The sequence below is a fragment of the Dryobates pubescens genome, chromosome 5, assembly GCF_014839835.1.
Source record: "Dryobates pubescens isolate bDryPub1 chromosome 5, bDryPub1.pri, whole genome shotgun sequence".
In the NCBI taxonomy this organism is placed as follows: domain Eukaryota; kingdom Metazoa; phylum Chordata; class Aves; order Piciformes; family Picidae; genus Dryobates; species Dryobates pubescens.
The window spans coordinates 36,834,277-36,975,115 of record NC_071616.1 but is presented as its reverse complement, the minus strand read 5'-3'; the positions used below and the strand labels follow the sequence as shown (position 1 = coordinate 36,975,115).

Genomic DNA, 140,839 nt, shown 5'->3' with positions numbered 1-140,839 from the left:
ACGGGCTTTATCCTGATTTACTGCACCCCCTGATGACTTTGTGAGAGCAGTAAACACCCAGCTGGCCATTTGGTTCAATTATTGTAATTGCCTCTCCACAGGCCTTCTCCATTGTGCCTTGCAGGTTGTTCTGGAAGCGGCAGCATGCTGGCTTGCTGGCTGGAGTTGCATTGATCGTGTCATCTTCATTTCTGCTGCCTTAAAACCACTCAATTCACTGACTTGGCCTCCCCAGTCCTTAAAGCCTTCTCCAATGGTTATTGTGAACGTCCTAAAGTCCTGTCACAGGATCACAGGATGTTAGGGGTTGGAAGGGACCTTGGAAGATAATCAAGTCCAACCTCCTGCCAGAGCAGGACCATAGAATCCAGTACAGGTCGCACAGGAACACATCCAGATGGGTCTTGAAAGTCTCCACAGAAGGAGACTCCACAACCTCTCTGGGCAGCCTGGTCCAGTGTTCTGTGATGCTCACAGTGAAGAAGTTCATCCTCATGTTGGGGTGGAACCTCCTGTGCTGTAGGTTATACCCATTACCCCTTCTCCCATCATAGGGTGCAACTGAGCAGAGCCTGTCCCCTCCCTCTTGACACTCAGCCCTCAGATATTTGTCAGCATTTATTAAATCCCCTCTCAGTCTTCTCTTCTCCAGACTAAAAAGCCCCAGGGCTCTCAGCCTCTCCTCACAGGGCACAAGTTCCAGTCCCTCAATCATCCTGGTAGCTCTAAGCTGGATGCTCTTGACTAGATCCCTATCCCTTTTGACCTTGGAAGTCCAAAACTGGGTGCAATATTCCAGGAATGGTCTCACCAGAGCAGAGTAGAGGGGAAAAGAACCTCCCTAGATCTGGTGGACAAGCTCCTCTCTAAATGCACCCCAGGATACCATTGGCCCTCTTGGCCACAAGGGCACACTGCAGACCCATGGATACTGTTGTCCTTGATCTGCACAGGAACTGCCAGCCAAATCTTCTTGTCACACCTCTGTCCTCACCCTAGCCTACTCTGTTCCTTCAGCAGTGCTACTATGGAGCAAGAAGGTCTGGGTCTGGAAGATGCTGCACCACTGGTATGATTCTTGTGGCCTGGCTGCTACAAGGACTTAGCAAATGCCATTTTCTGTTATGTGGAAATGCCAGTGAGAGGCAATATGCTGGCAGCAGGTACTGCATTGACACAAAAGAGGGAACCTGTGCCTTCAGGAGACCTTGAAGCTAAAGCAGTCAAGAGATCAGGAGGGGCAAATCAGAAGCTAAACAGGCAAAAAGAGAGATGAAGGATAAAGTGAGGGAGGTGGCAAGAAGCCAACAGTGAGCAAGCCATTGATGCCACACCATGGAGACAGAAGCAGGTGCTACTGGGCATGGGCTGACAGAGTCAGAGATACAGCAGAGTGGTTAGGGGCTGCAAAGCAGGGGCTGTCAAGATATGACTTTGACTAGTACCCGGGTTAGAGCTAGGGCTCTCCATAGAGTGGAGCAAGCCAGACCCCAGAGAAGCCAGACACAACATATTGGTAAGTGTTGGATGTGGACTCGGTGTGCAGGGCAAGGGATGGAGGCTGGATGATGGTGCCCACACTGGCTTAAAACTTGGGTTGCAGGGAGAACATCACAGGAAGAATGTCAACCTGCTAGTAGGTTTGTAGCACCATCCTCACCATCCCATTCTTCCCTCCTGCTCTGCACCAGCTTCCTCTAATTTGCTCATTAAAGGGAGCTGGGTTTTTACAACAAATGGTGGCATTTTCTCTTTAAACCTGTGAAAAAGCCAGTCCTGAAATTGCCCTGAATGCTAATGGGTACAATCCTGGCTCAAGCAAGTTGCTGGCAAGCTTCTCACTGACTCCTGTGGAGCCAAGATTTTACCTCAGATGGAGTCTATCTTTCAATTAAAGGTATTACTCTTAATAGTCATTAAAATTCTGTTTAATCCAGGCTCTACAAGAAGCAAATCCTGAAATTCATTAAGAGTTGTATAAAAAAGCCAGCACGAAGAACCACTGTTAGGAAAAGTGCCTCATTGCACAGGCTGAGGAATGCCAACAATTTAAGGTCAAGTCCAAGGACTAGGACAACCTGCTGCTGCATTCCAGTGGGAACACGAGTCTCTAGGCTGTGAGGGGCTGTGGAGCTGGTGAGGCCTCCTCCTGCTCCCTGTGGTTTCACTCCCATAGCTCTTTGCCTTTTCCTAGGGTCCTAGTGCTGGTGCAGAGGAGGGCAGGTGAAGAAGGCAGCTCAAGATAACATCCTTGTGTGACCCTCTTTTCTTCCTCTAGCTTCCTTCAGGTATCCTCCCAAGTACAGGCTCACTCCTGTCTCTAGATGCTTCCCTTGCCAGCTCAGCTCAGCCCAGCCCACAGCCATGCTGTGGTCAATCTGATCCCCATGACTCTGCAAGGCTTATCCTTCCCATCCCAGCCTGTTAGGTGCTTGTCTGCCATCCCCAGAAAAGCCTTGGAAGAGTGCAGCCATTAGTGGGGAGCAGCTGCTGCCTGTCCTGCACAAGGAGAGAAGCCAAGAGCTCTGCTCTGCCAGGGGTCTGGTGGTGATCATCCACCCTTCTTTTGGCAGCTGGAGGTGCAAAGCAGAAAACACTGTGCATATGAGAGAGCTAGCCCCTGCTCCTTATCAGCTGTGGAGGCTGTCACAGTTGTCCCTCTCAAGGACCCCAGCTGCACCCCTGAAGCTGGGATACCACAGCATCTGCATGGGGAGCTGGTAATTGGCTTCCAATGACCCTTGCTGGATGGAAGCACCCCAGAGACTGGATGCAGCTTGCAGGCTGATGGTGGACCTCACTGTTTGTGTGAAAGGAGGATGAGGGCAATAGGCAAACATGGGAACCATCCTGGATTGCAGCATCTTCCACCCTCTTCCAACACACTGCCTGGCCTTGGACAACATGCCAAGCAAACACAAGCCACTCCTTCCCTTTGCAGAACTTTGGCCTCTGCTTGTGTGACAAGAAGGGACTCAGGATATTCCAAGATGCTCACTCAGAGGCCATCATATACCTGAAGAAAACTAGCCCCAGTTCTGCACCTCAGCCAGGGAGCTCCTCCATCCCTGCCAGTCTGCACTTCACTGCTCACCTGTGCAAAGCCTCCTGGGCTCTTTGTGACTTACCACTGGCATCTGGTGGTGCTTTGGGCTTCAAAACCGGCACTCACTGAGCCATTGAGAGAACACACTGAGAAGGTGCCCAAAGGGTTTGCAGTTACCTGCCTGGAGACTCAGCCTTTCTGGCTGCAAGCAGGCAGCTGGCAGGGAGAGCCAGTGCTTGTAGACCTGGTGTTAGCAGCTGGGATAAAAAAAAGCCTGTGAGCTGAGAAAAGGAGAAAATGGCTCAGAGGATGGAAGAAAGAAATTAAATGGAGGAAGCTGGCCAGGTGAACTCTGTGAGAATCTCACCATTGCCACAGCAGGTGAGCTGGGTGCTTGTGTAAGCCAAGAGCTGGGATCAAGTCATGGGATTAGAGACACTTGGCTAGAAAGCTAATGAATTGTCTCAGTTGTGGAGCTGAACTGCAGAGACCACAGTATGTTCTGACCCTCAGTGTCAACCAGAGTGCCTTGGGTCTGCCCTTCAGGTCCCTTCAGTTTCAGTGCAGGCACCTTAGATTCTCTGCCTGTGCTTGTGGGTGATGTTGGGTTTGTATGCATTTTCAAGAGGCTTCTATAAATGAAAAGTATTTCTCCATCTGATAAGTATCAGTGCATTTTTCACAGGCTGCAGCTTTAGGTGGTTGTTCAACCCCTCTGAGAAGCCCTGCTCTGCCACATGTTAGACAAACAAATTTTCTCTGTCCCTTGTGTTTCTGTGCATCTGTTAATTCCTTTATTTTTCTGTGTAGAAGCTGTCCCACCAGGCTGTATGACTCCTAAATCCCTGCGCTCTCTCTGCATTCTGCAACGCAGGTTTAACTCTATGAGCACACTGCTGTCTGAAACCAGAAGGTAAGCTGCCAGCAGCCTCTGCTCCCTCTTCTCCCAAACATCAGCTGCCTTTCCAGCTGTGAAATGTTGCTGGATGAAATATGTTAGGTTCTCTCAATCAATAATCCATCAGTACACCAGGGAAGCAGCCAGCTTCCACTTCTTCCAGCTATTTCCTAGAGAACCATTCCCCTGTCTTCCCTGCTGCCCTGCCAGATCCTGTTTCTCTCCATCCCTTCACCTCCCTCTGCTGTTTCCCAAGTCTGGTACTGGGCTTCCTCCTGCTTGTTCTTTTATTTCTCTAGACTGTGCTCACATTTCTCTTCCTTTTTGCCCTCTACCTCTTCTCACTTTCTTCTTCCAGCCTCTCACCTCTGCTTCCTCCTTACTTCCATCTCTCAGTAAATTGCATACTGTCATTTACAACCATAATGATGATGAAAGACCCAAGATGTGGAAATAGCAGGCGCTGGTTGCCTCTCTGCCCCTTCTCTCCTCCTCTCACACCCCAGGCATATTTCATTTTTCCAGCTCCCCTGCAGCCAGAGCAGTGGAGCTCCAACCTGCCTGGGGAGCATCTGTGTGATGCCAGCAGATGCAAAAGTGATGAAGGATGGCAGAAAGGGCCAGCTCCCAGGGCTAAACTCCATCAGGGAGCCGTGATGTTGCAGCTGGTGTAAGGTGAGGGCTGGCTCTCGGCATGCTTCCCTCTCAGCCATCACCAAGTGCTCTGCAGTGATAGGCAAATCACTTTATCTCTGTGACACAGATGGAGAAGCTGAAACAAATCACTGTGCTCTGGAAGGAGTGAGAGGGACACAAGCTGAGTGCCCTCCCTTTAAGCTTTGGAGTAAACTATCACCGAGGGGACCTGTCCCCCAAGGACCAACCATAGATGAGCTTGACTGCTGGTGGGAGCAGTTACAAAACGTTTTCATTGCAGATCTGTAGTCTGCACTGTAAACTTTAGCCCAAACTTTGACATTCCTCTGCACCCAGCCAGCCTGCTGTCAAGATGTCAGGGGACTGACTTGCAGGGAGCACAGAGGGAGAGGCTGGATCTTGGCTGCAGCATAGCAAAGGATCACAGGATCACAGTATGTTAGGAGTTGGAAGGGACCTCAAGAGATCATCAGGTCCAACCCCCCTGCAGAGCAGGACCATAGAATCTAGCTCAGGTCACACAGGAACACATCCAGATGGGTCTTGAAAGTCTCCAGAGAAGGAGACTCCACAACCTCTCTGGGCAGCCTGGTCCAGTGCTCTGTGAGCCTCACAGTGAAGAAGTTCCTCCTCATGTTGAGGTGGAATCTCCTGTGCTGTAGTTTATATCCATTACCCCTTCTCCTATCCCAGGGTGCAAGTGAGCAGAGCCTGTCCCCTCCCTCTTGACCCCCAGCCCTCAGATAATTATAAACATTTATTGAATCTCCTCTCAATCCTCTCTTCTGCAGACTAAAAAGCCCTAGGGCTCTCAGCCTCTCCTCACAGGGCAGTGCTCCAGTCCCTTCATCATCCACATACATGCCAGGAAGGCTGAGGTGAGCAGCCCTTCAGCAGGGAAGCTGACAGAGCCGATGAACATGGTGATGGATGTGACCACAACATGCCAAAGGCCATGAGAGACAGACAAAGCCCACAGAGCCCCATGCAGAAACTCTCACCTTCACCATACCCAGACCCCAGGGAGTTAGGCACATTTACTGCAAGGTGATCCAAGCAGCCCCTGAACAAATCCAGCCCAGCGTCTCACCCTGACCATGGCTGCAAGTCAGGCCCTACAGGGCAAGCAGCCGTGCTCCTGCTCACTCTGCTTTTAAGGAGCGGTTTTCACCTGTCTCTCCTCTTGCAGTACCTGTGTTTGTCCCTACATTGCATGTGTCATTCTTGATGATGTCAGTAAATCAAAGCAGGTAGGTGACTGCTGGCTGAACATTAGCTGTGCTGGAGATGCTTTTCCAGCGGTTTAAGCTGTTTCAATAAGATAATGAGAAATTAGTCAAGCGTTCACGAACAGATGCTCTTCCTTCTGAAAAACACAGGGCACACTTCATTGTTTGAGCAAATCTTTCTGCTAAGCCACTGCTAGCTGCTAAGGTGCTGATTTGATGTGACATCTACCATTCGTCTTCGTAACAGCCTCCAAGTTGAGCGCTACAGCGGTCTGCTGTCACCCCTGGGCTGGTTTGGCTGAGTCAGATGCACCTCCCAGCAAGGGCCTTTGGTGGTTGGGAAGGAAACTTCTGGGGGGAGCTGGCTCAGGGGCCCACCACACACTCCTCATTGCAATGTCTCCCTGTGCCTCCTTCTGCACAGAATCACAGAAATATTCAGGTTGGAAAAGACCCTCAGGATCACCAAGTCCAACGGATAACCCTACTCTACAAAGTTCAGCCCCTAAAACGCCGTTGGGCATCCAGCCACCACCTGTGAGACCCACAAATGGCCACTGTCACGTTGGCTACAGAGGCCAGTCCTCTGTCTTCTTTCCTCTCTGGAAACCATGTGCAGCTCCCTGCAAAGATGCAGTGTGACACATGGACGTCTTCATGGCAGTGGCCCAAGGGTGTTGAGACTGGAGCACTGCCCTGTGAGGAGAGGCTGAGAGCCCTGGGGCTTTTTAGTCTGGAGAAGACTGAGAGGGGATTTAATAGATGTCTATAAATATCTGAGGGCTGGGTGTCAAGAGGGAGGGGACAGGCTCTGCTCACTTGCACCCTGGGATAGGGCAAGGGGTAAAGGATATAACCTACAGCACAGGAGGTTCCACCTCAACATGAGGAGGAACTTCTTCACTGTGAGCATCACAGAGCACTGGAACAGGCTGCCCAGAGAGGTTGTGGAGTCTCCTTCTCTGGAGCCTTTCAAGACCCATCTGATTGGATGTGTCCCTGTGCTACCTGTGCTAGATTCTATGGTCCTGCTCTGGCAGGGGGTTGGACACAACGATCTCTTGAGGTCCCTTCCAACTCCTAACATCCTGTGATCCTATCAAGGGTGGACACATGGAACCAATATCCAGCCATCTCCACTAATTTAGTGAGAAATTCAGTGTCTTAGGAGGACCAGCTCAAAAAAGGCAGGTCAGTGTTGGCTGCACCAACAGTGCAGTATAGTTTTGGTCAGCCTTTTCCTGATCTTCATCAGGAGGAGTGAAATAGTGGAAAGCTTCCAATAATTTTGTTTGCTTCTTTGTTATTTCAGAATCCCTGTGAGAAAAAGACTGTGCTCAAAAATGACTTGCATTTCTGGAATGAGAGCAAAAAAAAATGGACTTGAGAGGCTCAGTGGCCTCATTCATATGGATCAAGTTCTCTGTTAAAGGTTGATAAACTGTTGCTTGTCTTTGTGAGTCTGAAAGCTACAGCTCTTCACATGGCATCTGAGAAGATTCCATGTGAAGCACCCAGGCTCTCAGTATTCTTATATCTAGAGGATTATTAACACATTTGCTCTTGTCCAGCCTCTTGTTCAGCCTCACTTCTCCTCCTGGGATTCTGTATTTATTCCTGGTTATCTCCTGAGCATCAAACCAGATTTGGATGTGAACTCAGTGATGGACATCATGGGGCACAGGAAAGAGTTGTAAGGAGCAGAAATATCCGACATACACAGCAGGAAGAGCTCTCTGATTCAGAGCCCTGATTATAGATCAGAGCTCATAAGATTCAAAGCCTGTATAGACCATCAGAGACTCCGTGGGCTCTGGATTTCTTCTGAAACATGCCTTGACAAGTAGAAAAAGACACGTTTGACATATAAAACCATTTATTTAGCCTTTGCCAGTCTGGGATGGATCAGTATGGTGGAAAGAAGGGTGTCTGGAGCTGGGTTAAAGTGCAGCACACTACCCCAGAGATTTTCACATCTGGATTCTGCAGTGGCAATGGGTGACCTGATTAGGACTAGTGGTGGTGGAGCTCCAGGGCTGGTTGAACCGATTTTCTCTCAGCCCAGAAAATGCACCCCAGCCATTTTCAGAAAATTAACTTCAGCCTCCATGGGAATCCTCTCCCTCCCTTGGACACTGGTGAAACAGCCTCAGCAGGCAAAGGGGTTCACCAGGGAGGCCACAGCAAATTCTGAAAGCTGTTTGTGACCAAAGCTATTCCCCTCCCCAGATCAGAAGGACCCTGAATCCTCGGGAAGCCCCCAGTGCTGTCACAATGTGTCTGACCAGGTTGCTCTTTACTGCACTGATTCCCTGCTAGCTCTGCAGTGCAGGAGCCAGGGGGATGCATTTGTTACCTACTTTACTGATTCTGCCTCCACCCCCACTGCAGGAGCCGGCCTCTCCTGTGACCACTTCCCTGGGACATGCAGAATCATTACTCAAGCCTGCTTTCCAGCACATGCTTTGCAACAAACCCAGTGCCTCTTGACCAGCAGAATAGTCAAGACCAATAACTGAAGAAGGAGTCCCCCCTCTGTGCAAATGCTGCTGTTTGTTGTTTCCTCTGCTTTGAGCATACATCGCTGCCATGCCCAGCAACTCATCACTACCACCATAAGTTTGTGAAGCCCATCAAAGCTGTGGGATTAGGGCTGTCACAAGCCACCAGCTTCCTGCTGCATGCTCCCCCAACTTCAGTGACAAATCTGCAGCAGCAACGACCCAATTTCGTCTCTCTCCAGCACTCAACCTGAGACAAGAGCGTGGGATTTATTATGCTGGGACTTGTGCTCCTAAGCATGAGGATGTTGCTGTTATCAGCAGTTGACAGGCCATCAACAAAACACTGCTGTCAAAGTGACGAGCTGCTGGTTTAGCATCTCCCCAAACCCCTGTTTGTTTGTTTGTAAGCAGCAGGAAGAGTGCAGATCCTGCTCATGAGAACATAAGCACTCTGGGGCCTCGGGGGAGGAATCATCCCCACACCCCCTGCCTGAGACAGGATGAGGATCCCAACCCTGCAACATGACTGCTGCAGGATGAGCAGCTTCTGAGATATCAGCTCTGTGCTGCTGCAGGTGGGAGGAAGCCCTGGCTCCCTCACTGAAGGCTGCTTTAGTTGGTGAGGGGTGAGACACTGGTTGGCCATCCACCTCATCTGCACTGTTGTGGTGGTTTCAGGCTGTGCCTAGGAAACTGTTCCAGAGATCCTGAACACAAAGTGATAGAATGTAAAGAAATTGCCATTGGATGTAAAAAGGGAAATAATGGTAAGGTCTAAATAATCCCATTGGCCTGGTAGCTAGCATAAAGCTAGGTGCTTCCTTTGCTCTGACAGATACTAGCTGCTGCTTCTGCTAGCTTGGCTGTGTTCTTTCTTGTGGTTAAGTACTAACAAGCTCTCCTCTTGTCCTGTGTACAGGGGGAAAGGGGGGGTAAGAGGAGGAAGGTGTTGGTAACCTCCTGGTTTTGTCCAGGGGGGGTCTTGTGCTGTTTATAAAGGGTAAATATATGCAAATATTGTATATTTTTGTACATATTCATTGCATTCCAGATTTCTAGATGGCAGTTGTGCTTGTAAATACAGCTTCATGTGCCTCCAAATGAGCTGGTCTGGCAATTTTATGGTGGGGGGAAATTTCAACCCACCACAACTGTATATTTCTGAAGAACATGCATGAAGCTTGAATAATCACCAAGAACTATGGGAGAGGACTCAGCATGGAGCATCAGGCCTGTGAGCTCCCTAATCTGGGCATTACCTGGGAGTGGCTACTAGCCAGAGGTCATAGAGCTGGCTTGGTTTGGGTTTTTTTTGTTGGTTGGTTGGTTTTTCCCCCAAAATTCATGACCAGAACCCTCAGCAGGGACATTTTCCCCAGCAATATGGTCAGTTTTACTTTGTGGCCTCAATTCCTTCAGCTGAGGCTGCCCCTTGCCAGCAGCAGCTGAAGGGCTGTCAAACATGCAGCGTCTCCAGGCTGACAAACAGGAGGTCACCTGAAGTTATTCCACAAAACAACCCACATGCATGATTTAGAGTGAGGCCCAGAGAGATGTCTCCCTTGTGTGTTCTCAAGACAGGCTGGTCTAAAATGCAATTGTTTGAAATGTCACATCAGGCAGACCTTTCCCAGCAAGTGCTGTGTGTGAAAAAGAGGTGTTTTGGAAGCGTGCACGTGTGTGACGGGTTGAAATTACCACCACACACACACACATAAAATTGCCAGACCAGCTCATTTGGAAAGCAAATGAAGCTGTGTTTCCAAGCATAACTGTAATGTAAAATAGGAAATGCAATGAATATGTACAAAACAGACAATATTTGCATGTATTTACAACTTATCAACAGCATCCCCCATGGACAAGACCAGGGGGCTACCAACAGCTTCCCCCTCCCTGCTCTCTTCCCTCCCGCTGTACATAGGACAAGAGAAGAAAGGAGAAAAGCAGAGAGAGGGTTTGTTAGTACTTACAGAACACAGAATTAACCAGGTTGGAAATGACCTTTGAGATCATCAAGTCCCACCTATCACCATCTAACCAACTAAACCATGGCACTAAGTGCCTCATACACAGCAAAGCAAAGCTGCCAGGGTCAGCAAGCCAGCAGAAAGCCAGAAGCTGGTATCTGCTAGAGCAAAGAAGCCAAAAAGAGAGAAACTAAGTTAGATCTAACTTCATGGTGGTTATCTGTCCAGTGGGGTTATTTAGACCTCTTTTTTACATCCAATGGTAATTTATTTACATTCTATCACTTTCTGTTCAATCTGTGGAAAATTTTCCAAGGCACAGCCCAAAACCACCACAAAGGGGCTGGTGTCTCAGGCAAGTGGGCTGGCTCTGTAATTTTGTGTCTGTTTTCCACAGGCCAAGCCAGTTCACAGACACACACACACACACACACACACATAATGTACACAGAGAATGTCAGGAGTTGGAAGGGACCTCCAGAAAATCATAGAATCACAGAATTGATAGGGTTGGAAGGGACCTCAAGGATCATCCAGTTCCAACCCCTCTGCCATGGGCATGGACACCTCACACTTGATCAGGTTGCTCACAGCCACATCCAGCCTGGCCTTAAAAACCTCCAGGGATGAGGCTTCTACCACCTCCCTGGGCAACCTGTCCCAGTGTCTCACCACCTTCATGGGGAAGAGCTTCTTCCTAACATCCAATCTGAATCTACCCATTTCTAGTTTTGTTCTATCCTCCCTACTCCTATCATTAGCTGACACCCTAAAAAGTCCCTCTCCAGCTTTCTTGTAGGCCCCCTGGAAGGTCACAAGAAGGTCTCCTGGGAGCCTTCTCTTCTCCAGACTGTACAGCCCCAACTCCCTCAGTCTGTCTTCACAGGAGAGGTGCTCCAGCCCTCTGATCACCCTCATGGTCCTTCTCTGGACATGCTCCAGCACGTCCAGATCCTTCCTGTAACAGGGGCTCCAGAACTGAACACAGTACTCCAGGTGAGGTCCCACCAGAGCGGAGTAGAGGGGGAGAATCACCTCCCTCGACCTGCTGGCAGTGCTTCTCTTGATGCAGCCCAGGATGTGATTGGCTTTCTGGGCTGCAAGCGCACACTGATCATCAAGTCCAGCATCCCTGCCAAAGCAGGATCACCTAGGGCAGGCTGCGAAGGAACACATCCAGGTGGGCTTTGAGAGTCTCCAGAGGAGACTCAGCAGCCTGTTCCAGTGCTCCATCACCCTCACAATAAAGAAGTGTCCCCTTGTGTTGGGGTGGAACCTCCTGTGCTTGAGCTTGCACCCATGGTTCTTTGTCCTATCACTGAGCACAACTGAAAAGAGCCTGGCACCTTCATCTTGACACCCACCCCCTCAGGTATTTATAGACACTGATCAGATGTCCTCTCAGCCTTCTCATCTCAAGACTAAACAGCCCTATTTCTCTCAGCCTTTCTTCATAGGAGAGATATTCATAGCAGTTTGGCTACTTTTGATAATGTAGATGGGGTTTCTGCCTGAAATAAAGCCACTACACAGGATATTTCCTTTAGCACTTACAGTGCACTTCCACCAGAGGAACTGGCCGAAGGTTTCGAGGCATTGAATCTCTCCCTTTCATTCATGGCTGGTTTTGCCCTAATAATGCATCAAAAAGTAACAAAAGAAAAAAGAGAGGGGGAAAAAAATTGCTGAATTCCATCTCATAGCTTAGATATCCATGGCCAGATATTAAAAGGCAGGTTTTAACACCTCCTTCCTTCATCCCAGAAAAATCCTTCATCACCGTGAGATGCTTTTGTGAAGTGCTCAGAGGTATTAAAGGACAAGGGATGACACATGACCCTGGATGCAAATAGGCACCCCAGGCTGAAATTTCATCAGGAGCCACCTATTCCCCCACATCAGCTTTTCTATGGCCCATTGTTTCCATCCAGGCAGTGCCAGCAGCTTTAGGCAGGACACAGCAAAAAACTCAGCTCTGCCATAGACAAGCAGGGGGTGAGCAGGAGCCTGCCTCTTTAATGGGGAAGGAAACCAAATTAATCCTGTTCAGACTCAAAGCCTACCATCAGAGGAAGGTTGAGAGGTCAGCAGAGAACTGCTCTACATAGCTACATTTTTATTCTGTTAATTTCCTCACTGCTCAGTCAGAGGATTCAAAAGCAAATCCACTTTGCAGCTAATATTTAAATAGAGAATATCCTTGAGAAAATGGTGTGAACTAGTGTCACTGTGCAGAAGGCCTGCATCACCCAGCCTTGCTTTTCCCAGGAACAAGGATGCCTTACCAAGGTGGCCTGATGGTGCTTGCTCTCCTGGTTCCTGAGTATGATAGGTGTCAAACTGAGCTTTCCCACTTAGGGCTGGCTCAAGGTCACTGCCAAGCATCCTGCTGGAGCCGCTGCTGTGGAGCTGAATTATCACAGAAAGAATCACAGAATCAACCAGTGTGGAAGAGACCTCCAAGATCATCAAGTCCAACTGATCACCTGACTCTATCTAATCAACTAGACCAAAGCACTAAGTGCTTCATCCAGTCTTTTCTTAAACACCTCCAGGAATATCAACCCCACCACCTCCCTTGGCAGCCCATTCCAATGGGCAATCTCTCTTTCTGTGAAGAACTTCTTCCTAACCTAAACCTCCCCTGGCACAGCTTGAGACTGCATCCTCTTGTTCTGTTGCTGGATGCCTAGGAGAAGAGACCAGCCCCCACCAGGCTACAACCTCCCTTCAGGTAGTTGTAGACAGCAATAAGGTCTCCCCCGAGCCTCCTCTTCTCCAGGCTAAACAACCCCAGCTCCCTCAGCTGCTCCTCCTTGTGCTCCAGACCCCTCCTGCCTTATGTCAGAGAGCAAAACCTTTCATGAAAGCTCAGCTGGAAAGGGAAGACTCCATGCCTCACTCCAAATCAGGAATTCAGAAATTAGAGAAAAACAACACCCCAGTCAATCACTCTTTCTATCAATTAGATAGAGATCAACTTTTCTGCCCTAACTGAGCAGGCTTCAGTTTCCTTCCTCTGCTAATGCAGAAGCCTGCAAATTCCTGCCAGAAAAGAGCTTCCTAATTAACTGCTGACTGTATGCATGTTAACTGCTGCAATGCATTCAGTTATGTCACACTTCTTGTTGTCATTATTAAAAGGCTGGGGAAAAATTTATCTGTCATCTCCTGAAGCTGAGGCCCCCATCCCCTCATGGAGCTTCCCCACACTAATTCTGTCTGTGAGCAGGCCAGCTTTTCTGATCCTCCCTCACACTTAAACCACACCATTTCTGACCTGCAAGGGATAAGGAAGGGGAAAATTGGATGGTTGCCTTGCTGGGAATGGAGAAATGCTGGAGCTGGGTGATCCAGCTATCAGAGGCTGTTGGATGGGGCTCAGTTCTGACCCAGGATGAGAAAGTCTTCATTGCCATGGTCTTCTGCTATCTCTGTTGGGTTGGCTCCCATGATCTTGGCTCAGTGCTCACTAGAGGTGGTCCCCAGACTGTAGGGCTGAGCACAGGCCATTGCACTGGAAGTGGATGGGTCTCCTCTGGACAGGTCTTCAAGGACAGCTCTGCTAGCTGACCAGCATTTACAGAATACAGAATATAGAATTAACCAGGTTGGAAAAGACCTTCGAGGTCACCAAGTCCAACCTACCACCCAGCACCATCTAATCAACTAAACCATGGCACCAAGTGCCTCATCCAGTCTTTTTAAACACTTCCAGTGATGGTGACTCCACCACCTCCCTGGGCAGCCCATTCCAATGGCCAATCACTCTTTCTGTGAAGAACTTCTTCCTAACATCCAGCCTCAACCTCCCCTGGTGCAGCTTGAGACTGTGTCCTCTTGTTCTGGTGCCGGTTGCCTGGGAGAAGAGACCAACCCCCACCTGGCTACAACCTCCCTTCAGACAGTTGTAGCTGGAAATAAGGTCTCCCCTGAGTTTTCTCTTCTCCAGGCTAAACAACACTAGCTCCCTCAGCTGGATGGAGAACTTGTTATGTCCACTTTGTGAGTGCAGAGCACCCACAGCCTGCTGTGCCCCAGCTCTGGGTCAAAGGGAGAGGACCACTATGCAAGCATGGTGGAGATTCCTGGACATGACCTTGGTGAGCAGCAAACTGCAGAGGTCCTGCACCTAGTCCCAGGTCTCTTTCTGGGCTATGTAGGCAGTGAGAACACGTGCTTTGGCACGGTTTTGTCTGGTTCTGTGCAAGATGCTGGGCTGAGGTGCCTGCCAGGGCAGGGGTCCCCCCTACTACCAGCCCCCTGCTGACTGTAGAATTCCTGCAGCTGGCCCCACCAGCTCCCTCCCTTACACTTACTGGGGGAAAAATTGTATGGGTTGAAGTGCAGCACCCTTTTACTTAACAGATAAGAAATTTCATATCTGCCCTGATTTCAGGGCCAAGAGATATGAGCTCGCTCCAGAGCCAGCAGTGGAGGCAATTTCATTTCACTTCTGCTGACAGGGGAAGAAGTTTGAGGGGCTGAGCACTGCTGCAATTCGCTTCATTAATGTCACAGCAGCAGGAACCTGCCTGCTCCAGCAGGCACAAGGATTCTCTCAGGGAGGCTCACCCAGGGAGGCATCATGCCCCAGAGAGCCTTATGCAGTGCACAAGCACAGCTGGCTGGCATCTGGCACAGTATGGGGGCTCAGGGTAGCGTGAGTTCATCCTCCCACTCAGCGCCTGGAGGGCAAGGCCACCCTGAGCCCTCACTGCCTGTGCTGGTGCTACCTGGCACCTCATCACCTCTGTTCCTTCATCACAAGTACAAATAACCCAGACTGGTAAAGAAAATCAGTCCAGTTGAAGTCATCATGGCACTGCTTGTCTGTCACTCTGTGTTGGGTGTTGTGCTGCTGTGATATCCCAGTGTGACAAAAGGTTGTCACAGAGGTATTGCCTAAGTCCTTCAGGACCAATATCCCCACTGGTCCTCCTGCTTTCTGTCTGTCTTGCTGCCACAGGGCCATGCAAAAGGGGCTGTGTCACAGCACAGCCAGCTCTTGCAGCTGGTGTGGGACACAAACCCATGTTTACAGCAGGGACATGTGTTCATGAGCATCTCTGTCCTCAGCAGTGGTGGGAGGTACCCAGCAAGTCCAGGTACTCACCAAGGCAGGCTGATGTTCCTCATCTGCCAAAGAGGCTGGCTGGGGAAGAAGGAAGAGGTACCCAGAAGCTGCTCAAACAGGCAAAATGTGGGCAGATCTCTGACTCAGCAACCAAAGCTGGAGCAGGTGAGCATGCAGGTATGAAGAGGAGGCATGGAAAGGAGGACCCTTGGCTGTGCTTCAGTTGAAATCCGTGAAGTTATTAATTGCCAGCAGCATAATGAGCCAGAGCAGGATGCTACGCTGTGCTGAGGAATATGGCAGCTGAGGTTGAGGCAGAAAAGTCAGGAGCAGATAAAAATGACAACAGGCATCAAGTTGCTCCTTGAACACAAGGTCCTCAGGGTGCAACAAGCCAGGAGGCAGGGGAGGAAGAGACCTATGGGGCACTGAGGACTGGGCCACTGGCTTCCTGATGTCACAGACACTTGGCATACAGACAGTGCTGTCAGCACTCACAAATTCATTCCTAAGCTTACAGCATTTGACAGCCCTCCTTGGGGTACAGCATCCTCAGGTGTGTTTCCTCTGAGCTGCACATAAAAATGTTTTCCATGTATCTTCATCTTCATCTTTTCCAAGTAAGAAGAATTTCCAGCCTCTCGAAGCGTAAGCTGGGACTGTGCCATTAGGGGACACTGGCAGTGCTGCCAGAGTGGTCAATCCTCATGAAGGGAAGGGCAGCAGTTTGGCTCAAGTGGCAACAGTCTGGGGATCCAGGAGCACCTGCAATGTGGCCAGCAACAGGCAGCAAAGAGCAGCTTGTTGACATGGTGCTGTTTCCAGCACGTGAAATGGCTAAAAATGTCACCAGTCCCCAATGGATCCACAAAATGGAAGAGGCTGAGCATCCTCTGCACACTTAGTGGCTTCTGGGGAGTTGCATGTCCCCTCACACAACTCTGTGCAAGGCATAGAGCAGAGATGAACAGAGGGCAATGTAGTGACAAATGTCCTCCTGCCACCAGGCAGGACCAGGTGCCAGTATTCAAGGCAGGAAGCTGGGGAGATTTCACCTCTCTTACAAAACTGATGTTGAGTTTTAAAATCAATAGCTTCACCTTCTAAAACGTTCCAGAAGAGCCTGTAACGATTTTTAATCTATCCTAAATGTCAGAACAAACAGCATTTTCTTCTGAAAGGCTTTGCAAGGCAGCAGCAGCAGCATTCGGAGCCAGGCGGCCAGTGAGTGCAGCTGCTCTGCCTCTCCACCCCTCTGCTCCGGCTTACACAGCTGCACCTCATACCCATCCATAGTCCTTGGCTGCTGCAAGAAGCCTTAGTCCAAGCTGCAGGCAGAAGCCAACTTTATTTCTTGGGCTATTTTCCATTAAAGCAGGAGTAACTGCAGAGAGAAGACCTCTGTGCCCCAGGGTGAAGCTTTATCGCTATCTCTTGCTGCTACGTGTGGCTTAGGTTGGAGCAGCCAGGCCCTGCAGAATGTCTTGGCCCCCCAGAAGGGAAGGAAGTTAACCCTGAAGTCTGCTTTGACTTAAGAAAAACATCCCTAGCAGCTGTCAGGGCTGAGAGTTCCTCAAGGTGCACATCATGCTCCCACTGCCTTCCCACAGCCACTGGATTGGGAGCGCCGGTGTCAAGCCTGTTGCAGTGAGCTGAGGCATTCCCTGGAGCAAGCTGCTTCAGAGGAGATGTTTTCAGCAGTCCTCCATTCCCTCTGGGGATTTGCAGACAGCTTGAGCCACATCTGCTGCTTGCATTTTTCTCTCTTACCTTTGCAGATGCATTTTCCTCACACTTCCTCCACCAAGCTCCTCCTTCCCTCCTCCAGGCTGCAGGAGCAGAAGTGGTGAAAATGTTGAATTCATGGAAATAGGTCAGAGGCTGTTAGGTCTCCCAGTGTGCCAGAACAGGTTGTTGGGATGGGCAAATGTTAAGCTAGTTCAGCCATGAAATGACACAAAGGGTCCTGACCAGCACTGCCTTTGGTCACCCTCTGCCCTCCAGGACACACCCTGTAAGGGTCTGCTTTGTTAAACACAAACCAAGCCCAGCACTGCCTGGCATGGGCAATTGTGACATCTGCCCCCCCCAGCACGTGCCATTAGCCTCTCTAAACTGCCAGGGGCTTGGGGTGGGAATCTGGGAGAGAGCTGTAGGCAGACAAAGCCACACCGCAGCTGGTGCCCAGCACAGAGGTGCTGCATGAGACCAGAGGCTGCGCTGTAAGTGCCAATTTCCTCTTGCCATCTAATCTCCAAATTAGAGATGAAAAGCATGTATGCTTCTCAGCAGGCCAGGCTGGGATACAGCATCCTGTGACTGTGCCTGCTCCTCTCTCTGATCAGCAAATCATGCATTCAGGCTCTCCAAGAATCCCCTTTCAGGAACATGATTATGCTGGCAGCCTCCATGTTTCTCTTCCCTGCGCTGCACAAGCCATTGAAGGATGACTCTGCCTTATTTATAGTTCCTTCCCTCACCATCATGAGATAGAAAAGTTCAGGGCCCCAGTTTTCATCCCTGCAGCAGCTCTTGCAGCTTGAGTCCAAGGCAGGAGCAGGAGCACCCATCCCATGGGTTGGTGCTACCCTTCCCACCTGCAGCAGTTTGAGGCTATGCCTTTAAATTTCTTCACAGGTCTTGAACAGAAAAGTAGCAAAATGTAAATAAATCACTACTGGGTGTCAAAAGAAAAAGAATGATAATTCCAAACTGTCCCATTGGAAGAGATAAGGGACTAAAACTAGTGGTACCAAAACAAATCCTCTCTTGCTTCTTCGCTCTGGGAGAGATACTAACTCGCTTCTGCTTGACCTTGGCTGCATTGCTTTGCTTAAGTCTAACATCTCTCTGCTCCTTTCTCTTGTCCCTTTTGTGCAGGGGGGAGGAGGAAGAAGCTAGTAGCATCCCTGGTCCTTGGTCAGGGGGGTTCTTGTGCTGTTTGCTAACTGCTAATACCTGTAAATATTGGAAATGCTGTGTGGTTTGGAAATATTCATAGCATTCCTTTGTAGACTGTAGTTTTGCCTGTAAATACAGCTTTCATTTGCTTCCAACTGAGCTGGGCTGGCAAAGTTAATGTTGGGGGGGGGAATCATAGAAACAATAAGGCTGGAAAAGACCTCAAAGATCATCAAGTCCAACCTGTCACCCAAGACCTCATGCCTGCTAGACCATGGCACCAAGTGCCATGTCCAATCCCCTCTTGAACACCTCCAGGGATGGTGACTCCACCACCTCCCTGGGCAGCCCATTCCAATGGCTAACAACTCTCTCTGTGAAGAACTTTCTCCTTACCTCGAGACTAAACTTCCTCTGGTGCATCTTGAGACTGCGTCCCCTAGTGCTGGTTGCCTGGGAGAAGAGACCAACCCCCTCCTGGCTACAACCTCCCTTCAGGTAGCTGTAGACAGCAATAAGGTCTCCCAATTTTCAACCCACCACACCACCGCGTACAGAGAGCTGCCGGTAGGAGCCCGGTCAGGGTGAAATCCTAAAGCAGTCTTGCGGAGCTGCCCTTACACCTGGCTGTGGCCAGGACCTTCCCAGCCTGCACAGAACACCCCTGGGCAGCTTCACTCCCCAGGCAGCTCTCTGGGCTCTGCCCAGCGCTGCCAGGCTTCAAACACCTGGGTTGTGCCCAGGAGCATACGAAACACGTTTGGCACGTGCCAGGCTTGCCTCAAAAACGCAGCGCTCAGGATGCCAAATTTTTTTTGTCAGGCACATTTGTTAGCAAGTTTTGTCTGAAAATGTAGGGGGTAATTTTTTCCTGAAAGTGTCAAAACATTTTGTTTAGTCATTTTCTAAATGAAGTAGCTGGGCTTGCTTTCAGTGTGGCAGCTCCATCTCGAAGCTACACTGAACTTTTGAAAGGGTTTTCTGGTTTGTTTGTTTGTTTGAACTAAATCAAGGTGAAGTAAAATTTGGCATCTTTTTTTTTTCTGCAAGTGACCTTCCTCTCCCCACCTTTCCCCCCCCCCCCCCCCCCCCCAAGTTTTCCATTTGTTTAGAATGGAGCAGGTCTCCTCCTCCTTCCTCCTGTCTGTGTGGGGAGGGATGGGGATGGTTAGAAGATGATGAAGCTCACTCTCTCCATGATACTGAGGGTACAGGGAGCATTCCTTCTCTTCTTGTTGGGGCAGGTGCCTTGGATACCTGTACTGCACCATCTGAGCCCTCTCTTCCTCCCTGGGGTTTTACTCCAGGGCCCCATTCGTTGAGGTGGGTTGGATTGGTCGAGGGGTTGCATGCGATGATCTTGAAGGTCTCTTCCAACCTGGTTTATTATTATTATTATCTCTGGAGGTCCCTTCCAACCTCCAACATTCTGTGATTCTGTGATTCTTCTGTCATGCCATGTGGGCTCAGCCCACCTCAGAGCAATAGGCCGTGGAAATGGATGCTGGGCTGGGGATGGCTGCAGTAGTAAGTCATCTGCTTGGAGAATCAGGAGGCAGGGAAACAAAACAAAGAAGTAAGTGAGAGAGGCTGAGGGAGCTGGGGTTGTTTAGCCTGGAGAAGAGGAGGCTCAGAGGAGACCTTCTTGCTGTCTACAGCTGCCTGAAGGGAGGTTGTAGCCAGGTAGGGGTTGGTCTCCTCCCAGGCAACCGGCACCAGAACAAGAGGACACAGTCTCAAACTGTGCCAGGGGAGGTTTAGGATGGATGTTAGGAAGAAGCTCTTCACAAAAGGAGTGATTGGCCATTGGAATGGGCTGTCCAAGAAGGTGGTGGAGTCACCATCACTGGAGATGTTTAAGAGGAGACTGGATGAGACACTTGGTGCCATGGTTTAGTTGGTAAGATGGTGTTGGGTGACAGGTTGGACTTGATGATCTCAAAGGTCTTTTCCAACCTGGTTAATTCTATTCTATTCTATTCTATTCTATTCTATTCTATTCTATTCTATTCTATTCTATTCTATTCTATCCTGGGAATAAAAATGCTGCTTTCAAGGCTGCCTGTGCCTCTCCAGCCTCTCCAACATGTTTTCCATGAAAGCCAGAGATTAATTTCTGACTTAATTGACTGACAATGTGCCAAGAGGGAAAATGGAGCAGGCTGTGTGAGAAAGATGAAGTCTGCAGGAAGAGAAGACACAGAACCAGAGTAGCAACGAGTCAGTATTGGCAGCCTCCCACACAGGGCAGGGTGTGTGTGAGGCTGGCTCTGGGGTGCACACAGTTCCCAAAACCTGCCCTGCAGAGGCCCTGGGAGATACACTTTCCCATCACCTGCTCATGCCTGGGGGTAAACTGGGTCAGCCTGAGTGCTGCTACCTTCCTGAGGAGCATAAGAAGCAGCAGGATGCTCCTCTTCTCTTCCCACTCCACCACTGGCCCAGGATGGGCAGAAACCTTAGTTTTCCTCTATTGTCTTCCCATGCAGCTGACACCACTTATTGCTATGGAAACCTGGGATGTGGAACAGGGGGATGCTGCCTGGTCAGGAGGCATCCACAGATGGAAGGGGTCCTGCAGGAGGAGGTGTGATATGACAAGGCTGGGCACCTCTGCCTGGGTAAGCCTGGGGCTAAGCCCCTGCATGGAGGCTGAGGATGAGTGCTGGCTTTCCCTCCCCACCTCACTGACACTCCAGGGTGTCAGGGTTTGAGGTGATAGTTATTGCCTAGAGAGGATCCTGTGCTTTCTCACTCTCTCTCTCTCTCTCTCTGCATCATTCGTGACAGGAGCCTGCAACAGCAAAGCACCTCCCTTGCCAGCTGGGGACTGTTGCCAGGTCTCAGCTCTGTCAGACTTTCTTCCCCCAGCAATGTACAGAGGTTTTTCTTATATGTGCAGCTCAAAGGCTCTTCTGTTTCACTTTCTTCTGAGGACTGTCAAAGTGCTTGCAGACTCACTTTTTCTTGCCTTCCTTCTTTCTTTCTTTCTTTTTCTTTCCTTCCTTCTTTCTTTCTTTCTCTTTCTTTCTTTCTCTCTTTCTTTCTTTCTTTCTTTCTTTCTTTCTTTCTTTCTTTCTTTCTTTCTTTCTTTCTTTCTTTCTTTCTCTCTTTCTTTCTTTCTCTTTCTTTCTTTCTCTTTCTTTCTTTCTCTCTTTCTTTCTCTTTCTTTCTTTCTTTCTTTCTCTCTTTCTTTCTCTCTTTCTTTCTTTCTCTTTCTTTCTTTCTCTTTCTTTCTTTCTCTCTTTCTTTCTTTCTCTCTTTCTTTCTTTCTTTCTTTCTTTCTCTCTTTCTTTCTTTCTCTCTTTCTTTCTCTTTCTTTCTTTCTCTTTCTTTCTTTCTCTCTTTCTTTCTTTCTCTTTCTTTCTTTCTCTTTCTTTCTTTCTTTCTCTCTTTCTTTCTTTCTCTCTTTCTTTCTCTTTCTCTTTCTTTCTCTTTCTCTCTTTCTTTTTTTTCAATATTTAGCAGCCTTTAAGAAGGGTCCCAGCACAAACCAGAGGCTTTCATCAGGTGTGAGCTCTGTCTCCATCTGTAAGCTGCAAAAAGGCAGCAGAGAAAGTCTCTCAATTAGTGAGCTGGTGCACCCCTCCCTTTCTCTCCTTGCCCAAGCCCCAGCAAAAAGCCATGAACATCCACCTGGGATAGCAAAATGAGCTTCTCATGGCAGTACCTCCTTTGGCTAGGCACACTCATCTCCTGGCAGCCCCATGAAACTCTGAGGAAATGTAACATCTTTATTCTGCAAAGAGACCAAACCAGCTTTATCTACCCCAGGTATATTTGCAGCCCTCTTTCCACTACCTCTTAGTTGTTAATGCAGACAGACTCCTGCTGCTGATAATGCTCTTATCTTGATAGTACAGATCATGAGCTGACATGAGCAAAGGTTGTGAAGCAAGCCACTGATGTTAAAGTGAGGTTATCTGTGCGGGCAGTCTCTGAAGCAGAGCAACAACACAACCTGTGCTGGCATCTTCAGCCAGAAACGTATCAGAGAGGCCCATGCACAGGGAGTATTAGGCTTTTAAGTATGTCCAGGTTATGTTTCCTCCCTCTCTTCCCTGCCTCTCTTTTCCCTGGGGTAGGTTCATAAAGAGAAAATCTTTTCCAGTGCTGCTGGCTCTGCCTGCGATGCACATGCGAAGCTGCTTGGGACCAAAATCCCCAGCTCTGCTATAAAATGGACCCCTTGAGAGCCCAAGGTACCAGTTCAGCTGCACAGACCTAAGCTGGGGAGAAGAGGCTAGTGCTCAGATCAGACCTAAGAGGCTTTAGTAAGGCAGCAGCTGACTCATCAGGCTGCCTGAGGCAGGGAAGAAGTGGGAGCAAACCCAAGGGACAGACAAGTGCTGCCTGTAAGCCCTCACCAGGGAGAGGTGCAGTGCCCCTCACACCGGTTTGGGAGAGGAGGGAACCAGAAAGGGAGCTGCTCCTGCACTTGGCATCACATTCTTATTCAGAGAGGTGGGTGTAGTTTTGACTTGTCCCCACATCCTGACTTTCATGTGACAACCTGTACAGGGAGGTACAAAAGAAAGGAGGGAGATCTAGAAAATGCTCCTCGCCTGAGCTGGGGTTTAGTTGAACTATAATTAACGACTGCAGCTCTCCTAAGAAAGATCCCAGCTGCTTTGCTCTGCAGCCTGCTCTATCAATTTTGCTCTCACGCACCTGACACGCACCAAAACTCATTCCTGTGAGGCAGGGGATGAGCAGGTATAAATCACATGCATCTGGAAAACACGAGCAGGAGGGGAGGGGGCGACAGCAGCACAGATTCCGAAGGCAGCGACACAAATCGCATCCCTGGGTGGATGTGATCAGGTTCCCCAGGGCCAGAAGCTTGCAGCATCATGTGTGGTGAGCCCTCCACATCTGAGCATGAGGTGAGTTCGGGCAGTGAGTGAGATCTCCCTGTGCACAGCATAGCACACACCGTGCAAGGTACACCCTCATCTTGTCTTGAGATAAACAACTCTCTCAAGAAGCTGTCCTCTCGAGGCTGAGAGCCCTGGGGTTTTTTAGGCTGGAGAAGACTGAGGGGGGATTTAATAAATGTCTATAAATATCAGGACTGGGGGTCAAGAGGGAGGGGACAGGCTCTTCTCAGTTGCATCCTGTGATAGGACAAAGGGCAATGAATATAAACTACAGCACAGGAGGTTCCACCCCAACATGAGGAGGAACTTCTTCACTGTGAGGGTCACAGAGCACTGGAACAGGCTCTCCAGAGAGGCTGTGGAGTCTCCTTCTCTGGAGACTTTCAAGACCCATCTGGATGTGTTCCGGTGCTACCTGTGCAAGGTTCTATGGTCCTGCTCTGGCAGGGGGGTTGGACTTGATGATCTTCCAAGGTCCCTTTCAACCCCTAACAACCTGTGATCCTGTGAACTACTTTGTATTTGGACCAACTGCTCTTCTCCACCCCAAGCCCACCTTTAGGAAGCCCTCCTAACTTAACACTTCTAGTTGTCTTATCTGTCCTGTCAAACTCTCTCACCTAGCATGGCCTGAGAGGAGGTCAACTTGTAATGCCAAGCACATTGTAGAAAAGAACACCCTTCAAGCAGCAGAATTCTGTTCCTCAACTCCCTACAACATGAGCCATCACTCATTCAGAGAACCACCTCCTGCTCCTAAGCATGGAACGCATAGCTGGAGGCTCTGTGTGCAGCCTTGCTTTTCAGACCTGCTGACTTCTCCAGGACAGCAGGGCCCAGCCCTTGAAAAGCAGATCATTTTCCAGTCCTTTGGCAGGTCTGGTTTTCATCCCTGAAACTCTGGCACTATCTGTCTTCTGAGGGGACCCCTCCACAGGCCTTCACCACCCAAAGTGCAGCCAGCACAAAGCAGAGTGAGTCAGTGGCTTCATGCGTCTGGCACCCCTCATGGCCATAGCTCAGAAAGCATAGGGAAACTCTGCTCAGCCTGGGCATCCTCTTGACCTAGCTGCCTCCTCTTTGTTCCTCCATCCTGTTCACTCTCTTCACCAATTCTTACCTTCTCAGAGGCTCCCAGGTCTCATCAGGTCATCTCTTAGGATACCTGGACAGCTGTGAGTGCCCTTCCACCTTCTGACAGCCACATCTGTACACAAAACTCTGCTTCTGTGGAGAAGCTGGGGGACCTTCAGCAAGTACCTCCTGTTGCCTCCCACCTCTGAGCATCCCTCTGGGCTAATTCCCCTTTCTCCCATACCAGCCTGTTTTTCACTCTCTCACAGTGCCAGAGCTCCATTTGATTTGCAGGCACAATTTTCTCCCATGTAGTTCAGCTCTACCCTGTGAATTGGCTCTTCACTGATACATTTTTGCTTAGCTACAAGAGGATTAAGTAACTTCTTTCACCACGGCAATCCTATTTCTGTTCTGTGCCTGTTATCTGGGAACATAGGACAGTGGCAGCAGGGGGAAGCATTTTAAGAGGCTGAGGGATCTGCCATGCAGCCCCACTGCTTCCCTGCTCTTCACTCAGCTTTTGCAGGTGCTGGTAGATGAAGTTCTGCTAACAATAGCCTCACCCCATTATTTCTGCCTTTGTCACCAAAGGCAGCTGCTGAATTCTCTTTTTCCAAACGCTATTAGCTCTTCCCTGAAAAGTTTCTATATTTAACACGAATCTTCTTGGTCTGAAGTTTGTGGCAGGGGTGTGTGTGTAGACAGGGGGATGAAGGGAAGCCTGCCAGACACACTGGTCAAAGCATGGTCACTCCTTCCTGGACACAGTGCAGGATGCTGGCAAAGAGATTTGACCCTGCATGCCAAGGAGAGGCTGTATTGCATCCTCAGTCAATGCTTGCTCAGCTGCTCTGCCATGAGGGGAAGAGCCTAAAGCCACCTGGGCTGTGCAGCCCTGTGAGACACAGCAGCAGGGCTATGACTAAGCCTTCAGGCAAGCCTCCACCTTCTAGCCCGTAGCAGAAGACAGCCAGCCTGTTCTGGTCCTCAGCAGGAAGAGCCCAGGTTATCCCTGCTCTCAGACTGCCATGCAACAGGTCCACTCCCCACAGCAGCCAGAGGGCAGCCGCTGCTTTGCACATGGAGGACATACAGCAAAGCTCCCTCTGTACCCACTGCTGTGGCACCTTATGGAGCCAAGCCAGTCCATTCCAGCACCAGCAGCACATCCTCCAGCCAGCTTCTGCCCATGCAAATCATGCAGAGTTTGCCCCAGTGCTCAGCACCTCAGCTCAGGGTGAAGGTCCCCACACCTCAGAGACCACTCTCAGTGTCTTCTAAGCAATAGCTCACATCCAAACCCTGGCAATGAATCCAGACAGTAATTCTTACAGGGAGAAATCTTGCAAGTTCAACAATATGCAGGACCCTCTGGTCTCTGTTTTCTCTTTGATGAGACAAAGCAAGCCCAGGCTATGACAGCTCTTTGTCACATGAAGAGTTCTGCTCTTCTGCCTCCATACTAACTAATGAGCTTATTCATCCTCCGCTTCAGCACCTGCAAAAGGCTAGCGGGGCAGATGTGGAAAGAGAGGTCTACCACATCCTCTCCATGGATGACTCTGTTGCATCAGACTAGAACAGTGCAAGACACAAGCTTTTTCCCTTAGTAACCAAGATTAGATCATGAATAAGAGGAATTAGCTAAAGGTCAAGCCAGCTAGAACAAGAATAATGAACACTAGCTTAAGGAACAGCTGTGTGCAATTGTTCAAAGTACAGCAGATTCTGTCTTTTTTTTTGACTCAGTGGTTAGAGGCAGAGATGTTGGAAGTGGCCATGAGTGCTTCTGGCCAGGAGGCTGCAAGAACCCAGAGCAAACACCTGCGTTTTCTGCCCTGCACCCTCTGAGTCACACAGAAAACATGAAAACATTGCCTTTGGTCCCTAGCTCTGATGGGTATGACCTCCTGGAGCAGCCTGTGCTGCTCCCCCTTGCACGAAGATCCCTCACTCCTGAGGTTAATGTGATGTGCCCTGGTGCCTCTGGTCCCAGCATACAAAGGCTTGCCCTCAGAATCTTAGACCTCCTAATTAACCCTTGGCCCTTTAGACCAAAAGGAGCTGGGACATGCTGACCTTTGGAATCCAGTGGAAAGTTCAATTAACTTCAAGGGCCTTTGCTGGGAGCGTTAGTTGAGGAAACAAAGAGCTGAGAGAAGTGCTGGAACATTGTCATCAAATTGTTCTGAATGCCTCTATTTTTAGAAGGGTGAAGGAGAGAAGGAGATGAAGACAATACCTCAGAGCCCCAGCGCACAGGCTGGCAGCAGCAGTCACAGGCCTCTCTCAGCCCCAAGCCCGAGCCAGAGGAGGAGAGGGGGTGGGTGATGATGGCACTGGTACCATCTTTCCCTTTTTCTTTTTTTTTTTTTTTTTTTAATTTTAAGAGCTGAGGTCCCATTTTCACCACCCAACCCCCATGGTCAGAAAATGAGACCCACAGATAGAGCTGAAGATAATGGCAGGTTGCCATGGAAATGTGCATTTAGTCTCACTGTTTCCATGGCAACTGAAAGTCATACTATTCTGCTCCTCTGAAGGATGCCAAAGGTAAATGAGCACTGATTAAAACAGGGGCACAAACTTGGGCTCTAATCAACCACAAAGACTAGGGCCATAAACTCTTATTGCTCAAGCAGGAAATATTAGGAGCTGTGCAAGTGCCGGGAAGGCCAGAGGCAGGAAGCACTACGCCCAAACTGCTCCCCACAGGGCAAGGAATCACAGCCTTGGAGTAATGGCCCATCTCACTGTCATTCAGCTGCCTCACCAGTTTCTCTCCATAGCTGGGTGTTAAACCCATCCCACGGCCATGATCTACTGAGCTGCAGGGTACCTGCACAGATTAAAGGCAGCTGCAGCCTGAACCTGGAAACCAGGCAGAGCAAACACATCCCTCTGTAGAAGTTTTAGGCTGTGCCTAGAAAATTTCCCTCAGGTCTTCAACAGAAAGTGGTAGCATGTAAATAAATCACTATTGGATGTGAAAGGGAAAGTAATGACAAGGTCTAAACAATCCCATTGGCCTGATTGCCAATGTAGGCAACTTCGTGAGGTTCAACAAGACCAAATGCAAGGTCCTGCATCTGGTTCGGGCCTATCCTAAGCACCAATATGGGCTGGGCGGTGACTGGCAGTGAGCAGGCCTGAAGAAAAGGACGTGGGGATGCTGGTGGATGAGAAGCTCAACATGAGCCAGCACTGTGCACTTGCAGCCCAGAGAGCAAATCACATCCTGAGCTGCATCAAGAGAAGCATAGCCAGCAGGTCGAGGGAGGGGATTCTCCCCCTCTACTCTGCTCTGGTGAGACCACACCTGGAGTACTGTGCCCAGTTCTGGAGCCCATGTTACAGGAAGGATCTGGGCGTGCTGGAACATGTCCAGAGAAGGGCCATGGGGATGATCAGAGGGCTGGAGCACCTCCCCTGTGATACTGTGACAGACTGAGAGAGTTGGGGCTGTTCAGTCTGCAGAAGAGAAGGCTCCAGGAAGACCTTGTTGTGGCCTTCCAGTATCTGAAGGGGGCCTACAAGAAAGCTGGGGAGGGACTTCTTAGGGGGCCAGGTAATGATAGGACTAGGGGGAATGGAACAAAAATAGAAATGTGTGGATTCAGATTGGATGTTAGGAAGAAGCTCTTCCCCAGGAGGGTGGTGAGACACTGGAACAGGTTGCCCAGGGAGGTGGTAGAAGCCTCATCCCTGGAGGTTTTTAAGGCCAGGCTGGATGTGGCTGTGAGCAACCTGATCTAGTGTGAGGTGTCCCTGCCCATGGCAGGAGGGTTGGGACTAGATGATCCTTGAGGTCCCTTCCAACCCTAACAGTTCTATGATTTGTAAACTAACATGCTCATTTTTTGCTTCCTTTGCTCTGGCAGATACCAGCTGGCTTTTGCTTAGCTGTTGCTGACCTCAGCTGTGTTGCTTTGTTTTGGCTGAGTACTAACAAACCACTCTCTGCTCTTTCTCTTGTCCCTTGTACAAGGCGGGGAGGGGAAGGGAGCAGGGAGTGGGAAGCTGGTGGTAGCCCCCTGGTTTTGCCCAGGAGTGTTCTTGCGTTTGTAAGTTGCAGATATATGTAAATATTGTATATTTTGTACATATTCATTGCATTCCATATGTCTAGATTATAGTTTTGCTTGTAAACACAGCTTCATTTGCTTTCAGCTGAGCTGGTTCTGGCAATTTTATGTCGGGGGGAAATTTCAACCCACCACACCCTCAACACCCAGCAAGATGCAAACTGCACTATTAATTCTACACCTAGCTCCTAATGGTGTTCAAGGATACATCCTCCTTAAAAAAAAAATTAAACCAACCAAAAAAAGCAATGAAAAGATTATCCCAGTGGAAGAGGTTGATCCCATACAGGTGGCTGCAGTTTATTCTCAGCAGTGCTCAGACTCCTTGAATCATGGTTCTTCCTCTGGGCTAAGTCGTATCAAAGACACCATCAAGCTAGGTCTGCCAGTCTCTCTGGCAGCTATGCCCCCCTCCAGAGCAGCATGGTGAATGCTGGGTGAGAGCTTTGGCTGGTGTGCAGGAAAACAGGCAAAGAGAGCAAAGACTCAAAATGGTGCTCAGTGCTACAACAGCCTTTGCTAATGAGCCCGACCGCTGCGTTGGCTGGCGGAGACAGCGCGCAGCTCCGTCCTCAAGCACACGCTGTAGCTGCTCATCCTGGAAACGCAGCACACTTGCTCTCAATTCTGTAAACTCCTCTTGCCAGACCTAGATAATGGTGTGAAGAGTGGGGTTTACACCACTCTATTTTTTCCCCTTCCAGCTGTCAGCAGACGTTCAAAACCCTGACAAGTCTGAAGACAGGGCTTGAAACAAAAGCATTTGCCTTCACAACGTGGGACACAGACAACAGAAAGCTGCTTTCACGCACTCCTGCCTTCCTGTTACTGCCTCCTCCACTGTTCAGTGATTCCTTCCCCCTAGCTACTGGATTCAGGCAAGCCCTATGTCAGTGAGCAATTACACTACTGTGTGTGGGAAGCAGAAGCCCCAGTGGGTGTCATCCAGGGAGGTACTGGCTCCTCACCCCTGGGTGCCTTCCTGGCTCACCGTATGGACACACAATTTCACAGGGGAGGGGACTGCGCTTAGTGAAACTTTGCAGGTGAAAATTTGGGGGTGACAGGGCAGGCTCTTGGTCTTATCAGTCACTCACCCTCAAATGCTTTGTAACACCACAGAGAAGCCCAGCAAGGTGAGCATAACCTTCTCATGTACCTCCCTAAACCCTGAGAAAAGACGCATGATGAAAAAAAAAATGCCATTCCTCTTCCACTGCCTGGCTTGAAACCTGCAAGAGGGACTCACAGTTAACAGGCAAGGGTAGCTACCTAATTTGAAGCAAAGAGACAAGAGTCATAGGCTGAAGATATGCTGGCCATCTACTAATGAGTCTCTGCAGAGCTCCAACAAGCCCTCCAAGTGAGGATTTCGATTCCATCCTTCCCTACTCGCCTGTCAGTGACACTGATGATTGTGCCCTTTTCCCTTGAAGTTTCATCTTAACATGGGTTTCCATAAATATCTTTCTTGATTCCTTGTCAGGTGGGTGAACTGAGAGAAACCTCCTTCTCCATGTGGGCGCAGAGAAAGATTTTCCACTGCAGCTTCTCATTTGCCACGAAGTGAAGGCAGCATCTCCAGCTTTGTACTGCTGATTTTTCTCCGTGGTTCAGTACAAGGGCTCCCACCGATGCCCACGCCACAGACCACGCACAGGCAGGCCTTGCCAGGCCCTCACAGCCATGCAGAACTGAATCCCCTGTATAATCCTCTGCACCCCTCTCTTGACACCAATGGTCTTGCCCCACAACCTACAATGTGGTGCCACCTTTGCCCCTTAAGGCTATTCAGTGTACAAGCCATGACAAACTGAGGTTTTGTTTGTTTGTTTTCCTTCTGTAAGAGCCTGCACCCAGCCTCTTCTGCCTACATAGCCAAAATTCAGCAAGGTCACCTTCAACCCATGCTGCTAACACAACCTCCTTTGCTGACTTCCTAACAGGGACATAAGTTTTCAATTTCTGATGTACTGCCAGACTTTAATATTCAAATGGACTCTGGAAGGGACAAAGAGCTCTTTGCATCCATCCCTACTGGGAAATGCAAGACTAAGGCCAGTAAAAGTCAGAGGTGCTCCCAAGCAGGGCAGGAAGGCTGAGAGCAGTGTTGTACAGCTGGCACTTCTCCAGCTCCTGGCAGTTTCTCTGATCTAGAGACCTGCTGCAATACCAGATGAATTCCAGCCAGCCTCCAAAACAGACAGCTGCAAATAAACTATTGCTCTTTGCCTAGGTCCCGCACGGAGCGGATCCAACCTCATCCCAGACAGAAGTGTGTACTGTCCAGTGCAATTCCCGAGGAGTAAGGGGTCCACCTAGTGCAGTCAGAGCAGTACTGCCAAAGCAGCATACAGGGCAGGCCACACAAGCAAGCTTGCCAGACCAGCAACGCTGCAGGTGACACTGGTGGGGACCTGAAGCCTCAGCCGCTGTATAGTCCCTGCCAGGAGCAGCAGATTCTCAGGAAGGGGTGGCACTCCACACAGACAGCACCCAGTTGATATACTTCAGAGTTAAGAGTAGAGTGAGTTCTTCCTGAACATGAGGAAGAACTTCTTTACTGTAATGGTCACAGAGCACTGGAACAGGCTGCCCAGAGAGGCCGTGGAGTCTCCTTCTCTGGAGACTTTCAAGACTCATCTGGATGCATTCCTGTGTGACCTGCACTATGTTCTATGGTCCTGCTCTGGCAGAGGGGTTGGACTCAAAAGATCCCCAGAGGTCCCTTCCAACCCCTAACATCCTGTGAGTGAAGGAAGGTGGAATTTGGTTAGGTTGAACAACCACATTTAGGAAGCACAGTAATCTGAGATGAAGGTTGTATGGTTCCAGGGGCTGAAGGCAGGCTGTTAGCTCAGTAGGGAAAGCCTTGGTAGCTGCTGGTTTGCTACCTCCCCAGCACTACTGCTGCACTTTTATTTCCCATATGAGACCCCAGAACATACCTGACCAAGGTCAGACTGTGTGAAATGGATCAAGAACAGATCTACACTTCCTGGTTCTGTAAGCAATTCCTCCCACCTATTTTCATTGCTCAGTTATCCCAGCTGAAAGAAACTGAGTGTATCTAATGTCTGCCATCCACACAAGCTTTTGGGTCTATACACTGTTCCAAAAGCAGCTCTGGCTGGCATTACATCCAAGACCTGGGAGCACAAGGGTAGGTCCAAAACATCCTGCAGGGGCTCATACAAGTTTTCTAATCACATCCTTTTACAAAATGGGAGAGCACTACATCTAGCTCCATCTGATAGCAACATAACTAGGCAGGACTTGTTCACTGGAGGGAACTGAAATGGACAGGGGCTAAACCTAAAGGGCTGCTGCTCCAAATCCTGTCAATTTTCCCCATGTGACAAAGTCCAAGCAGGTTATGTATGAACTCCTGTGCCAACTAGAGATGAAACTAGAAGTAGCTGGCTATCAACACTCTAAATAACAGGCAAATCAGTGCTCTACACATGCACCACTGATTCAGAAAGGCATCTGAGAGGCTTCACATCAAAAATGCCTGTGGCAGGGAGTGTTACAAAGCTCATGGTTTACCACAAGCAGTTTCCTTGAGACCAAAGTCGTGCAGTGTTCCCACACACACATGAAAGACTGGAGTCATAGGCAGTTTGGTTATGATCAGATAAAATACAAGAGGGAGCAAAAATAGCTTTCCCATCTCTCCTTTCACCCAGAAGCAGGTGAATCATTGACTTAAAAGGCATTTAGTGGCAGACAAAAAAACCTACAGAAAATAACTAGTCAAAATGATGTTTTTCTGGAAACATCTAGATTTTCCCATTCTATGGATGTCTCAGAAATGAAAGGAACTATTTCACTCTTTCACCAAACCAGGCACAAAACACAGACTAAATAGCAAAGCAAGTCAGGAAAAGGATTCTCAGACAACTAAGTCCAGAGGACTTAAGGACCTTTAAGTAGTACTTCAGATCCTCCTCCTCCTCTTGCATCACATACTGGCAAGAGAAGACAGCAGACACACTATGAAACCTGAGAGCTTGTATGACCTAAAATTCCAAGCCAGGTTTAGGAACAGCCAAAAATAGCACTGGGGGATGGAGGGATGTGTATTTTGGTTTTACATACATGTAGACATAGGAGTTTTTTTAAATAAAAGAAGTAAGTTATTAATTCCTCCTACCTTGATTTTTAAGCTTCACTTACTTTGAACAAGTTAAAATTTTTACCCCAGGAGAGCCAGCAACACTATAAGGTATACAGGAGAGGGGCTCTGAGGCCATTTAGCTAAAAGACAAGGGACAGTGATAAAGAACCCAGATTCTACCCACATGGGAATGCAAAAGCACTAACCAGTCAACCTCAGAGAGTTTTTTTAGTAAGATCTTTCAACATACACACACATACACACATATATGTACACAGTCATCTCTTGCAGAGACAAGCAGTGAAGTGGCTCCACATTCAGGACCGGGCAGGCAACTCAGCAGCACCTGGCTGATGGTTGACAAGGTGCTAAAGATGCTCCTATGTGCAAATGCCCATGTGTTTGCTCAAGGCTGCTTCATGTTTCTGAAGGAGATAGGTTCAGTGCAGGCACACACAGAGCTGGAGTCATGTAACAGCTGCGTTACAGGGTAAAAGTGATGAGAAGAGGCAGATGGGAAAAAAAGTGAAAGCCCTCTGAAGACTGTCGGGCAACACTGGCCGGCAGCGTCCATCCACAGAAGTCCAGTCAGAACTTGACAGAGAAGGAAGTCCCACATGAGCAACCCTTCTCTGCCTGGGGGTTGCTCACCACCTGAAAGGAGCTGCGAATCAGCTCCTGGCTGAAGTCCACCATGGAGCCTTTCACAAAGGCCAGGCTGTCCACATCCACAACCACACGGGCACCGCCCTGTTCAAATACCCTGCAAAAAAGGAGCATATTTAAGCATTAACTGTTCTGCAGACCCAACAGAGAAGCACAGCCTAAGCATTTTCTTTATCTCATGGGCTTCTTCCCTTCAGTGCAAGATGCTACCGTGTAACACACAACCTCCTGGTCACTTTTGCAAAGAAAGTCACACTTGCCGGCCACTGCGTCCCTCTGCCCTTACCTGTCATCGGGATTGATAACTGTGTCCAAGGAAAACTTGTACTGGAACCCAGAGCAGCCACCTCCTTCCACCTGCAGCCTGAGAAACTCTGAGCCTTCTGTGATCTCCAGGAGCCTCTGCAAAGAATAAAGACTTGCTAAACAAACCGGCAAACACCCCAACGCCTCCCCTACGTGCCCAAGGCAGGCCAGGCAGTTTAGAAATGCCTCCCAGAGGTATCGAACTGCCTCCCTGGGCCCCTACCTTCACACAGCTCTCGCTGAGGAAGACCTGTCCCTCACCAGGGTCACTCTCCGCAGGGCCCGGCTGAGAGGACGACGTCCACCGCCGCGGTCCGCCAACTCCATAGGTAAGACCCGGCGGGGGCCTCGGCAGCGCTGGGCCTCGGCACAGCGGAGCTGGACACCAGCTGCCTCAGGGCGAAAAGGAAAAACAAGAGGGGGCTCAGAGGAGTCCCGGCCATGTCCCTGCGGGCGGGCAGGCAGCCCGACCCGACCCTACGTTCGGCGCAGCCCACCGCACACCGGAGACACCCGACATCCCCCATCTCCCCGCAAGGGGCCAATATGACCCAGCGGGCCCCCGCAGGGCGCTACCTGCTCTGGCCGCCGAGCGCCAACCTCCACCAGCCCCTCAGCGCCGCCATACTGCGCTCAGCGTCGCGCCCCGCCCCCGCCCGCTCATTGGCTGCCTGCCGACGCCGCGACAGCTGCTATGGCGGAAGTGCTGAGCCGCCGCCGGCTGCCGGGCTCGGCGTTGCCTGCCGTACTGGGCCGGCCGCGGCGCCCTCCGTTGCGTGTCCTCGGGGTAGCGAGGTCCCGCTCTCGGAGCTCGGCCGCTGGCCCGGTAAAGCTGCCAACGCCGCCGGAGCTTTGCACAAAGGCACGAAGCGGCCGTTCGTCCTCAGGGGTGTTTGCTTTCACAAGCCCCGATGCTCACAGAGGGAAATAAACAGCAATAAGGAGAAACAAATAGTGCGGCGGTCTCCAGCAGCGCCTGTTTGTGCTGGAATTAGCCGTGAGGGCTGCTTATCGTGAGCAGAGACCCTGAGAGGGATCAAGGGGCTGTTGATGAGAATCCTGATTGGGGACAACACTGTCACAGGGCTGTTAAGCAAGCGGAGGAGCAAACACGGGGCCCAGCTGGAGTGGTTTCAGGGCTTTTTGCCTCATCCTAGCTTTTATAGTGTTGTCTCCCTGATGGCGCTGAGGTGGAGGTATCTTTACAAATGAAGATGCTGCTAGACAAACTGAGATAACAAAAGGACCAGACTAGGAATCTCAACAATTCAACCTTATCTCTCTTACATGCAAATAACAAAGAGCCGCTGCCGGTGCCTCACCACGGGTCTCACATAAGTTAGCAGGGTGTCCTCCAAAGATAGCAGGAACTGGATGTGGCCTGAACTTAAGAACTTGCAGGACAGAGCACAGGCTTAGTAGGCCACTGAATATTAACTTTTCCACCCAGAGAAGCCAAGGACCTGATTTTAATGAGCATGAGATGTATAATCATAGAACTGTGGAGGTTGAAAGAGACCTTTGAGATCATCAAAGCCAACTGCTCACCCAGAGCTTGCAGTCCCACCACTAGCACTAAACCGTGTCCCTCAGCACCACTTATACATCTTTTAAATACCTCCAGGGAGGGTGAGTGACTCCACCACCTCCCTGGGTGGCCTGTTCTGGTGCTTGATAACCCTTCCTGTAAATAACTTTCTTAATAGCCAACCTGAACTTCCCTTGGCACAACTTAAGGCCATTTCCTCTGCCCTGTCACTTGCTGCACATGAGAAGTAACCAACCCCTACCTTGCTCCAACCTCCTCCAAGGTAGCTGTAGAGGGTGATGAGGTCTCTCCTCAGCCTCCTCTTCTGAAGACTAAAGAAGCCAAGTTCCTCAAGCTGTTCCTCATAAGACCTGTGTTCAAAGCCCTTCACCAGCTTGTTTGCTCTTCTTTGGACACACTCCAGCACTTTGATGTATTTCCTGTGGTGAGGTGCCCAAAACTTCAGGTGTAGCCTCACCAGTGCTGAGTGGTAGAGCACAATCACTTCCCTACTCCTGCTATCCACACTATTCCTGATACAAACCAGGACGCCTTGGCCTTCTTGGCCACCTGAGCACACTGCTGGCTCATATTCAGCCAGCTGTCAATCAACATCTCCAAGTCCTTCTCAGCCAGCAGCTCCCCAGCCACTCCTCTCCAAGCCTGGAACCCTGCAGGGGGCTGCACATGTAAAGGGGAAACATATAGTAGGCGGAGTGGAAGTGTGTACATTCTGAGTGCCTCAGCCAGGGGGGAAAGGAAGAGGGATATTTGTGTCTGGGAATTTAGAATAAAAGGAGACTGCACCCTCCAGCAAATTGAGAGACCCCACAGGGATTCTGCCCAGGGGTCTCTAGGGGTGCTGGTGGATGAGAAGCTCAGCGTGAGCCAGCACTGTGCACTTGCAGCCCAGAAAGCAAATCACATCCTGAGCTGCATCAAGAGAGGCATAGCCAGCAGGTCGAGGGAGGGGATTCTCCCCCTCTACACCGCTCTGGTGAGACCCCACCTGGAGTACTGCATCCAGTTCTGGAGCCCCTGTTACAGGGAGCTGGAGTGTGTCCAGAGAAAGGCCAGGATGATCAGAGGGCTGGAGCTCCTCTCCTATGGAGACAGACTGAGGGAGTTGGAGCTATTCAGTCTGGAGAAGAGAAGGCTCCAAGGAGACCTTGTTGTGACCTTCCAGTATCTGAAGGGGGCCTACAAGAAAGCTGGAGAGGGACTTTTTAGGGTATCAGGTAATGATAGGACTAGGGGGAATGGAACAAAAATGGAAATGGGTAGATTCAGATTGGATGTTAGGAAGAAGTTCTTCCCCATGAGGGTGGTGAGACACTGGCACAGGTTGCCCAGGGAGGTGGTAGAAGCCTCATCCCTGGAGGTTTTTTAGGCCAGGCTGGATGTGGCTCTGAGCAACCTGATCTAGTGTGAGGGGTCCATCAACCTGTAGTGAGGGGGCGTTCTCCTTGCCTTTCCTTTATCGGGCAGGGGCTCAGCTCAGGAATCGCTGCAGAGCCAAGGGCTTGCCTTTGCTTTATATCCTTGGCACTGTGGTCGCACACTCAGTCACCCACACCCCGCAGCTCCCTCTGCTCCTCGCTCCCCGCCTGCCGCGGCAGGGCCCTACGGCACCAGGCACACCCGGTGGCCCCCACTCCGGCCGCCTGGAGCACGCTTGCCTCGTGGTTTCACCTCCTCCTGATCATCTGACTTGTAACAGTGGTCTGGCCAGTCGCTCACAGGTGCACCCACAATTAAAGAGTCTTTATCTCTCTCTTTCTCATGTGATTCTGGGGGTGGAAACCTGTTCCTCACCTTCAGCAAGGCCTGTGGAGAGTCACCCAGTGGGAGTGTGGAGGAAAACCAGTCAGCCCAGCAGGAGTGGGTGATTTAAAGTCAGGAGACCTTGGAACCTTGAGGAACAGCTGATGGAACTGGGGTTTTTTAGTCGGAAGAAGAGGAAGCTGAGGGCAGACCACATTGCTCTCTACAACTCCCTGAAAGAAGGCTGGAATGAAGTGGGGATCTCTCTACCATCAAGTGATGAGTGGAAATGGCCTGAAATTGCACCAAGGGAGATTTAGGGTGGATGTAAGGAAAAATTTCTTTCCTGCAATAGTGGTCAGGCATTGGAACAATCTGGTCAGGGACATGGAATCCACCATCTCTGGAAGTGGTCAAGAAATGTGTGGACACAACACTTCAGGACATGGGTTTAGTGGCCGTGGTGGTGGTAGGATGATAGCTGGACTACATGATCTTAGAGGTCTTTTCCAATCAAAACAATTCTGTGACAGTTTGCTTTCTCACCTTCCCATTCCAAGTAGTGATCTTGTAGCCATGTGCTCTGTCCTGCTCTGATGTTAAAAGAAGACTGCTTTGAGTTGCTTGCTTTTGCTTGCTCTTGGTTTAACTCTCAACAATTGTCAGGATAAAGTAGCACAGCAAAGAATCACAGGCAAAGTCCCAGAGGGGCTGGTGTAGGTGAAGGTACTTGCAATGGTTGATGAATGCTCATCAGGCATATCGGAACATTTCATGCTTTAAAGAAAAAATAAATCATCAATCATTTAGGGGTGTTTCTCCAGTTATTATCAATGTAGCATCCCAAAAGCAGACAACTTTGGAGGAGCAAGTCAAGACCTGAGAGAAAAGGCAAGGGATCATGCCTGCTTTCCATACGGCAGTGGCTTTCCTTCTCCTGCAGGGTGTATTAGACCGATTCTTGTGAATGCTTTTTGGAGAATGGATATAGCTCCATAGAAGCAGACACTCTTGCTTGATAATTGCCTGGATTTTTACCAGTGTTAAGTGTCATAAGAGTGACAAGTACCTCCAAAGTAATTCATGATGTTGCTCAGATGTTTTCTCCTCCTGGAAGAAGAAGAAAGAGGCTAGCTGGCCTCACTCAGTGTAGTCTAATTAATAATCCACTAAGCTGAGGAGTGACTCAGGTGCTGGAGACAAAATTTTTGAGTGGCTAGGAGCAGTGGATGTAACTAAGGAGAACAGCAACATCTTCACAGCTCTTTCTCATCACTGGCTTTTTTTCTCCTTCTGCCAGCTATGTGGCATGGTGGTGTTTTTCTCACCCAGAGTTATGGTCTAGGATTTCTTCCTTCCTCCCTGGGCTGTCATTTGTTGGTGATCTTGCTCCTGGTGACTTGATGCAGTCTGCTTTTAGGTTTGGTTGTGTTTTGTTTTCCATTTCTTATTCTGGTCTGCATTGTCTGGGTTTGGGGAGTTCCTTTAGGTCTCTTCAAGCACACTGTATTGAAGAGGTTTTTTTTTCTGGGAGTTGAATTCTCTAGATATTTTGCTCTCTTCTCTTCTGCAATGTGTATGCTCAAACTGTCTTGTATCTGTTCTGCTGGAAAACTGAGCTCGTTTCTCTGCTTCAGAATAAAAAAAATCCTCTGGCATTGAACACAGGAGTAGACAGTGATGCATTTTGATGTGAATTCTGATGATCTGTAGCAAAAGGAGCATGTTCTGGCTGAAAGAACAGCAAAATTGATTAGTCTCTGTATGTGGATTTTCGTCTGTATTCATTGCCGCTGTAGTGCCTGCAGGCACATTTGTTTACCAAGATGCAAGTGCAGTGCTATTAGAGGAATTTAGATTCATCAGGTGTAGCTAGCTCAGAAAATGGAACCTTAGAAATTGGTTTTTGGTGGGTTTTTTTTTTGTTTTTTCCCCTCATGTAATAGAGTTGGTTGGATGACAGAAATAAAGAACTCGAATATCAGCCTTGACAGAAAGAATTTATCTGCACCTCAGCACAAGCTCCCTGTGATGTTGATCATCTGGGAGAAGCCCTGTCTGCAAAATTAGGAGACCAGCCTAATGCTGAATTGAGTGTTTCTGAAGTATTCTGGTGAAGTGCTGAGCTCCAAGGTGACCTGGAGGTCCACGTCTTGTATCAGATGCTGAAAGGGCCAAGTGTCTAAAAGCAAGGTCTGTTTGGCCTATGATGCTTGTGCTGCCCTGGAGAATCTGAATTTCAGTGCTGTTCTTGCAAAACCAGCATGATGGTAATGTGTGATACCAGCTAAAAACCTTGGGCAGAAGGTTTCTGCTTCTTTCTTGTGTAAAAGCCTTGGCTGTAGTTTTACAAACTTATACTTAACAGGCTTTTTATTAATCTAGTTCCTGGGAAGAACAGACTTATTCACTCTCTTTATAGAGTCAATGAGTTTTAGTTCAAAGCCTACGTGCAGAGTTGTCTGTCTGTAGTCACCACATCTGCAAAGCAAATACATCTGGTGAGCTGTCTCACAGGGAGGCATCTTGATTGAATGCATTGTGGGTTCTGCTCCCAAGCATGACACTGCTTATCCCGTGAATGCATGATGGTAGTTTATGGTGTTGCTTTGACCCCAGAGCACTCCTGCTTCCTGCTCTCAGACAGGAGGCCTTGTTTATCATCTGTAAGACTCAAAGGATGAGGAGAAGCCTTTCCAATGGCACAAGCTCCCATATGCAAGGAAGAGGCTTTATCTGGGGCAGTTATGAAATATGCTAGTTAGGCTTAAAATATACAGCTTAGTCTCAGCAGGGTCTTTTTGTTTGGTTTGGTTTTATGTGGCTGCTGTAAGCACCCTGTTCTGCTTGCTTGAGGCCTCTGAAAATCAAATGCTTATGAAGACTCTTAAAAAAAATAATAAATAGGCCCCACTCTTTTTTTTCTGAAGGAAGGAATCTGGCTTCTTCTAAAGAGCTAAGAACTGCTCAGCAGAGATGCGTGAGAGAAGTCCTGCTCAGCCCTGCTAACACGTCTGAGGTGTGACATCCTCTGTGGAGAGCTGGAGCAACGCATGGGAGGTTCACCTCCAAGTCACTTGGCAGTGCAGCTGAGGCTGAGTAGGCAGACACCTTACTGGGACAGAGGTCTCAAGGGGGGAAGCTGCATCAGCTCTGCTGCCTTCCCACTGAGTCAGCACTCTCGTGCCTTTCTCTGTTGTGTTTCTGACTGGCCCCAGTATGGGTAACAGTTGCTGCCATGTGACATTGGTGAAAAGCTGCAAACTTCAGCTTGGGCCAAATGCTTTCCTCAACCTCTTCACTATTCTGTGGTTTGTCTCAGCATCCACAGGACAAAGCTGGGAGTCTCTGGTGTTTCCCAAGTGTGAGAAGTGGGACTAACTGGTATGTGCTGTGTGAAAGGCAGGAACACCAGTTAATTAGTAGCTGGAACTCAAGTTACACAGACAATTTTCGACATGCAGAACACGAGTTATGCAATAAGAAAGGAATAAGGTCACAGGCTGCTCTGCTACGATTTTTATGTTTTTCCCCTTCCAGCAGATGCAGTGAAAGCCCTCCCCAGCCCATCCCACTGGCTGTGCCGTGAGCACGTCCTCCAGCTGCTTCCCTTCGGCGCCAGCACAGCCCAGGAGCAGGGATTTGGGGTGCCCGTCTGCCCGTCCCAGCACTGTAGTTTCCAGCACAGGCCCCCGCTCGCTTCTGCACCGGAGGGCTCACGGCAGCGTGCGCCCTGCTTCAGGCTGCTGCCCTGCTTCAGGCTGCTGCCCTGCCCTCGACCACCGCGGCCCGGTGGCAGAGCAAAGCGAGCCTCAGGGCGCTCCGAGCTGCGCGCTGCGCCCGCCCAGGCCGGCGCCCGGGGCCGCCCCCGGCCGAGCCCCCGCCCCTGGCCCGGCCCCGAGGCGGGGCGCGCCCCAGCTGACCGGCGGGCGGGGCGGCCTCGCTCATGTGACGCCGCCGGAGTCGCTGCCGCCGCTGTTTTCGGTTCTGCTGCCGCCATGGTGCCGTCTCCGCTCACCCTGCTCCTGGTGCTGGGCGCCGCTGCTACTGCCCTGGCCGAGCCCCTCCGCTTCGTCGACTGCGGTGAGTAGCACTGGCCTGCGCCTGGCCGGCCCCGGGGCGGCGGGTAGCGGAGGGGTCGGCAGGCGGAGAAGGCCCGGTAAGCTCGGTTCTTCCTTCCAGGTTCCATAGACGGCAGCATTCGAGAGGTGAACGTGAGCCCCTGCCCCACGCAGCCCTGCCTGCTTCACAAGGGGACCACCTACAGCATCAATGTCACCTTCGCCAGCAGTAAGCATCGCTTCCCGGTTGGAGTGCCAGGGGGGTGCGCGGGGGAAAAGGAGCCTCTCTGCGAGCCGCTCTTCGGACGGGAGTGGGGAAAAGTGGCTGGAGCGGGCTCTGGGTGGGAAGAAGTGGCAGGGGAGGAAGAGTGGCCTTCAGTCCTGTTCTTGCAACCTCTGGGATTGGTAGAGGGGAGGTCATAAGGCTAAAACGTGTTCTGCGTGCTGCACTCACTTATCCATGTCCTGCAGAGATCGAGAGCCAGGGAAGCAAAGCGAGGGTGTATGGTGAGATGCTGCACGTGGATGTACCCTTTCCCATTCCTGAACCTGATGGATGCAAGTCCGGGATCCAGTGCCCCATTCAGAAGGGCCATTCCTACAGCTACCTGAATAAACTCCCTGTGAAGAGCGAGTATCCCAGTGTAAGTAAGCAGACAGCTGGTCTGCTCCTTGGAGCTACTGCCCTTCCTGGGAAAGTTCCACCACCTGCCTTTAAGGAAGGTCACTTTGTCCTGTAGTGGTGGGGAAGACATTAGAAGAGTCCTCAGACTATCTGGTTGCACTTCTGCCATGAGCATTATTGTATTTCAAGTTCCCACTTTGGGACAGACCCTGCAGAGGAAGCAAGCTGGCTCTAGCTGCTAAGAAGTAGTTTCACCTGTTCAAGTATTCTCCCATAACTATGCCTCCTTGAAGAGCCTGCTGCATTCACCCACATGCTCCCAAACTGGGGGTGCTCAGCTCCAGGCTGCAGTTAACTGGCAGGCTGCAGGGTGTTCCTTTCTCTGCTTATTTGGAGAATGGTTTTTTGAGTGCAGTGTGTAGAGTCTCCTGTGTCACACATCTGAACCATCCACCCATGGAAGATACTCCTGGATTCACTGCATGAGTGTGGTCCACCTCCTGTGTGGTGGCAATGCCCGGCTCTGTTCTCTTTGCACAGAGCTCCCAGGACCTCCTCACTCCACACAAGTGATAACTGCCCTTCCTGTGTCCTTGCCTTAAGGTTTCCTGGAGACTCTCATTTCGCTCTGCTCTTTTGTCTCTTTCAGATTAAACTGATTGTGAAGTGGGAGCTTGTGGATGACCAAGACCAGATGCTATTCTGCTGGAAAATACCAGTGCAGATCACCAGCTGAGGAGCCCTGCCATTAGCAGGGCTCAGGGAAGGGAAAAACAGAAGACAACACAGGCCAAATTTTTTTATATGATAAGCATTTCTTACTGTTTCCTTCAGAGCTCTCCAGCCTCTGAGCAGCCAGCACTGTGTTCCTACAAGGTCAGCCAGGGGCAGAGGGGCTCTTACCTTTTCAGAATCCCCTGGGCTATTCTCCCAGCAGCTCAACGTGGAGCAGTGTGTGCTGCAGGACTGACTGACTGAGGATCACCCTCCAGCTGCTCTGCAGAGCTGCTTTAGCTATTTGAAATGGAGTTGTCTGTCCTCATAAAGGAATTTCCGTGGTGCACCTGGCTGGTGTCTGAGCTGCTACCTTGTAATCCTTCAGTGCCTTTTCTAGATCGCTGACTGTGTCCACCCTCCTGCACTTCTGCTCTGTCGCAACTGGGATGTCCCTGGCACCTGTGCTCACCATTTGTGCAGCTGAAGCAGAGGAGACTTTCCCTGAGTTGGCAGCCTGCTCTGTCCTGGGCCCCTGCTCGAGCCAGCAGGACTGCAGCTGGGAAAATGTCTTTTTGTGGATGCAAAGCCAAAGGGCGTTCAACACTTCTGCAGGGATGATTCTTTCTCTAACCAATGGTTTGCACTACTACTAAATGGGAGCTGCTGGGAGCTCCTAAACCTCTTTTTATATCTTTCCTTTTAATAAAGGCTAGAAAAGAATTCTGCTTGTCTTCTGTGAGTGGATAGAAGCAGGAGGAAGAGCAGGGCTGCCAGGCATCTTCCACTTGGTGTTGGGCTGGTCTTGCTTCTCAGATGATGGCGTGGATGGGGAGGTGGTGTGCTGGCTTGAGCCTGGGTGACCTGCAAGCAGCCAGGGTGTCCAGCTGGCTATGTCTGACTCTGCTCCTGTGCTGGCCTGAAATTGTGCAAAGGCTACCTAAGGAGGGGGTGGTGGTGCAGAGCATGGCCTGCCTTGCTGCAGCCTTTTTTTGTAAGGCCTTCTCAGTGAGGGCTTTGGGGCTGGAAAAACAGCTCCCAGGCCTGCCCCAGCGTGCTTGCCAACTGCAGACATCTACACCCCCTCACGCTTAAAGTGCAGCCCCCTTGTGTGTGAGCAAGGCAACTGCTGTGGTGTCTGAGGGGCTGGAGTTGGTTCCTGCAGCTAGTACTGGCCTGGGGAGATAAGCAAGTATTGGGCCCAAAAGGATCTCTGCTCAGAAGCAGGAGGTTGGGTGCCAGTGTGAGAGGACTAAGAACTGGCTTATGAGAGTAGGGGGGGGACCTCACCAGGTTTGACCCACAGGGAGTATGTGGCTCTGGTACCCCTTGGCAGAGGCAAGACAAGCACAGTTCTGAGCAGCCCCAGTGTCTTGAGCCACATGGGCCCAAAATAAATGTTTTATTTAACAACATGAGAGAAGTCTCCAGTAGACTTGGTTTAAAAAAAAACACAACACAACAAAAAAACAAACATCTCCAGAAACTTTACAGAAAGGAAGCTGGACTTGTTCCCCCTTCCCCCTGCCCAGCCAGCGTGGGGCACAAAGGCAAGTGTGGCTAAGAGAGGCACCTGGGCTGGCAGCAGGGAGAGCTGGCCCTGGGGCCTCTCCCCCATGCCCCAAGGTTAGGCAGCAGCTTCAGAAAGCTGGGGCTGACCCACTCCTCAAAGTCCTGGCCTGGGGGCTGGATGCTTCATGAGGAGTGGAGCCAGCACCCGCAGTGTGGGTGAGTCTTGTCACTAGGTCAGTGCAGCAGTGGTGGGGAGAGGAAGCCCCTTCCTTGGCAGAGCCAGGGGGGAGGCTGGGGCTGTGTGGCAAGGGAAGGCATCCCGTGAGCCTCTACAGCATGGGGCGATGTGATGGACACCGGAGGCCAGAGTGGCTCTGCTGTGGTAGGAGCAGGGGCTGGCAGGGCAGAGGGGGATGCAGAGGCTGGGAGCTCAGCCCTGGACTGTAGAGAGAGGTGGCGGGGATGTTGTGCGCTTCGGAGGGGAAGAGCAAAGAGCCTCGAAGCACCCGCAGCCCCGAGGGCCTTTCTTTGTGCTCCCAGGTCCTGGGTGCCAGAGCCATGTGGCTAGAGGGGAGCATCCCTCACCCTCGCTCCCGTAGAGCTATGCTGCTGCTGGGCTCTGGGCTGTCTGGGGCACGCACTGGTGGGGCTGGGCCAGGGCCACGTAGCCTGGCAAGCAGTGGCAGCGGTAGGAGCCCTCTGTGTTCTCACAGGTGGCACCCCGGCACAGGGGCTCGGGGCTGCCCACCTCCTCACACTCGTTGATGTCTGCGAGGAGAAGGACAGAGGTGAGTTGACAGCACAGCAAGCAGTTACAACCCACAGCCAACATCTCCTGCCACCTCCCCAGCCCTCTTCTAGAGGTGCCCCATGCACTCCCCCAGCACCTCCAGCATGCCCACCATCACCCCACCAACCTCCCATACCCCTCAGCACACCCACTGAGGCTCCTCAGTCCCAAGAGTGACATCCCCAGCATCTGGCAAGCCCCAGCACATGAGGGAGCCCTTCCACTCCAGCATGCACACTAGATAAGGTCCTCCTTCATGCTCTGCAGCTGGTGATGCCCCTGAGTTAGCAACTTCTTGCTAGTAAGCTGTGGCAGCATAAGATCTGGGAGAAAGGCTGTCTCCAGCCTTGGAAAATGCCCTTTCCTGATCTGACAAGGCCAAGGAGGCAGATGATGGTGGCCCTGAGAGGATAGTTATCACCTCCAGGACCAGAACACAGAGGGACATCACATTGTGCAAACAAGGGCTTGTTTTATTAACCTGCAAACTGTGCCAAAGGGCTCACTTGGCTGGCTTGCCGCTGGGCTAGAGCTTAACGTGCAAGCCCCACTGCAGCTGCCTCACTGCAGTGAGTCTGCTCTGCTACAGGCACTTCCCTGAACGTCCTGCTGGAGCTGCTCAAATGTGTGGTGGGGCCACCAGCTGGGCAGAGCAGCTTTGTGCACCCCAGAGCCCTCGTCTGCACCCACAGTAACTCCACAGTCCAAATCCTCACCTGACAAGGCAGGTCCAAGCCCTATGACTCCTGCTTCACTGCTCACTGCAGATCAGCAGGGAGTGGGAAGCAGCTGATATGTTCAGTTGGCCACCCAAATGAGAATGAAGCTCCCCACAGTGACTGACAGACCCTAGGACTGAGAAGTTCCACCACCTCAGGGACCCAGAGTTATGCCTAGCACAGAAGCAGCAGGCCATCTGGCAAAGAAAGGTAAGTGCAACCCCAGGGAAGGAAGCGGAAAGGAAAATCTCCAAGTGCAGTGGAGCAAAGCACAGCAGCCACAGAAGGAAGAAGGAATGAGTTGATAGAACCTGAGGAACAACAGTCTTCCTCATAGACAGCCAAAGCAACACCTGAGTGGGCACTGCAGACTTGGGCCAAACCTCAGGACCAGAACATTGCTATCAACAGGACGAGCTTGCTCAGAAACCCAAGGAGGAGACGTTAGGCCGCACATCAAGGGAGAGCTACTCTGCAATGTGGGAAGCAGGGGGAGGCAGACTTGCTGGAGGTTTCAGGGAAAGGTAGAAGCAGAAAGAACAGGCAGGCTGATCTGGCTGTGGACCCCCAAATCAAGGAAAGTAAACCGAGGCTACATTAGTCCAGAGGTAGCCAGAAGCAGTGGAGTAGTGCTAACCATATGCATCTAGCCCTAGAGCCTGCCTGCTCAGACAGGGGTGCTGGAGCGAGCACAGAGGAGGGCAATGAAGCTGGTGAAGGGCCTGGAGAATAAATCCTATGAGGAGTGACTGAGGGAGCTGGGGCTCTTTAGTTTGGAAAAGAAGAGGCTGAGGGGAGACCTCATTGGATGTGGCACTTGGTGCCATGGTCTGTGGAGACAGGTTGGACTCGATGATCCCTGGAGTCTCTTCCAACCTTAGTTATACTGTGATACCTGAAAGGATGTTGTAGAGAAACTGGTGCTGGTCTCTTCTCACAGGTGACTAGTGATAGAATAGGAGGGAATGGCCTCAAGGTATCACTGGGTAGGGTTAGGCTGGGCACTAGGAAAAAAATTTTCCCAGCAAGAGTGGTCAGGCATCGGAATGTGCTGCCCAGGGAGGTGGCTGAGTCACCAGCCCTGGATATGTTTAAAGGTGGTTAGGATGTGGTGCTCGAGGATATGGCTTAGGGGTGAACTTTGTAAAGTAGGGTTATCAGTTGGACTTGTTCATCCTGAGGATCTTTTCCAGCCTGAATGTTTCTGTGATTCTGTGATTCCAGGTGTGGGACAGTGAGCCTGACTTCTGGGGTAAAGGCAAGATATCCTCAACTATCCTCAACTGGGGAGTCCTCTGAAGGTCTAGTCAGCAAGGCAAAAACACAGGGGTGACTAACCACCATGTGGAACTGAAGACAAAAAATTCAAGACCAGCTCCAGTGTAAAATGAGTGCTAGTTAGGACAGGAATGGCAATAAGCAAAGGCTCCATAAATATGTTAGCAGGAAACAATGGGGAATGTCAGCCTGGACCTTATCTGTGGGGGAAACAAAAGGCAGCCAAGTTGGCTGCAGCAGCTAATGCAGGCTTTGTTCCAGCCATCACAAAAATGCTTGTGGTGGCCAGACAGGGTACAGACAATATTTGAAATGTTTAAACGAGGGTGCAGGAGAACAGGGAGGGAAGGGCTGTGATGGAGAGCTTCAGCAATCAGATAGATAAAAGTATTTACACCCACATTGCTAGAGGCTTGCTGCAACTCATCTTCACATGGTAATGTTTCTGCAGTCCCTGGAAGGTTGGCAATTGTCTCGGAGATGGAGGACAAAGGAGCTCTCAGAGACTCAATGAAAGGTAAATCTGGTATCTTCAAAAACAGGGACTGGAGAGTCCAGAATTACAAACTGCTCACCCCCCATTCCCTTAAACAGACTAGGTTTGTGACTGATTAGGTCATAAAACCCTCCAAAGGGTATCAGGGTCATTACGTAGCTGGTGCAGATCTGTTAAGGCCTGATTATGTTAAGCCAATCTGGTTCCCTTTGCTGACCTGATAACTGGTGTGTCAGATAACAGAGAAGGGTGGATATGATGTGCCTTGACCATGGTGAGGATTTCAACATGTTCTCACATGACATACTCAAACAAACTGAGAAAATATGGTCTAGATGAAACTGTGGCAATTGCACAATGAGCTACAAAGCTGCACTCCAAAGATGATTAGCAATACCTGCCTGTTACAGTAAAAGCCATTTAAAACATAGCCTGCAGGGGTCTGTCCTGACCCATTCTCCACTCAAATGTTGTCATTAAGGTGGATGAAGGAATAATCCCCACACTTATAAAATGTGTGTGATGCCAGCACTTTGCAGGGTTCAGACTCGTTCTGATCAAGCAGAGAAGCTGTCCAAAACCAACCAGATAAATTCACCAGAGGCAAATGCAAATGCACTGTGGCCAAGACAAGGGAAACGGTGCACAAATACAGAAGGGGAAGTAATAGCTCAGGCAGCTGTTCTGTCCAGCAGCAGCTGGGAAGGCAGAGACTATGAAGAATCTGCATGATTCTGTCGTGCAATAAGGAATCTATGAGCTGCCATAAGTGCTGTGCCTAAGGAAAAAAAGGGTCTTCATCTGTCCTGCTGAGTGCCCAGGGCCTCAGCTGGCCTGGGGAGCTGCACTGTGAAAACGATGAAGACATGGCATAGGGATGTAGAGGAAATACAGAGAGAAGCTTTAGAGATTGTGGCAGGGTGGAAAATGAGGAATCTCACCTGGGCAGTGGTGAGTGCAGAGGAATTTAATCAGAGATAGAGTAACCCTGGCCGGTGATGTCCCAGAACGTTAAGCTAAGACAGGAGCAATCAGCTGCTCCCTGTGATACACTGAGGTGCCCTGATCTAGCTGCAAGCAGAAAGCGTCTGGCTGAAGCTCCAGGAAGGCCCTCCCAGCCCCAGGGGAAGGAAGCGCCCGTAAGAGTGGGGACTCCTCCCGCAGCTGTCCCGGCCAGCACCGCCAGGGAGCGGCAGCCGCCAAGGGACGGACGCGGGGCCCCGGCTGCCTGCACGCCCCGGCCCCGGCCCCGGCCCCGCGGCTGGCCCCTGCCGGCGCCGGCCGCCACTCACCCACGCAGGCCATGCGGGTCATGTCCAGCTGGAAGCCGTCGAAGCAGTCACAGGTGTAGCCCTCCCGGACGCGGACACACCGCCCGTTCTCACAGCCGTTGAGGATCCCGCACTCCTCGGCCTGCAGCCCCTCAAAGCCCTCGTAGAGCCCTGGAGGGTGGCAAGGTGGTGTCAGAGCCGGGCGAGGCTCCACCCAGCTGCGGGGGGATCGCCGCGGGGTGATGGTGCTGGTGTGGCCAGGACTGGCTCAGGGCAGCCAGGAGCAGAGCTTGCTCCGAGCCTGGAGTGCTCTGGCTGGGATGGCCGTTCCCATGGACACAGGCAGGGTGGGAAGGCACCTCGCTGTGTCTCCCGGTACTCACCATGTCGGCTGGGCAGGTAGCGGGGCACAGACCGCCCTGGGCCGTGATGGACAGGGCTGCCGCGAAACTCGCTGCCGTGCTCCCTCCGGGGGAAACCAACATCGGGGTTTCCATACTCAGACTCCAGGTAGTTGTAGTAGGGGCTGGGAAAGCCATAGTGTGGGTCTTCCAGGCCCGGTGCATACTCATACCTAGGTCTTTCTTGGAGCTCAGCCCCTCTCTCACTGTCTTCACTGGCCCCATTACAGAGGAAAGCAAAATCAGCTGCAAGTGGTAAGAGAAAAGGAAGGCTCAGCAGCTATGGCTGGAGAGGGTGCATCCACACCAGGCTAGCAGAGCCAGGCCTGTGTTCATTGAGCTCCAAAGCTCCAGCTCTGTAGTTTGTTGATGGGACCCTGTCTTCCAGAAGACTTGCTCCTGTCTGCGGCCAGCAAGTCCTTAAGCAGCAAGAATCACAGTTCCCAGTGTGCTCCCATCCCAGACTGCAAACACCTCAACTCTCATAAGCTAAGCAGGAGCAGCAGGATGCACTGAGCAACTCTTCCCTCAAACATCTGGGATTCATTGCAAGCCAATTTCAGGTACACTCTATCCACTGGTGTAGCTCATCCTGGAGAAGTGGGGAGTTCACCCAGTGCTTGGGCTGGCTTTGGAATGCAGACATCAAGAGAAGCCCTCACTGCAGTCATATGCAGCTGACCCTGCACAACATCACCAGCAGCAGCCCAGCCCCATTCCCACTCACCAGAGGACCTGTGAGGGCAGAGTGCACAGCTCTGGCCCCAGGCTTCACCGAGCCGGCAGCAGCACTCGGTGTATGTGGTCTGCTCGCCATGCAGCAGGTCCTGGCAGATGTAGTCAGCAACAGTCTGCCAGCAGACATCCAGGTGGATTTCATACTCCTCCAAGGTATCTGTGAGTGACACAAGCAACAGATGCTGTGAAAATTATCCAAAGAATGCCACCCCACCGTGCTCTGAAAGGGACTACCATGTGCCTCAGCTCCTGACCCCCAACCCCACATCGTTCCATCCAAGGGGACCCAGATACAGGGTGGGTTGTGGGGGTGAAGGTGTGCTGCAGTGGGGGCTTGGGCTCACCTGCCCTGCTGGAGAGATTCACACACTGGTTGCCGGTGGCATCCAGCACGAGAGGGAGGCTGCAGAAGCAGTGGTAGGAGCCGTCCGTGTTCAGACACTCACCGTTGATGCAGTACACTTCATTCTGACACTCATCCTGGTCTGTGCATACACAAGGACACAGCAACATTTCAGGTCAGCAGATATGGGCAATATGACCCTTTTGCTGCCCAGATGGGGACCTCAGGGGCTCCTGCCACCTCTGCTTTCATTCCCCAGAAGGGTCGCAGGAAGCCTGTTGCCCAGGCCTGGCCCTGTAGCATGGACAGCGGGGACAACTCTGGGTGCAGCAGCGCAGCTGTCTCTCTGAGGGCAGGGGCGTGCCTGCTGCTCTTTGAAGCCATCTTACCAACACACTCAAGCCTGCTGGAGTCATAGTAGTAGCCTGTACGACAGAAGCATTTGTAGCCTGGCACTGTGTTCATGCACTGTCCGTTGCGGCAGAACTCGGAGCCAAATATCTCACACTCGTCCATGTCTGAGAGAGGGATGGAGGAAGGAGAGAGCATCTCAGGGAGCTTAGCCATGAAAACAACGTGGGCGGGGTGCTGTACCCTGCAGAGAGCTGGCATGGCACCTTGGTCTGGACCACTGGCATGTACCTGAGTCAGCCCCTTCTATCTCCCACCACCCCACACCTGGAAGCAGAGGGAAGCACACATAGGCAGAGCAGGAGAAGGGATGGCAGGGAACAAGACATAGGAAATTCATGTGTGTTTCTGGAAGGTCAAGAACAGAACCCCCTGGAGATCAAGTGCCAAAGACTAAGTCAGCTGGCCACTGGGAGATCTGATCAGTGACTGGAAGGGTTGTGTCTTACTGGATCCCACCCCTAGTTCGAAATGTGCATGGTAGATTTGCACAAGAAAGAACCACTGCCAGCATTAAGGAAGGAGCGGGGGAAGGGGCACTTCCAGCTAGGTGATACTGGCAATCTGAGATTTCTTTGGATGGAGGAAAGCAGCAGCGGGACGTTAACATCCCCCACCACAGTTCCACAGAGATAGTTCTATGGATCCATCTCCGTGCACAGTGCCCTCCCTCTTCCCCTGAGAGAAATAAGGGAAAATGCTGCTAGTACCTGTGAAAGAGACTTTTCCTGAGAGCAGGTCTTCCTGGGGAATGTAGCCCTTCCCGAGAGGGCAGATCTCTTGGTACTCCACTGGCCAGGAGGAAGATGCCAAAGTGAAGAATGCCAGGAGGAAGATGCCAATGCGTGATGGGAAGAAGAGGAACAGCTCGTTAGTGCAATGAAGGTGGAGTGGCAGGCAGAGCACACTTGCCTGGTGTGGTGGACCAGAGTCCTACCTGTGCCTGGGATGGGGCAGGGGTAGGTCTCACAGTTGTCACCCCAGGCTGCCCCCACAGTACAGCAGCACTCCTCCCTGGTGATGTTCTTGGCCAGGACGCTGTCACACAGGCGAACGTCGCTGATGTGGTAGTAGCACTGCTTGCGCTCTGCGCTGTCAGAGAGGTGAGCTCTGTGTGTCTCAGGGCCCTCTAGAAGACAGCAGAGCAGGGACGGGATGGGGTCCTTGGCACCCCACACCTAGGAGGGTACCCCATCACCAGCAGCATGGCCTTCCCAGATCCCTGCTTTTAGGCTCCTCAGCTCTCCCCAGACAAAAGCTTGCCTGTGCCCCTGTGGGTTTGTAGAGCCTTGGCAGCCCCTCTAGCTGCTCTCCATGCTCCTGCTGTAGCTGCCTACTCACCCATGGCTGCTCGAGGCTTGCACCGCCCTGCCTCTGTGTCATACTCCTCTTGGTCACTGGGGCAGAGGCACAGGAAGGATCCCTCCACGTTCTCACAAAGTGCGGTCCCGCACACGGCAACCATCATTTCACACTCATTCACATCTGCAAAGCAAGGGGCAGCAGTAGGCAGTGGGTGCCCTGCCTCTGCACAGGTCTGCTGCATGGAGTCACCCTTCAGCAGGGATATGGAAGGCACTAGGGACAAGCTGTTCACACCATGACTCAACAGAAGTCTGGCAAGAACTTCCTGCCCTCAGTAGATTCAAGGAGCCTGAATTCCAGCTTGCAGTGTCACGGAGTCACAGGATGATCCAGGTTTGAGGGGACCACTGGAAGTCTCTTGTCCAACCCTGTGCTTTGAGCAGGGTGAGTTATGAGATCACACCAGACTGCTCAGGGCTTTGTCTGTTTGGGTCTTTAAAACCTTCAAGGATGGTGACTGCACAACCATCTTGAGCACCTGTTCCACTCTTTGCCTGTCTTCATGGTGAAAACATTTTTCCTTATATTACACCTTTCCTGTTCTCTCCAGGCACCTGTTAAGGTACCTCTCTAGCACCATCAATGCCTCTAACCCTCCAAGCACCTCCTTTCCACCTGCACAGAGGAGGACTTCATGTTCACTGGAAGCTGCTTGCTTTTTCACAAAGCCCTGCTCCTTTGCAGACCCAAGGATGTGCTGTGCTAAGGGAAGGAGGTTTGCCTCCATGTGCTGCCCTGTCCATAGCTGGTATTCTCCATGCAGGGATACTGTCTCTGTCCATGTTCTGGTAGCCATCACACAGCAGGAACAGCAGCCTGACATCCATCAATGGCTGTCCCTCACTGACTGGCAGAGTGAGCATGGGAGACTCACCAACGCAGAGGTGCCCGGAGGGGGAGCTCTCATAGCCACGGTCACAGAGGCAGCGGAAGGAACCCTCAGAGTTCTCACAGAAGCCATGGCTCCCACACAGCGTCTCGTTGGCACACTCATCTATGTCTGCAGCAGAGAGTAGAGCAGGAATTGCCCCAGACCCCACCTCTCCCAATGGACTCCCCCTGCCCAGGCCCTTGTGCTCTGACCCCAAGACCTGGGGATGGGGCAGGCATTCCCTTAATGCAAGAGACTGGGTCTGGCCCCACCCACTCCCCTGCTATGAGTACACTTATGAAGAGCAGTTTCCTGCAACGTGCAAAGCTGCATGGATAGAGCAGCAGGAGCAGAGTGGGAATGGGAAATGGACAAGAAGCATGGAGGTGGCTGGCAGGGAAGAGGAGGATAGCACAGATCCCTGCAGAGTGGCAAAGGAACACAGAACATTATAGGCTCACACTGGCAGGAAATTCAAGTGTGCAACTCAATTGTGTGGTGCAAGTGCAGGCACACCTAGGATGATACTCTCCTGTCCCCTTTTTTCTTGAGCTAGTCCTTCTGCAACTGCTATAGTGACAGGGAATAATCTCTGCCTTGCCCAAGCCCATAGAGGTTGGACAGTCACACCTGGATCCTCTGTCTGTAGAAGGCAGGTTTACAACCCTGTTGTCTACATCCTGCTCCCCTCCTACTGCTGCACTCGAGTGATTTTCCTGAAGCAGCCAGAGTAGCTGCATGCCCACAGTTCACCTCTCCTAAGGACAACAGCTCCACATTTGAGCCTGAGCCCAGCAGCTGGCAGCAGCCCCTCCTTGCTGAAGCCTACCCTGAGCTGAGGGGAGCCCCCAAAACTGCAGAGCCCCCAAAACTGCAGAGCCCCCTTTGCTCTTTCCTCTTTGCTGGATCCTGAACTCCAAACCCAGACACCCTAGCCTAGCACACAGTGGTGCCAGCAGCCTTTCACCTCATCCAGTCGGGCCAGGCAGGCGACAGGCACAGGCAGTAGCCCCAGCAAGCACAGCTTACAAGGGAGCTGCAGTCCAGCCCCAAACCTGGAATGGCTGTAACCTGCCCAGGGCTCTCCCCAGGCGGAAAGCAGCACAATGCATGTCTGTTCCAGATGCCAGGAAGAGAGAAGTCTAGACACAAGCAGGCAGTTCAGCCAAGAAAACAAACTCTCAGCATTATCTGCCTCTCCACCAGCTACATACTTCCTCCTCCTTCTCCCCCACAGTCCTGGCAGAGATATCCCACAGCTACTCTGTCCCTGCCAGGAGGAGGGACAGGAACACCCGGGGCTGTACTCACCAATGCAGTCACCCAGGGGGGTCCAGTGGAAGCCAGGCTGGCAGCCCATGATGCAACGGTAAGAGCCCAGGCTGTTCTGGCACCGCCACGTGCCGCAGATGGCATCCCCATATTCTTTACACTCATCCACGTCTGCAGGGAGGAGGGCAAGGGGATGAGGATGGGGAGACAGGGATCCTGCTTGCTATCTGCAGCACACCTGAGGCAAGTTCAGTTGGTCAAAGGCACAGAGGCATTGCTAGCCTTCCTTACAAGTCACCAGCAGTTTTGGGTGTTGGAAGCAGAGCTGCCCTCCCTCCTGCACTGGTTGTATCCCTCCCCCCAAATCAGGGTGCTGATCTCCCCAACGATGAGCTCTCACCCACGCAGTCATCGGTCTCCTGGGAGTGTTTGAACCCATTTTCACACAGACACCTGTAGGAGCCCTCTGTGTTCAGGCACTGGCCTTGCAAGCACCGGGACTTGTCTGCACATTCATCCACATCTGCAAAATCAGGCCAAAATTGTCAACCTGAACCTCACAGCAGTAAAGGAAGCAGAGGGCAGGACCTGAGGTATGGCCCTGCCACCCTCCCTCTCACCTTGGCAGCTGACTCCTCCAGCCGTGTTTGAGAAGCCAGGAGCACAGATGCAGAAGTAGGATCCATGGCTGTTAAGGCACTCGCCATTGGGGCTGCAGATCTCACTGCTCAGGCATTCATTCACATCTGCAGAGGGAGCAGAGTCATAGCCAAGCACCCAGCACTGGGAAACATTCTCTCACCAAAGCCACATGGATTACCTCTCCCCACTCTCCCACAGGCAACCCTTGCAGGGCTTCTAGCCCTTGGTTTTCTCACCATGGAGGCAGAGATCTTCCCTGCCAATGGTGACCCTGCATTTGGCTACAACCTTATGCATGTGCCAGGCATGATAGCATTATCTGCTTTGGCACTGGCACTCTCCCTGTTGAGAAAGAAGGGGGATCCCTAGGAAGGCTGTAGGTCCCAGACCCAGAGGGCTGCAGGGATGGGGTTCATACCTTCACACACGGTACCATTGATGAGCTTGAAGCCAGCCTGGCAGTGGCACTCATAGGAGCCCAGGGTGTTCCTGCACTCTCCTCCCAGGCACTGAACAGCAGGGTCCTCACACTCATCTATATCTGCCAAGCAGAAGGGCACAACACAGAGTGAGGCTCTAGCTCTTGCTGCTGCTGGAGAACATTCCCATCCAGAGAAGATATCACCCAGATGCTGGCCTGCAATGTGGGTTTGAGCTGCTCTCCCAGACCATCCTGTCACAGCTAAATGAGGGCAGAGACTCCCTGCTACTGGGGTGTGATGAGACAACCCAGATCCTTCTCTCCCCTCCAGCACAGGGACCAGGTTAAAATGGATCTCAGCACCAAGTCAGTGGTGCCCAGTAACAGGACCAGAGGCAATGGGCACAAACTGGAACACAGGAGGTCCTATCTGAACATCAGGAAACATTTTTTTTTACTGTGAGGGTTACTGACCACTGGCTCAGGCTGTCCAGAGAGGTTGTGGAGTCTCCCTCTTTGGAGATATTCAAATACCATTTGGACATGGTCCTGGGTAACCAACTCTAGGGTAGCCCTGCTTGAGCAGGGAGGTTGGACAACATGACCTCCAGAAGTCCCTTCCAACCTCAGCCATGTGAGCACAGGGATATGGCTAACCCTAGAGTCCAGCCCCAGCAGAGCTCTGCACTGGGTACCACAGCTACTAAGAGGCCAGTGTAGAACCACAGATGGTGAGAAGACCTTAGGAGCAAACATCCAGCAAGCAACCCAGTACCAGCCATACCTTCTGTAGCTTTGCCTTCCTACCCACCAGTCCTGCCTACAGGCAAAGATGGCCAGTGACCTACATCAGCTCTTACCCAGCTGTAGAGCTTCCCAGAAAGCCTCTCTCACCCAACTCCCCCAGGCATTTACAGAGCCTGCTAGCACACTGAGCAATTGCAGAGCAGAGAGGGGTATGTTCCTCCTGACGCGGCCAGCAGACTGCTGCTGCCTGCAGGCCCATGGGGTAGGGGGAAGCATTGGAGGATGCTCCTAACCAGAAGGATGGGCCAGGATTCCCAGCTGTTTAAATCTCAAAGGGTTGCAAGCAGCAATATTCTTGAATCCTTCTGCAGATGAACCATGACCTATTTAATTTATCACAGAACTATCATGAAACCCTTCTCATTTTCCAAATGTGAAATTCAGATCCAGAGACAAGGCCACCAGCCAAGGCAGGGAAGAACATGCCACCCTGCCATTGGGTCAGTGTGACCCAAACACTATCAAGCCCTGATAAGGCACCCTTGTGATGCAGCTGGGGTGAGGTGTCTTTAAGGGACTCGTGTGGAGTCATGGGAAAAGGGGAGGGCAGATGGAAGGGATGGAGCCATGGTTCTTACACTACACCCAAAAGCCAAGTGGAAAATAAGCTTATGTCACAATGGCTTTCTTAAAACAGAGGAGAACAGAGGGAGGAAATTCTCCCTTTCCTCTCCTATAGGAGGCCTCCGTGCAGGGAGTTCTTCTGAGAGTCATTCAAAGGCTAAGGTCTTCTGTTTGCCAGCTATGTGCAGGTTACAGAGCTCTGCAGTGCTCCAGAGATAAATCCACAGCACATGGCCAATCTTTAAACAAGTATCTTTGCCAGGTCTCCCTTCCCTTGCCACAAAAAGGGAAATGGTATGAAGCCATTTCAAGACCAGGATGTCCTCTGTGGGTAGCCACCAGGGAGGGAGTTTGCCTGCACTGTGGCAGTTGGCTGTAAGGCAGGGACGGAGCGCTGCCACATCTCAGCAATGCAACCACCACAGATTGATGCTGGTGTTAACTCTCTGCCACACATAACTGGCACAGCACAGCCCTTGAACTAACTTTTTAAACACATCCAAGTTACATTAGGGGCTGGGGAAAGATGATGAAACCTGGGTGCTCACGGTATCTCATGGGGCTGTGGACCCAAGGTTCCTCCCTTTGTTTGAGTACCTGCATTTGGGATATGTGCTTCCAGGCACAAAGTTCAGAACTGAACCACATATAACCTCTCTCTGCCAAAGTTTCCAGGCCTCCTGTGGTCCTCTGGCCTTTGTCAGCATCTCCCAGGTCATCACTAGTCTATGAGTCTTGGAGCACTGGAACAGGCTGCCCACAGAGGTTGTGGAGTCTCCTTCTCTGGAGACTTTCAAAACCTACCTGGATGCATTTCTGTGCTCACTACCCTAGGCAATCCTGGACCTCCCTCTCTGGAGGTCCCTTCCAACCTCTAATATTCTGTGATTCTGTGATACTGTGAGTCTCAGCAATGAGTCTGTCTCCCCCCACCCCTTCATAAGATAACATTCCTACTGCCCTAGGTGACATTCACTTGCAGCCCCACCAAGGCCTCTGCTGATCATAGAGCTAAAATCCTGGAGAAGGATCCTGAGGCTAAAGGAGTCCCCAGGCCCCACCAATAACCCAGTGGCAGTGTCTCTTCTCTTATTCCCCCAGCACTTGCTTCTCTGTCCCTGGGAAGGCCATACCTTCACATGTGCTGCCTGCTCTGGAGACGGCGTAGCCGGTGTCACAAGCCATGCAGGAGTAGGAGCCCTCGGTGTTGAGGCAGAGTCCAGAGGGACAGGCAGCCTGGGCTGCACACTCATCGATGTCTGCGTGAGCACAGGAGGGAGAGGGGAAAAGATGTGGCGTCACCATGACCGGAGGTGAATGTGTTGACAGAACCAGCCAGCATGGTGGCCAAGACTCAGACAGAGCCAAGCACTCAGAAAAAGCTTAGAGAAACTTCTGGACTGAGTGCATGACACTTGAGAGTGTACAGACCCACGGCTCCCCAGTACCTTGGCAGCTCTTCCCATCAGGTGCCACCTCGTAGCCCCGGTAGCAGGAGCAGCGGAAGGAGCCGTCCAGGTTGATGCACCGGCCGTGAGCACAAGTCCCCTCTGCGAGGCACTCATCCACGTCTGTGTGACACAGCAGAGGGCAACACGGCATGGGAGGGTGCTCAGGGCCTACTACCCAAGCCACAAGAGTGCTGTGCCCTGGCCACTCGGGCCGCCTGCCCGTGGGAGATGGGTGGTGTTAAGCTCCTCTTCCGTTTGAGGCTTGAAGGGAGCGGTGCTGGGGGAAGGGGGCAAGGGTGCTGCCCAGAGGCAGCCTGAGCTCCTCACCGATACATCTCCCGTTCCTGGGCTGGTAGCCATCCCCACAGCTGACACACTTGTAGGATCCCAGCGTATTGACACAATTCCCGCTGCGGCAAGGGCTGGAAACCACACACTCATTGACATCTGCCAAGAAATACACTCCTGTTAGGCTCCCCAAAATGAATGCTGCAGCCCTCTCTTCTACAGGATGTCCCCTTGGGCTGGACTCTCAGAATCCCCCTCTGGGGGACAGCAATGCCTGAGATGAGGTAAGACAAGCTTGCCAGGGCTTGGAAAAGACTTCTTATAGTCTAAATTAGCCCTCAGGATCCTACACCCACACCCAATGGCTGACATAATCCAGCAGTGAAAATCACTACTGCAGGAGGTTGCCAAGGCCAGGAATGTGCATGGGCAAAGAAAGGGATCAGAGAACATCTGTGCAGGGCTGCTTCATCAAGGACTTTCATAACGAATATTAGGATACAGCCTCCAGCTCAGGAAGTCCTTAAGGAAAGTGCTTTCTGGAGGCTCTGTGGGGGCAGCAGCATTCTGTGCATGCCCTCAAATTTCCCATCATGCCTCCTAAAAGAGCCTCCCACTCTCTGTTGGAGACGAGCTACTGAGAAAGGGGGATCTTTGATCAGGCACACCTTATGTTCACAAGGTCAAATGCTCTGGAGGGCCCAGGTCATGCCATGTGGCTGGGAATGTTGTGGGGACAGGTGGCCTGAGTCTCTGCAGCCTGCTCTCCCTGCAGGCCACTTGCTAGCACAAGGGTCTGGTTACACTAAAGGTGGCATGAAAATGTATGGGTATCTTCTTCTAGAACAGAAAGCTGGCTATGGAGGACATGCCTGGGGAGGTGGCAGAGCACCTTGGGAGAACTCCTCTCTCTCTGCCCAGGAAAGCCTGTCCCTCCTGCAGGCAGAGGAGAGGACAAGCAGCCCTCAGGGTGGGCACAGGGCAGACAAACATGGGGGTCCTTTCTCACTTCCAGGAGGAGACATGGAGTAGTGAGGAAAGAAGGTGCTCAGCCCTGCATAAAGTGGGTCAGAGGGGCAGGGCAATAGCAAGTAGCAAGCTTCACCTTCGCACTGTCCTCTGGGACCCATGACAAAGCCCTCCTTGCATTCACAGTGGTAGGAACCCGGGCTGTTGATGCATCGTTGTCCTCTGCAGGCAGAGGGCTGCTCACATTCATCTCGATCTGGCAGCAGACAGGGAGACAGTCCTGAAGTCTTCCCTCTCTAGTGTGGGCAAGGCTGGGTGCGAAGAGAGGAGCAGGCTCCCAGAGGACCCATGCTGGGGGGTCTCCTCCATCCCCAATCTGCCCTAGCACCCCCTTGCCATGAAGCGGTGATCAGGGCTGGCACCATATGCTCCTGCCCAGATCATTATGGGCTAGGTCCTGTCCCTGAGCGAGTGGGAGAGGGTGATGCCCATGGATCAGGCTGTCCACGGGCAGGCACGCAGGGAGGGAGGGCGTGCAGGTGTGTGTGCACATACATCAAAGTATTTGAGGGCAGACTCCAGGGGAGGTAGCAGCCCTGTGCCAGGCAAACACTACTTACCCTCACAGCTCTGCTTGCCCTCTGAAACAGCCAGGGTGTACCCAGAGTAGCAGAGGCATGAATAGGAGCCCACACTGTTGATGCAGTGACCTTTTCCAGCACAAGGATCTTTCAAGCACTCATCTTCATCTGTGTCCAGGCAAGGAAAGAAGGCAGGCATTCACCACCTGCAGGTGCCTTCTAGCCCCCTGCCAGCCCCACAGTGCAGCAGGTGGGCAGGAGCCCAGCAAAGCTGCCAGAAAACCTTCTCCCAGGAGCCTGAAAGACCAAATAGCCTAGAGAGCAGGTGCTAACCTACCGATGCAGCGGTGGTGCCTACTGTCCAGTGTGTAGCCAGGGTGGCACACACAGCTGTATCCCTCTGGGGTGAGCACGCAAGCACCAGCTCCACAGGAGAGGGGTGAAGAGGCACAGCTGCTGACCCCTGGCAGGAGAGAACACAGGGTTGGGGGCACCACTGAAAGGGTAGAGAGTCTAGTGTCTGCCTTGTGTCTCCAGCACCACGCTGAAGAGGCTGCTTTTTGCCTTCTCAGAGAGTGATGCTGAGCCTGCTCCTCTGCATCTTCAGGCAGCCTGAACTCACAGGGCTATAGGGAGACACGGCAGACCCTGCCACCTCTTCTGGCCTGAGCTCAGCTGGGATGCTGTCCCAAGCCCCTGCACTACTCATTTGTGCTCCAGCCCCACAGAAGTGTGGTGAGAAAGCCTTCCAGCTTGCAGAAGGGCTGGCATGAGCCAGGGCAGAAGGGCAGCAGAGCCTGGCATCTGTGAGTGGGCTCCACTTGGGGTGACAGCAGAGTTGCCCCCCCCCAACACCACCCTGCTAAGTGGGGTGCAGGCAGCAAAGGGAGGGCAAGAGGGCAGCACCCCCCCTTCGGCCCGGGCTGGCTGAGGGAGGCCAGCCCAACCCCAAACAAAAGGCTATTGAGGAAAATGCATTCCTCAGCAAGGTGCCCCCGCCAGGCCTGCTCCCCAAGGTGCTCCAGCCCCGCGGCGCAGGGCCGGGGCTGCGCTCCCAGACACTTAAGCAACCCTGGAACAAGAGGGCCCTTGTTTCCGGCGCAGTAAACAAGCCGCCCCGGGAGCCACATGCCTCCCCTTGTGCTGCCCTTCCCGATGAGTCAGCTCCTGCTGCTGGGGGCACGGGGCCAAAGCCACTGCCGTGGCCGCCTCATCCCCCGCGGCCGCCGCGCTGGGCGAGTGAGCGGCAGGAGGGAGGGAGCCAGGGTGCCGAGAGCGGCTCGGGATCGCTCTCACACCTCCCCAGCGCCGGTCGCGGCAGGTGGGCACCTGGCTGGGGCAGCGTCTCAAGGTGGCAGGAAAGGGACTCCTGTTTGGGAAGTCAAGGGGCGGGGGGGGGGGGGGGGGGAGCATGTGGCATGCCAAGCAGGCTGGGGAAGGGAGAGAGCCTTTGGGCAGAGCTTAGGGCTTAATTTCCCCATAGTGCCAGGCAAGAGAAGAGGGAAATCCCCGAGAGCAGCACACCTGAGCCCTGTGCCGGCATCTGTGTTGGAGCAGCATCATCCCAGGTGATGACGGAACCAGGATGGGCGGGGCCGTGCCGAGACTCCTCTTCCTCTGATATGGAAGGAGAGATGAGATCCAGTCCCAGGCAGAGATGCCTGCCCGAGGTTTACCTGTGCTGGGTGTTCTTGTATCCGCAGTCCCAAGAGAGCATATGGAAGGGGCTGCAGGGTGGCACAGACTCCTCCACCTCGTTAGAAACCCACCACCTCCTCACATCCTTACAGCCCCATATCAACCACCCTAGCATGGCAGGAGTCCCCTGAGTCCCCTTGCAGCCAGCCCAGCCAGAAGCCCATCCTTCCCAGTACTGGGGGCTGCGCTACAGAGGAGGCAGCTCCTCGCTCTCCTCTCTCCTTGCTTCCCTGTCCTCTTCCCCATGACTGCCCTGCCCTCCTGCCAGCCAGGTGCTTACCTCTGTGTATGGCATGTTCTGCAGTGGCATCAGCAGCGCCCTGAAGGACAGAAACATAGCATTGCCTCTATACACATTCAGGTAGCTGGGATGCAGCACCCCTGAGATATTTTTCCACCCACCTCCTGGCTCCTCTTGTTTCCCAGGGCACCATCCTGGCTGGAGAAGCTGCCATGACTGGGTGCAGCTGGCAGGGCCACTCTGTCCTGAGCATATAATCCTGAGCAAAACATAGCTTCTGGCCATATCTAGGGGGCTGCCCACATAGAGACCACAGCAGCACACTATGGAGGCGAGACCCAAGGGCACTGCTACAGGGCAGACATCTCTGCAAAGTGCCTGGGAAGGGCGTCTGGGCACAGTAAATACTGCCACTGCCAACAGCAGTCCTGGAGTGCCAAGGACAGCCACTGCTTCCACCTGTCTCAAGACTGCTGCTCCTGCCCCAGCTGCTTTAGTGGAGCTTCTTCTGCACTCGTGCCAGTATGAGGAGACCTTCTGGGCTTGACCATGACACTGGGCTCTGTGAGAAGAGCACTGCCCAAGCTGACTGCAGCAGTTCTTCTTCTCCTGCTGCCCATCAGCCCTATAGCCAGGCAAGGCTGACAGCAGGGGGTGAGAGCCCACATTTCAGCCAGCTCCAGCCTCCACCTGGGTTGCTACCTCAGCCCTAGCAAACACCAGTTGAACGTGGCACTGCCCATCAACTAGTGCAGCAGAGTTGTTAGCTCCTGTTGGTTTGAGCTAATGGGCTCTCAGCAAGGGATGAGCAGAGGACCTTCAGGCATGGCAACTCAGTCAGTGTGATAGGGTTTGCAGTTTGTACACTGTTCCCTCCAGCAGCAGCTAACTGCTTTCTTTAATGCTCACTCTGACCATATTTTTCTCACCTCGCTGTCACCTATTTTTATGACAACCCCCTTCCTGCCCATCAAGCTGCCATGGGTGCACCCAGCTGTAGCAAGACAAACCTTACTCACCTGTGCAGCAGGAGAAACTTCACCTGGAAAGTGAAACAGTGCATGGTGAGTAAAGACAAGGCAGGCAGGCAGGCATGCTCCTTAAGCCTTTGCTGTCCTAGTTTCACCCCACCTCTAAGACGCTGCCACTCAGTCCCTCACAGTCCTTCTCAAGATCTTGTTCCCAAAACAAACACATCTGGGCTCCTCTCATGGCACTGTGCAGGCCTCAAGAGCTTCAGCTCCAGCAGGTGCTGGTACAAGGAGTTGCTTCCACTTCCCTCCAGCTGGGCTGGAATGAATGCAGTATCAGGGCTGCTATGCAGACCTGAAGTCCTAGTGGAAGCAACCAGGCCAGCGAGTACCAACTGCCAAGATGCAGTGACAGGAGCCTGAAACATTCAACCTCCTCTCCAAAGCCTTGAAGTTGTGGTGTCTCATGCTCCAGGAATGCAGAGCTAAAAACCACCTTGCATATTCATACAGATGTAGAAAATCCTTATGAGCTAGAAGTCCATCCATGGGGGCGTGGCAGGACCTGGGAATTTGCCCACCCATGCTAGGGGCCCAGGTGGAGCAGCTTTAAACAGTAAATCCCACACTACCCTCTCCTGCTGAGGTGCCAGGATGTGGGAACACCTCCAGGACGCTCCCACGCAAGTTGTCCTGCAGTTGCTGTCTCCTTGCTGCCCAGTGCAATGTCCAGTTGCTGCTCCCCCCTTGCTCTTCCAATCTGAAGGGCAGCTCTTCTGCCTCTGCCTTCCTCATTGACAAGCGGATATCAGAACTGGAGTAAGTGTAGCCATGTCCTGCTGGGCAAATCTCCTTGAAGGCTTCTGCAAGGGAAAATCAATCCAAGCTTTAGAGGGCAAAGGGAAGAGCTTGGTGTAAGGATCACCTGACTTAGCACACCCAGGCATGAGGGTGGGACAAGTGGAAGAAAGGAATGAAGATGCAGAGGCATGTATGTGAATGCAGGTACCAGTTTCTCCCATCCTATCACTTTCTGGAGATGTCTAAGGGTTAAATCCTTACAGAAACACATCTAGGCTGCAGTGGGTGGATGCTTTGAGCAGAAGAAATCTGCTGACAGGGCAGGGTTGGATTTCTAACAGGCACTGGATGGTACTCCAAGACACCAAAAAACTAAATCCCTCCCCTGGATCAGCATTGCTAGGAAGGGATCATGCCAGAGGAAGGTGCAAGCTGAGCAAGAGAGCAGATAAAAGTGAACACCTGGTATCTTGGTACTGAGCACATTGCACGTCACTCAAGATGCTCTGCACAAACCACCTGATAATTTCTCCCAGTCCTGAGGATTTCAGTGCTTTCCCCTTCAGTCTAACTCATGATGAGATATGCTGAACATCCTCACCTGGCTTTCATCCCAGAAGAAGATGCATGTGAGACAAAAGGGCTGTCAAGCAAAGCCAGGCATAGACAGGGCTGTGCCCTCTCTCTGGTACAGAGTGGTTTCCCATCAGGGATTTCTCTATCTTCCCAGTATTGTCCAGGTCTGCTTCCTAGGCTGCCGTACCCACCTCACAGGCTGGCAATTGCACCACTCAGCTCTGGGTGCTGGAGGCTTCTGCAGGGCAGCAAGTTCAGACAAGCCCAAAGCCCACTCCAGTCAGAGCAGGCGAAGCTGAAGCGTGCAGGTCTCACCTGAGCCAGGCACGGGGCACTCCTCACAGTTCTTTCCCCAGCCCTTGCCGACACGGCTGCAGCAGCAGATCTGCTGGGTGATGTGGTGGGAGAGGGGGAAGGAGCACACCCCCCCAGCTGCGGAGCGGTAACACAGGCCCTGCTCCATCGACACCGCTTTGTCCGCTGAAACACAACGGCGGCAGAGCAGGTCAGCGCAGCGCTCGGGCGCTACGCTCTCCAAAGAGAGAGCGACTGACACTCGCTTTCTCCCCCCTGAGCCTTCCTCTGCCCGTGCCTCCCAGCCTGGCCCAAGGGTTGCCCCATCCTCTCCCCAGAATGCCGCCAGCCTCGAGCCATTGGGCCATCCATACCCCCCAAGCCAATCCGGCTCCTGTGAGAGCTCTGCCAACCCAGGAGGTTGTGTCCTCTGCTGTGGCACTGCAGGCACATCCCCTCCAGGCTCCATGGGGGCCGGGAGATGTTCATGGAGAAGAACAATGTATGTAGGCTATGAGGCATGAGCCACAAGCATAGGACAGTGTTACCCAACTGCACTTGCAAGAGGTGAAAAGCACACTGCAGCCTCCACCCAGCTGTGGGCTGAGGATCAGGCTCAGGCCCCTTCCCAGCCTGAGGAGTTCCCTGGAACACTTACAGATGCAATGGCTGCGGGATGGGTCCAGCATGGTGCCAGGCTTGCAGGTGCAGCGGAAGCTGCCACGGGTGTTCACACACTCAGCATCTTTGCACAAGCCCTGCATTAAACACTCATTGATATCTGTGGACAAGAGAGAGCCTGGTGAGATGTGCAGGAGCTGAGGGTGAACTGAACCACATACCCAGGGCCTCCCATTCAGGTGCTGCACACTGAGGGGTCTCAGCCGGACAGATTCTGCACCAAGCAGCACAGTGGGGACCTCTGTGGTGACAGCAGTCCCCCATCTGTGGCACAGAGCTTGTTTGCTGCAGTTGCAGGGATGGTTCATGAATGACTGCTCTGCTTCACAGTCCTCATGGAAAACAGATGTGGCCCTTACAGTGAGCCACTCCAGTAGGGTCACTCTTAAAGCCGTTGTGGTCTGCAAGCCTAGACTGGTGAGTCCTGTCCTCTCACTTGATCCCTGGTCCTGCTTTTACAGAGCCATTGTCCACAGAGAATGCTGAGAAACTCAGTGGCAGCACACAGGGAGGGCAGTGAGTGATCCCCTGTAGAGGCAGAGGGATGGTGGGCCAGGCTGTGGCTCACTGCTGTAGTGTCATCTTCTAGGAACAGGCTGAACAAGAATTAAGTTGCCTCAAGCTCTGCCTCTGTCCAGTCTTCAGGAAGGAAGCTGGGCTTATCCCAGGGAAACACTGTCAGGCTCACCCATTTGGCTGCAGCAAAGCTTTTCCTACAGCACCATGTAGGAACGTATGAGATAAGCTGGAAAAGACAAGGATTTGTGAAAGGTGCAGAGGGGGGGTCCCTGAGGGCAGCTTTCATAGTGGAGAGTGAAGAGGAAGTCCACCTCACAGATGTATGTAGCTTTGTATCTTCACTAAAGAGCTTTGCCCAGAAAAGTCAGCGTGCTGATGTGCTGTGTCGGGTGGCAGAAGTAATGCAGGAAGAGCTGGATGGGAGCATGGAGTGGCAGGAGTGTGATGAACCTCAACACCAGCTCTGGACAAATCACAGGAATATATACCACAGCTAAGAGGTAGGAGCAGGCAGTGAGAGGGACCTGGGGACACTCACTGCTCACAAGATAGCTGTGAGCTACCAAGACCAAGAGGTGTAAACATGATGCTAGGCAGCATCATGCCAAACACTTTTCAAAGACACAGGGCAGTCCCAATGCCAGTGTACAAGGCTCTGGAGAGACCTCAGGTGTCCTAAGAGCACCCAATGGTACCCTAAAGACTGTCTCGAGGTGAAAGGGATACAGAGATGGGCTGCTGGGACACAGAAGAACAGAGATACTGAGAGCGCCTGACTGAGAGCAGGCAGGCTCAGGAACAGCTTTCCTGGCATTATCTTACTGGAGCTGAAGCATTTGCAGTTTGTTGGAAGCAGGAGTGTCAGACAGCCAGCTACGATAGCTGGAGTTCAGACTTCATGACCTGAGAAGTCATCCCCAGGCCTCTGCTGTCTAACTCCCACATGCACCCCATGAGCTGCCCCATACATAGTTGAGCCCAGGCCACGATGTTCAGACAGTTGGATACTAACACTCTAGGAATATGCAACAGGCCTGGGGGGAGCAGGGTTTGCCTGTCTCATGTAATGGTTTCCTGCTCTGCACTGAGCACAGGGCAGAGTTCATGAGAACAACCAGTGGCCAGCTTCCAAATATGCTGGGAACCCCACTCAGAGGAGAGGCCTGGGCTCTCTGGAGGAGCCCTGAGGCTCATTCCTGTCGCTACCCGGCAGGGTCGGAGCGCTCTGTCATTCCCACACAGCCACTGGACAAAGTGCTTGGCCTCCACAAGAGATCGAAAGGATTAGGATAATGAGAGCACAAAACAAACAAGCACCAAGGGCTGGGCTTTAGGAGCTTAATTTCAACCAGGGCCACGTTCTGGTATCAGCCCAGCCACCTCTGTCCCACTGGCAGCAGAGGACACACCCACAGTGACCATCCCCACGGGGGACAGAAACAGGCGGGCATGCTTGGGGCCACGCAACCCTACCCCTGCAGCATGCCAGGGACAAGAGGCTAGCCCACAAGAAGGGGCCCTAGGGACCACAAACTGAGATCCATATGCTCTCTCAGCTGCTTCTTCCCACCCCACACAAGCCTGCTGGTGCTCCTCAGAATCACAGAATGTTAGGGGCTGGAAGGCACCTCAAGAGATCATCCAGTCCAACCCCCCTGCCAGAGCAGGATCACCTAGACCAGGTCACACAGGAACTCATCCAGGCAGGTGTTGAATATCTCCAGAGAGGGAAACTCCACAATTTCCCTGGCAGCCTGCTCCAGTGTTCTGTCACCCTCACAGTGACATAATTCTTCCTCCTGTTTCCATGAAACTTCCTATGGCTCAATTTCCACCCATTGCCCCTTGTCCTGTCTCTGGGCATCCCTGAGAACAGCCTGGCTCCATCCTCCTGACACTTGCCCTTCACATATTTATAAACATGAATGAGGTCATCCCTCAGTCTCCTCTTCTCCAAGCTGGAGAGCCCTTGGCTTCCTCAGTCTCTTCTCGTAAGGAAGACGTTCCACTCCCTTCATCATTTTTGTGGCTCTGTGCTGGACTCTTTCAAGCAGTTCCCTGACGTCCTTCTTGAACTGAGGGGCCCAGAACTGGACACAATATCCCAGATGTGGCCTCACCAGAGAGGGAGGAAAGGAGAGGAGGAGAACCTAGCTATGCTGGGTCAGGCAGAGTGTGGTGGAAAGGTGCAGGCTGGCTTGCCCTGGTGCTTGGTGAGCTGAAAGGACCTGAATCAGCACCAGACATCAAGTACCTATGGATGCCAAGGATAAGTGGACAACAAGGTGCTGGTGTGTGTCCTTGTAGCCTTGCTCCTGCTCAGTGGATGCAGCAAGGAAAGGAGATCTTGCAGAGATGACGCATTTGTTCCTCTGCTGGAAGGCACCAGAGACAAATCCTTCTGTCCATACTGAACAAAGTAGGCTTCTGACAGGGCACTACTCCAGTCACTCCACAAACCCAGAACTCAGCTTCTCTCCTACAGCCAATGGCCTCAGGAACCATAAGCCCTCATCAAGAGCATTGACTCCTCTCCTACTTAGTTTGGAAAGAGAAGGCCCCATGTAGCCTCTCCCATAGTCTGTCAGGCAAATTGCTTACTATGGACCCTGAGCTGGGCTTCCTGACACACATCCCACTGCAACAGCAGAGATGGAAGGAGTGCCCTGAGGCAGCAGAGTGTCTACAGAGCAGTACTTCCCCAGCTCATCTTATGAAGGAGTATGCAAAGGCACAGATCTCTGCTTCATGCTTTTTCCAGTGCCAAAACATCTTCCCAGCCGACTCCACCTTGCCACCTCCCTCTGCTCCTCTGAGCTTCTCCCTGCTCCAGAGGGGATGCAATTGCAGAGCAAGCCTCTCCTTGCTGACATGAATGCCTCCAGCTGTTCTGTGCCGCTGACTCCTATTTGATGTCTCTGGTTAGCTCCTCACACCCATAAAGTCATCTGTGGCTACATAAGGGATGAGATCTGAGCACCCAGGAGGACAGATGCCATTGCGTTGTTAAAGCTCTCCCCCAGGACAACATGGGGAGGCTGAATCATTAATTAATTAAGTATGGTGGAAAGTCCCAGCTAAAAGAGATGAGTCATTGGATTGCCAGCCTTGGGTTGGAATGGCTGGGGCCCAGGCTCCCTGCGGCATCTTCAAGATGACACCTCTCAGATTGTCATGAATCACGAGAAGGGAACTACAAAATTCCGCTTCAGTCACAGCACAAAAACCCCCACAAGCACTGTGGGTCCAAGAGATGACAAATAAACATGGACTGGAGAGAAAAGCAGAGAGATGACACCTTCTCATATAGAACTGAGGGACTGAGAAGCCCCACATGAGCAGGCTGTGTGCACTTGCAGCCCAGAAGGCAAACCACATCCTGGGCTGCAACAAAAGATGCTTTGCCAGCAGATCCAGAGAGGTGATTCCGACACCTTGCTCGAGTGAGACCTCACCTGGAGTACTGTGTGCAGGTCTGGAGCCCTCAATACAGGAAGGACATGGACCTGATGGAGAGGGTCCAGAGGAGGGCCATGAGAATGATCAGGGGGTTGGAACACCTCTGCTATGAGGACAGGCTGAGGGAGCTGGGGTTGTTCAGCCTGGAGAAGAGAAGGCTCTGGGGAGACCTGACAGCAACCTTCCAGTACCTGAGGGGGGCCTACAGAAAGGATGGGGAGAGACTGTCTACAAGGGTCTGTGGTGACAGGACAAGGGCAATGGCTTCAAACTAGAGAAGAGCAGATTTAGATTGGATATCAAGAAGCTGTTCTTCACTGTGAGGGTGATGGAACACTGAAACAGGTTGCCCAGGAAAGTGGTTGAGGCCCCTCCCCTGAAGATATTTAAGGTGAGGCTTGATGAGGCCCCGGGCAGCCTGATCTAGTTGGGGATGTCCCTGCTGACTGCAGGGAGGTTAGACTGGATGGCCTTTGGAGGTCCCTTCCAGTCTGGACCATTCTGTGATTCTATGACTACAGGAATGAGAAAGCACTAGAGCCCAGCAGCTTGGGGCAGGCAGTGCAGCCTGGCAGCATGCACAAGTGACATGGTCAGAACAGAAGGAATCGCTTCATGGCACTCTTCCACCTGTAAATAAACAACTGAACAAGCTGACAACCTTCCCAAACGTTTTCAAGCAACAGAATTTCTGTTGCTTTAGACTATAGGAGAAGTGGTTTAGCACTCCCTTAGCAGAGCTGCCACACAGGTCCTTTTGGTGGGTTAGCAGGACTTAAGGGTGACTTTTCTTGTGCTAGCCCAGCTCTGTGCTGGCCGTGCTTAGCAGCTGTGTCACCTGGTTTGCTTTCACTCTTAATTCAAGCACAGAGATTCTTCTAAGTCATGCTCTTTGCAGACCTGTGTTAGGGAGTCAGGTAATTGTAGTTCACTTGTGTAGATAATTACATCTCTGACAGTGGATGTGGGAAGGAGAGAGAGGTATGAAAGCAGCATCCTTACCTTGGCAGTGGCTCCGGTTCAGCCTCTTGTATCCCTGGGGACACTCCACCTGTCCGTTCTCAATCACGGGGTGTGCTGGGAAGAAAGCAAACTATGTGGGACATCAGCAGTAGAGACAGCCACCAGTGTCCTACCTTCTCTCTGCCCTCCTTGCAGAGGGGAAAGGGTCCCTAGGTCTGCCTTGGGTGGGCCTCTGATGGCAGGGGGAAAGGTGGGAACAGCCACATTTCCCAAACAGTGTCTTCTGCTGATTGGCAGGTGCCACCCTTGGTGACTCAGAGGTGCCACATGTGCTTCATACCTGATGGTGTGTCATCGTGGCTCCCCCCCCCCAGGCCAGCTTGGGTAGCCAGGTGACACAGGACAAGGGGGATTAGAGTGAAAGGAATGACAGAGGTCCTTGACAAGGTGCTGAAAAGTCATCTTGGGGCTTATTACATTTCCCCCCTGTTCCAATCACTCTCATCCTAGAAAAGTTCAATAAAATAGTTTGGTGGGGTTTAAAGGCAACTAAATGGTGGGCCATAATTTCCAAGGAGTTCAAATTTAGGCACCCAAGGAACAAGGGAAAAGGAATCCAGGAGTTGACAAGTAGGGATGTTGAGTAAGCATGGGGTGAGGTAGAAAGAAGGGTGCTCTGTCTAAGGATGGGTGAGATTCTCTTTAATTTTCTGGACCATACACTTGGAAACATGAAGTGCATGTAAGAGCTAAATGACTGTCCTGTCATATTCCCACCACTCAAATTCCTCCTGCCTGGCATCAGTAGCTCATACTTGGGTGTCATATGTGGAAAGCCCTCCATACCAGTAGCCGTATCAAGGATCTGGCAGATTCCCAATGCGTGGCAGCTTTTGAATCATAGAATCAATAAGGTTGGAAAAGACCTCAAAGATCATCAAGTCCAACCTCTCACCCAAGACCTCATGACTGCTAAACCAGGGACACATTGAGGCCATCCTTGCAGCAGGAAAAGAGACTGCAAAGGTCAAGCACACAAAAACCACTGCAGGCAGAGAAGAGACTCATCCATAACTCTTTCACTCGGACACTTTGACCTGATAATGCAGTTTAAAGCCATTCTAGGAGACTTCTTGAAAGGCAAAAGTCAGGGACCAGCCTCCTAGGATAAAGGTGCTTGGGAAATAAAAGATGGGAGAACAAATCTTTCACCAGCCTGTACCAGGAAGGACCAGTATAAAGGACAGTATAAAGTTTCCCCAGGTACATTACAGAATCAACCAGGTTGGAAGGGACCCCCAAGATCATCAAGCCCAACTGACCACTCAACCCTAACTAATCAACTAGACCATGGCACTAAGTGCCTCCTCCAGGCTTTTCTTAAACACCTCCAGGAACATCAACCCCACCACCTCCCTGGGCAGCCCATTCCAATGGGCAATCTCTCTTTCTGTGAAGACCTTCTTTCTAAGATCAAGCCTAAACTTCCCCCTGCACAGCTTGAGACTGACTGAAGCTACAAGGGTTTCTGGGTGCAGAGAGATCCTCAGTGGTTGGATGGATCACTAAGATAAAAAAGAAAAAACAAATCTATTTGGCTCCTTCAGTCATGAATTGTAAGCAGGATATTTTTGCAAACACCTGGGTGGTAGAGGTGAGGGGGCTGCTGGTGATGCTGGGAATTGCCAGATACATTTCCAGCCTCCTGGGATGGGAAAAGCAACCTCTGGCCCACAGGCTCCAGGCTCAGCACCTCGGTGGAATCCCAGGTCCTCCCACACTGCAGCCTGTGATCTCGAGGCTGCTGACAGGCATTAGCTGCGCTTGGAAGCATCTGTCAGCCTCAGCACAACGTGATAACAGAGGCTTGAAGGAAGCAGCATGGTCATGTGCAAGCCCTGCCACGGGGAAGCAAGCACGCTGGAGATCAAACGGCGATGACGTGTGACAGTGCTGCTGCTGCCTCTCTGAAGAGCCTTTGCAGAGAAACACATCCTGCAGCATCCCTCCACCAGATGTTGCTGGGCAGAGGGCATGGCAGGCAATACCAGTGGTGGGGGTAAATGTGCAGGTCTCATGCCACTTCAGCACCTGCAGCTCATTACTGCAGCAAATCACTCGTGAGGCTGTGGAGAAACGTCTTAATTTTGCAAAGGAGCCTGCACTCCCTGCAAGGCATAGCTGCAAAGTAACATGAGTGGATCTTTCTATACCAAGGGGAACAAAGACAGTTTCCAAAGTACTTGATGGAGGATGCTGTCCTTTTGCCAGGACCTGGCCACAAGTGAAGACAGCACGTGCCTGCAGGAGGATGTAAGCTATTAAGTCTCAGCTTTGTACTTGGTTACTTGAGTTCTAATGTTGCCAAACTACAGCAGAGATGGCCAAATGCCCCTGAAAGACCAGTTTAGGACACCCAAGTTTGCTGCAAAGGGGATCAGCATCCACTCCTCTCCCATGCAGCTGGAAGGAGTGGGAGACCGGCTTTGGACACTTTTCCTCTAGAACCCACCAAAGGGAAAAAGATGATCTGATAATCAGAGCACAGAAATCTGTCAGCATCCAAAACTGGAGGGGTACTTCATGGAGAAGAAGCTTTATCCAAGGCCCCTGGCTCCCCAAACACTGTCTGAAGATGGGACAAAGAAGCTCAGGTGGTAGCCACAAGTGCCTGAGTGAGGCAAGGTTTGTAGGGTGAGATAATGCATTGCATCAGGCCAGCCAATATCACTCTGTTAAAAGGGGAACAGGCAAGCCTGCAGTCAGATGAGAAGTGATCAAATGCTTGGCTGCTGAAAGCTAGCCCATTTCTTTAACTCTTTCCATTTGTCACATAGAAGGCATTATCTCTCTCAGAAACCTTGCCTTGCTGAACTCCTTTGCCACTATCAGGATTCACAGACATTTCTGGAGACCCTGGATCAGCTCCAGAGAAGAATCTCCACCCCAGCTGAATGCTGGGCACCTCCCCCTGCCTGCTGTGGGCACAGAATATGCAGTCAGGAAGGTGGCTGTGGTGCCCTTGCTTGCACTTTGGAGATGAAAGGATCAGTCTTGTGCAGTCTTGTGGCATCTGGGGCAGTGAACTCAGTCAAACTGCAGCCTGGTTTAGTGTGAAGCAGAGAAGGTTAGCCTCCACTGCAGAGATGACCTCAGTTGTTGAACTTGCTGGCAGAAGCGCAGAGCAGCTTGAACCCCACAGCAGCCTCCAGAGGGAAAATGTAGTGGAGATGTCGGACCAAGAAGCAGACAGGACTGTGGTGATAAGCTGAGCTCCCAGGTAAAATGGGCAAGAGAGAAGGGACACAAATCCTTCAGTCCACATCTCTCATGACTGCTCTCCTCTCCTCTGGGTGGTCTGTGACTGGCAGTAAGACTTTCTGTAATGCCCCAACAAAGGCTACAGTAGTAGGGGCAGGGAGGGCATCCACCAGTGCTGAAGTGCAATACAAAGCTAAGCTTTCTGCTCTACCCATGGCCAGTAAAGCTCTTCAAGGTGAAAGAGATGCTTCAAGGCAACAAACCCTCTGGTAATTGCTGTTGGCCTGTGGGGTAATTTTAACAGAGAACAGTTCATTTCACTGCCACAGTGGCTGCCAGGTGGGACAAGACACCTCTGTACCTAAAAACCTCCACTTTTGCAACACTGTGCTGCTAAGTGCTGAATCACAGAAACATTCGGGCTGGAAAAGACCCTCAGGGTCACCAAGTCCAACTGATAACCCTGCTCTACAAGGTTCACCTCTAAACCATATCCCCAAGCACCACATCCAAACCACCTTGAAACACATCCAGGGTTGGTGACTCTACCACCTCCCCATTCAGCACATTCCAATTCCTGACAACTCTTGCTAGGAAGACTTTCCTAGTGCCCAGTCTAAGCCTACCCAGTCGCAGCTTGAGGCCAATCCCTCTTGTTCTAAGAGACTACAAGGCTGACATGAACAACGGGCAAAACAAGCACTCTGCAGAACAAGGCAGTGCTGCAAATGCTGCACTTCAGAGGTTAAGCTTTCTGCGGTGGCTACAACCTTGCAGAGGTTTCAACTTCTTTCGCCACCTCCAGCCCTTCTTTGCCGTCCTGGACAGAATCCGGGTGACACATGGTGTTGTGGTAGCAGAAGCAGCCCCCTCTGCAGCCTCCTTCCCGTATTTCCAGGCTTTCCCCCCGCGCCCCTTCAACCCTCCCGGGTCTGCTTGCAGCAAGAGCAGCCCGGGGGGGTGATTTTTCAAGGGGCGTTTCAGAGCCTGCAGGCACCGCGCAGGGGAGAGCGCAGCCCACAGAGCTCTGCTGGGCGTTCCTGGTGACGGCGCCTCCCTGGGTGAGCTGCCACCCCTCTCGCAGTGGGAGGTCTGTTTGGGGAATGCTGCGGACGCCAAGCCAGACATTACAAGATCCAACTTTCCAGTGAAATTCAGACTTTTCTCTAGGACACACACACACGAAAAAAAAACCCACCCACCCTTGAAAAAACACAGGGAGTGGGAATAAAATCAAAACAATAGCCTTCAAAGACTAGTTTCTTAATGCACCAAGGCACATAGCTGGAGGACAGACAGCACCCCAGAAGATCTGCAGTGAGCACAGCTGGTGGGTGTGTAGACAAAGCCCACCCTCAGGCTGACTGCAGCCTGAGATAAGGGACAAGGGGCGCTGAAAAACTCCAGGATCTGGAAAACACAGGTTTACTGCTGCCCCTACCCACACAGAAAGGTGAGACTTGTGGCTTCCAAGCAGTACCAGAGATGGTTGCCATCGCTGGCGTGGGCTTCGGGGAGCTGCTTCTGTGGGTTGCAGAGGTGTGAGGTCTCTGGGACAGGGAGGAGGTAGAAGAGGAAGAACTCTTTGCTACAAGTTTCCTTTGTCCCCATGTGCCTAAAGAGAACCAAGGCTTCAAGGAAACCAGTGTCCATGTCCATGGGGTCTCTGTCAACCTACAGCTTGAAACTTGTTTGGTTTAGTTTCCACAGACCATCTCTTGACCTTGCTCCAGCATGTTCTTCTCCACAGACCACTGCATGCCCCAAAACTGTACATGGCCTGGCAGGTAATCAGGAGTAGTTCTGGCTGGCAGTGGGCCTGCTGTTAGTCGCACATCCTGAGTTTGCCACAGTACATTACTTCAGCACAGCTTTCTCACCAGAACTGCTCAAATACCCCACCAGTCCTTGTGCTTCCTCCTAGGCACATCTAAGTGTCTCTGCTCAGCCTCTAATTCCCTTTTCCTACTATCATCTTTCTCCAAGTTTAACTTCCAGCTCCCATATGCTCCTACCTCTCTGTTCTGAACTTTCAGTGTGTGCTCCACTGCTTCTTTCAAATACTAAAGAACCAGGATTTCATTGGACATTTTCTTCTGATTTATCCTATCTTGCAGTGCAGAGCATTTCACCCAGCCATCTCCAGCTGGAGCTGAAGGACTGTAGCTGTCACACACCACCATGCAGGTGTCCTGCCACTTTCCAGAATCCTGCCTCTGACTCACCTCTTTTTCATGGGTTGGATGACAACCTTCACTCCCAGCAACTCATGGAGGAAGCTCTCAACTCTCCCCTTTTCCCCAGGGCTGTCTCTGATATATCCTGGGCATTCCATCTTCAGCTCTCACTTGCTTGCGCAACAGTGAACTCACAGCAACTTCTGCTATAGCCAGCTTGAATACCCATCTCTGTCCCCACTTCTCTGAAGGGGCCTAACGGTACACACCCTCCCAGCAGCAAATTAAACAGCCAAAAGAGCCTAAGGAAACCTCTGAGACTAATGTAACAGCCACTGTAGAGTCAGGGACAGGTCAACCCCACCCTTACCTGAAGTCTGACTTCAGCTTTTAGCATGGTCTCCTTAGCACGCAGACAAAGCATTCAAGTGCCTTCTTGGCTTTCCTGATGCTGGGCAAGACACATGAAATAGCAGGGATTGGTCATGGCAGGTTCACTCGGACAGATGCCTGCCTCCAATTCTTCTTCTCTGATGTCTTTCCGCACACAAACACGTCCCAAACATGAAAGCTGCAGTCGATGGAGACATCCGGACGTATCCAGACTCTACTAACAATCAGTGTCTCGGGCAGACAGTCAATCCAAACAAGTTCTCCATTTGTCTAGCTCTTGCCTGGCTGCACTTCTGTACATTTGTAACTGTTTACACTGAACTAGCTTCTGCCATTTCTGTCTCTGGTTGCTGGAATTACATTCCTAATGCTGTCAAGTCTGCTCTGGTGCACGCCTCCCCGGGATGCACGAGCGGCAAGGAGTTTTCTTTGAGGACCAGGCTGCCAAGAAGAAAGCTGGAAACATCCCCTGGACATGTTATCTCTGTGCACGAGACACCAGGTCACTGAACCACAGCCCAGTGACCTGGAGTGAGCACAGCACTGGCCAGCAAGACAAGGAGACAGGAGGAATGTGAGTGGTAGGCATGAAAGACGCAGAGCGATGCCTTCACGCTGGACAGGCACAGACCTGGGAGCCCTGGCAGAGGAGGCATGGAGTGATGAGAGGTCATAGAGCTTGATGCCTCTATTGGGCAGTAAGACTATGGAGAAAGGACTGTTCCCCTGACTTTACTCTGGCCTGAGATTTCTTGTGTGTGAAGGCAGCATGCCAGAGAAAAGCATGCCAGCCACCTGGGCTTCCCACTCCACACCAGCCAAGCTCTCTTAGGCTGCCTGCAGCGAATGTCTGCCTTATAGCTCCCTTCACTTGCACTGTGTGGTCTCCTGCATGTGGGGCTGGTTATGGGGCAGTCAATCAGAGGTAGCCAAAGGAGGAAGATGCTTGCACACAATTAAAGAGGCTGAAAATGGCCCCTTTGACTGGCCTGAGCTCCTGCCAAGAGCAACAAAGGCTGTTTGGTCTCCAAAGGGGATCTTTATCACCAAAGCCAGGGGGACTGAGAATGGCATTTTCTTGTGGCACAGGAAGACAGAAGACCCACAGGGATATATTTTTTCATATCCCCATGGAATCAATGTGGAAAAAAAGCCAGAGGGGTGTCTGCCCACCCAATGAACACCAGCAGGGACAACCTCCCTCAAGTTTCAGAGGCTGCTAGGCCACAGGGCATGTGCTGAGCTGTGGAAGTGGGACCTGATGGCAGCAAGGAGGCATTTCTTAAGTGCATTTGCTCTACTGGCTGACTGACTGCAAGGAGCACATGGGATTATTTCCTGCCTGTTTTCAGGTCTTGGAAGCCTGTGATTAGAGATACATTTTGAAGCCTGAAGGACTAAGTACAGCAGAGTAAATCACTGCTCAGCTCTGGCCACTGAGTGATACCTAGCATCCTGGCTAGAAAAAGAAGATTTTGCAGCCATCCACAGCTTAGCTGAAGTGTTAAGCAGCCCCCTGCTGCCTAATGAGCAGACCACAGAGAGACAGGGTGAGAAACAGGAAGATTGCTGTGAGATGTGAGGAGAAAGCTGTAACTGGGGATGCAAAGGTCAAGGAGAAAGAGGAGGGGGCAGAGGCCTGTGTGGAGCATTTCCTTTGTGCTGGACCTCAAGACTCCGTGGTGGTCACCTCTGTATCACATGTGCCCAAGGCTTCCTTGGGGCTGGCACATGGACTAGGGTAGACAAGCAGCAGCATGGCCTGGGGCCACAGCAGAGCCATGCAGAAAGGGAAGATGACAACAATCAGAGCTCCCCATTTCTGTGCTGGGTTCCAGGATGCTGACAGCTTCGTCTGTGATTGTGAGGAATTTGGCTCCAGCTGTGCCTACCCCTGGCAAAAGAGGAATCAAATCAAGGGAGGGAGTCTGTAAGTGCAAGTGAGTGGGACAGCCTCTGGGCAGAGCCAGAAAGCGCCAACACCACACATGCTTGCACGAAACCTGCCACCTTGGACACCTCTGCCCTGCTCATGGGTCAAAGTCTCCTGCACCATGAGGTCTGTTTACTTCAGTCCTTAGATCCAGTGAGGGCATATGAACAAGCACTGAGGCAGTGATGACAGGGGGCAAGTAGAAGAGAGGTGAGCAGCTCCCCACCTGCATTGCACTGGACAGCTGCACTTTGCCCTGCACCAGACCACTCAGCACCAGCTGCCAGAGCCACTGTGCTTGAGGGGCTGCCTCCCGCAGCCAGGAGTCCTTCAGCATGGCCTCTCCACCACAAGATGGGATGGGGATATGGTCCACGGGTTCATGCCTGTCATGAAGCACCCCGATAAAAGCAGCCAAGGAATCTCCATCTCCCACCGGATCAGTCCATTCTGCTCCCGTGTGCAGCAGAAACAGAGCTGGATGCCTGTGCCTCTGGAACGGACCTGGGTGTGCTCCTGCCAATTGTTTGATGTAGTGTTATTTCCAGAACCCCTGCCAAGCTCGTGTTGGGCCCAGAGCAAGCCTGTAACCCTATAGGACTGAGGCTGCAGCCTCCTCCATCCATCTAAGACTGCACCTCCTAAATCCATGGTCACTCTTTTCCTGTTTTGCTCTCCGAGCAGGGCTAGCGTGGTGGGAACCACCAGCCACACCAGGGTTTTGCAGGGGCAGTTTAGGGAGAAAGTGCTGAACCTGGGACCAGCACCCAAACCAGAGTGCTGCTCCCTGCTGCATGGGCTGAGGTAGTGGCCAGCATGGCCCTGTGCACCATTCTCAGGCACGCTGCCCATTCTTGAGGGCCTTGGACAAAGGAGAGCCGTATATCAGGGGACCTATTGCTCTGCTTCATGCCTCCTTGGCCACATGGAGCAGGCCAACCATTTTTGCATGCCAAGGGTGCAGGCCATTTCTTGCACGGTCCCAGGCAGCAACAGTACTCACTTGGCCGGGGTGGGCAGGCCAGGCACCGGTCTGCACCCCAGAAGAGCCCCACACTGCCGCAGCAGTCCTCCAGCTTGGTCAGCCCTGGCAGGGGGTTGGTACACTGCAGAGAGAGAACCAGAGGATCAGGCTTCCGTGGAATGGGGGAGGATGAACTCCTGTCCACTGTGGCCATTTGGCACAATGGAGGCAGAGCCAGCACAGGGGACAACAGTTGGGGGTCACAGGCTTGCACAGCCCTCCCAGCATAGCTCCCCATTGCACTGTGGTTTAAGGACAGTAAACAGTCGTGCAGAGAGAAAACCGAGAGATTCCCTTGACTGGACCCCTCAGAGGGAAAAGGGACATCAAACAGAACAGGAGATGAACTAGAGATAATATCACCCAGCAAAGCCCTGGGATCAGCCCCATGCCTGGCTGATTAGCCAGCAAAACGGGTGCATCACTCCAGCCCTGCAGGGAGCTTGTGGTCAGGCACTTTTCTCTGCTTAATGAGTCCCTCTCTCCTGCATCCCTCGCCCCCCTGGCAAGGCCCGCTGGATTACAGGCTTCCCAGATCGAGTGGAGCTGCTGGGCCCACAGGCCGGAGCTGGCCCCCGTCCAGGCACACGTGGCCGCCTGCCCAGCACTCACATACCAATGGGCTCGGCTGCAGCTGAGCAGGGAGAGGCAACTCTGCCCAGCGGGCTCCTCGCCCTCTCCCGGGCATGGCATTGCCATGGCTGGGTGAGATGCAAGCACAGCAAGGCTACCTCTGATGGCACCCTCACCCCCACAGAGTATCTTCCACACACAGCCTCTCTGGGCATCTGTGAGCATCTCTGTACATCATCTGCTGCCAGCACCAGAGAGCTGCTGTTTCCCCATGGAGCAGCTGGGATTTTCCAGCCTCAGGGTCTGATCACATTTATTTTTACACTAGGGAATAGCTGAGAATGTATCTCACTAGAAACAGCTTGGATGGGAGCTACTGAAGGGTGGGATGGGAAGTGGGAGCAGCCCCTCAGAAAGGGCTTGGGAGTAGTGGACAGGGGGAGTAGTAGAGAGGGGGAGTAGGGGAGAGGGGGCCGAGTCCCAGCCTGCCTAGACGGAGGGTCTCACTGAGTGCAAGCTGCTCTGGGGCAGCTCACAGGTGTTCCTGTGGGTGCCAAAAACCTCTGATCTTTTTCCAGTGAGACAAGAGAAACATATGGGGAAAGACAAAATAAGAAAATGATGATGACTGTGGGACAGTGGTGAGAAAGCCTCACATGTGCGTTTGCTTCCCAAGCCCCAGCCGAGCTGCCCAGGACGGCATCGTTCCATGGAAATCAGGCTTTCATTTATCGTCTGAGAGGGAAAGGAATTTTCCTATGTTTTATATGTTTCCTACAATAATCTCAGAGCATGCCTGTAAATGTTGCTATAAATAGGGCACCCTTCTTAAATGAGCCTGTGTTTGAAAGCCATCAAGTCTGGGCTGCACTGCCCGAGGGCACATCTGGTCAGGGCGAGGCAGCGAGGTCACCACCCTGCTGAGCCAAAACAAGGAGCTTTCTTCCCAAGTACCAACACACTGCTGCTTGTGCCCATGGCACCTGGGTGATGCCCACACCTATGGTGAACAGCTTCACACAGTGAAAGGCTCCTGTTGCCCCATATGCCAACGCAACCCAAATGAATCTAAACAGACTCCCATGCTTGATGGGTGACTCCTTACCTGCCCATGGAGAGCCTCACGAAAGCACCTCCCCAGCAGCCCTGGGGCTCTTTGATGCTGCTGCCTGCTCTCTGTGGCAATGCTGTTGCCATTCCCATGGGCATAGGCATACCAGGGTGAGGTGGCCAGCTGAGGCACTAGGGCGGCCTCCACACTGTTCTCCTCTGACGCCTCTGCATCACCTCGTACTCTGGCCACCTGGTGAATCTGTACAGTGGCTTCTGGAGGATGGTTGATGTGGACATTCACCAAGGAAGGGTTTAGGGAAGCTGGAAAATGAGTTTATATCACAGCTGTGACAATCTGGCAACAATATGCGACCCAAAGAGCATCTTGTCATCCACAAAGTAACAAGGGAGAAAAGGTAGACTGATGCCACCAGGAAATGTAGAGGAAGATTGCATCTAAGAGTAAATACTTCTCTGGCCCAGCAACAGGATAAAACAAAACAAAACCCAACAAGCCAAGGTCTTCAGAAACTAGGGGAACCACTTTTCTAAGAGCTTGGCCTGAAAAGGCAAGCATAAGGAGGTAGTAGCCTCCGTGGGCCTGTTAGTGAAGATCTGAAGAGCACCCAGTTAGGAGAAGGACGTGGGGTCTGAAGCCATTGGCCACACTCACCCAGCTGGTTGGACAAGGGCAGGGTATAGGTGGAGTGCCTCACTGAGCCACTGGCCGGGGTCTTTGGGGCTCTCCTTCCTTGCTTCTTTTCCAGAGACAGAGCTGGCAGGTGGCAGAACTTCCCTGTGGAGTTGGAGGGGCACCAGCACTCGTCCCGGCCCACACAGCGCCCTCCGTTCAGGCAGGGGATCTGGCAGAAGTCTGCAAGGCAAAGCGAGGTCTGCTTAGCAAAGAAACAGACACTGCCTCTTGCCAAGGGCAGCTGGGGAAGGACAGGCAGCTGGATCTGGGCCAGTACTACCCCCACAGCACCCAAGGACCAGGCCCAGCACCAGGATGGAGTCAGTGTTTGCAGCCTGGAGGCAGCCTGGTGTTCTTTCTGTATACCACCATCTTCCCCAAGCCCTGCTCAGAACTGGAGTCATGGGTTGAAAACGATCAGCTCTCCCTTGAGATCTGGGGTCAAAGCCTGCCTGGGGCACTCCTGCAGGGCAGCCCCTCCAGGGCCAAGGTGGTAATGCTGGCACAGCAAGATCCCTCTGAGGAGGGCAAGAGCTGCATGTCACTGAGCCAGCACAGTTCCTTCTCTTCTACATTGCCCTCTCTCAACTTGGCAGGGTTTTTGCTCCCAGCCAAGAAGGGAACTAAGTGGAGAGGCAGAAGGAGAGAACGGGCAGAGAGCCACATCCTCAGAGCCTGTCTCCCAGCCAGCCCTGGCCCTGCTAGCAGCTCAAGTGGAAGAAGTGCAGAGTGAGACTAAAGAACCAGGAGCAATTCATTTGCTCGGGCTTGGAAAAAGCATTCACAGATGAAACCGCAGTCACATCTTTTCTGGCCTCATCAGGTACTTGGAGCAACCTAGAGCATTTCTCAGCGTGAGTGACACTCAGGCAAAGCATGGGATTTCCTAAGAGATCATCGTGACTCATCTCCGTGTGAGATGAGATGCTGCTGCTGCTGCACATTCTTGGATAGCTTGTCAAGTTCATCCCAAAGAATGAGCTCCCACCCTGCTCCAAGTTCCTCTGCTCAAGCCCAGCAGTTTTGCAGGGAGGAAACCCATCTTTGGGCTGGGATCTAGACAGGAATTCCTGTGAACCCCGTATCAGCTGGTGTCCACTACAGCTAGACTTTGAACCCTCTTAGTGCTAGAAGAATTTGAGAGTTAGAGATGCTTGCAGAGGACAGGTCCCTCTAGGCCCTGAGGCCTCCAAGGTGAGGTGATATGCCCAACTCACAGCTGAGCGTCCCAGTGACCTGATAAGCAACCCCAGCAGCTCTGAAAGGCAAGCAGAGGTTTCTGAAGCCTTGTTTATAAGAACAGCTTGCAACCTGCAGCCAGCTCTCCTGGCTGCCACGTGAGTGAAAGGAGAGAACAGGAGGAAATTAGATGATGAAAGTCAGCCCCACGACAGGATGCCAATGAAAGCAGTGAGCTGGCTCCAAGAAGGAGGGGGTGGCGAGGCTTGGCTGCAGGCCTGACTCCAGCGCACGCATCCCCTCTACCTGGGGTGGGATGGAAACACAAGTTGCTTGCCCAGGACAGAGAACAATGAGGCAAAGTCTGTCTTCCTCCCCCAGAGATAAAGGTGGAGTAAGCCCCAAAGACCCGAGGAGACATCTTCCGAGGCACTGAGAGCGGCCATCTCCTCCCAGCCCTGTAGCAGCCCAAGTCCTCAGTCTGGAGAAGCGGGAAGGGGAAAAGGAGGAGTGCAGGGGAGCAGGCAAGATGAGCTGAGGGCCCTGGGGTGCTCACAGATGCGGAAGCCAGACTTGGGATCGTGGTCGTGCCCTCCTTGGCTGTACAGAGTGGTGGTGTCTCCTTTCTCACAGCTGTTGTAGCAGCGTCCACTTCGGCAGGTCTGTTTGCAGATGGTGGGTGTGAAGACAATTTTTATCTTCCTAATCTTCTCTGTCAGGTTGGCCCCTATGGAAGAAAAGGATGGTGCTGAGTGGAAAATACATCTCCAGGCCAGGGGGCCAGTAATGCTCGGCTCAAGTATTCCCAGAGCAAGGAGCGGTCTGTGTACCTCCCCAGGGCAGTGCCCCTTCTTGCCCCTTGCTCACTCCAGCCTGTCCTCTGCTCCAGCATCAGTAATAGTCTGTCAGCACATGAAAAATGGTAAGCAGCATGCTCTGCCTGCCCAGCTGGAGCACCTAAATCTCTCTGAAGGGACACACACACACTAATTCCAGTATCCTTAGACAATATCCTTTCCCCAGCCATGTCAGTAGCTGGGGAGACTGGCAGCCCTTAAACCAGTGGAGGGCCTTCCACATGAATATTCATGCTGGTATCCATCAGAGAGTGCATCAGGGCTTGAAAATCCAGTGTCTTCCTACAAGTGTTCACTGACCTCCTGCAGTTACCTGTGGTCCCCTCCTAGCTCCTCCCCATCCTCACATCAGATATGGGGAGAAATTGCACTCAGAGCTCTTGGGGCTTTGCAGAAAATGCACAACAGACAGAACTATTGTGTAACCATGAACCAGCTGCCTTGACACCAGAGCCCTCCATCCCTGCCCACCAAGACAGCTGCTTCTGTGGGTGCTCCACTTTCTGTGCCAGAGGCAGCAGTTGCATCTCAGGGCACTTTCAGATCACAGCTTCAATCAGGCTCACTGCTGAAATGTCACACAGTGAGGAATCATGGCTTCAGAGGGAGCAAAGTTGCAGGAGACATCTTGCACTGCCCTAGCTGGGGAGGCACTGAGGCTCAGCAACTGCACATCCTGGCAGCCTGGTCTGATCCCTGCTCATGTCAGAAGGCACCAAGGGGACAGCCAAAGGGAAGAACTAGGTGCTGGTTACACAACCTGCTCAGACTGAGGAGGAAGCTGGGAGACATCATTTCTACAGACTGAGGCAATCCCCTTTCAGGGCAGCATGCTGGGGTGATGTTCAACTCCTGTGGGAGGCATTTGTCACATCACCCTGCCACCTCTACCCTGTTGTCAGCATTTTGCTGCTTCAATCTGTCCTCCTTCAGCAGGATCTTTTTCTTTGTCAAGTCCAGCAATGCCCATGATGACCTTCCCTTTACATCCTACCCAGTGGTACAGTGCCAGGAGTTCAGGTTTCCTTAGACCTTTCCCACAACACCCCAACAAGAAGCTTCAAAAGAGTGAAAGCCCTGGAGACCTTACCCCTTGTAGCTAAAGTGTGCTCCTGGGAAACCACATGTGGCCCAGGGCTGCTCTGCTCATGTCCATTCCCATTGGGGAGTGCATTAGAGCTGAGTTGGCCATTGGTGGCTGGGTAGCGCCGGACAGTTCGTGATGGCCCTGTGTTCTGGGGGGCAACAGGAGAGCCAATTCTGCTCTGAGTGCTGTGGAAAAGAGAAAAAAACAAGTCACCCTCCTCATAAGTAACTGCTGACCCACAGTCCACCAGGATACCCTGCAGCAGCCTTCATACTGAGCTGTCTGAGCCTCCACCTAGGCACAGAGTTCTGCCTACCTGAGCAAGGTCCAGCTCCTCACCTACTTTCAGTCATCACAATGGCACTATTTCAACTCTAGGGTTGCAGGGCATAGTACTAACCCAGATACCCTCCCCATACTATCGCACCAGGGATGCCTCACTGCCTTGAAGAACCTCTACCTGCCCACCAGGCTCAAGGGCTGCTCCTTTTCCCATCACACCCTTACCCCAGCAAACATAAGCAGCTCCAAATACACTTGTTCTTATGGTGGCGACTTTCTTAGGACCTGCCTTCCCAGCCTCAAACAAGCACCATGAAAATAGCAAGGCAGTCCAAAGAGAAGCCAGGGGAAGCAAATAAGCAAACCTTGGTCCATGGATCACAAGTAAAATGACCAAGAACTCAACCCTGTAAGTGCAGTTACAACTTTCTGCAGTAGCTTCATTTATGGCTTTTGGTGTTTTCTGGGAATTAAACATGGAGAAACCATCCAGCTCACAAGGTCACACTTCTTATGCTCTTTTATAAAGCCATGGAGACTGTTAAGCAGAGCACTTTGCATTAACCCAGCAAAACAGCACATCTTTCTCCACTATACTTTGCTCCCATTCCTTTTTACTGACTGGCAGCACCAAGTTTCCAATAGGGCACTCTGTGCTTACCTGCAAATGTCTCTCTCACTCTTGCCTGCACCACCGACAAGGAAAAAGGCTTTAGTACACCAGGGGCCAAAATATTTTGGCTTCCCATATGCCCCTTGAGTTTCTTGGAAAGTCCCAGCCTTGGATTCCCTTGCAACCTCACTGAAACACTGACAGGTCTTCTGCATACCCTATCCAACACCTCCAGGCTAACTCTGTCCCACCAAAGTGTCCAGAGAGGTCATTTCATTTTTCTATTTTTTGCCATTTCCCCTGTCATAGCCAGCACAGGGGAGGTGTTAGAGTGTCTACAAGAAACACAGATATCTAAATCAAACAGGCCTGGATGATCCAAGGAGAGCTGGCTGACAGCAGCTCTGGCTCACTGACATTTCTGGCTTGGATTAGCTTGGAATAAGGGTAAGATATGGGGAGATGGAAAGCGAGGTAATGCTGTGCTGGTGTTTAAACAGGTCAAGGGCAATACACAAGGTAACTGTCAGCCCTGAGCAACAGAATGGAAAAGATGATGCACAGGTCAATTAATTGGGAACTGAAAGCAAGGAATAGAGAAGTGGAGACAAATCAATTGGGTCTGTGGATCACAGGATGTTAGGGGTTGGAAGGGACCTCCAAGGATCATTAAGTCCAACCCCCCTGCCAGAGCAGGACCATAGAATCTAGCACAGGTCACACAGGAATGCATCCAGATGGGTCTTGAAAGTCTCCAGGGAAGGAGATCAACAACCTCCCTGGGCAGCCTGTTCCAGTGCTCTGTGAGCCTCACAGTGAAGAATGTCATTAGAATGTTATTAGAATAAAACCAGGTTGGAAGAGACCTTCAAGATCATCGTGTCCAACCTATCATCCAACACCACCTAATCAACTAAACCATGCAACCAAGCACCCTATCAAGTCTCCTCCTGAACACCTCCAGTGATGGTGACTCCACCACCTCCTGAGGCAGCCCATTCCAATGGCCAATCACTCTCTCTGTGTAGAACCTCTTCCTAACCTCCAGCCTAAACCTCCCCTGGCGCAGCTTGAGACTGTGTCCCTGACTCCAGCTTACCACCCTCAGACTCCTGTCTGGGGGGACTGGTTTCAGCCCCTTCCCCCTTCAAATCTAGTTTAAAGCCCTATCAATGAGACCTGCCAATTCCCTTCCTAGAAGTTCCTCCTCATGTTGAGGTGGAACCTCCTGTGCTGTAGTTTGTATCCATTAGCCCTTGTCCTATCCCAGGGTACAACAGCCTGGCCCCTCTCGGGAGGGGAGTGGAGAAGCACCCTTGTCAAAGGAGTCCTTTCTCTTAATTGAATATAATTACATACATGCACTCTGACAGGCTGAGAGCCCGTGCTATTCTGATACAAAAATAAACACAGCAGCACAAATGTCTATCAGGCACATGTGAAATGAATAACAAACTGGCTGGGTGACAGAACCCAAGAAGCAGTGGTCGCTGGGGAGGGAATCGGATGGGTTCCACAGTGATCAGCACAGGACCTGGCACGGTTCCAGGGCTTCATCTGGAAATAAATATTATTATTATTATTGCCAAATAAACATCAGATCCACATTGATAAGGCCTGCTGCTGACACAAACATTTGCAGCGTGGTGTATCGTGATGAGAGCAGAGCAGTCACACACAGCCTTCTGGAGCACTGTGGTGGGCAAATCCATCCCAGCAAGAGCGGGGTTTTAACAGAGCCAAATGCAGAATTGCACCCCTAGGAAGAAGGAATGCAGGCAGCAGTTGCTGATAGGAGACAGTCCTGGAAAACAGCAGTTCTGTCAAGATTTTGGGGGTAATGGCAATCGATTAAATATCAGCTGTCAGTACATTGCCCTCCGTGAACATCAAAGCAGTGAAACACTGCAGGAACAGGGAGGTATTTTTGCCTCCCTACACATCAGGTCTAGTTGAGAGGCATCCCTGCCCATGGTGGGCAGGTTGGAGTAGATGATCTCTAAGGTCCCTTCCAACCTAAGCCATTCTATGATTCTATGTGTGTCCAGCAAGTCTAGGGAGGTTCTTCTCTGTCTCTACACTACCCTGGTGACACCACACCTGGAATATGTCAAATTTTGGGCTCCTCAGTTCACGAGAGACAGGGACCTGCTGAGGAGGATCCAAGGGAGAGCCATGAGGATGATCAGGGCACATGAGCACCTCCCCTGTGAAGAGAGATTGAGAGCCCTGGGGCTGTTTAGTCTTGAGAAGTGAAGACTAAGAGGGGATCTGATCAACATCTACAAATATCTGAGGGGTGGGTGTCAAGTGGAGGGGGCCAAGCTCTTTTCAGCGGTGTGCAGTAATAAGACAAGGAACAATGGGTACAAACTTGAAGATAGAAGGTTTCACCTCGACATGAGGAGAAACTTCTTTACAGTGAGGGTCACACAGCATTGGAACAGGCTGCCCAGAGAGGCTGTGGAGTCTCCTTCTCTGGAGACACTCAAAACCCACCTGGATGCATTCCTGTGCTCACTACCCTAAGTGACCCTGCTTTGGCAGGGGAGTTGGGCTTGATGATCTCTGGAGGTCCCTTCCAACCTCTAATATTCTGTGCTTCTGTGATCTTCATCACAGCAGGGTTATATATATGTATGTTAAAATATCACATCTAGCTCTGGTGAAATACGCCACATCTGTTGAGGACCATTAAAAACATGGAGAGGCTACAGGGAAGGGGAAAAAAAAGACAAAAGTAATTTGAGGCTTGGTGAAAATGCCTTTCTGAAAGAAACCTGAAGTAGTCAGTCCTGTCAGTTTAGCAAAACAAGAAGATGAAGAGGTGCTCTGATTACAAGCCACAGATTTCTCCACTGAAACGAAACAGCAGGTGTAAAGAGCCTTGTAATCTAAGCAAGAAAGGCAAACCACAAAACAACATCTGCAAAGCCAAGCAAACGATTCCCTGCTAGCAATCACGCCCACACACAGCAGCGTAGCTGTTTTCCTTCTGCACAAAAACACCTCAGTAATGGATGCAACCCCTGAGAACATCGCTTCGGGAGAGTAAAAGTGTGCTGCTGGGAGACAGCACTGGAACAATGCAAATGCAGCTCAATAAAATCACAGAATCACAGAATCAGCCAGGTTGGTAAAGACCTCAGAGATCATCAACTCCAACCTATTACCTAATACCCAACACCTCCTGACAACTAAACCATGGCACCAAGTGCCACATCCAATCATTTTTTAACACCTCCAGGGACGGTGACTCCGCCACCTCCCTGGGCAGCACATTCCAATGGCAAATTGCTCTTTCTATGAAGCACTTTCTCCTCACCTTGAGCCTGAACTTCCCCTGGCACAGCTTGAGACTGTGTCCTCTTGTTCTGCCACTGGTTGCCTGAGACCAACCCCCACCTGTCTACAACCTCCTTTCAGGAAGCTGCAGAGAGCAATAAGGTCTCCCCTGAGCCTCCTCTTCTCCAGGCTAAACAGCCCCAGCTTCCTCAGCCTCTCCTCATTGGGCTTGTGGTCAAGATCTCTCACCAGCCTTGTTGCCCTTCTCTGGACACATACAAGTATCTCAGTGTCATAAGATATAAAGATGCATAATCTCTGCTGTCCTGGAGGTGATTTTAGGTTATCTATTGATGGCTTCTGGACTTGAGCTGCAGGAATCCACAAGAATGAAGGGGTTTATCCCAGAGACAGAAGTCCCCAGTCAGGATGGGGTGCTTGGTGCCATAGTTTAGCTGATTAGATAGTGTTGGATGGTAGGTTGGACTTGATGATCTGGAAGGTCTTTTCCAACCTGGTTAATTCTATTCTATTCTATTCTATTCTATTCTATTCTATTCTATTCTATTCTATTCTATTCTATCTCTGGTGAGATACTCCAAGCATAGTCCTACAGGTGGATGTCACTGGAGCTCCAAGTCTTTTACTGTATAGATAGAAGCATCCCGAGGAAAAGAAGTGAGAGTTCCCCAGACCAGCAACATTTGTTATCCTAGTGCTGGTCACTTGAGGGCAATTTCAGCCCTGAGCTCTGAAGAGTCAGCAGGTGAAGGTGACTGGTGGTATAAAACAGGGAAATACCAGCTCTTGTGCTTGCAAAGACTCATATCTGCTGTGCTTGCAAAGACTCATATCTGCACTTGCGGAATGGAGTATGCTGTGTGCAAGCAGCAGAGCTTGGCTGGGTGCTGCACGTTGCCTGTCCGAAGGAGTTCCACCCCTTGGCTGTAAGGCCAACTCCTGTCATTCCCAGGATCATCAGATTTTGTTAAAAGGCAAAACAAAACCCCAACATATGAAGGGCTTTAAATAAAGGAATCATTAGCATTTCAGTTACAAAGAGACGTGGATTATATGTGCTTACTGAGAAGGGCAGTGCCAACTTCACAAAGGAAAAACAGAGGAGGAACATTACTCCATGGCTTGCAACACTTGAGGAAAAGCCATCCTACTGGGATCCTGTTGGCAAAGCATTCCAGTGTGTGTCACAGCAGGGGGAGGCAGATTTGCTTTGAATTAATTTGTTTGTTTGGTTCTATTCTAGGCGGATGAGCTGTGGGATTTGAGCACTGAGCTGAGTAACACCATCCTACCCCAGGCCACAGAAATCAATGGCAAAAGGCAGCTTTCCATCTCAGTTTGTCAGTCCCAATCCATCCTTAAGTAACACCAAGTGCCTGGCTCATGGTCAGGGAACAGAAAACAGAGCTGCTCCCTTCCAAACCCTCAGTCAGTCCACACGCTGGGCAGAGAGGAACTGGCTTGCTTGAAGGGTCTTGGGAAATTAACCTGATCTCACCACATCAGTACAGACCTGGCCAGAAGGTATTAGCAACCCCTAAGCATTTGATGGATCTTAATATATGTCTGGAGCTTGTTCAGTTCCCAGGGGTCTGCACTGCCACGAGTTCTCCTGTTGGTGTGGCTGTCCTAGAGTAAGAGTGAGTATGGGAAACAGATGGAATGGCTCCAGATCAGCTTGTGCTACCACTCACCATAGAATCATAGAATTGTTAGGGTTGGAAGGGACCTCAAGGATCATCTAGTTCCAATCCCCGTGCCATGGGCAGGGACACCTCACACTAGATCAGGTTGCTCAGAGCCACATCCAGAGCCAACCACGCCTCAACCTGCACAGGGAAGAGGTATGAAGAGGCAGAGGAGGCTGACACCTCAAGCACTATGTTCCAGGACACTTCAAAGCCTAAGGCTTCACATTCAATCAGCCTTCCTCAGCACAGTATTACTCACTTCCACTTTTCCAGCCAGGCACATGGCCAGCACAGATCACTGCAAAGAGACAGTGGTCTCTTCCTTTATAGGCAACCGCCTGCCAAGCAGCTGGTTTCCCTGCTCTTTGTTCATCAGAGCTGCTGACACTTTTCCCCAAGTCAGGCACAGCCTCTGGGGCAGAAAGAGCAAGCAGGCTCCTTGGACACCTCTCCTGGGCTGTCCTACGGTGCACATCTCCGCGGTGTCCAGCAGCACAGCACCGGTTCAGGGGAAACAGCAGGGCACAGAGGGAAGGAAGAGAGATCAGAGTTCTCTGTCCAGGAGCATGGAAGTGTGTATTTCAACTGATCTCTAAGAGGCTGACAGCTGAAAAGTCACTGGCTGAGAGACCTCAGTCACCAGCACGTGGAAAGCTTCACTCCTATAGACATTAGGTGCTAATCAAAATCAAAAGAGATTCAGGGTGGGAGGGAGCTGTGCAGACACTGACCTGCATCTGCAGCAGTTCAAAACAACCCAACAGGCACTGGTAGCTTCCCTCTTCTGAAGTGCAGGTCGAGGACCTGGACTCTCCATAAAGCCCTCAAGGACATATGCCAGAAGTCTTTGAGGGAGACCTGGTGCCTTACATTCAAGTGCTACACATCCCTGCAGGACCCATACAACACCTGTATGACACCCAGCAAGGGACCTGCACCTCTGTCTGTGTGTAAATGCTTTATTTCACGTCAGTTTTGTTACTAGGTACACTCTGCTCTACATTTACTTTAGAGACAGCAGGGTAGAGTAGGCATAAAAATGTTGTATTCCTCAGATATGATAACTCTCTTGCCCAGTCCCAGCTGAATAGAATAGAATAGAATAGACCAGACCAGACCAGCTTGGAAGAGACCTTCAAGATCATCGCGTCCAACCTATCATCCAACACCGCCTAAACAACTAACCCATGGCACCAAGCACCCCATCAAGTCTCCTCCTGAACACCTCCAGTGATGGTGACTCCACCACCTCCCTGGGCAGCACATTCCAATGGCCAACCTCTCTTTCTGGGAAGAATTTCTTCCTAACATCCAGCCTAAACCTCCCCTGGTGCAGCCTGAGACTGTGTCCTCTTGTTCTGGTACTGGCTGCCTGGGAGAAGAGACCAACCTCCACCTGGCTACAACCTCCCTTCAGGTAGTTGTAGACAGCAATAAGATCACCCCTGAGTCTCCTCTTCTCCAGGCTAAGCAACCCCAGCTCCCTCAGCCTCTCCTCATAAGGCTGTGTTCCAAGCCCCTCACCAACCTTGTTGCCCTTCTCTGGACACGTTCCAGCAAGTCAACATCCTTCCTAAACTGAGGGGCCCAGAACTGGACACAGCACTCGAGGTGTGGCCTAACCAGTGCAGTGTACAGGGGCAGAATGACCTCCCTGCTCCTGCTGGCCACACTGTTCCTGATGCAAGGTGCTTGTTCCCTGCCCAGAGGAGATGAGTGGCAGCTCTCTGAGCTGGCAGGCTCCTGACAACAACATAGATGAACATGAAAACTGCTCTTTTCTGAATCAGTCACTTGGTTTGGTTTTGGTTTGGTGTTTTAAAGCCTGCAATTTGCAGACTAGTTACAAGCAATCACAGCAACAAAGTCTAAGTCACCAAGACCACAGGGTCCTGAAAACAATGCTGGTTTTCTACCCCCCTCCCTATAGAAGGTATTTTTCAGTCTCTGATCACTTTTCATGATCACAGTTGTTTGGGTAAATAAAAGCCATCGGGGATCCAGGTGGGTATACAGCTGTGGCATCTCTTAGTGATCTAACTCCAGCCACGCTCCTTGGGGCTAGAGGCAAAGGTGGCAGATTCTTCAAAGCACTTCCCTCTCCCCAGTGGCAACACCTCAGTCTTTCCTGGATTTAGCTTCTGTCGGCCCCTCTTCATCCAGCTGTTGACTTTGGCCAAATCAGTGGTGAGCTGGGAAATGGTGAGGCTTGTGTTTGCGTAAAGGAAATGTAGAGCCAAGTGCCACAGGAGCACTGCTGGCTTTGCACCCAGCCTGCCTCATGCTGCTCCTGGCCAAAGCCTGACTGACCATAGCAGGGTGGATGGCCTGAGGCACTGTGGAGAGAGTGAATAGTGGACAGTGCAGTCAGAAGGGAGGGGTGCTAACCCCAGACAAGGCAAGGGCTAGCCAGAATGGAAAGTCACTCTTCCAGATGGAAACAAATCTGCGCCCTGCTGAACAGCAGGGAGAGATAATAGCGACCGCAGAGGGCAAGAACAGAGTAGGACAGTGCTGGCCAAAACAAAGCTGATTGTAACCAGGCCTTGCAGAATGAAACATGTTCCCAGGGTCCAGAAACCCCCAATCCAGGGCTGAAACTCAACAAACACAACCAGTCTGCTGCCTGGGATGAAGCTGCTGCCTCCAGGTATGTGATAGAGGCAGCATGCCACCCACGGGGCTGGGAGCAGGGTCCCACGCAGGGGAGCTGCTGCAGTATTGGTAAGCACCTACCCCAGCTCCCTGAGCCCTCAGCCTGCACACATGGCTCCAAGGAGAGAGGGCTCTGCCAGGATGGCTGAGCATGACTCAGCCCCTGCTAGCCTGCCAGGCCAACAGGCAGGTTCTCCCCTGGCTTTTAAATGCTGAACTATATACTCAGCGTCTGTCTTGTCCGTTTGCCTGTCCCTTTGGCTAGATGCCCTCTCCACTTGGGGCCACGGGGACCAAAATCAGTGATTCACTTTCCCCTTTGTAATGCTCAGCAGTTGCTGATTTTCCACTAAAGCATCACAAAAGAATGGGCAGTCTCAACACCAGCGTCTGTGTCTACAGGGGGAGAGAGAAGCAGCCAGCCTTGGAAAGCAGCAAATTGACCACAGACCAGAAACTTCCCCTTCTTGGACTCTGAACAGGTTCCTCTGCAGGCAGATGGGATTCATGGCTCAGTTTGCAGACCCTGGAGCACAGGAGAGGCACTGCTTAGAGAGCACTCAAGCTTATTATCAATTAGCTCACAAACATGCTGAAAAGGAAGACAGCTCTGTTAGGACTCAGGGAAGAGGGGGGAATACCACACCATACAAGGCACCTGGCTTCAAGCCCACTCATATTACATCCATAAATCCTGGCTCCATTTATTATCCCACAAGCAGCAGAGGCAGCCCCGAAACCTGCCCACTTCACACTTGCCACTGTCCCTCCTTTGGCATCCTTCAGCCCTGGTATACTTCATGCAAGTGAGACATACACCAAAGTCTGAAGGCCCCTGCTCTCCAGAGTTTGGTAGAAGGCAAGAGAAGCTCTCCTGCCCAGGAGAAGCAGCCGCCAGCCTACACCAGGCAGGAGACCGTCCTTGCCGAGCCAAACAGGACCTGTGCACAACCATCCAGATACCTTTGTGCTTGATTCAGTCACCTACAGATCTCATGCCAGACAGGACACCAGATATAGGCACCTGGACCATCATGAGGACATCAAGGCAAGTGGCAACCTTGCTCTTGCCACAACAGATCTCAGCTGCCAAGGTGTTCCCCTCCCATGTTCAGGTGAAACCTTACAGTGCCACAGGCACAGCTCATACAGGTCAGGTCACTGAGCAAGCAGGGAGTCATCCAATTCCTCCCATCCTTGTGAGATGCCAAATGCTTCTCTGGGCAGAAGTGCCACTGACAATACCCTCTGCCTTGGGCATAAAAAGCACTACCAAAGTGGGACCCCATGGGCAGGATCATGTGTGTCAGGCTTCCTGCTCCACACACACTTAAGGCTGCTGGCACATGCCTAGGAGCCACATCAGTCCAGCACCCCAGGTACCATTGCTGTGCCTCACCACAGCTAGCAAGTGGATGTCACAGAGTCAACATGGCTCTTGTTTTAGGCTCTCTCCTGTGCCATCTCGCCATGGTAACTCCAGCTTCCTGTTCCACTTGATGTACGTGCCAGTGGCTGGCCAACATTTCCCTGGGTCTCTCACTACAAACTGCAGCAAAAGATGTGCCTAGTCCATGGGACAGTGAAGTTACCAGTTGTTTGCCCTACACCACCAGGCTCAGTTCCTCCACCATCACCCTGGCATCTTCCTTCCAGCAGCTCCCAAAGCAGTGCTGTAGGGCCACCTGAGCTGGTTTCCAGCCCACCATGTAGTGCATGAGAACAGAGGGACAAGACGGGCGGTGAACTCTATTTTTATCTGCTCAGGAGTTGCCAGACCCTGCATGTGAATGCCTCCAAGCACACAGAGAGCTAACAGGTCTCTGGGGATCTTAATTTTCTCCTTAGCCAAACTGGCTGTGCACACATCTCTGCACAGCTCCCTGCTGACATTAAATGTCCTTCCCTTGCCATATGTGCCACACATGCCACCTGCCACTCTCTGAGTGTTCTTCTTTGCTCTCGTGTATTAAGTGAGCAACTGACTCCCTGGAAGAAGTCCAGCTCTTGAAGCATGGGAACAGCACCAGCATGGTGCAGTGAGATTGCAGAAACATCCTCTGTGCGATGGCACAGCACCAGGCTGTCACCAGAAGCAGCAGATCATGCCCCTGATCGGATCCATCAGACCTTAGTGCTGACCCAAAAATTGCCAGAACCGTGATTTCCAGATACCAAGTGTGGCAAAGAGCTGTTTGCAATCTGCCTGCTTCTGCGGCGAAGCATGGGCCAGTGCAGCCTGCAGCCAGCAGAAACAGTGTGGCCAGCAGGAGCAGGGAGGTCGTTCTCCCCCTGTACTCTCCACTGCTTAGGCCACACCTCGAGTCCTGTGTCCAGTTCTGGGCCCCTCCCTTTAGGAAAGATGTTGACTTGCTGGAACGTGTCCAGAGAAGGGCAACAAAGCTGGGGAGGGGTTTGGAGCACAAGCCCTGTGAGGAGAGGCTGAGGGAGCTGGGGTTGCTTAGCCTGGAGAAGAGGAGGCTCAGAGGAGACCTTATTGCTCTCTACAACTACCTGAAGGGAGGTTGTAGCCAGGTGGGGGTTGGTCTCTTCTCCCAGGCAACCAGCACCAGAACAAGAGGACACAGTCTCAGGCTGTGCCTGGGGAGGTTCAGGCTGGATGTTAGGAAGACATTCTTCACAGAAAGAGAGGTTGGCCATTGGAATGTGCTGCCCAGGGAGGTGGTGGAGTCACTGTCACTGGAGGTGTTTAAAAGGAGACTGGATGAAGCACTGGGTGCCATGGTTTAGTTGAGTAGATGGTGTTGGGATTTGATGATCTTGAAGGTCTTTTCCAACCTGGTTAATTCAGTATTCTGCTCTGAAGTTCCAGTGGAGCCAGCAGAGGAACCAGGCCAGGCTACTCAATTACAAACACCAAATCTGGGCCAAACCTTTCCACTCCATAGACTAAACCGGGGATGCAGAGGGTAGCAGAAGCTACCACCCCTCTGGCAGAACCACCCAGCCTGGCCTGTGGTATTTGTTGTGAGTTGCAGGCAAGACCGATGGCTGTGCAGCCCTCCTCTCCCCAGCTCAGCCCCAAACTCTTTTGGGCTGAAGTGGTGAGAAAGTTGCTCCAGCTGGCTCCCCAGCCTGCATGCAGATGTTGGTGTTCAGCAGCATGATCAAAGAGCAAGGCACTGTTGCCAGACACAGTCACACAGCTGCTCTCACCTTGGAGGGAAGAGACCCATCCAGAAGTGTCCTATCAGCTGCTGTCACATGAAGGCCTCCATCGATGTCACCACCTTACTGAAGACATCACTCCATGGCAACAGTTTATGCACCATTACACAATCAGGCGTAAGATGCTGGCAGAGTTGTGGAGCTGGGTTGTCCACTGTGCAGCATGATCATCCCACAGTTCAGTCACCACCACCAGCCTCAGCAATGCCTCCACTGCCCCTCTCCTCCTCCCTGTGCTCTCTAGTACAGTTAGGAGCAGGGTCCTGCCTGGCAGGGGCAAGTACCTGTATAGAGGGTAGAGGCATGCAAGAGGAGAGGACATTTGGGTTGCCCAGGGAGGTGGTTGGGCCCCCACCCCTGGAGATATTCAAGGTGAGGGCTCTGGGCAACCTGATCTACTTGAGGATGCCCCTGCTGACTGGAGAGTGGGCAAGACTGGTCTCTTCTCACAGGTAATTAGTGATAGAAGAAGGAATGGCCTCAAGCTATGACTGAGTAGGTTTAGACTGGACATTAGGAAAAAAATTTTCCCAGCAAGAGTGGTCAGGCATTGGAATGTGCTGCCCAGGGAGGTGGTTGAGTCTCCAACCCTGGGTGTGTTTAAAGGTGGTTTGGATGTGGTGCTTGGGGATATGGTTTAGGGGTGGACCTTGTAGAGTAGGGTTATCAGTTGGACTTGGTGATCCTGAGGGTCTTTTCCAGCCTGAATGTTTCTGTGATTCTGTGACTAGATGACCTTTGGAGGTCCCTTCCAACCCAGACCATTCTATGATTCTATGAACTTACTAATCTGCCACTGTCCCCACAACCATATGGAGATCTCCAGCCCAAAAGGCCCTCTGTCTCCACAAGACACAACAACTGTGAGCTGAGGACCCAGTCCCCACCTAATGAAACCTACTGCAGAGGCGTCAGCTGGAGCAAAGGTCCCTGCAGGCTGGGAAGAGGTCATTTGTCTCCCCCATACAGCAGTGAGAAAACAGCACTCTTGAGTTTCATTTCCATCTTGTTGACTAGTAACAGTCACCCCCTCTGCAAGGCTGCCAACTTCAAAGCCCTGAAAATACACTTTAGCCTATTCATCCTTGTGCCCACATGCACCCAGGGGAGTGGGGGGAGCCAGCTGCCTGCTCCCTACTTTAGAGGGGACATGGAGAGGGCAGGAAAGGCCTCTGTAATACCAGGCATGCAAATGGGGTGAAAAGGAGATGTGTGTAGTCTCTCATCTGGAGACAGGGAGGCTTTTCATCTACATCAGGAGATGCTGGGACCTCTCCTACTCACCCTGGGAGCACTGTGGATCTAAGACATATTTTAAACTAAAACAATGGTTGAACACCCAACAGGATACCTTGGCCTTTGGATCTATCAGCTCCATGTAGTTAGGTCTCCTCACACCTCTCCATCCCCAGACACACATAGGATTTCTTCACCTGCAGTGCTCAAGCCATGAGAGCTCTGTTGGGATGTGGCAATTTGCTGACAACTATCAAAGTCTCAGCCCTGCTGGGGATCAGAGAATGATCATCCCAGTGAGTTTTATTATCTACTGTTCTGCACTAGCTATAATCCCTCTAATTGTTCACTAGCCAGAAGACTAAAGCCTGGCTGAAGATCAGGAGTGCTCCTGCCTACGTATGCATGATGCCTTGTGGCAAAGTGCTTCCCGGGGTACCATGACCACAAATCTGCTCTCGTACCTCTTCCACATGGCCTTCAGCATCCACACCAAGTACCAACAGGGATGAGCAGGTTTCATGGCATCCCCAGTAAAGGGATCCAGGGCAGGCAGAAAGGCTGCATCTGCCTAAGCAGCGCCTGGGATCCAGCTCCTCAGCAGCACAGCTCCAAGGCGATGGAGAAGGCAGAGCTCCAGTGTCATTATCAACCTGTCATTACACCCCTGAAAAAGTTTGGCACTTTGCTGTTGTAGAAAGTGTCACAGCTGAAAAATTAGCATGGTGACCCTGCCAAGGCTGCAGGCAACTTAATACACCGTGTCTGCCCCCTCCAGATAGCCTCAGCCTCCAAGTATGCTCCCCATCTTCCAAGGCCAGTGTTTGGCTCAGTTTTGCATATGTGGGTCTGTTAACCATTCCCCTCAGCTCCCTCCCTCCCTCCTTTTGTAGTGCTCAGAATGCCTTCCAATTTGTCAAGATTTTTTTCTGGCAACAAAGAGTACCTTGCCTCAGTGCAGGACTCCAGGGTATAGAGGAAAAACACCCCTGCAACTCAGGCCTTTGGCCTTCAAAGTCCTGAGCACCACTGGTCTCTAGTACACAGCCACACCACAACACTCTCTGCTGCCTAATTTGATGTTCACTCCTAAATCTGCAAAATCTCAGCCTTTCCAGATTTCTTCCTCCCATGGAGGACTTTTTTTCCTCTTCAGCTGTAAAAGATAGTATTTTTCCAGCCTGAATCTCTTAACTCCTGCCTATGCATGCTCTTGAAGAGAGTTTCCATGCAAGTGAGACAAAAATGGGGTGGAGCTGTGTACCAGTCCCATCCAGCACTGAGCACTCACAGCAGCATTTCTCAGGATGCTTCTGAAGAAAAGAGAGGATAATGAGCAGTTCAAGAAGGGCAGGGATCTATTCAAAAGAGTCCAATGGAGAGCTACCAGGATGACTGAGGGGCTGGAGCATGTGCCCTGTGAGGAGAGGCTGAGAGCCCTGGGGCTTTTTAGTCTGGAGAAGAGAAGGCTGAGAGAGGATTTAATAAATGTTTATAAATATCTGAGGGCTGAGTGTCAAGAGGGAGGGGACAGGCTCTGCTCACTTGCACCCTGGGACAGGACAAGGGGTAATGGCTACAAACCACAGCACGGGACGTTCCACCTCAACATGAAGAGGAACTTCCTCATTGTGAGGGTCACAGAGCACTGGAACAGGCTGCCCAGAGAGGTTGTGGAGTCTCCTTCTCTGGAGACTTTCAAAGCCCACCTGGATGCATTCCTGTGCTCAGTACCCTAAGTGATCCTGCTTTGGCAGGGAGGTTGGACTCAATGAGCTCTGGAGATCCCTTCCAACCTCTAAAGTTCTGTGATTCTTTCTTATACAAGTGCTACATAGATTCTATTATCATAAAGTCCTAAAAAGTGATATATGTATAGTATATAAAATAAGCTACACACTGGATTTGCTGTACTACTTCACCTACCACATGCACAATGCATTTATCCTGCCCCTTGCTCTATTGAGTGTAGTCTCAGACCAAGATGACAGCAGCAGAGCTTTCCATTCAGTTAGAAGAAAGAGTGCATTTGGACATTTTCTCCCAAAGCCTAGAGACTGAATGAAGCTCCTAAGAAGGTGCAGAAGAACCAGGCCTACTGTGAAGACCATATTTGGAGTTGAAAAGGAGCCTGGAAAGCTCGCTATCCTCCTGCTGCTCTGAAGCCTGTGCAACCCCCTAGAAAGTAAATATATAAACACTTAAACCAGAATGGTGCTGACAGCTTTAAAACACTAGAAAGTTAGAGCAACTGTATCTGATGCCAGGCTAGAGTAGGTGTGTCATGGAATCTAAAAATAGATGTTTTTTTAAACAAGAAGAATGACATGTACACTTCTCTTGGGTAGCTTGAGGTTTTTTCTTTAGGCATCTCAGCCAGCTTGCCATGGGCTTTCAACTATGCAGGAGAGAAGGGCTGAGAGCTAGAGATTATGGAGATCTCACTGCCCTCAGTGGACTCTCTTTTCATTCCCACATGGACTGGCACCAGCTTTTTTGCTTCAAAATTTTAATGAGGTCTCTGGTATCTACTGCAAGTTGGCTCTGGATCAGTTTTACATTCATAAATGCTTAGCCACCTTGTGAAAAGTATATTGCCAAAGGGAAGCACCTTGAAAAGCTGCAATTAGGGTTTGTTGGGGTTTTTTGGTGTGTTTTCTTAATTTCCATTGGGAAAATATGCCATTCAAGTAATAAGCATAAAAATGCCACAGTGGCAGAAGACAAGGCTGGCACCAGTGATTTACCCCAGGAATTCAATGTCACACGCTACTGATCTCCCATCCCAAGCAAAGCAGGAAGCCTGCCACAGCCCATGCCGTGGAGAGGTACTTACACAGGGGGTGCTTTTCAGCCAGGGTCAGCTCTTATTTTCCCTGCTGTTTGGGTGCTGATAACCCTCATAAATATAAAGTGAACAGAAGAGCATGATGTGCACTCAGTAGCTAGGTGGCTTTCTCATAAACGTGGAAAGCTCAACGCTGGCAAGACAGGAGGCTTCAGGTCTGGCTTTAGCAATTAAGACAGATCTGTCTTTGCAGCAGGATCTTTATAAAACAAGTGGTCCTGTAGTGAGCTTTTGTTTTATCTGCTAGTTCTCAATGACAACAAGCTAACCAGGCTGATTTTGCTGAGCCACAGCTCTCAATGGCATGTTTTGAGTGGGCACCACAGGTTGGAGAGCTTTACGTCCACCCACAGGCTCCACTCTCCTCTGCAAGGGACCATGATAGACATTTGGCTGCCACCAGAGCAGTGGAGAAGGTTTCAGCCAATTTTTAAAAGAGGATAAACACACTGTCTCCATTCAGCAACCTCTCCTGCAAACTCAAGATCCTGCCTTCTGCTTGCTCCCTGCTGTTCTCATCCTTTGCTTCCACGAGACAAAACAGATTGTGGCAGAGCCGCTCGGATAGCATGAGCCTCCTGGTGTCCCCAGGCCATGGACACTTGCCACAACTCCTCAAGGACTGCATATAGCCTTTCCTCTCATCAGGCAGGGAGGAGATGTCTCCTTCAGGGTGCTCAAAAGAGGCTCTGAGATCAGGAGTCAAGTGTTGCAGGCATGTTACAACTCAACCTTCTTCCTTTTCCATCCTGAAAACAGGCAACTCCCAGCAACTGCCTTGCCTGAACAGAGCCCACTCAGAGGAAGCTCCCTGCCCTCAAGAGCTTAGCTGCATTAAGCTGTCTGTACAGTGTCTCAGCACCTTATACCACACTTGAGTCCTTTTCCTTTGCCTGGGTTACTGGGAAAATGCTTTGCAGGTCCCAGTCATTTCCTCTTTTTCTGTAGAGAGGAGGGATGCCTTGCTTCCTAGTCAGCCCTCATCCTGCACACAAATCCCACTTGGGCAGCGTGGTTCCTTGTGTAGATACTGGTTACAGATTTATGCCTGGCACTCCTGCAGGAGGGAGCTTCTCAGGTGGCAGCAGCAGAACCCTCCCTGCACGCTGTCCAGTCAGAGGAAGCTTGCTATCCATCCTGACAGTGAGGGGCAGGGGTGCAAGCCCTTTCCACTCCCTGCTAAATAAACAGGAATTAATCTGATACTCCAGCCTTAGGAAAACAAAGCTGTTTCCATTTAGCTGGGCTTCTGGGCTGAGGTGCAGCTCCACCCGCACAATCATCTGTCAGGGCTTTTGCTTCTCTGGGCAGAGATTCAGGCTGAGATCAAGAAGAGGGAGGATTTGCTGCTAGTCCTCACTGGGAGGGCCTCTAACACCCCCAGGATTTTGCTCTCCAGAGCACTCTCTTCCAAGGAGCACAGCACAGGGGCCTCCTGGCTTCCTCAGCAGTTAACAAGTCCCCACAGGCTCCATCAGATGCCTGACTCTAAACCTCCCCTGAGTCATGACCTGCTGAAGGGACTTGGGAAGTGGTACTCATTGCTCAGCCTGAGCATCACCAGCTCTGGTGTCAGCATAATAAACCCAGTGCTGCCCTTCTCCTAGCTATGTCTTTCCCTGAGCAAGTGCTGAGCTCTTCTTTAGTCCCAGGAAGAAAAGATAATGTGCACCAGATGGGCAAGCCAAGGATGCAGTGATTCTTCCCTGGTAGGTCTCCAAACGGAGGCACTGATGGCTACCTGTAACACTGACACTTGTGCTCAGCACAACCCTCAGGCTGATGCTCATGTCCACACCTTCCCAGGAGGAGCTGCCACTTCCTACCAAGGTTGAGGCCAGAAGACTGACAATAACTTACTGCCTGTTGTCACAGCTGTGCTTCCTGGGCTCTGCTGGAGGGAAGCCACAGATGGCATCATCGCTTCCGAGCGCGAGCTCTGGAGAGCCTGAGCACATGTACCAGAAACAGGGGCATGACATGAGGCAGGGCATGCTCTTCACCAGGACTTTAAAGGCTCCTCCAGACCCCTCAAAATTTTCTACCTCCAGACCAGGCTACTCTCCACAGTGAAGGGGCAGTCATCATGCAGCTTCAAGTTCAATTGGCTGAAGATAAGAAACCATTTTAAAGCAGACCCTCCACTCAGGCAAGTCAGGAATATTTAGGACCAGACAGGTCCTGTATAACCCAGGAGGCTGCTCTCCTAACTCCCTGCAAAGACTCAATTCAGAACACACTGAAACCAAAAGCAAGCCCATCTCTGCCTAGAGATCAGGTCTCTGGGGAGGACTCATGGGTTTTGTTGCATGTTTATACAGCACTTAATACAGCACTGTTCCAGTGCATGACTTCAGACCTTCTGACTGCTACCTCCATACAAACACAAATAAACTCAGTATGCACTCAAATAAACAAAAGGAGAAAGCAAATTCACTCATGTGAGGATTGCTGGAACGTGTCCAGAGAAGGGCCATGAGGATGATCAGAGGACTGCAGCACCTCCTATGAGGCTGAGACAGTTGTGGTTGTTCAGTTTGGAGAAGAGAAGGCTCCAAGGAGACGTTATTGTGGCCTTCCAATATCTGAAGGGGGCCTACAAGAAAGCTGGGGAGGGACTTTTCAGGGCGCCGGGTAGTGATAGGACTAGAGGGAAGGGATCCAAGCTAGAGGAAGGGAGATTTAGGTTAGACATTAGGAAGAAGTTCTTCACCATAAGGGTGATGAGACACTGGAACAGGTTACCCAGGGAGGTGTTAGAAGCCCCATTCCTGGAGGTTCTAAGGTCAGGCTGGATGTGGCTCTGGGCAACCTGATCTAGTGTGAGATGTCCCTGCCCATGGCAGGGGGGTTGGAACTAGATGATCCTTGAGGTGCCTTCCAACCCTAATAATTCTATGATTCTATGATCTTTCAGTAAGCCAGTTTAGCCAACTGAAGGGGCAGAAAGTTATTCTTAATTGTGCTGTGATGACTTTTTACTGGTTTATTGAACAGGGCCAGATGAGGTCTAACATTGGTGCACAGGAAGCTGTGGGAGGGCATGGCCAAGCACAGTGGCAGCAAAAGCAGGCCATTGGCTGCAGATAGTCACTCTTACAGGTGACACAACTAGCCTAGAAGTTGGCAGGGTAAGGGAGACACTCAAAAATATTTGGGAAACCACCCAGCTAACACCAGCAAGGCTTTTAGGTCATGCCAGTTGCACACAGTATGTTACATGGTCTATGGACAAAACCTAAGTGCCCAAGTTGTGCAGTGAAATACCCAGGGGCTGAAGGGAGGTATTCCAATGCAGCTCAGTGAAACACCCAGGGGCTGAAGGGAGGTGTTTCAAGGCAGCTCAGTGCAGGGTGCAGGAAGCCCCACATCTGCCTGCAAAGCAGGTGTGCTCCACAGTGCCTGGGCAAAAAACACAGCAGCCTGTACAGCATCCAAAGGGGCAGTGAGAGCTCTCTCTCTGAGACACGCACAGCAGCCTCTGCAAGTCCTTGAGTGCAGCTCCAGAAGACAGTGGTAGTCCAGTTCTGGGCCCCTCAGTTTAGGAAGGACATTGAGACACTTGAACGTGTCCAGAGAAGGGCAACGAGGCTGGGGAGAGGCCTTGAGCACAAACCCTATGAGGAGAGGCTGAGGGAGCTGGGGTTGCTTAGCCTGGAGAAGAGGAGCCTCAGGGGAGACCTCATTGCTCTCTACAACTACCTAAAAGGTGGTTGTAGCCAGGAGGGGGTTGGTCTCTTCTCTCTAGCAATCAGCACCAGAACAAGAGGACACAGTCTCAGGCTGCACCAGGGGAAGTTTAGGCTCGAGGTGAGGAGAAAGTTCTTCACTGAGAGAGTCATTTGTCATTGGAATGGGCTGCCCAGGGAGGTGGTGGTCACTGTCCCTGGAGGTGTTCAAGAGGGGATTGGACGTGGCACTTGGTGCCATGGTCTAGTCATGAGGTCTGTGGTGACAGGCTGGACTCAATGATCTTTGAGGTCTCTTCCAACCTTGGTGATATTGTGATATCCTGCAGTCCTACCTTCAGCCACTGCAAAGGCTGAATGCTAAATACCCTCACTGAAGCATGGAATAAGGGGATGTCCTATGGTCTGCATGAGGAGAGAAGGAGGAAAGGCATGGCATGGTCCTTAATGGAGTCCTATTTCCTTGGGACAGAGCCAGAGGATTTAAGGTACGGCAGGCAGCTGAGCATTCAGCAATCCCAGCTCAGCGACTGCTAGACGCTGTGTCTGACTGTCTGGACGGGAATGCTCTGCCAGTGCCTGCAAGCCCCCTGTCCTCTGAGCAGAGCCTGAGGTCATGTTCCTTACAGGGAAAGCCTTCAACAGGTGCTGTATCTCCAAGGGCACTGCTCTGCCTCCCCTTCGGTCCCTCCAAACCGAGTGGTGGCCCAGAGGGGTAGGAGGAGGTCATCCCCACGGGGAAGCTCGTCAGCAATGACCAGGATGGCAGGCACGTGCGAGGGCTGCGTGCTTGCTCGGGCACCAAGCTTCTCTTGAGGCAACGATGACAGGGGCTTGGCCACCTCTCCCTGCTGGCATCACCTCTGCATTGCCTCAGTTTGGTTCCCATCAGATAGCCTTTCATCTGGGCACCAAGATAGGCTGGCTTCAGTGAACTACTCAATTTCTTATAAGCCATTTGAGCCCCTCCAAAACTGTAGATGGCTGAGACTAAGTGTCCAGAAATGTCTTCAGCTCATACATTGCCTCTGCTTTAGAAGAGACAGAAAGGGAACAGCTACTTTAGGAGCAACAGGCATGTTAAAAACAACCTGCAGGAATACAGAAAAACAAAGGCTGAATTGCCCTCTCCTCAGGCAGCTCAGGCAGATCCTGACAGAGAAAGGCAAAACAGCTCAGTGAAGAAAAGGTGCATCTTTCCTTCTGTACCTGCAGGCCCCTGCCTGGGTACCAAAATGACCCACAGGACAGGAAGATGACACAGACACATGGAACAAATGGCTCAATAACAGCTCGAGAGCTCTCTGCCAGGAGAAATCTCTGATTTCATCACTTTGCTCATACCAGCATTTAATAGCACACCTCAGATCTCCATACTCTCTGTGGGTACCACCTGGACATACTGCTCTAAACGCATTCTCTTGGGAAAGATATTGAACCCAGTCCTCCACCCTTTCTGCTGCTACCACAGAGACCATTCAACTGGACAGGAGCCAACTGCTAAGCCTCACAGGACTCCTTCCCCACAGGACCATCAGCAGCCTTGCCCCCATTCCTGCATGTGTCTGGGAACCATGACACAGTGCTGGGGGCAAACTGAATCCCTCGGAGAGAATGCAGGATCTGACCCCTTAAGTCAGCTCCTACAGTGCAAGGAGGAGGTTCCACCTGGAGGCAAAGTGCATGGTCTCATGAATTGGAGGCCACAGCCCATCTAAGCTGCCTATGCCTCTCCTTCTCTGGAGGCTTTCAAGACACATCTGGATGCATTCCCTTCCAACCCCTAACATCCTGTGATCGAGTATTTCTGGGAGCATCCTGTCGGGAGCCAGGTTTGACTTACTCAGCCGGGACGTGCCGCGGGACGGGTGCCTGAGCGCCCTGCAGGGAGAGGTCTCGCCCCGCCATGCCGTTCCGCCTGCGCAGGGAGCTCTGGGCGGGCCGCAAGGCAGCTGGGGCACTCGCGGGGTAGTACTCCTGCTCAGGAACGACTTCTTCACACCGAGAGCCCTGGAAGCCGGAGCGGCAGGTACAGACCTGGGGGCGGCTGCAGGAGCCCTTGTTCTGGCACGGCGGGTTGCAGACAGCTGGGGAGACACAGAAGAGCAGTTAGCAGGCACAGGGCTCAGCCCCACTGTTGTGGCACCTGGCTGGGGCAGCACGACCAGGCTGAACTAATCTCTTCATTGTAGGTGACCTTCAAAGCCTGGATGCTAACGGTGCCCTGGGTTCCTAACGCAATGTCATCTCCATCAGAGACTTGTTTCTCTTCCCACATCTCTTCATGAGTCTCTGAAGAGCTCTTCTCAACAATGCTCATCTCAGAAAGCTCTGACATGAGCAGCATGGTCTGCAGGGTGCACATGGCCTCCAGCACTGCCCAGAATAGGAGGAGTAGGAGGAATAGGACTTCAGTCCCAAAGTAAGGGATTGCACATTACCTCTAGTCGATTTTGGGGTCTGATTTGCACAGTCCTCCCCTGCCTGTCCCATTCAGAGCTTTTCAGCTCTCCCTCTGCAGCCGAATTTGGAGTCACTGCTCGCAAATTCCTCCACAGTTATGGGGACTTACAGTTCATTAACTTCATGCCCAAATCACCCTCCAGCCCTATGTGTTTTCCTAATTACAGCACATCAGCTTCAGCTTGCACCTCGGTAGAAAAGTGCTATTAATTATATGCCAGACTCTAACACTTCCCAAGTCAACAGATGCCAAATCGAGTTCACAGCCCAGCCAGCAAAAGCCAGGACACCACCGCTCACTCGGGTAGGACCAGCTTCATTGCCCTGGGCAAGAGTGATTGGAAAGGCCCCTGAAAACAATGTTGTCCTTCAAAGAAGGAAAGGGCTGGCTGGTTGAAGGGTAATAAAACCTCACTGGGCAACACAAGGTGAACATTTACCTCCAGCCATGTGAAAACCCTGTGGATGGGTTGAAGCATGCAGCCACTACTTCTGCTGAGGGCTTCCTCCCCAGAACTGTGACAGGGAGGCTACAGGAGCATCTGACATCCCACCACCTTCACACACAGCTGCTGGGCTTTCACAAGGGTATCCCTCCCTCTCTGGATCTGCTGTCCATCCCAGTGAGATCCAAGCACACCTATAAAAACACTACTTCTGAGAGAAGCATTGAGAGAGCTGTAGCCTTGTGTGCCATCCACACATCATCCCACTGTCACCAAGTAAGGGAAGTCCTAGTGCTGACTCTGAGGTCCTCTCTCAGCAGTATAGCCCCCCTTATCCTCCCCTCACCCCAAAACTGGACTTCCATCAGCTTTTTCTAACTAGATCTTAGACATGCTAGCTGAAATGCTTCATCTGACCTTTATTGCCATGTTAACACTCAGAAAGAGAGGGAGATATCAATGAAAGGAAGAACTCAAGTCAGGCAGGGCTGTGCAGGTTAAAGCCAAAGGTTTTCAAGCAATTCCCCAGTAATATAAATCAGCCACCACTGCAGACTCTGGAACAGAGACAAGGTCCTAGTCAGGCAGGAACTAACCACCTCTGGGAACTCCAAAAGTTCTAATTTATAATACAAAACTCAGCTGTGATTTAAACAGGCTGCCAGTCCCTACTGTTATCTCCCAATAAATGCCTGTTTTAACAAATAGCACAGGACCAGGAAGCCTGCCATTGTAAACAACTACTTCATGTGCTGAAATACTGCAGAGCCGTGACACCAGGACCTGGGATCACAGCAGTTCTCACAGCCTTTCCCACTAACAATGTTCATAGTCACGTTAGACTGTGGCCCTTCAGCAGTACAGCAGTGAAAACTGGCAAGGCACTCTAAGAAAACACCTAAACCAGCTCATATAGAGAAGAGGAAGAAGGGAACAGGATTAGTCTTCTGCTGCCTTCATGCAGGATGGGTGGGGAGCTGCCCTAGCTGAACTATTTCGGCTCTACAATGAATCCCTTCCCAGTTGCCTTTGCAGACTCAGGAAGAACTTAAAAGAGGTTAATTTTTTTTTCACTCAGTCCAGCTATGCAAAGCAGGGAGAGCAGATGGTTCAGTGGAAGTACTGCCAAGGCCAAGAGTGTGAAATCACCAGGCAGGCCCCAAACCCCATAAAACTGGAAGAAGAAATAAGATGGTAAAAAAAACCCAATTTAAATTAAAAAGGAAAAATAGACATAGATATAAATATATAGATATAGATATAGATATAGATATAGATATAGATATAGATATAGATATAGATATAGATATAGATATAGATATAGATATAGATATAGATATAGATATAGATATAGATATAGATATAGATACAGACTTTTTCTCTTTGTTTTCTGGTTTCTGAGTCCAGGGGTTACTCTGAGATGTCTCTCCTCAGATGTGGGGGCTATAAACAATCTCTGTCAAGATCACTGCCAGTCATTTCTTCTCACTACAGTCTCATGTAATCACCTGCTTCAGGAGCTGGGGCTTTAAGGAAAGCCAAGAGTCATCTGAAAACTCTTAATAAAAGGGTGAGATTTACAACACTGCTGAGGCATCATTAGTAGTGATGCTAGTTTGTTTGAGAGCATCTAGCCCTCACAGATCAAGTTTGGTGCTGACTGGTCTTCAGTGCATGAATTAAGTCCTCTTTGCAAGGTCATCCTGCGGGGATGACTGCAGCATGTCTGACCACCTACCTAGGCCAGGCAGGCAAGACTGTGAGAGGTGAAGGCCACCAAGTCCAGCTTCCTATCACTTCACAGGCACACTCAGTCCAGGACTGAGCAATGACATTGCAATGTGGCATTCAATTACTGTGTCCCTGCTGTTCTACACATATTCTAGGTCTAGGAGAGGGGTGCAGGTCTTCACTGTAAGCAGCTCCTGCTCAGCCCCATTTTAATGTGGGGGAACCTGTCCATCCAGCTAGGTGTCCACAGGAAAACTGGGGAAATGCTGAAGGACTTGTGCCCCTGGGGTGATTTAGTTCACTTTCTCATGGAAAAGTTTGCTTGTTGATGCAGAGCAGTTATGTAACCTCAGTTCTAAATCAAAGCTGTTAGCACACTCAGAAGGCAGGGACAATTGAACACAGGGGAGAGATCTGTGCAGGCTGACAGGCAGGCAGAGCAACAGCAATGCAGGAGCAGAGAGGGAAAACAGAACTTCAGTGAAAAACAGTCTGGGCTCAAAACTCCTGTGTTAGCACACTCAGAAGGCAGAGACAATTGAACACAAGGGAGAGATCTGTGCAGGCTGACAGGCAGGCAGATCGACAGCAATGCAGAGAGGGAAAACAGAACTTCAATGAAAAACAGGCTGGGCTCAACACCCCCTAGAGTCACTATAGAGAAGAAAGACAAAAAAGGGGAAAGCATGTGAATGTCACCTCCTGCAGAGGTGGAAAAGCCCCAGGTGCTAATGTGACTGAAGACACGCTGTGAAACCACTGCAGAGCCAGCAACTGAGGCTGGCACCCTCTGCCTTCATCCACTATCTTAACTGGAAAAAACACTTATACAAGATTAGAAAGTGCATGGATTTATTTAGTCCTTCCCAACATGCTGATTAAAAATGTTTCTTTTCAACTTTGAAATCCCCATGTCAGAAAAATGGCGCACCCAGCATTGCCAGCCCAGGTTGCTATCTTGGGAAGCAGCAAAGAACCACAGTGAGTAATCCTGATGAAAATGAAGGTTGTTGAACTAGTATCAGGAGGCTGAGCAAAAGGATTCACTTGTTCTTAAGCAGAGGGGAAAGAATGATGAGCTAACAGGCACCAGCTAAGTTACAAGTGCACACTCAGGCACCAGCTAAGTTACAAGTGCACACTATAGCCCCTGCAGCCCCCAGAATATGGGCTGTGCAAGGGGCCTTCTGGACAGCTTGTGTGGATAGGTTTCTTCTCCATCAAGCCCAGGACAAAAAGGCCTGAGTCTCACCCCAGGATGAAGTTAAACACTCAGGTGGTTAAATGAACTCCTTGGGCCCAAGATAAGGTGTAGCTCATGACTCCTAATGTCCCCACCAGTGTGAAAACACTGGGAGCCCCACAGGATGCCCTATACAGTGTGCTGTGATGACCTGGTGGCTAGAAACCAAGCCAACTGCATGTGAGCAAGATCATGCTCCTAAACTCCCTTAGTTCACTTCCACTTTCCAAGGAAACATCTGTGTCCTGAGGTGAGGGATTTTTCTTTTTCATCTTCCTAGTCACTGACTCTGAAAATTCATTATACTTTGGTCCTCAAAGCTGGAACAAACCAAAAGGCTAGAGACACTTGCCCGTGGCTTGAGTTCAGTTAAATGCAGGGATGCTGCAAGAGGAAAGTCCCTGGAAAAGCATGGGTGGAAAAGGAAGAAATCACCATGTTCAGTAGGTGATAGGAAATGGATTATGCCAATAATCTGACCCATCCTCTCTCCTGTAACCAGGCACAAATTCATTAAAAACAAAGTTCTGCCCAAGATTGGAATGCCAACTTCTTCCCTGGTTCATCACACTAAGAGACTCCCTCTGGCTGCACTTCAACCCTGCTAACTTCCCTGATATGCCCCACATCAAAGACTAGGGGATCAGACATTAAACAGCATTACTGGGATGGGCTGTCCAACTTGCCTTGGCAGCTCTAAAAACGTTCAGCTTGGCTGAACGTCCCCAGCAGCTTCAACTCCAGCAGAAAAACCCAGTGAGGGAGGTAGCTGGGATCAAAATGATGTTTACACATCACAGGTCTCCACCCAAATCCTGCCTGAGATTTACCATCCAGCTTCAGGGGAGACACTGTCGGGCCTCACCATGTTTACAGGGTCATTTTAATGAATCCTGCTTGGGAAGCAGGGCCCAGCACCTGAGCAGTCACTAGACAGCCTGTGTGGCTGCAAGCCCAGATCTACTGCTCCTATGAAAATCCCTAATGAGAGAAAGATGCTGCCATGGCTGGCCCCACACTCTGTTTACAGACGCTGTCTGGCAGCACAGGACGCTCTCTACCGTTTGGCTTCTGTCTGCAGGGGGGAGAGGGAGAAGGGAGGTGAGTCAGCCCTTGGCCCCTTGCTCCCAAACACTGATTGCTAATGCAATTACCCCAGCGCGGCCAAGGCGCGGCGAGATCCCGAGGCAAACAAAGATGAGCCTCTTTCCCTGCTAAACATCTGGGCAGTTGCTGCCACTTGAGTGAAGGCAGATGCTCCTGGTTATTTTGGGCAGGACACTCCTGCCCAGAACGCCTGAGCGCTGCCTGCAGGCAGCCCCTCGCCTCCCTGGGAGCAGGCAGGTGCGTGGGGCAGGCAGTGCCCTGGGGAAGGCCCATGGGTGGCTGGGAGGTGTAAATCCACTGCTTAGGAACAAGAACTGTGGCTGTGGTTGCAGACCTGTTGGAGATGGAGATGACATTGCAGCTGCCTCTGGAATTCATTGTACTGGTGCCTGCCCAAACCCCTTTCCTTCCAGTGCTGATGCCCAAAATTATCTCAGCCCACAAGGCTGTGGCAGGGCGCTCTGAAGGAACAGAGCCCTTGTTAACCCTCCAGTAGGCAGGCAGGAGAGTCCTGGCCAGTTTCCATGCTGCAGGAATGCCCTGCAGTCCCCCACTGTTTTATACATGCCACATGTTGCACCACACTCCAAGCCCCACCTGTCCCAGCCACAGTGCCAACTCCATTAATTGCTTTCCTTAATAGCACTCGGATAATTGGCAGCCATGATTTCCCCTTCAGCATCAGCAATGCTCACCCATGTGAGCACAGCCCCAGTCTGCTGGTTCACACCTGCTGGAACTTTCACAGACCTGCCTTTTGCTCCAAGCAGGATGATGAGAGCTGGCATAAATGTGCTGTTGCAATGCCCTGCCCCAAGAAGACCCTGCTTGGGGTGGACACTAAAAAGAGTAGTAAAGTAAAGCTGTATTTATTCATTGTGCTCAGACTTTGCCAGCAGGCAGAGAGAGCTGACCCCATGAGGAGGCTGCAGTGCTGCCTCTGGGCACCCCACAGTCTGCCTCCTTCCCTGGCACAGTGCAGAGGACACGTGCAGGGTCACTTGAGCACTTTTTAGGGGTGCACCACAAGACCTGCACAGGCTGAGACTGTCATACTCACGTTTGATGCAGTGGTTTGTGCCGGGAGCCGTGGTCCACCCTGGGCAACACTGCCGGCCGCAGGCATTTGGCCTAAGCAGAGAGACAAAGCAGCATGGTTAGGAGAAGGGGAAGCCGAGGTCTCTCTGCAGCCAGTACCTCTGAGTCACCCGTAAAATTATTTCCTGCAGCATCTGATATTTCCTTCCAGATGGACCAGCAGCTGAGATCAAAACCAATGGGACAAGGGCTGAGTTGTTTAAGTGCTTGGAAAAGAAACCCCCAAGGACTGTGTGAATGCTGCAGTGTGAGCCATCCCTCAGGGAGTATCTCCTTTTTGAACTGGCATTCTGCTGTGTTCCTGGCACAGCACTCAGAGGAACCATTTTCCTCCTGAGAGCAATTGAAGGCCAGCAGTCTGTGATCATTAAAGATCTCACAGCACTTCATGGTATTGGGGTGTAAATCAGGCCTGATTCCAGCTTTGGTCATAGCATCTCGCCTCCGCAAATGTCCTGAGCTGCTGCAGCTGAAGACAAAAAACTTCATTCTCCACCTAACTGCTGCTGCCTGTTGCTGTTCATTGCTCAGACCTACCCTGGGAGGGACGGCATCAGCTGCTCCCTGCCTTGCTCTCCCTTGGTGAGTACCCCGGTTCCACATTTGTTATCTGCCTCTGGCACAGCGACCCCAGGGGCTGGGGTCTCTCTGGTGCTGTGGAATTTGTGTCTACCTGACTTGCACAGTACTATGCTAATCACAGAATGCTCAAATAATTTCCATGGTAATTCGTTCCAGCACTTTGCCACAGCAACCTTTTGACAGCCTTTACATAAATGACATCCTCCTCGTGTCACCCTTATCACAGAATCACAGAAACATTCAGGCTGGAAAAGACCAGCAGGATCACCAAGTCCAACTGATAACCCTGCTCTGCAAGGCTCACCTCTAAACCATATCCCCAAGCACCACATCCATACCACCTTTAAACACACCCAGGGTTGGTGACCACCTCCCTGGGCAGCACATTCCAATGCCTGACCACTCTTGCTGGGAAATTGTTTTCCTAATGCCCAGTCTAAACCTACCCATTTGTAGCTTGAGGCCATTCCCTCTTGTTCTACCACTAATTACCTGTGAGAAGAGACCAGCACCAGACTCTCTTTCAGGTAATTGTAGAGAGCAATGAGGTCTCCCCTCAGCCTCTTCTTTTCCAAACTAAACAGCCTCAGCTCCCTCAGTCGCTCCTCATAAGATTTATTCTCCAGGCCCTTCACCAGCTTCATTGCCCTCCTCTGCACTGGCAACACACACTGCCAACATCCAGCAACATACACTGCCAACATATATAGCTATTGGAGACAATGCTGTGCCTCCAAGAGGTGCTCTGCAATGCCCAAGCAGGCAGCCAATGCCGCTTTCTCTGGTCATCTCTTGTATTTACATGTCTGTTATGAGAAGGAATAACAAGCTGCAGGTTGCTTTCCAAAGCCTGTTTACTCAGCACGGAGGGAAGGTTTTGGGAATTAGGTAATTTTTGTATGTCTAGGTAGATGGGTGAGCAGTCATCAAAAGATAAAAAGTTCCAGCCAGGCAGCCTGAAAGCCCTGGAAAGCCTCTGGAAATGAAATGGGGAGTATGGTTTATTTCCAGCGCTCAACAAGGTAGTCAGAGCTGCCGACAGAATTTACAGGAACCATGGAAACATGCACATTTGTCTTCTGCATTGACTTTAACGTGAACACAGCAGGGTCAGAAGATGATCCTGCTCCGAACCGGCGTCCTCGTGACTCCTGCGTCTACGCAGCACGAGAGGAGGCTCCAAAAGTGCCAGAGCTCAAGCTGTGGGGCTCACGTTTTAGGAGAGCCACAGACAATGGGTAGCAGGTGTGCCAAGGATTGTGCTGGTGCTCATGAATGAAGCTGCCTGTGGAGATTCAGTCGCTCCACATGGGAAGGGGAAGTGGTCTGAGAAACCACATCATTTGTAAAGTGTTAGCCAGCCCTTCAGGATCAACATTTTATTAACTTGGGTAGCTTTTTATAAGGAGAAAGCACTTAAAATTCCTAGGTGTGACTCTCTGCAAACAGAAGCCAAATTCTTGCATCCATTCACATCTGCTCTGGCTGGGCTGAAGCACTGATTTTCAGCTTTTTGTCTGTCAACCCAAAGAGATCTACAGGTCACTTCTTTAAAGCATCTCTAGAAAGTATCCAAGGAGAGCAAACTTTACTTACTGCATAAGAACCCATGAAAGGCCTTAAACTTTTTTAATACATCCAGATCAGCAAAGAGAGAAAACCACTGAGCTGGAGCAGGTCTTTAGGTAATTAAGGTCTGCTCAGGAACTCCACTCCAAGCAGCAGCAGCAGCAGCAGCATAAGTATCTTTGTTTAAACTGTTACAGCTCTCATTCTTCCCTTGGCACAGCTGAAGCACATCTTGCAAGTCTCATTCAGCCAGCCTGTGCAAAAGCAAAGCCTTTGTCCTTTCTCACCTCAACTTACATAATCAGACATTGTTTCTTGTAGGCCCAGTAACAACCATTTCTAGAAACTCCATTGTGGCCTTAAATAACACTCTTAGTTCTTCACGGGATTAAAGTTCAAGTTTTATCTACATCTCTCACATGCCCTGGAGACAGCATGCTGCCAGCTGCTCTCAATGCCAACAGCAAGCCAGAGGCTGTAGAAAGGAAAGTATGAGGCTAAAATAGAGGCCCAAGACTGAGCAGAGTAGATCACTCCTGAAGGCATGAAACCCTTGCTGGATTCAGCACAAACATCTCTTTAATGGAGTCACTCTGCATCTCTGCCAGCTCCAGACTTGAGTTGTCAGCTCTGGGTGATGGGAGATGCTAGCACTAGCAATGGTCCTCGAGGGAGAACAGCCCAGCATGTGCAGAGGGGACCAACTAAGCAGGGTTTCCCTCAGAGGGAGAAGCAGAGGGAATGTGCATTCCTTCCATAAACTCTTAGAAGAGAATAGGGGCAAAGACAGAGGCAAAGAGGACCTCCAGAATGGGAAGTGAGCATTTGGGAATGGCAACATATAGGCGGTAACTGAGGGTAGAGAAGGACCACGACTATTTCCTGATCAAAGCCCAGCAAGTGGGACCTCACAGAGCATGGGGCCCCCAAGAGTATCAGCAGTAGTAAAAAAGCTGTGGGAGATTTGCTGCACTGGACTCAATTCTGAGCACGTCTGATTCTACTTAAAGCCTTTAGTTGACTTTTGCATGGCTTGAACACCATGTGGTTTTCACTGCCTTAAAAAGAATTCAGAGTGTATCCTGGAAGCTTCAAGGAGCACAGCATGTTTACAGCATGGAGGGACACTGCTCGAGAGAGTGGTGGCTCCCAGCTGTGTTTGTCCTGCTGCATGTGCTATTGCCAACACTTTGGGCAAAGAGGTGGCTTCAGGCGTGAGCCACCTGTGGGGCAGGTCCAGCCCTGAGCCTTTCCATCCCACACTGCTTCTGAAGAACAAAACAAGTGGCTGAGTCAAGTCTGGTGTAACCATTCTATGGGTGGCTGCTGGGGAGCTACCTGTACACACTGAGCAGCCCCTGATCACCTCTCATTGCTTCCAAAGCAGCAGGCAGAACTGTCCAGCAAGGGGAACTCCTTGGTGACATGATGCACCATGCCCCTGGCAGACCTAACAATGACATGAGCCAAAGCCACGCTCACAACTTTGAAGTACTCAGCATCTATGTAAGGCTGAGCAGCCAGACTGCCTTATGCTTACCCACCCCTTGAAACTGGAAGCAGGGAGAGAGGAGCAGGACTCTTGTCCTCATCCTGGGCAGCCTGGGGTGGAAAAGACCAGAGGATGGATGGACACATAGAGGGGTTGGAAGCACTCTCTGGTGGAAAAAAGCTCAAAATGACTCCAGATCAGAGCAGAAGAGAACACATGTCCTTACATATATCTCCCAAGCTGAAGTCCCACTGAGCACTCACATTAGGGCATGCCATAGGGGGATGTCATATTCCCAGACCTGCCAGTGATACCAAAGCAAAGTTTGGGCAAACTATCTGTTTTTCCTATCTCTCTCTCCATACCCATGGAAGAGGTTAATTAACTTATTTACCTTCTCAAGGCCCAGGTCAGCTAAGACACATCTTTCCTAGGAAATGAAACATTGTTGAGGATATTTCCAGGCACTTGGACTTGATTGCCTGTAACACTAGAATGCTGCAGGGCTCATGGGCTTCTTAGCACCTTCCAAAATAGTTCTCAGCCCAGGTCAGATTGAAGCAACAAGAGACCATTTGCAACAGCCAGTTTCCACTTTTTGGAGAGAAAGGGGTTTGAATAACTTAGACAGCTGAATAGCCACTGTGCCAGAGAAAGGCCTAAGGCATAGCTCACTAGTGCAGACATGGGCCTTTGGGTTTGCCTTTCTGGCAAAATGCAGAGTGAGGCACTGTATTCACATCCTGGCCCCTGCCTCAAGTGCCAGATACACCCTGAGGTCTCCAAACAGCACAGGGAGCAGTAAGGAACTGCAAACCAAGCTTGCTTCTCACTCTACAGATAGCATGAATCATCTGTGCACAGGTGTAGTCCTCAGCACATTGTGAGTGCTTGGCATGCGGGAGATGTGAGGCATACTCATCAACCTGTACCTTTTCTGGGGTAGACATGTCCCTAACTCCAGCTCACAGAACTGAAGCCAGTGCCATGAAGCCTCCCTACTCTGAGTGTCATTGGTGGCCCTGACACAACCTGCAACTTGGGCAAAGGAGCTGCAGCAAGCCAGTCCTTCATCACCTGCTTTGCTGCTGCAGCAGCCAGAGGGCACAGGTTGCCCACTGTGCAAAGTGGTACCCAGGATGAGAAAAGCCTGCAAGATCTTGCAGTGCAGTCTTGAAACCAGAGCCAAGCAACCGTAGCAAGCACAAGGGGGAAGGGAAAACTAGCAAACAGTAGTAAGACCATGGCTTCACATAGTTTCAGCATGTGCACAGCCTCAGCCTCAGTGATGATGACATACTGTTTCCAAAGCATTCAGTAGAAACTTTTTTTTCCCCCCTTCACTATTTATTTCAACAGTAACATACACATCATCTTTGCACTTCATGCAGCACTCTGTGCTGCCAGATACGCTGACTCCATTCAGGTCATTTATAGCATCTTCACAGAAAGCCAAAGGGACCATTAGATCATCAGGTCTGCCTTTCTACTGCGGGACAGGGAACTTCATCCAAATGCATATGAAATACTTGCACTCAGACCCAAGGAAGAACATTAGCAAAAGGCTGCTGGCATTGATGAGCCACTGAAAATCCTCTGCCAAGTCCACATCAGCATTAACTGCCTCTGCTCCCGAGCGGTGCTGTGCGCTGCAGCAGGAGCCCGTATCCCACAAAGCCCGGGTAAAGCAGGACTACACAGCCACAAACGGGATCACAGCAGCAGTTAAAACAAGAACTGGGGTGCAGAATGCACAAAAGAAAAGTGGAAGGCAGAAGGAGTAAGTGCAGGACTCCCAGCCTGTTACCTGAGGAGCCTCACATGCCCTTCAAAATTGTCCAGGCATGCACCAGAAGTAGAGACTTCCCCAGACTACTGCCCTACAACCTACCTTCCCTTGATTTTGTGTACATCACCTGAGGATCATGGGATCATAGGATCTTAGGGGTTGGAAGGCACCTTGGAAGATCATCAAGTACAACTCCCCTGCCAGAGTAGGACCATAGAATTTAGGTCAGGTTACACAGGAACACATCCAGATGGGTCTTGAAAGTCTCCAGAGAAGAATCCACAAACAATCTGGGCAGCCTGTTCCAGTGCTCTGTGACCCTCACAGTGAGGAACTTTTTCCTCATATTGAGGTGGAACCTCCTGTGCTGTAGTTTATATCCATTACCCTTTGTCCTATCCCAGGGTGCAACTAAGCAGAGCCTGTCCCCTCCCTCTTGACATTCAGCCCTCAGATATTTATAAACATTTATTAAACCCCCTCTCAGTCTTCTCTTCTCCAGACTAAAAATCCCCAGGGCTCTCAGCCTCTCCTCATAGGGCACAAGCTCCAGTCCCTTAAACATCGTGGTAGCTCTCCATTGGACTCTCTCCTGGATCATTGCCAGGATCTACCCTCCTAGCCATGAAGCAGAGGAATGAAAGGAGTTACATCCAGAGGCACACAGAGGTGGATGGAGATGCCTACAGTGAACCTGCAGCAGGACTGGCCAGCTCAAATTAGGGATGCATCCAGCCACAACTACTGCCATAGCTGGCATGCCTCAGGGCTTGAGAGCTCCCAACCCCACAAAATGCAGCAAGAAAATCTTTCCAGTCACAGGGGGACAGGGAAACAGGCAGGTCAAGCAGAGCACAGGAAAGCAGAGACATTTCTGGGGATGGATTGTTTTCCTCACTCAGTGTTAGGAGGCAATAACTTTCTGCCTTCTTTTCTGTGGTGTCAGAAATCACCTCACAGTGAGCCTCCAGGAGAAAATACTAAAACCCCAGGTCTCACAAGACTTGCAGTTGGATGCATTCATGTAAAGGTGTGAGCGACTGCCACCTGCAACATGATCATATACAAGCACAGTGGCAGACACACTCAAACAGTCCCCAGGAGAGAAACTCAATTTGGGGAATGCCTCTATCAAACCAAACAAGAAAATATTTATTCTGAAAAGGACAGAGCTGCTAATGAATGAGTTTTCAACCATAGGACTGTGCAAGGTCCCTGGAGGTACCCAGCAGAGAACTCTGACTGGGGAATCAGGAAAGGCAGCCCACACAACAGTTCAGACTTTAAGCCAAAGTAACTGTATAAATAAACAGTGCCAGGGTTTTGTGCAGCCTGCAAAGCTACCTGAGTAAGGGAAAATGAAGGCTGTCACATTAGAAAGTAGTAGGAGTGCAGTGTAAATAGCAGAACAGAAAATATCCCACCTGGCAAAAAAATGAAACATCATGAAATGAAGTTTTTTAGGGGCCCAGAGTTTCCTGGATGGAAACGTGTCCGGTACAGTGAGGGGCGTAAGAAGATGGATGAGGTGGAAGGATGGAGTCTCACCGAATGGCTGGAGGCAGCAGCAGGCTTTCCATGAGGGCTAACACCATGTGGTTACTCACGGACAATTATTACAGCTAGGCTTTCTCATAAACTCCAATCACAGTAGGTCATAGAGAACTTTTAAAAGTGCCAATTTGGACACCAGGAGAGGTGGAACACTACTGCAAGTCATTATATGCACTTTCCAGAGTTCAAGCTCGTGGGGATCGGAGCAAGCCCTGTATCCCCAACCCCCATCTTCCAGGGCAGCACAGAGACAGAGAGAGCAGCACAGACTGTGTGGGGCACATGGCACCAAGTCACAGCTCTTCCTTTCTCTAAGCTTGGTGGCAGCAGCACTCTCTAATAACCCAGGGAGCCAAATCTAGCTGATAACAGGTCAACAGCGTGTAAGTGCTGGACCAACCTTCCCCATTTACACTCTTGATTAAAGGATGAAAGCAAGCTACTTGCAAAGAGGTTCAGCACTCTTCTAAGACAGAACGTTCACCTGCTCCTAATAGCAGCACAGGCCAGCTCTTGTCACTGGGTGCAGCTGCAGCTTGAAAAGTTGGCGGAGACTATGCAAGGTAGTAATTGAAAAGAAACAAGGTATGCCTCAGATGACTCAAATCCAACTGAACTGCCACATGATCCCAAAACAATGCTTACAACACTCTGACTGTAGAAAAGGTAAAATCCTTCCGAGCCCAAAAAGGCCAAACCCAACTGAGCAGGATTGGATCTTCCCACAACTCTTGTTCTGGGTGGCTGACAAACCAAGGCTAATGAATTGGGTACGTCAAAATCTGCTCAGGACCTACTTGCCATTGACTAGCTGTCCATGACAAATACTTGTTATGTATCAAACATAATCAAAGAAGAGAAAGTTCATCGCTTCTGGGGATTTGTGGAAAGAACACGCACAGAGTGCCAAAGGAAACGTCTGTCTTTAAATTTTGCAAGGAGGTGAGCATGGGAGAGATTGAGCTGCTTTCTATACGCTAGTGAAGCTCCGCACCTGATATCAGCCAAAGACATTTCTGCCCATGTCAGAGGGCATTAAGCCCAGAGCCTGCCCTCAGTATCCCAATGATGAGGATCATGTGGAGGCTGGACATATGTTGCCACACAAGTTGGTCAAACTGCCTGTGTGTGATGGCTCTGTAGCCCCTTCCAGCTGGCAGAGGAGCTCATCACAGGGAGCACCAGTAACGGGGAGCAGAGGGGGAACTGCAGAAGAAGGGTCCCAGAACTGAAGGGTACGTCAGTACTGTGCCAGAGATCCCGCTCGCAGGCTCCCTCACAGCAGAGCAGCTGGCTTTGCCATATGATCTCTCCTCCACCTCCACAGCGCTGCAGCCAGAGACTGGAGTTGGAAGGAGCCCTGCCAGGCAAGTCATAGGAAGCCTCCCGCAGCTGAGCCAGCTGAAGCCATGGGAAGCGGCCGCTCAGAGCGCTTACAAGGGGCCCACTATGGGAGGAAGGAACCAAGAGGCCAAGGTACCTGCAGCAACTGTGGCAGCAACCCAGCTCCGTCCCGCGGAGCCAAGCGAGCCCTCTCAGCCTCTCCCGCCGCCGCGCACCACGGCGGATGGATACACACGCACAAGGGCGGGGCCTCGCCACCGGCCGCAGCACGTGCGGGACAGGCGCGCGGCACGAGAGCGCGCACCGCGGCCCGGGACAGCGCCGGGAGGGAGCCCCAGACCCTCCGCACATCGCCCCCGGCACTGCCCCAGCGAAGGCTGAGCGGCGTCTCGCAGGGAGGGGAAGAGAGCTGCGGGGTGATGCTCCGGGATGGAGCACGGGGCTCCGGACGGGACTCGGCCCTGTGACTTCGCCTGCGGATCCCCGGCGCGGGGACTACCGGAGCCTACGCTGCGTACCTCACCCCCCCCCAGCATATAGTCTCCCCGACCGCAGCACTTACCCTGCCATCCTCCCTCTGCCGCTTGGCTCATTCGCTCGGGGCGCGACCCGGGCTTTCAGCCCGCTGCCCTGCCGCTGGCGGGAGTGGTCCAGCCTGCTCCTGTGCCCTGGGCCGGACCCGATCCCGGCATCACTCCCTTGGCCCCGGGGCATGGGCAGTCCACGGTCGGGATGCTGCCTCTGGCCATCGCTGCCGCTCGAGCTCCCCGCGGCGGGCGCTGAGCTGCGGTCCACGTGGAGGGCGGCGGGGAGGGGCTGTGCCGGCGAGGGGTGTCCGGGCGCCGGGGGCAGACTCTGCGCCGTGTTTGCAGCCCCACGGCCCCGCGGCCGCGCCGCCCCCCAGCTCCCCAGCTCCAGCCTGGCCGCGGAATCCGGCCGACAACGGGCGAAGCCCAGGAAAACTGCAAAGGTGAGTGGGAGAAGGCTGACGGCGGCGCCCCGCATGGTGTCAGCCGGAGGCGAGGGTCGATGCGGGCTGCGCGGAGCGCTCAGCGCCCGGCCGTCATCATCCGGCGGCACGGGGCAGCGGGGATTGCCGGCTCTCTGCCCTCCGGAGGCTCACCGCCCCATCCTGTGCCGGCGCTCCGCCGGGACCTGCCACCTACCAGGGCTGGGGGCGCAGGCAGCAGGGCAGGGACTGCTGAGCGGCCCCCGCAGGAGGAGGAAGAGAAGGAGGAAGGCGGCCAGCCCCGCTCGTCGGGCTGCCAGCGAGCTCCCGCACTCTTGCAGACAGCTCCGAGCACCTTCGCGCCTGCCTCTGGCACTGGCAGCGCCTGGAGGGGACGGAGGGTTTTATTTTTGGAAACCTCCCCCTTTTGTGTCTTTTTGATGCTGACATCCCCCCTCTCCAGAGGACACGGCTCGGCCCCCCTCCTTAGGAGAGGAGACATTCCAGTAACACCCACTTTGGCAAAGGGAAACAAACTACAACAGAGAAGCCTTAACCCCTGCTTGGCCGGGGAGACCCGCCCGCTGCTTGCCGGGCAGCCGGCGTTCGGCCCCTGGAGCCCGCCTTGCCGCCTGGCCTGCAGCGAAACTCCGGCTCCCGCGCAGCTGCAAGCTCTCGGGCATGGTGAAGTAGCTCCATGTGCAGTGCACGGAGCAGGAGACACGGGTGCCGGAGGAATACACCGCCGCTCCCCAGCATCTGGGGAGTTCTGGAGCTGCATCTGCACCGCTAGCCCTCCAGCTGCTCCTGATTGCATCTCACAGGAGAAAGGCACGGCAACGGGAAGAGCCTGATTTGCCATTCCGCCCGGGGTACAGAGCTCTCAGATCCCCTCCTCCTTGTACAGGTCCAGGCTAGGAAAGGACCTACCTAAAAGCTCCAGGTCCTTCAGCCTTGAGAGATCTTTCAGGAGACACACTCTTTCAGCTGAGAGTAGGCGTCCATCCCTCCCACACTGTCTCTGTGTGGTCACTCGGAGGTCGAGGATGTCTTGAAATGATTGCTTTATATGCATCGAGAAAGACAGAGCGGGAGGAGGGAGAAAGGCCCCACAAATCCCATTTCAGCCACACACTACAGCTTGGCCTTGTCCTCTGCCACATCTCTGCAGTCTGCTGCCCATGGCCATCTCAGGCAGGGAACAAATCCTTCCAGAGGACTTCAGGCTCTGTCCCAACCTAGCAACATGGTATATGTGGGGTGAGCTCATTCTGGCTCACAGCAGTGTCTGAGTTTGGTGGGGGGCTAAAGACCTCTCACCATCCCTGTGTGCAAGGAGACAGAGGTGGATGCTCACAGGAAGGAGATGTACACTGGTGTGTGTGCCTGCATTGGATCCTGTGGCAGTACCCCTTTTTAACTCATTTTCATCATGCAAGCTTGAGCAGACAAAAGGTGCACCTCACTTGACATCCAAACCCAGAGCAGTATCTGGATGCCTGTGAGAGAACAGGAGGAACCCTGCGTGCACACAGCAGTCCTTCGGGTGTACTTTCATGTCTTCCAGCAGCCCATGGAGTAGGGGCTTCTTCAGCCAGATGCTGCAACTCCAGGTTTAAAAAGCACATGGCCACATCACCCTGTGAATTCATCTGATGTATTTTGTTGCTTTTGATGCATGGGGTGGCTGCAACATAGAGCACCGGCCTTCCTCCCTTGCTCACTACTCTCCCAGCCCCTTTTTCACCCTGTCCCACTGCCAGCCCTCTCCTTCTAGCCTCTCACACTGTAGGTGCTGCCTCCCCTGGCCCTCACAAAGCTTCCCAAAGCTTTGTGACAGAAGGGTCTAGCTCCCCCACTGCCTCCTCTTCAACCTCCAACAACTGTACACTCAAAGCTTCTCCCATTTGAAACCAGTAGCTCTAGCTCCTTTCCTCCTCCTGCCTCTTGACTTTTAGCCCCTCTTGGACCACAACTGGCCCCTTCTTGGGGTGGGAGCTCTGGGGTGCAGAGGAGCCAGGAAAGGAGCACAATGAATGAATCCCACAAAAAAACCCCACACTGGGTCTGGAGCACAGGAGGACGCCAGCATGTCCCCTCTAGCTGTGGTCTTGCAAGTGAGTGAAAGGGGAGTTAACTTGGCAGGTGAACAAGTGTGACCTGAGTGACAGGGCTGAGTGGGTTTGGGCTTTGACCTTGGTGCTGGCAGCTGCCTTATGGGGCAGAAGCTTCAGAGGAAATACCAGCCAGTTGCTCTGGCACTTCCTGGGATGCCATCAGCTCACCCACCCTTGGCACCAAGGCAGAGCCATGGTTTGGGCAGGAGCTTGCATGGTCCTGGATGCTGTGAGCAGTGTTGTGGCTCATTTCTTTGTTCTGAGGAAGAGGAATGTCCTTTCCATCCTCACCTAATTACTTTCTTATGCAGCAGTGGAAAGAATGCTTGTGCCTAAACCTGACACAAGAAAATTATCAAGGCCATAAACAAAGCAGCCAAGAGCCTGAGCAGTGCTCAAAGCTAGAGCAGGCAACCCTGGAGCAGGCTTGCTTGGGACACAAGTCTGTTCATCCTGCCTGGAGGTGCTGGGTCACCCCAGGGTGAAAAAACATGAGGCTGATGACATCCCCAGGTGACCACACCTACACAGGAATCTGCACTCAGGCCCTGATGGTGGTGCAACTGCAGGAGCCTGTACCTCCCTAGCAGAGCCAGGAAATGAGATGTGCAAGTCCAATGAAGCCATCAGTGGCCATCTGGTACCTCTCACAGCCACCCTTGGCTGTGGTGGAGCCTGGCCCAGGAAGCTGGCATTCTTTTTCAAATCACCTTCCCTCCTTGTTTACAGTAACCCCCTGCCAGAGCTGGACACCAAGCTCCTTCCAGCCTCACACACCCAAACACTCCGTTGCTTTTGCAGGGACGTGCTGGTGCCGTTTGATCCTGCATAAGCATTGTAGCACAGGAGGGGCCAGCCAAGGGCAGTGAGCCCTGGGGCTGTCTGGAGCAAGGGGCTGCAGGAACAGGTGCCTGCAGATGTGCATGTGCCTGCCCAGTGCAGGTGCTCAGGCACAGGCTTGCTGCCTCCCAGCCCTGTGGCTCATTTCATATTTGGCCATCCCCAAAAACAAACCCACCGGAGAAGAAGCATGGGGCATGTAGGGAGTCATAGCGTGGGTTGGGCTTCAGCATGCCACTCAGTGGGGGCTCAGCAGGCAAGCATGAAATGCTTCATTTCTCAGGCACTTGCACAAGCAGAGCATGGGCAGTCAGACTGCTTGCTAGCCAGATCAAACCACACCTGTGAATGACCAGCAGAGAGAGAAGATGGGGCAGCAAACTTGCAAGCAGGGTTTGACAACCTGGCTCTCATCATCAGGAAGCATAGGGCTCCTGTGCCTAGGTAAGATGCAAGTGGGCAGTTCAACATGCTTTTTGCCACCTTCACTTCCACATGAGCTGCTAGGCAGCAGAGATGGCACCAGAAGAGAGGCTGAGGGTAGACACAGCTGTGGCACCTCTCCAAGTCTGACAGCATGTCCCTTCTCACCTGCCACAACTACAAAAGAGAAAGAGGGTGTGCTTAAGCACTTGAGGGTGGAAGCCATGGGGCCGGAGGCAGAGAAGTCAAGGTGGGCTGTGCCCTTGGAGGAATGAACATGGATGACAACTCTTCAAGCCCTCTCAAAGAATACAGGGAAGAGGCTTTTCATGGTTGTGCTGATGGGGTTCCTCTGCTCTAGGACCCCTCAAGCCTTCATTCCTCTACCCATTGGGTCCAAATCAGCTCTGCATGATGCCCTCTGTGGGGTAGCACCTGGAAGCCACACTTACAGGGCCAGTTGGGCTCCAGATGTGGCTCCTGGCACTGTATTCTTTAGATTAATTAGCCCTTTTCTTCCTCTTCAGAAGGGTTCACAACCCACATGTGCTTCTTCCTCTGCTGTGAGCAGACCCCTAACATAGTGCAGATGGGACACATTCCACGGATTCAGGAGCTGCCTGCAGCTCCCACAGAGGAAGAAGGAGCACTTCCTCGCTGGGGGCTGAAGGGGAGCACTGTAAGGTTGGCAACCCCCACAGGCTTAAAATTATCAGATTGTAGAGTCAGTCACAGCTTCTCTGAAGAGAGCCATCTCACACTGGGAATGGGGACATGGCAGCCCTTGGGAGCTGGATAGAGAAACAACTTTGAGACAGCAGTGCAGAGACCTGAGAGAAGCAGGAAAAGCAGCTTCCTGTGTGATCTGGTAATCCTCTTCTGGCAGGGGGGTTGGACTAGATGATCTCTCAAGGTCCCTTCCAACCCCTAACATTCTGTGATTCTGTGAATTTGCAAATACAACCAGAAAGTGATCCCTGAACAGCACCTCCACCCCTTGCCTTTGCCATGAGATACACACAGCTCAGCACACTCATGCTCAATGGCACCTGGAGAAGGAGCTGTTCCCACTGGACAGATGAGCTGCTCCAGACAGATACAGAGCCTGGCCCTCCAGCCACTCTTGGTGTGTCCCTCAGAGCCCTGGGGTACATCCCAGCTTCTGCCTGTGACAAGGCTCCCAGCAGGCAGCCAAGAACCAATTTATTGTCAGACAATAGGAAAGAAACCATCCAGCAGGTTTGCTGGCATTATTGTTCCTTCTGCTTTAATTTAACCAGGAGTATTTCTGAGGTGGAAAAGGGAGGCACAGACCAGCTGAGTGGTTGTCCTACCTTGGTTGTGCTGTTGTCTAAACATATGTCTGTGCATTTCTGAGGCCTGAAACCTTGCACTGGAAGAGGTTACAAGAGGAGACAAAAACACGCTGCTAGGAAGAAGAAACCCGGAGAGCAGGACCAGATGGTAGAACCCAAGGGATGGGAGTGCAGAGTGAGGCACAGAGGAGGTTGCTGTGGGCTGCTGCTGCAGAAGGGCTCTGGTGGGGCTGGCTTCAGAGCACAGCTGGTTCCTTATTTATCCATCACACTATTTCAAGCCCCTTCAGTGACTCTTCAAGAGAGAAAAAAAGAAACCAAAGCTCAGCTAGAATGTGGCTCATGCAGAGCTACAGCAGCTCAGGGGTACCTGTCCATTTATAATTAATGAAGTCCTATTTGCAATGATTGGACTGCTATCTCCTCTTTCCCCAGAAGGCTGGTCTAGCCTCTCTGCTTCTTCAATACCTGGGGCAGGGAGAGGGGGCCTGGAAACCACAAAAGCCAGAGTGTCCCTGAGGAGCACAGAGGCTGCTCTGACCAGGAAACCCATCATGCACTCCCTGCAGGAGCAAGCCTGCTCAGGACATCAACCTAACAGGGGTTTTCAACTGGAGCACTCATTAGTCAGTGTAATGGGTTGAGGCAGATCCCCTCCCCACCACAACCCATTACAGTCAGCTATCCTCACTAAGGGAGGGGAGGAAAGAAAAGAAGGAAGCAGAGCCTCTTACCATATTTAAGGGCTGTGGCCTGCAAATAGGGAATATTCCCCCATGTGTTCAGAGCACTGCTGAGAGGAGTGTGGAAAAGGCCCCACTAGTGTGAATTTCCATAACCCTCTCTTCCTCTTTTCACTGGGGTCTTAACACCAGGAGGCTTTTTCTGAGGCAGCCATCAAACATCATCTTACCACAGACTGGAAGGGAACAGAGAAGTGGAAACAGTTGCCTGAGGATACAGAGGGAGCACAGGGTGCTGTTCTCAGTGGAATGTCTCTCTTCCTGGTGTCTGGTACCACTTCACAGGAGCACTTCCTAAGGAGCCCTTGACCTGGAGAATAGGAAGAAGACAGATCCAAACAAGATGACCAAACAGCAATGACAGAATAAACCAAGCAATCCCCAAACTGTGGTGAAGAAGCTGTTCCTGAGAAATTGCTCTTGCACTGAACTTCTCTCAACAGCACCGGGTTTCCTTTGCATTATCTTAAACAACAAAAAGATCAGGGGCGGGGAAACTGACCTGAATTAAGCTTTTAATTCTACTGAGAGTTTGGTATGAAATTAGTTTCCTGCTTCAGATTCCAAAGCAATCTTCCTAAAAAGCAACAATTCTCATCACCTTGAAATTGTTTTTCCTTCCTTAAGACCCTCACCTTGGCTGGCCAGGGCATGGGAAACATGGACTGGAAGTCCTTCAGCCCATCAGCTTTGCATATCAGAGGAAAGCTGATGATAGCCACATAGATCCCAAAATGGGAATGACAGTGGGGCTGACATTATGTCTGTATTTTAGTTTGGTTACTCTGCCATCCTGAAATTACAGGCTTGCTTCCCATCACAGGATTTTAGGTGCTTTCCTATGGATTTGGGCACTAGAATGGCTGCACGAGGAGTGATCTCAGCTCATTACAATGCAGTGATTTCAAGTGGATGTTTAATAGCTTATTAATAAGGGAATCTTAGGGAACTGCAAAAAGTGGCAATTATTAGGTGGCCTGTGTTAGAGCTAAAGTAGTCAGTCATCAAGCAATGGACTAGTTCACTGACACTTTACAGCCCCACTGGGTAATTATTTGATTAGGCTGAGTACCCAGTTTCCCAGCTATGACTTCACAGGCTGGGAATCCATCTCTCTCGTGACATCACAGCTCCAGAAGTCTCTCTAACCAGTCGCCATGCTGACTCTGCTGTCACCCACTCTACACATAGGTGTGGTGCACAGCCTTAAGAAAAAGCCCAGATTGTTACAGGAAATAAGAATAATGAGGAATGAAAGTTTAACAAGGAAATAAACACAGGGCAACTTGCAGAGAACATGAGCAAAGTCCCTTTCCGTGTCACACCACATCAAATGCTTGGGGTGGGGAAGCATCCACTTCCCACCCAGACAGGGATTATGCCAGGCACAGAACAAAAATCCCTAAGAGGATTACAGAGATGACATTGGTGATTTTCCTGCCTCTCCCAGAACTGGGCTTGGCAGTCAGGGCAGAATCAAGAACAATGCAAGCCTGCCCTCTCTGTTGATGATTACCTCTCCCTCTGTGCAGAGCTCTGGCATGCACTTTCAGGCCATGCCTCTGCCTTCCCTTCTCCCCTTCCCCTCTCTCAGCCTGGCTGAGCAGGCAAGGCAGCCTCTCACAGTTTAAGTGCATAGCAGCACCAACAGCCCAGGTGGTGGCCAGCACTCTGAAGCTGGTGAGCTCTGATGGCAGGGGTGGTGGGCAAGAAGGCAGCAGGCACTGTGAAGGCAGGAGAGACACTCTCCTTCCTCCCTCATCCCTGAGTCAAGGCAAGCACATCCTGGAGAGTGGCAGGGCTACAGGAGGTGAGAAGCTCCTTGTGTCTCTGGGGACAGCAGCAACAAAGCAGGACAGGTGTGGGCACAAGCCAGGAGTGCAATCTAGGAGCAGATGAAAATGAAGCAGCATCTCTAGCTTGCCTTATGCCCACAAGAAGGGACAAGGGCATGCTGGGCAAAGCATGGCCAGGGCTACCCCAGGTGCAGGGACAAAGTGATGTCTGTAGGAGCCCCTCTCAATGCTACTTCGGTCTTCTGTTCTGTGAAAGGATGGAACTGACACAGCCTTTGGCTTTCCTCAGTGCTGCCCATGGCCTGAGTTACCCCTGCCTTGCTGCCTTCTTATGCATGCCCTTATGGCACGTGCTACCTACTTTGTGTCTCTGAGTCAGGGTCTCTTTCCCTGCAAGCTTGACTGGTGCAGTGGGGACACTCACTTTTCAGACCAAAGCCACATGTGGTTTGGCCTAAGGAATCAGCTGGCCCATTTTAATTTCCCCAGCAATGCTGGCAGGGAGCTGCTGTGACCTCCAGTGATTCCCAGACCACAGAGCTGCTGGAGAGATCAAGTCAAACCACAGAAAACATCACAGTGGCTGTTGGTCAGCTCTAATCCTGTGCTTTCTTACCAGGACAGATCTAGCCAAGGCTAATGGCCCTCAAGGATGCAAACCAGGACATCCTCTTTTGAGGCTGCTGAGTGCTGCTAAGCAGAGGCTGGAGGTGGAGGGAGATTCTGGCTTGCCCCTTTCTTTCCCTTGCAGTCTGACTCCAGGTTGCCCTGAACTACATCTGACCTACAGCCCTCTGCCTTACCTGTTCCTGCCCCAATAGCCATATCCTATATGGCACCAGCCCCTTGGCCCCTGCTCAGCCCAAGCCTCCAGCTGGCTTTGAGACCACTGCTAGAAACATTATAGCACACCTGTTCTTCAGATGAGGGTTTACAGCCAAGGCTAGCACATCTGGATTGTAAAATAGACATTTGGAAGTTTATCAACATGTTTCCAAACAGTCTGGGTAAGGCATAGACTCTGTCTCGATGCTTTAGTGGAGGAAACAGCTGGCTGGAAGGATGGGTTGGTGCCCTTCTCACGCCCCATGCAAGCTGGGCCAAGCCCCCCACACAACCACGCCCCAGAAGCTGAACTGCCTCTTCCTGGCACTAGAGGTCCAGGAAACCGAGTTAGCGAGGCTCTAAGATAGGAATGGGCAAGTGAAATCCAGCCCTTCCTGCCCTAGAACCTGCTGACACAGCTGCACCAAGCCCAGACTTCAGCCAAACATCTCCCCGAAACGCTGTCCGCTCTCAGAAAGTCGGTGGGGAATCTGCACGGTGTGCACCGGCTGGAGGAGCTGGGGAAAGAACTGGCTCCGTCAGCTCGGTCCTGTGCAAAGCTCAGCTGCCAGCAGCCTCCAGGGCGTTTGCTCTCAGCAAAGTCCTCAGCAGCAGCAGCATCAGGCTGCCACTAATGGGTTTGTCAGGACCGAGCAGATCTGAGCAGCTGCCCTGAGTTGTTTCAAGTCCACAGCACCTCTTGACGTACTAGTTTCTCACATGTGCAGCTCTCACACCTATGCTAACAACAGACCTCCCACACAAGCGTTCACTAACATACCGCTCTCATCCCAGCCATCCCTCACCAACAGAAACACAGCTGATGCTTTGGGGTGTGAGTGATAGAGAGGCCAGAGATGCAGAAGACCTGTACAAAGCTGATGAAGCAGGAGGTAGCTTTGACCCCAGCGTGCAGGAGACCTTTGGAAACAGGGTGGTGGCTGCTTCCCACAAGTTCTTCAGATGGGCTAGGTCTGAGTTCACGTCCTTCTCCTGACAGTAAAGCACAGATGCTAGATACAGATGTGCTCTTCAGAACTACAGATGTCCTCCAGAATGAGGACCCCTCATTCTAGCCCTGCAGCAGCCTAGCTGGCCATTAGCAGGGTGTCCTCTCATCTTCCATTTTGCTAGTCTGCCTGCAGGTGAAGGCAACATTTCTGTCCTGCAGTACTGAGTGCCATGCTAGGCTGTCATCACTCCTGAAGGAGAGACCACTCTTCTAATCCAGTGGCTGAGCACTGCACAAGTAGCTGCAGGAACTGGCAAAAGTGGCACAAAAGGAGACACTTGCTTCAAGCTGGATCAGTCTCTCAACTTCTCTGCAATGCAGTAGACTATAAATTCATTTATACCTGTTTTACAGCCCTGTGGAGGCCTGGGCAGACCTGGCTTATTTCACCAGTCCCACCTGAGTGAATCTCTTCCCTCTCTAATCCACATGCTCTCAGTACCTCTTTAGAGGCACTAATTCAAAGTGGCTCCAAGCTCAGAGCACTTCAGCAGGGGAGGCTGGGGAGACACAAGGGTATGAACCTTCAAACACTGCAGTGATGAACATGCAAATGCATTTCCACAGAGCTTTCACTTGACCAGATCTCTGTTTCAAAAGCCTACTGCTAGGGCTGCAGAGCTCCCATAACTTCCTGGAAATAAGAGCAGCCTGGCTTAGGCAAAGGCATAGAAGAACATTGACACAGAAAGTCCTGGCAGCTTCTAAAGAGAGCCCATAGCAATGGAGCACAGTGCTGATGCTGGGACCTGAGTTCAGGCCCAGCTCTGATGCAAGCTTCTTCTGCAATTTCAGCTAAACCATCTAGTTCCAGCACTCAGGTACAAAGTGGAAAAGAGACCACCCCACATGCCCACATCCCTTGCTGGGCCTTCTGGCACTAGGCTAAGCCTCATTACATAGAACAAAGGTCATGCTGTAATGGAAAGCATCTGAATTAATGTGAGAGCTGTACACGTGCTGCTGCCTGGGGACAACAAGCTTGGTTATAGCTGTACCTACCACATGCTGGAGCCAAGTTTGCTCCATGGGACATGGAGAACCTGCAAAGATGCTAGCAGCAATCCAGGGTGAGAGGTACTGCAAGACATGACAGAGGAGAACAGGTTGGAAAATAAAAGGGGATTCAAAGCATCATTTGGATCCTAGCGAGAAATCTGGATGTGCCGCTGGGCCCATCTGCCTAGTCCATCCCAGACAGCACGTTACTGACAGAGGAGGCAATGGAGCTTTGCATTTTTCAGTAAATTGAGCTGGTCACCTCTAAGTTTTCAGGTCACTGGGTCTGTTGTCTTTTCCTCCGCCTTGGAGCATAAATCTGACCCCCACCCCAGGCCCTCTCTCTCTGAAACAGGCAGGTCCTGCTCAAGACAGCCAGCGCTTTGTTCAGTGGCTAAGCCAACACTTCCTCCCGGGGGAGAGCATAACTCTGCAGAGGCAAAGGTCAAGTGTGCTCTTCCCAAAGCTGAAGATTTGCCTTTGCCAGTTAATCCAAGCTGAGGTCTCACAGCTGGCACATAGTTTCTCCCAAGGCCAGGAGCACAGTCTTTGCAAGCAGAGGAAGGAGTGCACCTAGGGCACAGATACAAGGGAAGAGAGCAAACATATGCCCTTCACCACAGGCCATCTGGGCACCGTCAGGGAGGAAGCTAGGAAAAACAAACCCCCAGCAGAAACTTCATCACTAATTTGTGAAATAACCCTGCCCTCACCCTTTCAGGCCTGGCATCAGGCAGCCAAGTGGTGCTCATCTTCCACATTGTTTTACATTGTTCTTTTAAGGGAGAAGCAGAAGCAAGCCAGCTTCACTACTGCAGTGCCCGCAGACAGAAGCTCAGGTGGCATCTGAAAACACTCTGCACTGTCCACGAGCGCTCCTACTCTACAGAGCTCAGCCACAACCCTGCAAGGACAAGGGGGTGGTGAAGGACCCCACCACACTGGTTTCACAGTGGAGGTGAAGAGCAGCTAGGCTTCTACCATCCTCACCTCAGCCAGCCATGAGCCTCCTGGCCATAGGCAAGCAAGCAAGCAGTCCCAGCAGTGGATAACATCCGTTGGTGCTCTCTCACACTGTCACAGACTGGTTGAGTTGGCTTTTTTCAGCGTAGTTCACTGACCTGACCTTTAACAGAAGTGGCCATTAGCCATCTTTGCTGCAATTAGGTTGATCACTACCAGAGGAGCTGGAAGTGCCCCTTTTGTCAATATGACACTCATGGACCCACACCTTGGGTGTGCTCTTGGCTGCACCTCCTGGCAGTATCACAGTACATTAGAAGCTGCAAGGGACCTCCAAAGATCATTGAGTCCAACCCTCTTGCCAAAGCAGGATCACCTAGGGTAGTCTGCACAGGAATGCATCCAGGTGGGTTTTGAAAGTCTCCAGAGAAGGAGACTCCACAGCCTCTCTGGGCAGCCTGTTCCAGTGCTCTGTCAGTCCCACTGTAAAGAAGTTTCTCCTCATGTTGAGGTGAAATCTTCTATGTTCAAGCTTGTACCTGTTGTCCCTTGTCTTATTAGTGTGCCCCCTCCACTTGACACCCACCCCTCAGATATTGATAGGCACTGATCAGATCTCCTCTCAGTCTTCTCTTCTCAAGACTAAACAGCCCCAGGGCTCTCAGTCTCTCTTCATAGGGGAGATGCTCAAGTCCCCTGATCATCCTCATGGCTCTCCATTGGACTCTCTCAAGTAGGTCTCTGTCTCTCTTGAACTGGGAAGCCCAAAACTGGACACAGTATTCCAGGTGTGGTCTCACCAGGGCAGAGTAGAAGAACCTCCCTAGACCTGCTGGACACACTTTTCTCGATGCACCCCAGGATACCATTGGCTCTCTTGGCCACAAGGGCACATTGCTGCCTCATGGAGAAATTGTTGCCCACTAGGACTCCAAGGTCTTCCTCCTTGGAGCTGCTTTCCAGCAGGGCAGCCCCTAGCCTGTACTGGTGCCTGCTGTTATTCCTCCCCAGATGCAGGACCCTGCACTTGTCCTTATCAAACTTCATGAGGTTTGCTTGCACCCAGCTCTTCAGGCTGTCCAGATCTCTCAGTAGTCCCCATGGGGCTTCCTCAGCCCCCAGGTTACAGGGTTGTGCTCAAGAGGCTGAGCCCCGAGCAAAAGGGAGGCGTCCCCCTCGCTCGCAGTGACCACACAAACACGACAGTCGTGGAGCCAGCCCTGGCCGGTTTTCTTCATTTCTTGCTTTCTGTTCAAGGCAAATGAAGAAGCACGGAGTGGGGCAGCAGGGGACATCATTTGGCAGGAAGACTTTCCTCTTTCAGAGTTGATTGCCTCTGAGATTGAGGAGGATTTACCCTACAACTCCTCCGTAAACGCCAGACTCCCCGACGGTGCCCCCCCCAGCAGCCATCCCCGCAGTCCGTGCGGAGCCGCGGCTCACCAGCCTCTTCCTACAGCTCTGTGTCATTTCACCTCCCGGCGCTTTTCTGCTTCTCATTATCTCTGCAGAGCTGATGACACTTGGACATTTCAGCTCCCTGGAGGCTTTTTCTGGTGCTTTAAGCCTGATTTATGCAAGGCAGTCATGGCTGTCCTGATCACCCATGCTCACCTCTGGCTTGTTAACACACCAGCCAGCCAAGGACCTTTCCGCTCCCACCAGCAGATCCAAACCAGGCTGAACCTCTGCACCCGCTGGAGTTAAAGCCTTGGCAGCTTTCTCCTATCCATTTCCCTCTCATTCATCACTGGCCATTAATCACAGCAGCCTCTTTTCACAGGGGACCTCCTTTCACAGATCCTGAGCTGCCCCTGCAGCTGCCAGGGTAAATCCCAGGGGCAGGTGCTGAACCAGGGCAAACCCAATTAACAGTCATTGGGTAATACTACTAATAACCTTAGCTTGGTCATGAATCCCAGCTGCTTAGAGAGCATCACCAGCTCAGGGTCCCTCCTCAGCTCAGTAGGGTAGTTCTGGTGGGGAAAGCAGCCTCTTCCCCAGCCTCACGTTTCCTGCTTTTGCTAGAAACCAGTTTGGGACCCGAACAGCTCTTAACACTTATCACTGCCTGTCCCCAGGGGCAGCTCCAGATCCAACATACAGCTACACCACATGTATATCTGTTTGCAACACCTCATTGGAGGAATTAAAGAGTGACAATGATACCGTACTCAGGACACGATGACAACTGCTTCCATCTAGCCAAACAAGACTGAGGCCAGGGCTGGTCCAGCCTACTAAATGGTGCTAGAGCTTCAGGCTGGGCATGCTACCAAACATTACAGCAGAGCCCCTCAACACGGCCCCTAGACATCTTTGCATTTGCAGGCCTGGCGACCTTTCCAAGCTCCTCTCCACCATCCTGCTATTTCTTTTCAGGTTGTTTTTTGCTCCTTGTCCACGCTGCCTGCACAGGCTGTTTTGCAGGAGGAAGGGTCATCTCTTGTGAGCTGTCTGCATTGTACTTCATGCAAGGTGAGGCGAACTGCCTCTGCAAGGCAAACCTTGCCCCGCTGTGTTGTACTTGGAGGCATCTCTCCCCTGCGGGAAGCATCTGTCCTCTGTCCAAATCAATCACTGCCATCACCAGGAGAGGAAGGGTGGCAATGCTATACCCTGGATACTCTGCACATTCCCCCCGAGACCTTTGCAGCACCCGTGTCCAGCCAGGCCTGCCAGGGAGGAGGAGGATTGAACAAGGGCAGCTGGACAGGAGCCCTGCAAGCCAGCCAGGCCTCCACATACCGGCCACAGAATTTGCATCTGAAGCTGGTAACAAATGAGGTGAAGGAAAAGTCTGGAATGAGGACCAAGTCTGGTCGTGGTTTGAGTGCTGGCTCCAGAGCAGCTGGTGCAGCCTGGCAAGCAACACACAACTCAGCTGTCCCTAACACCCTTGCTGAGCTGAAACTTCCTCCAGCATGGGCCAGGCATGCCATTCCACCTCCTTTAACTCCTGCAGTCTGGTAAAATTACAGGTGAGGAAAGGGGCCCTGTGCCCTTCCCAAAACAGATTTTATGCACCCAGGGTGCAAAGGGGTGTGGAGTCAAGAGAGCAGCTGCCCAAAGTGGTTTTCAGTGATGGACTACAACTAAAGATTCCCCTCCCTTGCTCCTCCAAACTCACAGACCCCAATATCCCAACAATGTGTCATCTGGAGCATAAGTGCTCCTCAACTCTTGCTGCGCTGTGAGCTCCTCTCGGTGAGCTCGGGTGTCCCTTCCTGTGCTGCCTGCAGACCAAGAGCAGGCTCTCTTTTCACTGGATGCCACCCAGAGCTTCCACCCAGGCCCAGAAAAAGGAGCAGGAGATGCTCCAAAGAGTGGGAGAAGGGACACAGAGGCCAAGACCTAGGTGTTAGGTGGCACAGCATGAACCCAGTACCGTGGGTGCTGGGGTGAGAGGTACGGTGGGGTCAAACCTTTCTATCACTACAGCTTTTGAGATTTCCCTTTTCCCATCTGTCTTTCCCACCATCTGCTGAGGCGTCTGCAAGGGAGAGAAGGCTTGCAAGGGTCACTCTTGGGCCAAAGCAGATGGAAAGGACCTGCTGCGAGCATTTTAAGCAGAGATGGGCCAGACAGCTGCAGCGTGCCCCTCAGGCCCGCCTGACAGTTCGCTGGATCATCCAGTGCACAGAGAGAACTGGGGCCGAAATTGCTGGCTTACAACGGCACATGCCACCCTGGAGGCTCACTCGTAATGATGAAGGGTATGCAGCTGGACAAAGGAGTGAATTAGCAAGCTGTTTAAAGTCCTCCATCGGAGTCCTGAGCAAACAGATGGCGTCAGGAGCTGATCTCTCCCCCTCTTGGGGATCTTCAGAGACCAGGTTTTTCAAGGTGCTGTCTGAGGACGAGAACCAGCAGCACCTTTGTTTGCTGCACAGAGCCCCAAGGCTTTCTCCTCTCCCTGCGCCTTTGAACCTGCTCCAGATTTCTCAGCTCTGCAAGCCTCCAAACATGGCCTGCTGTGGACCTAATTAACTCCCTTGTTCATTTATGGTCTTTTGTCACTAAAGCAAGTAATTGGTGCACAGAGGCGGCAGATCCTCGTGTGTGCTCACATGGACCTGGACTGCTCTTTTTGGTCTGCTGGGGAAGCCCTCTTCTATTTGCTAAAGGTGCCCTCAGTCCCTGTCTGCACCCTGCTACTTTGGGATCACCTGCAGAGAGAACACTGTCTCCCTAGCTCCCTCAGTATCTTTGCAGCCATCAGAAGACATCAGTTTCCAAAGGGCATGGCATCTTTGAACTAAAGCGAGAAAGTTTGGTTGGACCATGGATTGTACCCTAACCCTGTCTCACTTGCTAGCACTGAGACCCCCCTCAGGGTTTCTCATCACTCCCTTTTGTTTGTCTGTTTGCTCATGCACACACACATGCCCAGGAGCCCCCAGCTCAGCAGGCAGGTGCAGACAGCAGAGGCTTGGCAGTGATGCTCCCATATTAATTTCTGCCCCCATTGGTACTCACTCAGATGTGCACACAGCTGCATGGATGTAAGAACTTGGCCTCGCTGCTTTTTTACACCCCCACCCCACTGTGTTCCCTCTTAGCCCTGGCACCCCAAGGGTGGAGACCAGAGAGTGGCAAGGCCCTTTCATGGTGGGTGTCTATTCAGGATTATCTCAGAGCTCTTGGACCAAACAGGCAGCTCCCCAGCCTTTGGAAACCTCCCTCTCCTCTCTAGGGCTGGGGGAAGGGATGCCAATGAATGTGTTTGTGCTGTTCTTCTTAATAGGGTGTTGTGTAACACAGAGACAAGTGACTACACCGGGGACCCCAGCTGAGAACAGAGACTTTAATCTTGCTGCCCAGGGAAAACTTGGAAAAAATACTTACATCTGTTCTCTTGCATTAGGCTCATGGCTCAGAGGCTGACAGCTGACCCTGGCTGCTCATGATGCCAAGGTATGGCCCCTGCCAAACAGTGCCAGGGTAAATTATGATGACTGATTAGAAAGGCAAAAGGCAGCCAGAGAAAACTGGGGAAGGAGTTCTCCCGGTGTGAGTTTCTACAGAAGGGAAAAGACCAAGCCAGAGTGCATCAGGGCACTTTGTCTGCTGCACTACCACACTGGCAAACAGCAGAGAAGAAGTGATAGTGGAAGATAATAGGGCAGGGAATGACATGCAGGAAGAGGGATAAAGGTGAGGGAGTAGAGAAGACACCACAATTGCATCCACCTCTCCATGGGGGTCAGCAAGGACAGGCTTCAGAAGACAACCCTCTTCCTCATCTTCTATCTACAAGCAGGGCTGACTGCATGAGAAGGGTATGGGGCAGACATTGGCCTTGCAGAGCAGAGCACATTCTCCCTGACATGAGTCTGCCAGCTACAGAATGTGTAAGAACAGAAGTATGGGACTCCCTGATGCAGCACAGCAACACAGCTCCCATCCAGGCTCAAGCTTTGTCATCACCTCACATCCAACCAACAGCTCAGGAGTATAAAGTTAGCTCTCCAGGAACAGAACACCACCACTGAAAGCTGGCGAAGAGCAGACATCTAGATGCTCTGGAAACATGTCAAATACTTCCCACCATGTTTGGTGGGGCTCTACATTGATACACCCACCAGGAACATGGTAGCTGCTGCACTGGCTCTACAAGGCAGGAGAGAGAACCCTTTCTTTGTGCAGCCCCCCTGAAAGCACTACAAGATGTTGAGGGTGGGAGAGGGTTTCTGGAAAGCTGTTAACCCCCAGTTCTATGAAGGACCTGCCTGTTCCTTTATCAAGTATTAACCTGACCCAGCTCTAATTAGCATTACTTCTATGACAAGGATAAAGCAGATTCTGCCTTCTTTCTGCCTCAGGCCACCAGTTGCCAAATACTCCTTCATGTCATCATCCTGTACAGGACAGTTGCTAGCTTCAAGAGAAGCAGAAAGAAAGCTCCTTTTATCCTCTTGTCCCTCACAGGAAGGCTTTGGCCCTGAAGCAAGAAGGTTTGTTTGCTTTAAATCTTATTTAACCATGGATGTGTCATCCCTGTCACACTCTTATCCACACTTAGGAGGACAGGGAGGAAAGCTCTTGCTTTCCCCAGTCCTTCTGTGTGGCAGAAGCTTTGATTTAGCCACGTGCTCGTTGCCTTTCAGTCCCTGCTGGCTGTCACTTTGACCTTGTTTGACAAGGCAGAGGGATCAGGAGGAGCTGTGTGTTTCCTCAGCACTCTTCAGCCTTTTAGAAGCTTCTACTTGAACACCACAACCTCTTATCAGATTCTGATCCTCTATCCATCTCCATGGGCTCCCTCTTTACACCATCCTAAACCTTCAGTGCTGAATGGAGCACTCAAGGAGTGGGTATCCTTCTGACAAATGCAGACAAAGAGAGGTCTTCTGATCCATGAACACTCTGCACTAGAATTTAAAGATGCCTCTGGGGTTCAGTAGCACCAATTCCATTACTCTTTACCACATTCCTCCTCTCTGCTGTTGCTGTTTGTCCTGACACCTTTCCCTCTGCTCCTTATAATGCTGAAGAGTAGATCCCTCAAGGTCAGAGCCTCAGGTCTGAGATGGCTCAGCAGTACCAGGTGCATTACACCTCACCAGCACGTTTGATGTGGCTCCTCTGAAACCACGCCACTTTGTACTTAAATTGCAGCTCATCCTTGCTGAGGAGGAGGCAGAGGTGCTGAGGCACAGCAGAGCTAGCTCCCAGAGCCCCTTCCAAAAGGATACTGACACTACTAATCACAAAGTTAGTTGGGCCAAGCCACCTCTATTCCAAAACAGCCTGACGCAGAGAGTGCCCAAGGCAGGCAATGCCTGTGAAGAGACCATTTCAGGACAGTTCCCCCGAGGGTGGAAACAGGCTCTTTTTCTCCCTCTGTCCCTGGAGCTGCTGCACTGCTGTAGTCACCTACTGCAACTCATCCAAGCTCACGTCAACTTCCACTACCTCACGCTCTCTGGAAAGGCTGGTGGTGCCTGCAGTTAATAAAACAGTCCACTTTGTCATAACGAGCCCCAAAAAGCCTCTCTCTGCACATCAGCTCAATTCTGCTTTGCTGGTCGCTGTGCTAAACCTCCCTCACCCCTCCCAAAGCGATGACTAATCTGTCTCTCAAGGCCTGAGAGAACACATCTAATCTGGTTAGTGTAACTGCTGTTGCTTGTTCATATTAAGCACATTATTCTTCCTAAGCTATTTGTCCCGAGTCCCCCGAGAGAGTGCTGCAGGTTAATCGTACACATGTAAATCCAATTTCCTCTCATGCATTGTAAATGCAGCTGCCTGCTGGAAAACAAAAGGCCGAGGGGGAGCTATGCAGGAGGGACCTAAGCAGAACAAGGAAACCCTTCCTAGAGGCTCAGTTCCTAGACGTTCCGGTTTGGGGATGAGAAGCAAGCAAGAGAATCTGCCAGCCAACTCCTTTGCTAGACTGAGAGGTCTGCTGAACAAAACATGACTCCCAGATAACCACAACCCCAGCTGCAGGGTTTCAAGGTTGCTGAACTTGACTACTCTTAGACCCGACCAGCTCAAGCTGACTGTCGGTCCCCCTCTGGTGGCCAACCGACTTCAGCCACCTTCTGGCAGCAGAGCTGGGCTGCCACAGTGCTAGCTGTCCCCGCACCGAGGCACCTTCAGCGTCCCAGCGACAAGCATCACCTCGAGCATCACTGAGCCCGGGGCAACGTGGGTCTGCCCAGAGGACTGTCGGGCAGCACAGCTTCAAAGCACAGTGATGAGTCAGGGAGCATGGCAGACCTGGCCATCAGGACTGATGTCTCTCAAGTCTTCTAAAAAGAAGAAGATTTGTTACCAGAACAGGCAGCATCTGCCCAGTCCCTCCAACTTGACAGCCTTAGGGCTATCTGCGACCAGGGCCTCAATTTTTAATAGCACTACTGTGTAGCACTAGGAGTCCCCATCTTGAAACAGGGCCCCATTGTGCCAGGATCTATAGAAAATCTGGGCACAGAGGGGTAGTGGTCTCTTCGGGATGGGGAATGAGATGAAGAGAAAGGACAGAAGATGAACAGGAAGAGAGCAAGCAGATTGGAACAGAACAGCATGGTCAGCACAAGACATAGCAGTCAGTGAGATGTTCTCAAAGGGTGAGGACACAACACAAAGACAACAGTCTTGCTAGACGAGGCAACTATTTTTGCACTGTAATTTTTAGTTTGAACAAGTGCTACCAGTGTTGTTCCCAGTATAAAAGAATTTAGGAGAGGGAAGGCTGCATACCACTGCTGACTGCTGTGGTCACAGACAAGAAGGAGCTGCCAGTTTTCCCTAAGTGGGAGTCTGAGTCTGCTGCACACCAGCAGTAAAAGCCTCTGCAAATCTGAGCTGCCTTCTACACAGCAAACCAGTTCTCCAGACAAATCTGAAACCTCTGGAGCTGGTTTCCTCATCTTCCAAGAGGACTGTAGAGAATTGTATTTCCTTGTGTTTCTCTACCCTCTGCCATAAGCAGCACTATCTCGTCTCAAGGCTTCAGCTACCGAAGCACAGAGAGCCCCAAGCAGCTGTTCCTTCTGGTAAGAGATGAGATTCCTAAGATTACTCAAAATTTTCTAAGTTTATAAGCCTTCAGAATTGTTATCATAAATCCCTAAGTTGATGGGTGGGTATGGGTCAACACACTTCTTCCAGCATATCAGAGAATTCCTTCAAGAGGGAGAGAATTTGGTTTCGGCTGCCGCAGTCACTCCCCCCAGAAACCACCCAAGCTCGCTCCAGTCTTCACATGCCTCAGAGAACACTCTGGAGCAGCCTTAGGTCACTTCCAGTTTCCCTCCCTCACATGGCACAAGAGCTCTGCTTCCTTCCTCTGTACTCATTGCAGCTTTATACCAAGGCTAAGAGGCTTGGCTCTCAGCCTCACACCTCACTTTCAACCCCGTATGCAACTGCCCGTGCCTCAACATACTTTGCAGCACGCCATCACCCCTGCACAAGGGTAGCTGGAATAGACTGATGGGGAATTTTGGTTGATCCTCAGCTACAGCTGTTTCATTTTTTACTGGAGGGGGGAGAAAAAAAAAAAGAAAAAGGAAAAAGTTCTAGCCAATTATGTCTAAGAATGAAGACATTCATGCAGTAACACCTCCCACCTACAATCAGTTTCATGCCCAGGAGAGCAGAGATTAGGCTTTCTCCTGCAGTCAGTGAAAAGACAAAAAAAATAATCAAAAACCAAAGAAAGAAAAAAATTAAGAGGAAGA

The 140,839-nt window shown here is 51.5% G+C and overlaps 3 protein-coding genes across 3 annotated transcripts; 1 reads left to right on the top strand and 2 right to left on the bottom strand.

Annotated features, from left to right (window-relative positions):
* Window positions 1-32,956: 32,956 nt before the first annotated feature.
* Window positions 32,957-34,064, bottom strand: ISCA2 (iron-sulfur cluster assembly 2). The gene is made up of 4 exons (XM_054162041.1): window positions 33,993-34,064; window positions 33,640-33,805; window positions 33,397-33,512; window positions 32,957-33,207 (listed from the first exon to the last, which is right to left on the bottom strand). The coding sequence occupies exons 1-4, from the start codon at window positions 34,040-34,042 to the stop codon at window positions 33,033-33,035; spliced, it is 507 nt and encodes a 168-aa protein (XP_054018016.1). The 5' UTR covers window positions 34,043-34,064; the 3' UTR covers window positions 32,957-33,032.
* A 6,575-nt stretch (window positions 34,065-40,639) lies between these two features.
* NPC2 (NPC intracellular cholesterol transporter 2) lies at window positions 40,640-42,362 on the top strand. The gene is made up of 4 exons (XM_054162042.1): window positions 40,640-40,791; window positions 40,891-40,998; window positions 41,241-41,413; window positions 42,044-42,362. The coding sequence occupies exons 1-4, from the start codon at window positions 40,707-40,709 to the stop codon at window positions 42,128-42,130; spliced, it is 453 nt and encodes a 150-aa protein (XP_054018017.1). The 5' UTR covers window positions 40,640-40,706; the 3' UTR covers window positions 42,131-42,362.
* A 1,216-nt stretch (window positions 42,363-43,578) lies between these two features.
* On the bottom strand, window positions 43,579-121,291 carry LTBP2 (latent transforming growth factor beta binding protein 2). Its single transcript, XM_054162187.1, has 37 exons — window positions 121,186-121,291; window positions 120,826-120,993; window positions 120,222-120,777; window positions 111,292-111,362; window positions 105,085-105,328; window positions 83,736-83,917; window positions 82,345-82,515; window positions 80,589-80,789; window positions 79,968-80,236; window positions 78,269-78,371; window positions 69,541-69,615; window positions 64,538-64,660; window positions 63,901-64,065; window positions 62,841-63,071; window positions 62,257-62,279; window positions 61,277-61,316; window positions 60,823-60,915; window positions 59,636-59,761; window positions 59,338-59,466; window positions 58,854-58,973; window positions 57,788-57,907; window positions 57,458-57,580; window positions 57,143-57,268; window positions 54,636-54,758; window positions 54,196-54,321; window positions 53,976-54,098; window positions 53,615-53,746; window positions 52,307-52,432; window positions 51,409-51,552; window positions 51,005-51,196; window positions 50,778-50,858; window positions 50,046-50,174; window positions 49,658-49,798; window positions 49,303-49,470; window positions 48,558-48,821; window positions 48,196-48,345; window positions 43,579-44,388 (listed from the first exon to the last, which is right to left on the bottom strand). Exons 1-37 carry the CDS (start codon window positions 121,289-121,291, stop codon window positions 44,222-44,224), a joined length of 5,631 nt encoding a protein of 1,876 aa, XP_054018162.1. The 3' UTR covers window positions 43,579-44,221.
* Window positions 121,292-140,839: the final 19,548 nt, after the last annotated feature.

Bases quoted from the DNA above. Each gene is read 5' to 3' on its own strand.
- ISCA2 (XM_054162041.1), bottom strand. From the start codon at position 34,042: ATGGCGGCGCTGAGGGGCTGGTGGAGGTTGGCGCTCGGCGGCCAGAGC. The intron at 33,513-33,639 runs GTAGGGGCCCAG...TATTCTTTGCAG, and splicing joins TCAGCGAGAGCTGTGTGAAG to AGGCTCCTGGAGATCACAGA. The intron at 33,208-33,396 runs GTAAGGGCAGAG...CCTTTTTTGCAG, and splicing joins GTTATCAATCCCGATGACAG to GGTATTTGAACAGGGCGGTG.
- NPC2 (XM_054162042.1), top strand. From the start codon at position 40,707: ATGGTGCCGTCTCCGCTCACCCTGCTCCTGGTGCTGGGCGCCGCTGCT. The intron at 40,792-40,890 runs GTGAGTAGCACT...TCTTCCTTCCAG, and splicing joins CCTCCGCTTCGTCGACTGCG to GTTCCATAGACGGCAGCATT. The intron at 40,999-41,240 runs GTAAGCATCGCT...CATGTCCTGCAG, and splicing joins CAATGTCACCTTCGCCAGCA to AGATCGAGAGCCAGGGAAGC.
- LTBP2 (XM_054162187.1), bottom strand. From the start codon at position 121,291: ATGCCCGAGAGCTTGCAGCTGCGCGGGAGCCGGAGTTTCGCTGCAGGC. The intron at 50,859-51,004 runs GTAGGACTCTGG...CCTCCTGGCCAG, and splicing joins CTGCCCCATCCCAGGCACAG to TGGAGTACCAAGAGATCTGC. The intron at 48,346-48,557 runs GTGAGTACCGGG...GCCACCCTCCAG, and splicing joins CTACCTGCCCAGCCGACATG to GGCTCTACGAGGGCTTTGAG.